The following is a 144179-nucleotide window of genomic DNA, read 5'->3' as shown; positions in this document are numbered from 1 at the left end:
GAGATAAAACAGGATATTCTCAGCACCTACTTATAGAAGAATTTATAAAATGCTATAAACTCTGCCACATGTGACAATAGCCACACGACCCAAATACTAAACTATTCACATGAGCCCATGCAAACAGCAAGAAACAAAGCTAACAGCTTAAAACCCAACATAATTGAAGATGAAAGCACCATCAGGAAACATGACAGTGAGTCCTGTGTCATTTCATGTTTCATGCAACACAAATGTGTCACCTCATCTCTTAGGTTGCTAGATATTAATAAAACATACTGCCACACTTGAAAGGATAATGCTATTGAAGGAGAGAAGCCTTTTGTATATTTACTTTTTATTCTTTAAGATCTGCAGACCAAAGTCATGAATGGCATCTTAAACCATTTTTCACACGAGGAGCCCATGTGTCACACAAGATTTCTTGTTCCATACCATACTGTCCTTTCATGTTAGGTTGCTTGTTTTTCAGTACCAGTATATCCTTTATTATGAGGCTTTTTTTTTTTAAGGTTACTTTTGGGTAAAAGAATGGCTTTCCTAAGCTCCATTGCCATAGCATTTTGTATTACAGAAGCAGCTCTAATAGCTATGTATGCATTGTAAGTTCCTTGTCCTTTCCTTCTGACTTTGCTCTGTGGTTTCCCTAGAAGTGTGACAATTCCTGACGAGTCATAGTGAAGCTGGGAAAAAATCCTGGGGTTGTTCCTTGAGAACACTTGAAAGGGATTCAACAATGTGTTAAAGTCAGATAGAACAGAACAGTGTCTGTTCTTTTGACCTGTTCTGGTGGCTGGGATTTGTAAAGAGCAAAGATAGGGCAAATCCAAAATATTTCATTATGATTCTAGTTCTCGAATGCTTAAGCTGTGGTGAAGCATGTTTTTGCAAATTCCTTTTCCTTCCTTGTCACCCTGCACTCCAGTGTCTGTGTTCTCCTTCATCAGTCCCCACCATCTTTTTTTAAGACAACCAGTTTGAAGGCTGGAAACTTACCGATGCCTACGTGATGATTGCTATCAACATTTTGGATAAGGCACGACATGGTCCATGATCTGGGTTTCACGTGTCCCTGTTGAGATCAGTCATACGGAGTCATTGCAAAACATCATAGAATAGTTGCTGGAGGATGTGGTCCATAGCCTTGCCTGACCCTGGGTTTGCAGACATAGATTATTGCTGAAGTCTGTCTTACTTTGGCCTGGTGAGTCTAAGCACAGGCTCCTCCAATCAGTTTGTTTGCTATACAAGTTAGGATGACAGCATGGGTTCAGACTTCAAATACAACCAAGACTGGAGGGCTGCTGGGTCCTCCCTATTTATGTGTTTTTCCCATGGTTTGGCTTCTTCAGTGGGGAACTCCCCCAAAAGAGATATATGGCCCGACATTTAGCAGAGTGGCAGGCAAGCCTGTAGAGTCTGCTAAAACATTTGTGGGAGTCTGGAAGCACTTTAGAGGCTGATAGATAAGAAGTTAGAAACATCTGAAGTTTTGAGGAGGAAAACATGATTTATGGTGACTATGAAGAGCAGGAAATCAAAACTGTTAAGAAATCAGCTTCAGGTCATCATAAAGTTTTGATCCCTAGTTTCACATTAAGAAACAGAATACTACTAGAAAATCATGCCTGTGGTAATAAATAAAATTAAAAATTAGCTACTATATACTGCTTTTCATCTATAGATTGTGGTGATAAGAAGAACACAGTGAAAGTCTAATTTATTGCAGCTGAATAGTTGACTGTTAAACATTTCTTTTTGTGGGACTGTAAATTCTACCTGTTGACATGAGCTCAGTCTTAGCTGCTTTCTGGACTGGATTGCTTTATCGTTTAGAATTAACTCCATGCAGGCATTTTGAAGAATTATCGTTTTTTGCAAGTGTATTATGAAAAGGAGAAATCCCACAGGAGAGAAAGAAATAAATTGGCAAAAGACTTTGGCACTAATTGTAGCCATAGTTACATTTACTGTTACACAAATCAATTAGGACCATATTTTGTGAATCTTAATTGAGGAAAACTGACATTTTTTCCCTACAAAACTTGATCTTAGAATATGTAATTTTTTAGTCACATCATTGGTCTACCACTATGGGAAACACTTTCTTTAATACACTCTGAAAATGTAAGATGTTGCAAGTGTACCTACTGTACATCTTTTTAATGTAAGTAATAAAATTCTGAAGAGCTTGTTGAAACAAATTGCTAGTGAGAATCTTTGTATTACTTAAAGGCTTTGGAATTTGCCCTATATTTACCCGCAGATCTTCTCCTTAACTCTGAAGAATTACTGATCCTTTGTTTTTGTTGTCCCAGCTAACACCATTCAACTGAGTTTGGGGTTCATGCAATGAAGGGCAAATTTGAAAATTATGTTCTTTACAGTTCTCCAAAATTGGTTGCCCAAATCATTGGTCTGAGTTACAATATATGCTTATAAATATATTGTCTATTTTAATACCTAATGCAGGAGTCTAAGTTACTACGAATAATTACTGCAAGTATGAAGACTCGTAGGACTATGGCAATGTCTTTATTATGAAATCCAAAGGATATCCTTTGCTGTGGGTTGGTTTGTTTGAACAATTACTAGGGATATATGTCCCTAAATGTGGCTGGAAGCTACACTTGGAAGCAGGCCCGAACCCACATGTGCAGACATGTCCATGGTTCACTGGATCATAGAAAATAGACTGGTGACCCTTAGCTGTTGAATCTTTTTAGAGAACTGTGAGAAAAAAAGGAGACAGATGGAAGCATGGTACAAATCTTTGATTTATTTAAGTCATTGGTATTTTTTTGCCAGATTTCTTTTTCATATCTGATGAGAGTCATATGTAGAAGTGTATGTCCTTTTTGATTTACGTGTGACATGGATATTGACTGGTGACAAGGCTTATTTATTGTGGCTAGGAACCAAAGCCAACCAGATGGTTTTGGAAAGTTTAGATACAAATGTAAACTTCAAAGCCCTGAGTTATCATTAGTGGGATAAAGGTGTGCTAATGTACTTTGTACAAGAAGGACTTCTTGAAAAATTAGATCAAGGAATTTCCCCTGGCATTCAGTGAGGTCATCCTGGCAACCAAAGTGATTGGGCTGATAAAAAGGAAAAGCGCATGTTTGTTGCTGTCCTTAGGAAGAAGCTGAAAGGGATAAGGGTGGCAGGGATCTCATGGGGAAAAGGAATGTTTATTGCTAGCACAAAAGGAGATGGACTGCAGGAGGAGGTGATGCTTTGGTAGTCTTTGAGGGAAGGGGATGAAGGGAAACTTCTAAAAATAGCAAAATATCGTCCAGTGCTGGCTTTTGTTCCCATCACCCCCTTGAGTTCTGCTTTCAAGATTTATTATATCACTCTTAAATCTCTTGGAGTCATTACAATCTTGCCTTTCATCTAGTCTGTATATAAATAATTGATCATCATAAGGATTGAAAACTGTGGAAATGAAGACAGCTTAACACAGATATTCTTTATGACATCAATTACAGGGGGAATCATTTGATGAGAACAGAGAATATTTCAAACGGTACAATAATGCTAGCTCCTAAAATTACTTTGTATTTGAAATGAAATGTGTACACTGATTGGTTCTGTTGCCAGTTTATGGAGAAAGTATATTATGGTTCAATGAAAAAGATGGTTAATTATCTGCACACAGGGCTTGCTTCACCCCTCCCCTACTCTTTTACACTAGTGTAATTCTGTTGAAGTCAGCTGTGTACAAATGGTGTAATGCAGTGGTGAATCAGGCCTATATTTTGTAAGTAATTTATTGCAAGCATTTGCAGTACTGATAGGGGAAACATTCAGGCATGTTTGCTGCTGAGATTGAAGTTCCCTGAGCGTGTGTTCTGTTGGCAGCAGTCACATGTGCTGGGCCAGGGGTGTCATAGGGTTAAACACAGAGTACTGCGACAGTAGCTTAGCCCAGTTATTGTATTCAAAACTCCTAAGATGCTAAAATATAGTAAACAGCATAATTAAGTGTGTTGAAAGGAAGTCAAAGTTCAAGTGAGGTTTTTTTCTCTTTTTTTTAGTGTAGTGTTGACTGGTGAATTTATATATTTGGCTTGACTGGAGAGGACACTTCCTCTTGCTAGCTGTCACGTTGACATTTTATGTTGTTCCACTGTTCATCTGCGTGCAGGCAATAGGTGGTTCAGACCAATATTCAAACTGAAGGGAAGCGTAGCAGTATTCATGCTGTTCTAGAAAGTGTGTAATGGTGTCTGGAGGACTTGTCTCCTCCTGTGCCTCTGGCTGCTAGGAGCATGCCAAGCGTGTGCAGAGCAATAAAGCCATCTCATTTTATCTGTCTGTGGAAAGAATGCCATGCCAAAAATGAAATGCAGTAGTGTACTTTAATCTGTGTGAGCAAGTGATAGCAACTTCGTTGTTAAAAGTTCTGGGGGAAAAAAATCTTAAATGTTTCATTTTATATGGGCACTTCTAAAACTAGACAACATCAAACAGAAATACTTCAGTTTATGGTGGACAGTCCCAGGAAATTATAGGAATTGAGCTGTGAAAGCTTGTGGGAAATCTCATCTCTTATTGAATATCATTAGGCTGTTTTTGCAGAAGCTTTTGTGACCTTGTTAGAGATAGCATATCATTGGGGAGGGGGAACCCCACAACCTAGTGTTAACAGTGAAATGTGCATTTAGCCAGGCATAGCAAAGGAGCAGACGTGTATTGTCAAGATAGTAAGTTAGAAGGAGGGCTGGACATCTAGAGGATCAAGAAGACAGAAGATAAGGGAACTTCTTAGGACAGGGAGAAGTTCAGAGACAGATTGGGCAGCAGAAGAGGTTGCTTGAACTGTCTGGAAAGAAAATGGTGCTACCATTGAACGGTAGCAGCCATTCTGAATATCACTTTCATGCACATTTTTCAGACCAGGCTTGCACAAATCACAATCTCAATAAATTTTCAGATTTTTGCATTTAGGTGGTTCTTAATTGTAATTTTACATAAAGAAAGGTAATTGGATATGATTAATGATAGGGTTTCATTTTCAAGAGTCTGCGTTAAGTTAATGGGAACCACAAAGTGTAAATCTTGTTGATTTAGACAGTAGATTACTTTCTGTATTTCTTCATTTGAGAGACACAGGTATGAAGAACAGATGTGCAGATGTTAGCCTGGTGTGTAGTGTGCCCAGAGGGAGAAGTGTAGGTCTGGGATGATTTTTAAAACAGATTTCTTTCTGAGGTGTGGGATACAGTACCTTTAATTGTTGTATTTCTGAAACTTCTAGATGACATTTCTAAATTGCTGATGAGAAAACAAGCCCTTCCATGGCCATAATATTAAAAGGAAGGTGTGCCTAAAGAGTAAATGTAAAATCTATTCCCACTGCTGAAAGATGTAATTTTTGTTTGTTATTTTGGAAAGTGTTCAAGTTTGGTTTTCCCTTACAAATCATAGCATAACCTCTGAGAAAACAAATATAACACTTTTAAAGTTGTGTTGTTATAGTTACAGAAATGTAATGCAACTAAAGTTAAAGGCGAGGAAGCTACATTATGTCCAGTTGATTATGAATAGTGATGGACGTTCATATGTAAGGACGTATACAAGAAGAAATTTGAAGGTATGAAGTAGAGTTTGTCTATATAAATTCAAGGACAAGTTACATCTGGTGATACTAAGAAGTAAACTTTTTCAGCCATTCACTTAAGTAGCTTAATCTAACTGTAATAAGCAGCTTTTCAATTTCCTTTAGTAATTTCAAACCCTGTATTTGTATTCACTTTATAAAACATAGCATTATTTTATCAATTGCTGTGGTGTATGTGAGCCCAAATCATACTAGGACACTGGTGAGGTGTCCATTACATGAGGTTCTGTGCAGATGGGACCAAACCAGAAATTACACATGAAGACAGCACTGCATGCCAGTGCAATGCAGTGGCAGATTTTACAGCTTTCTGCTGTCTGGGACAACATACAGACCTGGGTAGAGCTAGCTGGAGGTCTTTCATTCATGGAAAAATTTGTCCCATCTTAAAATAATTGTTAAGTCACACTCCCAAAGTGGGTTTCATGTCATCAGCTTCAGCTACCTGCAGTTTGTTGTCCTGGAACATGTTCTGAAATTGAGGGATGAACTAGGGGCACATTGGCAGTGCCTTGATCTCTCCATTTATGCTAAAGGAAGGATGCTCAGGTGAGACTCTTATGTTAGACAGCTGGAATTAGGTGAACCTCACACTGCCTGGGTGAAATGGGACCAGACTCCAGTTATTTCATGCTCACCTCTTTTTTTTTTTTTTTTTCTTTTGACTGTCCATCTTGTTTCAGACCCTTCCTGCCTCCAAGGACTGATTGCTTTCCTTTCCTCACTCAATAGTGATTACTTGGCTGGCTTACTGTGCAGCTTCCAATCTCCTGGAACCCCAGGGTTTTCAGACAGGAAGGTATCTTTTAGCAGTGAACTGTGCTGGTCAATATTTTCCCCACAAGCAATTCCCTTACTTGTCCTTTTCTCTCCAGGAGAATGGCTTGAAGCCACAAATTTTCATGTGGTGTGACTATATTGGTTATATAGTTTTTTTGCTACAGCCTCTATATTTTTGTCTCCCTCATCTATATTAAAAAGTGGGAGGCAATCATGGGTATAGCTCACTTTAGAGATGCTTTAGGCTAAAAGTATTAATGTTTTTAAGGCTCTTAGAATGCCTGCACAAGTATAAACCTTGACACTGTTGTAGCATTTGTTGAGAGCTTATGAAATTGAGCAATGTAATTCTGTCAACAGTTTTTGTATTTAGAAAGTTGTGACCCATCACTAAATTCTTATATGAAGTTAATTCTTAAATGAAGAAAATATTTAGAAGTTCAAAGTTTAGAAATTTGATTGAACTCCCAGACCCATTGGGCTAATAAGAACTTTCTCCTCAGCCAGCTCTCAAAGCTGAGATTGTTTAGATATCCACATAAAAATGTAACTAATACTTCTATAAAGAGGAAAGCTGGAGTACCTCCATGGCAGAACTTTTGGAATAGCTCTGCCTCCTTCAGTTCCTTTCCTATTAAAATCATTGGAAAAATCTGTTCTTGACTTTAAGGGGAGCAAGGTTAAACTAGCACAGAATGTTTTGAAAATTCCAAACTGGTAATTTAATCTTCAGATTTAACCATAGTGGCCCTTGCAAACTTTTTTTTTCCAAAGCTGCACTCAAAATAAACGATGTGTTAGTCTCTAATAAATGGTCCTTAGTAAAAGCATGTATTATGCTTCCTTTGAAAAGTCATTTATTTCTTATGGTGGGTTTCTGATTCAACTATCTCCCTGCATGCTGTTCCAACTTTTTTTCCCTTCTAGGAGTTTGTATAAATGCTGCAACTTGCTGTGTTTCTGTACAGCAACACATGTGCATCTGTGCATAACAACATGAAGAGGATAAACCTCAGACTTATTAGCATGGTTGTCTTCAGATTGAAAAATACTTTCTGTAGGTTCATTTCCTAGAATCAGCTTCCTAATTTCTTGCTTATTAAATCATGTAGTGTTTATGAAATAAGACTCCCAGTCTGTCAGTCAGAACTCTAAAGCCTTTCGCAGACCATAAATTCACATTCCAGTAGTTATAAATAGAAAACACTATTTCAATGGTTGTAAAACTCTCACTCTGATGATTGTGTGTTGTACTGCACCAACAAATCAGAAAAAGAGATGGTTGGGATACTGTCGTCAACATCTTTTTGCTCAGAATTTCCACTGAGCCAATAAGTGAGCTTGTGCTGATGATTTGTAGTATCTGTTATCACCTTTCATCAGACTCTGAGGAGAAAGGAAATACAGGATATTCCAGATGGGAGTGTGGTGCATGTGCACTGAGCAATCTGTTTGTTTCCTCTGATTGTTAGTGAAGGACAGTGGGGGTGCTGCTGCTCATTGCATTATTTCTTTTACTAATGACCATATTCAAGTGACTTCTGTTAATGTGCTGTAATGTACAATTCTTCTGGGATACAGTTATTTATCCTTTTGGTATTTTGACTGCTGTTGCACACTTTGCAACACTGTAGATTAGAAGCTGCAGAAATTACTCCACAGAAGAGTACATTTCCTTTTTAGCAGTGATCCAATGTTTCCCACCTTTTCCTTTACGTTTTTTCTTATTACTCTTAGAATCAGTCTCACTAGGTTACTAACTTCTGCAATGCCCTGGTTAATCAATGCTAATACAATTTTCTGAACATGTTTCCCAATTAAGTTTCTGGCCTCATTATTTAAAATAGAAGTATTTGATGTTGAGAATTAAATCTGCAGCACACCAAGGGTTTCTTACCTCTATAACTGCTGTTGTGGAATGGTATATATCACTTTTGGGTTTGGATATTCACTCATGAATCATTCATACTTCTCTCATATATCAGCCACAGAAGAACACCTGTACTGATGGTAGGAGCAATGGCAATGTATTAGAAAGGGTAAGAATGACACAGCCTGTTATGAGATGGACTGTTAGTTGAAAAATTAAAAAGGCAACACAACACAAGCTGAGATGCAGAAGCTGGACAAAAGTTCATAAAAAAGAAATGCCTGACTGCATTAAACCAATGATCAGTCTATCCTGCTTCTGTCTCCAGCAGAGGCAGTAGGAGAGACTATTTAGGGATAACATGCAGTCTTGGCCACTTCCGTGGTCTGTTCTCAGCTTCTGTCAGCGTCACAGCTGGTGTATTACAGATATTAGGGGCCGCATACCTGTATAGTCTTTTTAGTGTTCATGGACATGTTTCCCATTAACTTACCTCAGTATCAACAGTTTTGCAAGTGAGAATGTCTATTGATATGAACAACCTCCTGTGGCAGCAAGTTCCAGAGGTTCACTGCTCACTGTGGAAAGTACTTTCACTTTATTTAAATCAGTCTACTATTAGTTTCATAGTGTCCTCTACTACTTTTTCTAGAATTCCAGTATTTTATTCTGTTTGATCCTGCATGTATTCAGCTATCCCCTTTTTTCTGATACTGTGATCATACCTCCTTTATAGCTTTCCCCTTTCAACAGAAGGGTCCTAGACTATATACTGTATGAGATATTACACAGATGAGATACCTTCTCTGTCCCCTGGATGATTTGAATTGGTCTTCTCTAAATCTCCTGTAAGTTCATTACAAAATTAAAAGAAAACTCTTATGTATGTGCTACAACAAGTATGTCAAGCATGAGAATCTCCTGAACAACCTTAGCAATAAAGGTACAAATAGTTCACTGAGAGTCTGCAGTGGCATTATCCTTTGTATGCCTTTGTCATCAACTGGTCCCACTAATCACAAGGTAGTTTCCTGCTTTTGATGTGTTCAAAGAATGTTTTACCATCAGTTTGAGCATCCTTTGCAAGTCACTCTTCAGATGCTTTTTTTAACCCTCCTTATTTCCTGTTTACATTTGAGCTACTTTATTTTATGGGATTTTTCTGTCCTCACTTCAGAAAGCTTTCTGGTGGTTTTGTTGGGTTTTTGTTTGTTTGGTTTGGGTTGTTTTTTTTTAATGCCAGTCTTCTGCCTTTGAAAGATTCCTTTGCTTTCCTATTGAGCCATCCATGCAGATGGGGGTTGGACTGCTTTGTTTTCTTAGTCTGCATCACACATATTACCTGAACTTCTAATATAGTGTATTTCATTCTGCAGGCTTTATGTAGGCTTCTTGACTTTTGAACTAACCTTTTAGAGTTCTCTGGAGGGGAGAGGGGGCACTGGGTTTTGCATTTTTATAATTGTAAATTTTTAACAGACTTTTTTCTTGAGATTGAATAGTCATAAACTAGATGTATTTAGCCTTCTTTCTTTTTCTAATTTTGAGCTGTAGTGTATGATGATCACTAATTTAGAACACCTGCCCCATTAATAAGCTGTTGTCCTGTGCACCAGCTGAGACCAACTCCAATATGGTTTTTAAGTAGCAGGTGTTTGTGTGTCAACAAAATTAGATTTCTGTGTCTCAGTGCAGCTTTAACTCAGTCAGGTGAGGTTAATTGTAGTCTCTTTGAATTTGTATCTGACCTAAATTTTCAGCTTATATTATTTCATGAAATTTTTCCTGAGTCAGTGATTCTGGCATTGCCCTACTCAGAGGTTGGTGGCACAGCTATGCTGTTATTAATGTCCATGCTTTTTACTCACAAGGATTGTGCTTCTTTTTCCCCCCATAATATTTTTATGCTGTGCCACTGTATAATATCCTTCACATACAGTGCCTCTCCCTGACATGTGTGTCCTATTCCATCATTCCTATCAAGTAGGTAATACCACATCCTCCTTTCCTCACATGCCAAGAAGCCTGTTACATCAGGGTTGTCCATTTGATGCCAAACATTTTTAGGTCTCTCTCCAACTTTTCAGACCTGAAGTATTAATATAGAAGAACTCCCAAGTATTGCTCTTACACTGTTGCTTATTATTGTCTCTTCAATTCAGCTGCTATGGTAGGCAGCCTAATTTATCCTTCCTTACTCACAGATGATGTGCTGCTTACTTTCCTCCTGACTCTTTCAGAAGTGTGTTGCACTTTACTTATGATGAGCTCGTAAGTTGCCTCAGTCCGAATTGAGTGTTTCTGCCCATGTTTGCTTGTCCTCATCAAAGCTTCTAGGTTTGATGCTTCTCAGAAGCTGTTTTAGTTTTTCATAGCAATGTGCTGGATTTTATGATGAACAAGTAGCCCATCCCTCTTGCACAGGTTTCTCCCATTCTGGACAGCTCCCCGGTTCCCAGAGTAGCTAACTTCCCGTTGTCTACACCATCATGTCTTTCATGCCCTGGCACTCTGGATTTCCTGTCTTTTGGGCCTTGTGCATGACTTTTTAGAGGATGCTACTATGCAAGTCTTGCCCAGCTCCTTTTCAACAGTCTGATTTTGAACCTTCACAACCCTTTTAAATCATGGTACCAAAATGGTTACTGACTATAGGCTTTTCCCCTGCAACCTGGGTATTTGGTGAAAATTCCTGTCTTTTCACCTGACAGACATTAGCATGGAGTCTTGGACATCAGAAACAGATATCTGTGCATGAAAAAATAGTTGTCTACTTCTAGCTGATTCTTCATATCTTTGACAATTCTCTTGTGGTGCAGAAGCATCCTGAGAGGACACAGTGACAATGACTTAGGCTGTGGATTAAGATGATAACATGGAATTCTTGGATCTGTTTCATTACTAAAACTAATTTCATTAGCTTCTCAGTTCAGCTGATACTGCAGCACCACCAGGGAATAATAGTAATTTGTTTGCCCATACAAGAGAGACTCATGCCCAGATTGCCAGGCATTAGCCTTGGGGAGTGCCTTCCAAATAACCCAGACTCTGGGCTGACGGTGTTGCAATGTCAGGGGATATTAAGTTAGTTTTCTGCTAGCCTGTCCTGGCTGGTGCAAGCAGCAGCAACAGCAGGCTTGAAAGAAAGACGTATTCAAGGGATCTCCGGACAAAATTAAAGATTCACCACTGTCAAAGGATACTGAGAAGGAAAGTGTCCTTTTTAAAAAAATGTTTCAAAGAACAAGAAAAAAAGGGGAATTGTCTTGGATTTCAATATGAAAAGGAACATTTTTGGTAAAATTTTGACAAGTCTTTTTCAAGGCAGCTGAAGAAAACAAATCAAGGGATAAAACTGGACCTTCTTTGAGAGGAACAAGATACAATGTCACTTGGAATGAAAATGTATTTTCATTGCTAACATTGGAAATTTTTTTTATTTACTTTGAAAACTTATGTCATTATCCGTACTGGAAGCATAAAACACAAAATTGTTGAAGATATTTAAAAGCAATGCAAATGTTTTCAGATTTTCATTAGAAGAGTCTCCGCAGACAAAAGGGCTTTCAGAACATAAAAACCTTTGGCGCTTCAGTAAACCAAACTGAGTTTTGCTTGACAGCTGAAAGATATTCCCTGTGGGTCATTTATGCTCCTGTCTGCAGAGTTGATTGAGTAAATATGCAGCAAGAAGGAACATTTTTATACCCTGTCTCTGGCATTTTCTGGTTGATATTTTTAACTTAAGGCAGATACAGTTCGATAATGTAGCTTGCACAGCTTGGCAGTATTCATCAAATACGGAAATGACTTTGATAAATACACCTTGCTGCATCTTCAGTTTTTAGCAGCAGTCATGTTACATTTTAAGTTGGAAGAATTCAAGTGCAGACTTCTGGGAGGGTGTTAAATCACCACTGAGGCTCTGGATAAGCAGTCAGTTCCTGAGATGGAGCTAAAACACTTTAGGCGTAAAGTCTACCTGAAGAGTCTGTGAAGACTCTTTAGGTAAGGTGGCAGGAGATTAAAATCAGAAGCTTTTCTGCTTTGGAAAGGGAAATGCTCTTTCAGCCTAAGCGTCGTTGCCATGGGTACTTGATCTATGACAAGCTGTGTGAGGGGTTTTCCTGACTGAGGGCCAGCAGGCTGGTGGACAGCTGGGTGGGTGGCAGGGGAAGAGAAGTGGTCTCCAAGTTCTAGGGACATGTCGAATGAGAGCTTTAATTTCTCCCTGCTGCAGACTTTTTGATCATATTTTGAGTGTGACATCATGGAGACTACCTTTTGTGATAGAGAAACCTAATTGTCTCCTGCTTTCTGTAACCAAAAGAAACTCAGTGCAGACATTTGTATCACTGTCCAAACACTGCCATTTCCAAGATGACACATCCTCATTTTGGCCCCAGCTATTATTAGCTGATACATTAATGATGTTATTAGATCCATGAACATAGTGATTAATTTTTTAAATGTAAAAATTCAGAGTTGCCAATGATGTGTTCATGTTTTTTTTAATAATAATTTTCACAAAGTTGGAGTTGTATTTGCCACAGGGATGTTTTGTGATCATGTTTGGGTGAAGAAGTGGATGATGATGGCAGAAACTGAAGGGGAAATGTTGTATCTCAAGCTGTAAAGAATTTAGGTTTTGAACAGCTCTCTAACAAAGCATTACATATTTCCTTTGTGGGTTGATGTTCGTGGTAAAACCTTTCACTTTTTGTGAATATTTTCTTGGATTTACAGCAATTACTCAGCTATTTACAAGGGACAAAATGTGACCCCCATTAATCATAACTAATCAAATTCAGCATGTTCAGTCATAAAGTTTTCCGTCACTGTTTTCACTACTTTAATCTTTATTCATATTTTCCAAGCTAGTCATGATTCAGAAATCAATATTTACAACTACTATGTGCTAGTATCTGAGAGCTTGCTTTTTCCTTTTTTTTTAACTAGTATGTAGCCTGGAGAGATGAGCCACTCTAAGCTAGAATTGCTATCTTTCCGTGAAATGAATGTTTACACAAATTTCAGGACTGACAGCTTCTGGAGATTATAGTCTGTAGGAAAAGTGGGACGGAGGGAGCTTGCACTGTCTTGTCAGTGTACCTTAGCTCTGCTTTGCGGGGTTGAGGGAAAGGCATAGACCTCAGGTTACTCCCACATAGTCGCCTCAAACTGCGTCCAGGTAGCAGGTCATGTGCTGCAGTTTTTAACTTCTTGAAGTCACTTGTTGAAAAACAACTGTGTACTCACTCCTGGTGCTTTTCTCTGTAGCAACTGTTAAGATACAGTAGGAACTTTGATTGCAGCTTGCGAAGTTGTCGCTACAGGCTGATGGCTGGCTCCACTGGTGGTTTGAGGTCTACATGGTGCTAAACAACAGAGACGTGCTGTGCTCTGGTGTGTACTTGAAGAAAGGCCATTACGAACTGAAATATCAACAGTGACCCCATGCACCTGTAATAAATGTAAGCTTTGTAATTAGTAGCAAGCTGTCTCAGAGGGCTAGAAATAGTTACTCAGATTAATTTTCACTATGGTGTGCCCAAAGTTCTTGTATGACATAAGGCAACCAGTTAACGTTGTCAGGAGAGACTATCAAATTGCAGCATGTGTGGCTTGATGGTAGAGCTAAGCTCTAAGAGTCTTGTGGCAGCAACTATCTTTCCATATGTTTTTCTGGAGCTTACCACGCCCTACAAGAGCAAATGGAATACGTGTAGAGTCACACCTTCATTGTGAGTATTGTTCTTCTGCTTCATTATGCATCGAACTTATGTAGTAAACAATATTTACAGGGTAAAATAATACCAAATTATGTGTGTGTGTATATATATATACACATATAACTTGTAAGTGCTGTAGGCGTCAGAAAGGGAGTCAATGAACACACCCAGCAAAAAAATCATGCGTTGGGGAACTCTTCTGCCTCTCTGTTTCAGGCTTTCCTACTGCCTGTGACAGGCAGGTGGCTCTGGGATCATGTAAAGAAGCCTCAGATGAGAGTAACTGACCCTGGAGCACACTTTAAGCAAAAAGACATTTCAAAAGGCATCCTAAAGCATGTCTAGACTGGAATTTGTAGTTGAAAGGAAAAACTATTATCCTCTAGGTTGAAAAGTGACCCATGGCTTTAGGCATTAGTGATTTTTGATAAATGACCTGGTTGGCCCTCTCCCTGGTGTGGGAGGCAATTGGTTTCCACTGTAAACCTGGACTGTAGACAATTTCCTTTATCATATTTGTAGCAAAGGTAACATAGCCTAATACAACAGAAAAGAGGGAGCTTTTGAGAATTTATTCCTTGTGTCTATTTGTAGAAAGAATCTGAAATAACAATATAGCCCTTCAAACTTAAACTTTGAATATATTTACTAACATGGGGGATCTTTTTTCTCCTGTTTGATGAAGTAGTTGTGTTTTCATGGAATACATATTAGCATGATTTTTGCCATGTTATAAATGTGACATTGCTATCGCATATGAACCGTTTTGGTCAAGAGCCATGTTAACTGCCCCATCAATTACACTTCTAAGTGCCTGTCACATTAAAAAAATGTGGCTCTGGGCCCCTTAGGGTTTTTCCTTCTTCTAGGCAAAGAGTTTTTTGTTTTCACTCACTACTTTTGATCTCCTTATCATTCTGGAAATGTTCTTGCTTGCATTTCATTTTGGGGGGGGTTGGGTTTTTGATTTTTTGGTGAGTGAAATATCTGTGTGTGGGAAGCAAAAGGAGCATTGTGAGATCCAAAACTCCTTGGGATACTGAAAGAACATTTAGAATTTCTTATGGATGGGTTACTATTGTGAAAGCAGCAGTTAATGTGTTAGACATAGTTGCAAAATTGCAAAGGTAATGGGTATTATATCTTATTCTGTATATTTAAAAATGCTTCCCATACTGTGCAGTGTATCTATTAGCAAATACTGCCATTTCAGCTATGGTCAGATATATATTTGCATATAATTCCCCCTTAGTGTATTTTTGTGCAGAACAACTTCTGAGAGCCTAAGACAAAATATCTATGCCACTTCAGAACACACAGGTACTTAATTCTGTATGTTCAGTAGACCAAAAATTATTGAAATGAATGTGGTGGAACACAGCTGGAGTTAAATGAACTTTTGTTCTCGCAGGGTTGGCTAGATTAAAAACCACGAAAAAGAAAAAGTTAAAAATCCTGTGTTTTTAATAGCTCCAACTACAAGCCTATATCAAGACAAGCAGCTGGCAAACATATGACATTTTTCCCCCCTACAGATCTTATAAAAAGAACTTCATGTTCATCCAGCCATATTTTTCTAAGGGTGCCTGCTGGCATATCATTCCTGAGGGAAGCCGTTCATCTGGGAAGGTTGTTGGGGGGCTGGCAAGGCACCAGTCCTAGTGCATAGACAATGCCCAGTGACTGGGAGCAAAACACCCCCAGGGAAAGCTCAAAGCCTGTACCCAGGCTCTAATGGACAGGTGTTCGAACAGGAACCTGAAGAGGGGTTCTCTCCAGATTGCTAAATGTTCTTTCCCTCACATATAAGCTACCAGCAGAGCTCAGTGTTTCCTTTTCTACTTGGACTGTACAACTGCCTGAGAACCTCATGTAGTCATGAGAGCCTCTGTGTAATATTATTTGGCTTATACATCTTTTATTATGGTTGGCTGTTGGTGAGAGTCAGATGAAAATTATTTCCAGATTACAATAAAGCAACTTCAAACATAATAACTGTTGTTAGATCATTGACCATATTAAAATAAAATTTTAAAAGGCTGTACATCAAGGCTGAGAGAAAACTGTTTAAAGAAGAAAAAAATGTGTAGCATTATTGCTCCAAACATACTACTGAACCTTGGGAAAAGATTTGTGCCACGTTTCTTATGACAGTAACATCACGGAGGATATAAACCAGTCATTGGCACTCTCTCAAGAAACACATCACTGTAATTCATTATAACAATACCACTGTGATATTTGTTCATAATATTTTTGAAAGCTAGGCTATGAAAACAGTATGCACTGACTGTCAGTGGTGATGTATCATTCTGTAAAAGAGAACATACATGACAAAATGTTTTAAATGAACTCTAAAAATATACTCATGAGTTAAAACAATTTGGCTGGTCTTGTGCTTCATGCCAGGAGGGGCTTCCCAGGATATGCTTCTGGATGACCTTTTTGAGGACATATATCAAATAGTCATGTATTTATTATGGTCCCAGTCAGTCTTCAATAGCAATGATGAATGTTGTGCAGTGTACACAGTCATTACAGCTCTGTGTAATTCTCTGCTTAGTTTCCAGTTGCTTGTCTTTTCTATGGAAAACAGAGTGGCCTGTGTCATGTCAACCCAATAAACCCAACTTTTACCCACAAAGTGTTCTCAGTGGCATAAAGCTTTATCTGACCTGGCAGCGGGGTATGTCAGGAGCCCTGCAAGGAGGCTTCTGTTCTGCTTCCCCAGTTGTGTCTGGGCCCAGCAGAGTCCAGGGGAGCAGTCTGGCTCTTGTGGGCTGGGAGGCTTTATGAACTCTCACAGCTCCCAGTAGCATGCTGGGATTCATTGCAGTTCTGACGTCAGTGTAAATCTGGATTTCTGGGCACTGAATAAAGAAACACACTTATCCTATGGCTGAATGGTCTTGATGACGTGCCATTTTTCCATTTTCCCCATCAGCATGGTTGGGAACATAAGCAGCATTTTGACATTCATTCTGACATTTGTTGCTACCAGACATGAGCTCGATCCAGTTCCTACTGAGAGGAAGTCAACAGTCCTGGAAAAACTCAAGAACAAAAGTAGGCTCCATCTTAAGGATTGGGCTGAGGCTGAGACCAGTGGCAGGCAGAGCATAGGTAAGTTTCCTACTTCAAAAATAGGTGAGATTTCACAGTAGTTTTGGAATGTAATTTCCTAGGAAGGGAAATAGAAACCACAACCTGTCTTCCCTGTCTCTCCAGGAAATCCTCCTCCTCTGTCTACTCTAGTTCATTTCTGCCTAGTCACTTCATTGCTCGCTCTGCTGGGGTGAGAAGGGAGAGATGAAAAGCAAAAGGGAAGGCAATTGCATCTTGCCACCATTCACAAAGCTTCCAAACAGAATTCAAACTTGTCTGGTAAAAAAGTGGACAAATCCAAAGTTACTTTTTAAGCTCAGTTTCCTGGCTTCACTACCCATTGCATGAATGTTTAGATTTGAAAATAATAAATACCATCAGTGCAGGAAGCCCCAGATCTGAATCGTGTGCATGCACAGCTATTTATGAATCATCCATTTCTACTTAGCCACTTCCATCTAAGGTAGTTGGCTTAGTTTAATAATGAAATAACCTCTCCAGAAGTCCTCTGCTACATCAACTTATTGTTCTGAACAAAAAAAAAGGGAATCTCAATGCTATTTTTCTGAAAGACTTTTTTTAAGCAGAAATGACTTAGATAAGATAGATGCCACACTAAACTTATTGTGCTGTAGTCAAGGGCTAAAGGTTAAAAACATAAGAATGGAAAGAGGGGGGGAAATGGCAAACTGAGATGTAATAAAAAAACTGTAGGAAAAACAACTAAGACCATGGATAACAGGAAGGGAAAGATGAAAACTGAAACAGAGCTGTTTATATAGTACTTTGGGTGAAAGATTAAATTGTATCTTTAGCTTCTTTGTCACTCTCCCTCCATCTCTCTTTTTTTATAACTATAATTATATATTATTTATATATTATCTATTTCATCTCGCAAGCTTTGAGGCCCTGAAAATGTAACAATATTTTGCCACTTTTTTCCCCAGTTTAGTCAAATCTCATGTCTATGCATTTTCTTAAAGTGGCATACCTCGTTGACATGAAAATTTCCTATTCTCTTTCCTTACTGAGTGCATTGTTTACTTGGAAATATTACCAGGTATTAAGAATTTATATTCAGGTACATGCATTTTAGTCATATAGAAGATGACTGACTCATGCTGGGGTTGCACCTATGCCAAAGATTACATCAGTGATTCTACTAGATAATTTAGACATGTAATTTCAAGCACAAATAACTGTCCAGGTATATAATGAAGTTTCACCTGCAACACTAGAATCAAGGCCAAGATGAATCTGGCCAGAAGCCAAGACTGTACCCTTTCCTTTTATAGGTCTGGAGGAAACACAAGGTATTGCTCCAGATCAGGGAAGTAAGAAACTCAAGACTCCTATTAGCACTAAGGAATTGCTAGGGAATCTTTCTGGTTGCAATTGTCAGCGTCCTTGAAAGAAAAAATTAAAATAGAAACCAGTACATGTTTGGTAGCAATTTGGTTCCCTTTTGAATGTTGATCAAGAAGTCTTAGTAATCATTTTATCAACATTAGTGATGACCTCAGTGTAAATAATTAATAGGAAATATGATGTTTAGATTGAAGTGTAAAAAGTCAAAGACTGATTTAAAAATAGGATGTAGATTAAAAAGAAAAGACTGAATATCTTCATGTGGCCTAAATAACGGTTACTTAATATTTGCATATAACTCAGAAATTCACATATTGGATGATTTCTAGAGAGAGAATATATACAGTAACAATTAAGATGTAGAAAGCTCTGAATATAATTGTCAAGCACAGTATAAACACTGTCCAGGTGATCTTATGGGATCATCCACACTCCTGAACAAAAATTCTAAAGAACAGCCAACAGGATTTCAGTATTATCCAGTCTGAATTGTAATTCCAGTCTCAGTTTTTTACTTCTAGACCAACCCTAATCCATTTCTAAGCATTGTTTTCTCAATCTGTTTCTGATAACTGATCTCAGTGATATAAGCAATTTATTTTTTGCAAAGCAGAGAGGCAGGGATATTTTTTATACAATATTGTATAAGTAGCTGAGGCTGTGAAAAGTGTCTGTGTTAGTGGAGAAAAACTATGGATGTTGCTGTTTATTCTGAGTATCAATAAACATTTGGAATAACAAATACTTAAAAGAAAAGGGGAGGAGGGCTTATGCAGAATTTTACTGTCAAACAGCATATCTAGCTCTGATCCACTAGAACATCTAGTCATGCAGAAATAACAAGTTTTCTTAGGGAGCGTGTTGTAAGCCATATTATTATAGAAATCTTTTAACGTCCAAGAATTGATGACTTCATTTTCCATTTCCAACTCAGAGGAAAATTTGTTTTCTGAATGGAGTCATGTTACTTCTGAGCTTCATGTTCTCAAATAATTTCTCTTCCAATGTCTTTGACCAGTCAACAACTGTGTAGATGGCCAGAAAGCAAGTACTGTGTGATTATTCACCTCCATCTATGCTCTTTGTGAAGGTTCTTTTCTTCCTTTTCTAATCTCTACAGTAATTTATAACATTTCTTCTTTAAACATTCTACTTTCTTAAATGGCAAATTACATTTCTTGACCTCTTCTGTATTAAGTGCAAAGGACAGAAAGAAAAGTTTTCCAGCCAAATGAGTGTTATATCTCAAGCTGAATTTTAATAAATGCCTAGGGTTTATAATTGATACTTTCAAGATGGTCTCAAGGAATTTAAAACAATCCAGAATTTAATAGCAATCAACAGAATTGAGACAAAATGAAACTATTATGCTGAACTTATCAAAAAACTGGGTTTAAATTGATGTTACATATTATTCATTTTGACAGTTGCAAATTCACATTAAAGATAGCAGAGACCAAAAGACAGCAACTAGAAGAGGAAATGCTAATTTATTACTTGCAGAGAAACAACTCTGAAGCTAAGCTGTTCAGTTAAAATTATGAAATACTTTCCATTTCCAGTGTACCTTTGATCCACAGAAGCCCCAAAGCACTTTGCAAATTATAAATACAGTTTTAATTTCCTGTCGCAGTAGGTGATAGGCAAGTGTCTCAGGGGTGGAAATGTAGTAGACATCACTCAACAGCAACTCTATGCAAAGACAAAATGAACAATTATTGTTAAGTAAAATGGCATGGAAAGGTTACATTGCTAAAGCATATATCCTTATCATACTATGCCACTTGCATCAGAATAGTGAAGGAAGAATTCCAAAATCAATTCCTGGGTGTACATATCCTACTTGGTGTATGATTTGAGACAAGTCACTTAATTTCCTATGCTTCACTGTAGAAAGGGAATAATGCTGTCTAAATTCAGTGTTGTAGTGCTGATAGCAAAAGAATGATGTAGTGTATTTCTTCTTAATAGAATTGTATCACAGCATTTGGGAACGCTGAAGTAATACAGCTCTAAGAATGCCCTGTAGTATTATTTTAAAACATTCAAGTGGAAAAAAAACTATGTAAACTGTGTAAATACAGACTACTACATAATTTAGAAATTTATAGCAGAGGGATGTAAGGCTGATGTTTTGCTATGCAATAATTTCAGTTTCGTATATAAAAATAAAGTTACTTCCAGGCAGTTGACACTCTGGAGAGGTTTGTATATATGGGAAAGCTGAACAGTGGTGTTATACTTGTTAATTGAGCAAAGTAACCAGTAATTTTAAACTATTGAATGCCTAGTGATCACTCTTCAATGAAAAACTATTAGATGCAAACACAGTGCCTTGTAATGATTGAAAAGAGGTTTATCAACTTTCTAAAACCCTTGAACAAGTCATAACTTAAATGATGAGGCAGGGGGGACATTCTGGTGATACCATGCTTCTAATGTTTTGTTTCATGATGATGTCATTTAATTCCTAAGGCGGTGTAAATGAAAAGTCCTAAAACTCCATTTTCTCTCTAGCGCATTGAGCAGTCTCTTAACTGACATCTAAATTGATTAACGTTGTTGCTCAAGGTTCAATCTGGTACCTGTTCCACTTAGCAGATGACAAAATGCTACCTGGAGAGCAGTAAGGAGGGGGATGAATCCCTCAGAAGCCTATGGGGTACATCCTTTCCTTAGGAACATTTACAGGTACCGTGCTAAAGACTGGGGATTTTGAGTTGGTAAGTTTGGTTAATGACTAGTTACAGAAATTGTGAACATAAATCTTCAAATATTACATTTCTGAGCAAGTGCACGGGCACCCCTAAGACATGCACAGTCAGACATCGAGGCAGTTTACAGGGATGGTCTTGCATGGTTATAAAGCTGAGACTAAATTCCTCAGACTAGCACCTTCTTATGGGATCAGGAAATGGGATCAGAAAATATGACTGCCAGAGTTGGCTCAAGTATATCACTAAAAATAAACCAAACCACTTCAAGAATTAATCAACTGTATGAGTTTAGGACTATCAAGATTTATAGGGTAATGGATAACCGTCAGAAGGAGAAAATACTGTATGAAAACAAACAGTAAGGAAATTTAGAGGTCTTATGTCTCTCCTGGCTTACACTGATGCAAATCAGGATTAGTTGCACTGAAGTGACTTGACTTACAATAATATAAGTGGGAAGAGATTGGGGAATTTATGCTCCCTTTGCAGTACCACACAGATAGGATTAAGTCATCTTTTTGGAAATGAGAAATGGGTCATTTCTGAATCATTTTGCAGGGAGTCAAAAATGGCAACCAGATGCTTCATTCAATGCAGATTTTAGATGGGGGAAAAAAAGCCTTGGGAGACTTTTACAGTATTTCTCAAGAGCATGTGCTATGCATTTGCCAGCTTTAAGTTTGTGAAATTTATATACACTGTGGACTATATTAATTTCCTAATAAATGAAAATTATATACAAACAGAAATTCTGATGGCTTCCTATAAACACTCTGAAGTAGGCTGTTATCTATAGTCAGCCAAAAATGCAATAAATCTACAGCACAGCACAAGAATTTTGCTGCTTATCCCAGGCCATTCACTATTTTTCTGTTTATGAAACTACTGCTGAGTGAATCTCAAAAGGAGACCAACTACTCACACTGGGTGAAGCACGTAAGTCTAGAGTCTTATTCTCTGAATTGACCCCTCCAGTCAAGGCAAGAAGGAGGTGCCCAGCCATGTGATGCTTTCTACCCTCCAACACTAATTTAAAGAAACACCAAAAAAACCTCAAAATCCACCTGACAACCAAAACCACTTCAATAGAGGGTGATGAACTAGCTGGAATCATACCTAGTGCAGTTGGAGAAAGGGATACATCAATGCAGGGGGAGACCTCTTATTGAGAAGTATTTTGCTAAATTACTTTTGTATGCATCAAAACTTGGATTTTACTTTTATCTCCCACTGATGGACAGTTGCTCCTGCAAGTAAGTGCAGTGGTTTGAGGGAATCTGCTCTCACAAACACAGTCCCACAAGTAATCTATCAGCTGGCTGATGGATTATGCAACACATAGTTAATAAGACACTGGAGCAGCCTAAGTTCATATTTAATTTGGACACAACATTGGCCTCCAAACTATAGTTTTGTTTTTTTATCTGCTTCCTAGACCATGAAACCAAAAATACTCTTGTCTCTTGGAATGCACAAGCAAAACTGAATTCTCAGTAGATCCCAGGATGTGTTTGAAACTAGGAAATTTAGGAAGTATTATTTTACAGCTTGAAAAAGTGTGTCCTGTTGTGTGATTAATGTCTGTTGTTCAGGTAACTGGGACTCTCTAATGCTGAACCTGCTTTATTTTTCTTCCTTAGTACACCAGTGTGTTTTGGAAACCCATCATCCTTTTGAGTTCAGGAACATACTGAAGGTGATTATCAGGACCCCTTCATTCATACCTCTCAGTTATCACAGAATTGGGGCAGAGATGCATGATGAACTTCAGCTTTTACTGACACATACATGCCTTGGGCATCAGTTGTGGTCTTACTGCCCCGAGTCGTACATTATCTCCTGCTCTAACACAACTCATTTGGGAAGCACCATCCCTGTAACTACTCGCACTTTAACCTTTCAGGTGAGAGCCTCCAAGCATCACTGAACATGGCTGGGTATTTTGTAATTGTTGCAGTTTATTTTGAAAAGTTCCTCATGATCCAGTGTTATGGCCACCACTGAGTTTGAAACTCTACAAACGCAGAGCTAGAAGGCAACTCAGGCTTCGGGGACCTTGCAGTGTGTGTGTGCAGAGAGAAATGAAGGAGAGGGCAAGGACCAGGCAAGGAGACAGTGTGATGCCCACTTTATATCAGACCTTGCAATGTCTGTGTCCACTCAGTGAAAGCGGAGAAGGTGGGAAGAGATTTCATTATGCAAAAGTGTGGTTCTGCACTGGTACCTCTCATCATGTCTTGGCAGTCGGGGACTAAAACTATTTTTTCCCTTTCATTCAGGGCCCCTTCTCTATGCTTGCCTCCCTGTCCTGGAAAGCCTGTCCACACCACTGTGGCTGCTGTGGTGAAAAACTTCTCTGAGCTTATCTGCCATGGAGAAGTGAAAGGCAGAGCTGCAGGCAAAGCATAGCATCAGCAGTCAGGGTTTTATGGCTTAAAATCTCAGAGCTGAAGAGAGAGATAGGACTTTCCTAGGTGGGGAGTCAGAAAATCACCTCTGAGAGAGATGCTGATAGAACAGAGGTGGTGGGGTGGTTTAAAGAGCAGCTCTGTGCACCTGCCCAGCCTGAGACTGCACACTGCTTGCTCTGGGTAGCTGCCGCTGCCCCAAACACCTAGACGTTTGCTTCATCATATGGTGGAGAGACCAGGTGCCAGGAAATGATAAATAGGAACAAGCTAACTGTACCCCTTTGCCTCTGCTTAGAGCAAAGTGCTCTTTGGAGTAGAATGGTGGAGGTCTAACCTGAAATTCAGCAATTCTCAAAAGGAATTCTGTATTGGTATTCAAGCCTCTAGTTAAACTTCTCAGTTAAGTGTGAAAATAAGAAATAGTATGCAATTTTTTTAAAGCGCTTCAGAGGATAAACTTCAAACAATGTTAAGAAGCTGATTTAGGAAATCCTAAGTACCAAGGTGAACTTAATTTATGTCATTCTGCTTTTATATATTTGGGATTTTTTTAGATTTGGGACCGAAAAACAGCCTTAATCCAGACTTCCCTTGTTAGTTTTTTTTAACATGGCTTAAATATTGATATTTTTTTAAGTTATTGTTAAGTATGTGATGAACTATTAATCCATTAGTGAAGATATTGATATTCTCAAAGATGTTCCCTAATCTCCTTCAAATATTGATTTAATATTATTATGGCATGGCCAAATATTCTATTACTCTATCTAAATTAACATTTTTTCAAGATATATTTAGGAAGGAAATGTGTGTTTATTGATTGTATGAATAAAATTACTTTAATTAAGGAAACAGGCCTACTGCCAAAAATGGCATACATGACTATTACTGTAGGCTGCTTCCTACAACAGCCCAAAAAGGCATCATCAAAAGCAGATGCCTAAATTAGTTACAAGTACATCCTGGCCAGACAGAGGCTTGGCCATTTGTAGGATAGATTCTTCTTCCTTTGAAAACAAACCAGGGCACAGTAACACTTTAAGTTTTTCTGCTAACCATAATTTAAGACTTTTCACCTCTAAATTAAATATTACTTTGGTGAAGCCTGATTCTCTTGCAAAGTGACATGGGAAACTCCTGACAACAGGCTGATTTTAGATTAGTGCTTGGGGTAGAGGATAGGAGATTCTAAAGAAATGTTAGAAGTTTCATCTTTTTGCCTGAACATACAGTTTAAAAAGAAGTGATTACAGAAATAACTGCTGAAAATGAAACGTCAGGCTGTTGTGCTTTGTTTTATTTCATAGCGGTGTTCCAGTATTATGACTTTTTTTCACAGCACTTTGCCTGAGAATTAGTTAGAAATCCAGTGTGGATTTTAGTGTCATTACTATCTCATACAAAGAAGACAAAATCCTCAAAAAATGGTCAGGAATTTACAGTTTAGTAACTCCCCATAAGAATGTGATTTTGGGATGTTGTGTAACTGAGAAATCCATGTATTTTCTGAACCCCAGCTGGTAGTTAATGGGCTATTATACTCACTAAATCTTCATCTGGTGCCTGACAATAAAAAATACTTTGAACATAGGCATTGTGGAATGTCTTTTTTCCATTTAAATCAGAAATGGTTAAAAAAGGCAGTCTCTGAACACAACCCCCACAGCTGAGAGTCTTAAAAACCTAGAGGTGGGACTTGAAAGGGAGAATCCCACCACAGCATGGTAGGTTACCAAATGAGCCCTGGAAACAGTGATTATTGATCAAGGCATGTCCTGGCAACAGGGATTACCTGGATCTGTCTACCTTTGCCTGATGTGACAGTCGAGTCTCAGAAAGCCCTGTGGCCTGTTAGGGCTGTGACATGGGCTGTAATAAGGATAGAAACAGCCATTCACTGCTTAGCAAGAACCAGGCTTAGCTGTGATGCTGGTAATTTGGGCTGTACCATGAACATCCCTGCTGGACTTACTTTTTTCATCTTTGGTATACTGGGAGCTAGTTGTCTTGGGAACACGTTGGCAGCTGACCTGTGCCCGCATTGAGGTGTGTACCTGTGTGTGAACTATGTGGAGGAGACAGTAAAGGGCTGTGTTCTGGGATTTTTTGATCTTTTTCAATCCAGCAATCATTCAGGAGACCACGTGTCAAGATGAGCTGTTTGTACCCCAACCAGAAGAGAGCAGTTGTTGGGGAAGAAGCCTTCTCTACCAAGCCAGCTTTCTGACAACCCATGGCAGTACATCTACCTGTGTAACACGGAATAAGTGTGGGGGCACATGCAAACACTATGTGAAAAGAAGCATGTGGAGAGGCTGTAGCTCTGCCCTTCAGTGCTGATGAGCAATATGCATACTTCATATTAGCCTGCAACACAGAATGCTGAGTCTAACCCTGTGATGATAGAACTACCCAGCTGAGGAGCTGGGCCCTTGAGATGTTTTCTAAGCCCTGACCCGATTGCAGCAGACATATTTATTCAGCCTTCCAGATTAAGGTTACTAATTTACCTTCAGTGTGAAGAGGAGCATCTACAGACCTTCCCACCTTGTGTTCTCTCTGCATTATAGATGTGCCTGTACTGGCAGAAAAAATTTCAGTGTAAAATTACGTGCTGTGGGAAATGGAAGGAGACTTCTTCCAGTGTTCCAGATGGAAAGCAGATGAGTGTTTCCTCTGGCCTTTTTAAAAAACAGAAATAGGATATTCCTTATTCTGGCAAGGTAGACTGGGACTAGCCATGGAAAATACTGAGCTGTCAGGACTTAAAAACTTATTCCTCTCATTTTTGGTAGAGCTGTTTTAAGCAATGGATACGCTCCTGAAGGATTAGCTGTACAGCTCCGTTTCCCGAGCTCTGCCCTGTGGGGTTCTTTGTGTGACAATGTGAAAATGCATTGCTGAAGTTGACCTTCTCTGCTCTGGCAAGCACCCTCTCTCTGAAACCATGAGGTTTCAGTATCCTCTGTGCATATCGTCAGGGGATAATGGGTTCAGCAGCATTTATGGGATGACTTAGATAATTGCCACTCAGTCATTTTTGTAGCCACTCTATGTAAATGCCAATAAGATATTTTGAACACCCTACGTAACTATAATGCATACATATTATAGCTGTAAATACCGTGATTGGTATCTTAGTACATAATGTTTGCTGACACATGTACACAAATATGTCCCTCCTATTGAAAAGTATAAAATACTATGAAGTCACTTGCAAATCCAGCAACCAGTAGTAGCCAGTATTTATTTATGATTTGGCATATGTTTGCTAAACATATGCATAAGCCTTGAACAAAGACTGCGTGAGGGGTCCCCAAATCAAGACACAACCAGCAGCTGCTTCGGGTTAAATGATTTCAGTGGTTTAAAACCACAAAGGGGATCTGAGTACTGTAGTACACTGAGACACCAGTAAGGGGAACCCTTCTTGCAGTAAACCTTCAAGCTTTTACTGCTTTGATGGAAAGCATAGTCATAAAGATAATATGACATTTTGGTTCCAAAAAAATTATGTTTAATCAGAAGGCGAACAGAGATAAGCAGTTTAAAATGAAACCTGAATTACAATTTCAAATCTACTTTTTTTTTTCACTTCTCAATGAAATTGAATAGGAAGTATGAATGAACCTGCATAAGGCAGGCATTAACCCTCACAGTGATGCTAAAGAAAAGGAGGAAAGTTGATTTTGATGACCAGTTTTAAAACAATATGAATCACTCCAGAAAATGGCTGTCATCAGGCATTGTTTTAACAAGCAAAACAAATGGTTGATTTATTGCTTGAAATTTTGTCATCATAAGTAAAATTTCACCTGTGGACAAGTCTTCCCACTCCAAAAATGTAGTTTTGAAACTTAGGCATTACCATTCTAAATGTTCTCAAAATTTATAAGCACGCAAATGAATCTTAATACTTTAAATGCTGTAGAAATACTCCTGAAACTGTAGTAATTAATCTATGTTGCTGTACAGTGGATGTTACATCAGGAGAAAATAAGTATGTATGTGGATTGCTGTTCATGTAATATCCAAAATCACTGTGGTCTTTAACTATCATAGGAGGTGTATTTTTATATTGCCCAGATTGTTTTAGAGGGATGAATGGAAATTCAGTATTTACTTGGCTAAATAACCTAACTGTAGTTTTTCTTACATCAAATCAGCAATTCTGGAACTGATATGATGGATCAGTCTGAAGGAACTCCTCTTCCTGTCCAGTGCATGCATTTCCATTACAGTTAACCTATTATGTCTGTCAGATTTACTTTTTCTCTATGAAGGAGCTAGTAACTAACTTTATAAAACCACTGAACGTACAGATTCAATGCACCCGTAAAATCTCTAAATCTAAGCCAAAGTCTCTGCCACACTTTCTCAAATGGCCTTCCCCCTAGACTGCTAATTAGCCTCTCTCTAACTTTGAATACTCCATAAATGCACTATGCTGATTGATAGTGCATCAATATTAATTAATAATTAACCACACTGTTGGAATTTTCCTTTACATGTGATCACAGCTGCAGCTCCTTCTAAACCTTTCTTTGCAAAAAAGGAGGAAAATCATTTTACTACTTTCACCCTATGTTATTTAGTCTCCCCTTTGGTTTATCTGCAAATATTTGGAAAAGTCTCTCTTGGATACTTCTGAAAATTCCAGGGTTTATATGCTAATGTAGTTCCACTTCACAGAAGCGTGCCACTGCTCCTAATTGGAGCTAGTGTAGCATGCTTCATGTTTTATTTATATGCACAGTACAGATGTGAAGTGCTCCTAAGTATCTGTACTCTGTTAGGAACTGGAAGTCTAGCTTTCAGATAGAGCCTCCATGGGCTATCCCACCCTTAACCCACAGAGCAGCTGAATGTGCAGCAGGAGACCAGCTCTGCACGGGTGGCCAGGAGCTTGTCAAAGCCATGGTTCTGCCAAAAAACAAATTGCTCAGAGTGTAGTTAATGCCCACATTCACACAGGCATTTTTGAAGCTGTCTATGATTTTTATCACAATCAAAAATAATGTAGTTCACAACAGAAATAGCAACTTATTTTATGTGTATTCTATTCTAATAAAGCAACAGGTGCTCCCTAAGAGGATAGATTAGTCCAAATGCATTAACTGCATTTTCCCACTGATCATGAATCACTTCCTAAAAACATCGTTGTTTCATGGGAGTCTCTTTGTAACACCATATAAACACCTTTGTTTAAAAATTATTTCCTGAAAACTTACATTTAGGCCAATATCTGCTTTGTAATTATTAAGTCTCAACACAAGCGAAAAGCGAGACCTGAGAGAAGGGATTAAAACCAAAAAATGTACATTCCAGCTGCATTTGGATGTAGTGTACCATGCCTGTCATTCAACCAGTCTTATCTCTGTGGTCTTGCTTTTGTGGGGAAGACCTGATGATTTGCAATTCATTCTTGTTGCAATCCATTCCTGTTGCAATTCATACTGCTCAAAACTTATACAATAATTCTCTTTTCCAGGTGGCTGTCAGCACCTGCAATGTTGCTGAAATGTCCCCAAAAGAAACTGCCTTTGCCCAAGATAGTAGGAATCTGCAGGTTTTTGGTGACAAGCTTGAATTTATTTTGTCTGTGCCACTTCTCTGTTTTCTGAATGAGAAACCAGTATATAGCACCAGGCACACCAAACAAAAACCTTTCTTAGGGTATGTTTTCCAATTCTTAATTATTTAAATATGATAGAGTGTATGCTCTTAAGCAGTGTTCAAAATAAATATGTATATCTTTAATTTCCATTAATGTTTTGTCTTCAAGGACAACCTATTTAAAGCACAAGAACAACCATTCTGATTTGCAGGAATTCTGACCAACCTCATATGGTGAGGACTGTGTGAATGTGGGGAAAGTAGTGGATGTGGTCTACTTCAACTTTGGCCTGTGCCAGAGTCTCCTGTAGTATCCTTGTAGGTGACATGGTAGATTTGCCCTGAATAAATGGATATTAAAGCAAGAAGAAAATTGGCTGGCCCACCAGGCTCAAAGGGTTGTGTTCAAAGGTGCAAAATCCAGCTAGCAGGTGTTGACATTGGGGCCAGAACATTCAACGTGTTTATTAACAGCCCAGACAATGGGAGGGAGGCCATGATCTGCGAGACTGCGCATGACACAAAGTTGTGCGGAGCAGTCAGTAGGCTGGAGGGAAGGGATGCTCTTCTGAGGGACCTTGACAGGCTGCAGTAATGGGTTGACAGAGACCTCAGGGTTTCAGTGAAGACGAGTGCAACGTCTGGCAACTAGGACAAACTAATCCCATGCAGTCATACAGACTAGACAGCAGAAGCAGTGTTGCAAAAAAAAAAAGATCTGAAGATCCCAACTGACAAGACGCTGAAAAGCAGACAGCAGTTTTCATGATAAATAAGGCCAACAACATACTGTAACTTCCCAGCAAGATTGTAGCCATGTGCACAAGAACAGCAATTATTCCCACCACATCAGGATGAGTGTCTCCTGTTTGGGGCTTTCTGGCACAAAAAGGATATTGGCATGCTGGAATGAGTCCAGCAGAGCCCACCCAGATGGCCTCTTGAGCATCTGACAGACAGGTAGTGGCTGAGGGAAGTGGGCTTATTCAGCCTTAAGAAAATAACAGGGAGAGAGGATCTTACTGCTGTCTACAACGATCAGAAGCTGTAGAGCTTCTCTTCTCGGAGGCACACAGTGATATGACCAAAAGGCAACAAATGCAAGTTGTGACATGGAAGAACTTTATTAGATGTTAACAAAAAGAAGAATTAGACGTTAACCACCTATGAGGGTGGTTAAATACTGGAGTAGGGTCCCAGAGAGGTAAAGTTTCCATCTTTGGAGGCAGTCAAAACTTGACAGGACAAGGCCCTGAGCAGCCCCATCTTGTTGGACTTGTTTTGAGTACGAGGCTGGATCAGATGATGTCCCAGAGGTCCCCTCAAACCTAAACTGTTCTATGATTCTGTGATATTGCAACAAATTCCTTACTAAGTATTGACAGAATCAGTCAATATTACTCTGTTAGAGCCATTTACAAGGCATTTTGTCAAAGATCTATCTGTCTCCATACTATAGATTAATGATGTTTTCATTATCAGACTATGTCTTATAGAGGAAGCAACTATCTCTAAAAGGCACTCTATTTTTTAAAACAAGGATGGAAAAAAATCTGCCAAGAACGGGCTCTAGCTGGTATGTTAATTTTGCTAGAGACAGTGAGGATGAATTGGGCCTAAAACATTTTTCAAGTCAAAGCAGAACAGGACTGCACAGTGAGAGCAATCCCATCAATATTGCAAACATAATCAGAATTCCAGACTTCATCTTAAAATGCCTATTTGATAAAGTGTGGGTATTGTAGGTTGACATGATATTTTGAATGAGCTTTAAATGGTGTCAAAGATCTCTCCTTTGTGCATTTTTACTGTATCCCTGTAGAGAAGTTGCAATGTTGATACAACACTTGAACATTTGCTGTTTACTATGTATTTCCAGTTAGTGCAGTGCTGCATTTTATCTGCAGTAGGTGACTTACCTCCCCAGCACTGTAGGTTTCAACAAGAAAGAGAAAGTAATGTATTATGAATGTAGTTGTTAGGTCTCCTCTGCATCTTGAGGTAACAACACACTGCTTTTGGGGCAAAACAGGAGTATAATTCCTACAACAATAACGATACTCTGTTGTCTCTTGCACTGTGTTCAAGACAGATGACCATATGTATCAGGTTGCTGAGTATGAAATTCTCCCTAGTGTTTAGGATGTCCTAATAGTTGGACATAATAGGATTTGATAAAGAGAAAAGCCTGTGACACATTGACAGTTCCAGACTCCTCTGTTTGCTCAAAGAAAGCTGGGGGGTTTTCCTCTTAACATTAACTTTGTAATCTGCATAGACAATAAAATCAAAAGATCACTTGAGTGCAAAAGTAAAAGTAACAGTTTTGCAATAAGGCTGTACCAAGATAGTTGCCCTTAAGTTACTGGATTTTATACTAAAAACAGTCTATTGGATTTTTAGAAAGTGAAAGTTTAAACCCTCTCATGTAATCTAGACTGTGCTAGAAACAGCCATTCAGAGCATAATATTTCTGCAAGGTTTACTATGAAATTACAGGGGGTTTTTCATCCAAACATAGAAAGGTCATATAAAAGACCTGAGCTAGGCAAAAAAACTTGCTTATATTGACAGTACCTAGAATGATGAGAATGCAAGACCTTGGTCAAGTTCCCCTGATTCTCACAGAGTTTCCAGTTAGGAAAGTTTCATCTTCAGAAATGCATGGAATTATCTAAAGGGATCTGTAGTTTTTCCTGTTTGTACTGGTCCAGAAACACCATAACAGGTTGCTTTGCTCATTTCAGGGTTCAATTCTGAAGGATTACTCACATAAAACAGGACTGATCTTGGCCATAATGGTTGTGTGCTGGTCTCCAGAAAGTCTGACCAAGCAACCTTGAAGTTCAAAACTACTCTAGGATGGTTTAAGCTTGTTTGCTGGGATTGGCCTATATGAAGTATCGATTCTGAGGTTTTCCTGGTTGGATTCCCTGCAGACTACATGAGAACAGAGAATTACACAGAAAATAATATGTAAAATTAATATAAATCATAACTCATTTAATACAAATTTCCTAGAACTCTCTATTCAAGATTATGATTGAATATCCTGTGTGACTTCTGTGAGAGCAAAAGCTACAGATTAATTTGGTATTTTCCAGAAGGCATTTCTGCTCTTCTTTATTAAGGCTGCTGAAACATTCGGTTTTGTATACATCTAGTGGAACAAAGATATAAATGTAAGTATTTGATTACTTTCTCTGACTTATTTTCCTCTTTCCAGATCCTTTTCCTGATGTATCTTTGCTGTAGTGGGTCAGTAGGCAGGTGACTTGATTGGAGTGATGGGAAGACTGTGTGTGGTTGGCAATAACAGCTTAGGATCATACTGAATGGGCTTGAAACAACATAGAGATTGGTGTAGATGAGTCAGTGTACAAACTGACAGCAGACTGTGGGATGTATGGGGTGGATGGCCTTTGATATGATAAGCTATAGTATCAGATTTTCATGCCAGTGAAATATCCAGTCAGTATTCTCCACAGTGGGATACAAGACATTCCTTCTCAGGAATGTGTATTTTTGCTGCTGCATACTGAGTCTGTTCAGCATAATGTGATCTCTTTTGAAAAAATAAGGGAAAGTTTTGGAAATGTACCCATGGCAGAGATCCCCAGGGCCAGAGTGAACACTCTACTAGGAGTCCCAGAACACAGGAGTGTAAACTGTGAGTTCCTGCATCACAGCTCACAGGAATTTAAAAGCACTTCTTTCTTTGTTTTCTTTGGATTATTGGGTCAATAATATTCAAAGGTTAACATTGAGCTTTTAGTAAGTAGTTACCCACAGGAAAGTCATGGCCTTTTTGATGGTTTCTCTGGTACCGAATGCTAATTACAAGACTGTAGATATAATGTACATTGTTCCTTTCATCTTCAGGATATCCCAACATTTGTAAAGTACTGAGTTAGCTACTGCATTCATGGACAAAGGAATCGGCCATTGTGCACTCCCCCGACCTGGGAGCAGTTTGAGTTTTGTGGAGCTGGAATGTTTTGCGGAGCTGGAACGCTGAGCATCCTTCGTGTGGCAGCTGCGTTCCCACTCGCTCTGCCGGCCTCCTCGCTATGCCCTTTGTGCTGCCTCCCTGCTCCCCACCCCCCCTTCGACGGCTGTGTCCCACCTTTCCCCTGCCTCTGCTAGCAGCACCACAAAATTGATCTGACTCCAGAACTCTGAAATACCATCAAGGGACAGGGGATGTTAGTCACTTTGACTTCTGCTGCTGGAGTGACAGGGAAACAAAACGGAGGGATGTCATGGGAGAGGGAGAGCACAGACGGTGTGGGAGGAGGGTTAACATTGACAGTGAGGGGATGGGGAAAAATCAGACAACAGAAGAAAGGGAAGGAGTTGTGAGAGATGGAGAGAGAGCAGAACAGCAGTAATGGGAAGAAACCAGAGCATGAGTAAAAGCTCCTTTGCTAATTGCACAGGGAGGTGGAGGGTGAAATCGAACAGGAAATGGTACAAGTGGCTTTGTGGCAAGAGGAAGGGGGATAATTAATGGGGATTTCTTTTGAAATAGGAAGAGAAAAACTGACCTGCTTCAAACAAAGCAAGAAATATTGGGAGGCATGGCAATTTCACAGAGTTCAAGTTTTCCTTATAGGTCTGTCAGCAAGGGCTATTTCATACTTGGCAACATTAGCAGTATCAAACCTGAGAGTTCAAAAATCACAACTCTAGCCCTCCCCAGGCAATGACATTTTCTTTAAAGTAATATATTTTGGGTTCTCTTTATATGTTTTTGATGCCTTATATACTTGAATCCTGTTTTCATGGAACTAAAAAATAATGCAAAAAATTGTCTGTGTTCTTCAAGAAATCCTCAAAATTTGAGAACTTAGGGTTTATAAATGCACCACAACTGGTAACAAAATCATATGAGTTGGTATTTCACTGGACTGTGACTAACACTGACCATATTAGATTAGATGAGAACTCCCATGGTCCTGGAGCATTTAATCATCTGCATATTTGATGGCACACTGAAGTGGGCCTGTTTCCTGTTTAATCTGATGCTGTATCTTGCCACAAGGGGAACTGAGGGTACCAGAGGACTTGGCAGCTCCTGTCCCTGAGGAGAAATGGCAGGGAGCCAAGACTGAGGAGGAGTACAACAGAAGTAAGATGGTGAGTGAGGTAAGGGGATACAATCACAGAATAATCATGTCGTGGGTGGATAGTGATACGGCTTTCCTAATCCATGTTTTAAGTGTGATAAGCAAGTGGTTAATGTGATTACACTGTCAAGACATTTATCTGCAATTATATTTTGTTTTCGCAACATATCTTAATAACAGAGTCACTGTCCAGCCCTCCAAGGTTAAGTACCCTCCTGCTGGACTACTCCATTATCATTAGTATTATCATCCCCTTAGCTTGAAGATGGTCCTAGAATATCAAGCTGAATGAGTAAAACCGCAAGCAAACCATGAAGTTAAGGATGGTCTTTAATAGAAATCATCAACCTTTACTCATTGGTGAAACTTCAGTTGAATGTATTTTTACTCATTGCTATGTATGGAAGGAGTAATGGTTCTAGCTACAAGTGTTATCTATACTTGGGACACCATATAAAAAAATTCTGAAGTTTGGAAAGTGCTTTCTACTATAGATACAAGACTTCAAAAGTATAAAATGCCTTAATAAAGGGGTCCCTTTTTTTAACACTTAGACTAGACCATTTGTCATGATAAATTTAATTTCTGGACTATATAGAAACTGATTGGAGATGTGGACATAAATAATGTCAGGAGTGAAAGACCTTTAGAAACTTCTCTGCAGCCTATGCTATATATGAGAGGAGAATTTTTCTGAGATACGTACCTAGCAGCAGGGAAATTTAAAAATAAAACACAGGGCAAACCCCATCCAAACCATACATTCCCCTACATACACAATTCTTCAAGAGAGGAGAGTAAGGCAGAGATGACGAATGTTAGTCTTGCCAGTGAATGTGGTACTCAATGGAGTTAGATGCTATGGGGATGAAGGCAGCTTAAGAGCTTCTATAGACTGTGAAAGAATAATTCTATCACTGCTAAAGCATGTAACACCTGCTTACGCAGGGGTTCTAACATCAGGGAGAAATTTTCAACAAGGTCATAAAAAAGTTTCACATTAGGGGAGGTCAGATATGATGATTTAAAAAATCATTATAAAAGCAGATTAAATAGGAAATCACAATGAAAATTGGCTATCATGATGAAAGCTAGGTAGAAAATAAGCCAAATTAATCTTCCTCAAATGAAGAAAGAAACAACCTAGCTGACATCAAACATTTTATTAGAATAAGCCATCTTTAATTAGTTAATGGAAGACAACTTAAATGTGTTTGTTGGTCCATCCCTTATTTACTAATATTTATGTACTTGACCATGCAAGCTGATTTTTTGTGAGATAGTGATGCCTGGTACCAGTACATGCAGTGGAAGAAAAGAGACCAGCCACTCCCATTCACTGTAGTCGCCAGTGAGGATACCACAGTGTTGTTCAGAGTTGGAATCCTTCTCTGATACTTCTTGGAGAGACTGTTGGAAATGGAGCAGAGAGATTTTGAATCAGTCAGGTGAGGAAGAGTTAGAGGGAACTGAATCTAAACTTTTCACATGACAGAAAAATCTGACACAGAAACTGTGATACATTTGGGGAGTGTAAAAGCAAAAAGACACAAAATGGAAACACTTACGTATTTGTTTTAAAAGACCACATAAGCCTGCTCTCCTCAGTGTTTTCAAATTATTGGTTGATGCTGGGGCTTCTTTCTAGAGGTCTCTGAATCTTGTTTGCTCTTCCAGACATTGAATTCCAGCATATGGGTTTGAGGTACCAGGTCAGAGCCCATGAAAGCCTCTCACTCCTCCCTGTCATACGCTCTTTTGGTTCTAGCCCTAGCCCTCTGGGAGTTCAAACATCCTTGTCAGTGCAAAACTCTTACATCTGTTTCAAATTACACAGGAAGATGATAATTTCATTAAATGCTTCAGTCAGATTTATAGAGAGTCCTAAATGCACTTTGTGATTGATATGGACACTAATGCCTCTAGATTTTGTTCGCAGAAAAACTCACACTGTTATTACTTCTCTGGTCAAAGGTTACACTTCCGGCTCTCTATCAATGCAATCAGCATGTAAGTGTCTTCAGATATGAGTCAGATCACTTTTTAACAAGAAGCGCACTAGTGAGGATCTGCCTGTAAGAGTTAGCAAAGTTACAGTTGCATCAAGAAGATGCTTTCAAGTCTTCCTAGTAGTTGGGACTATATACTTTCATAGTTTGAGAAACTGTGGGAGCCTTTCAGTGTACTTCTGTCTACTCATACAATCATTATCATCAACCATCATACAGGCAGCCCATGTAAAAAATTTTAGAAAATTGTGTAGCAATAATCACTTAATCAATTAATAATCAATTAATCAAGTAATAAAACATACAAAATAAGCAAAAATACATGTTTGTCCTGGAAGAGTCTGTATTGCATGGCACTGAATACCTTCTGGTAAGGGGATAAGACAGTAAGTCTGCAGGAGTAAATGATCTCTAGCCATGAGAGTTATCACTCCATGTTAACTCCACAGGAATTATTTTTAGAGTAGCCACACAATCATTTGTCTTTTTTACTTGATCTAGTTCTTTTCTTGTTGTTCAGCTGTCAGAGTTCTTTGGAAACCCAGTGTGTGAAATACCAGAGAGAAGATGCTCTGGAGCTGAGCTACTTATCTTAGACATCCACATCATCTCAGTTCATGGGTCTGAGTGGTTTGAAATAATGTTCATTCTAAAGACCGCTTGTGTCAGCTGGACAATGCTCTCACTCTGCCTTAACGTGGACCATGTTGAAAAAAACAGCTTCTTTTTGTACTGCCTTCTCTTTTGGTTCCCTGTCCAAGGTGGTGCAGCGTTCTTTGTAATGGGTTGTGAAGAATACTTCTTCCTTTTATCTACACACATTCTTATTGAGACATATAAGTCCTTTTGAATAAATAATCAGTCATGACAAAATGTAACTATGTGTAGGTGGTGGTAGATTCCCCTTTTTATGGACTTTTTTTAAGGTAACTAAACAAACCTTTCTGGGCCCATCCGCTCCACCTGACATTCTTCATCTCCATTTTCATCTTTGTTTCTTCAGATAAACCCTCCAGTCTTACATGATTCCCCTGGGCCAAACTTTGAATGTCAGCTAATTTAGCAAAATGAAGTTTAATTTGCTGAAGGAAGGGATTATTAATTTGTTCTGGTTCCTTTTGTTGATTTTTCAAGTTTCTTATATTCAAGTCACAGGTGCATATGCAAAGGACCAGGGAATATTAGTTTCGAATATCTGAAATGTATGTGTTGAAATGTAAATTTTGAAATATAACACTCACTTGGTCTTCGGCATTTTTTTGCTTTTTTAAGTTCTGTGTGTTTTTGTGAGACTTTTGCTGATCTCAGACATCATTGCTGGCATGGCCAGATCACAAACACCACCTCCGACATTCATTCCTGATAAATCATACAGCTGCTTAAAAAAAAGAGAAAACTTTATACAAAATTAACCTCAAAAATCATTATATTTTATGGAAAATATATTTGGAGATTTGGTGTTGTGAACTGAAGTCCTGATAAGACTTCAGTTGACAAGCAGCCAGTAAAGTCTTCCAGTACCTTATGAGGTTGTATCTGATATACTCATTATACTTCCACATGTGTGATTACTATCAAAGTTATAGATGAGAGATTATCCCAAAGAGTTGCCTCAGCTTTGCCTCACGTATGCCTACAGACTCATTGTGGCAGAGCTCACTGATTGAACAAGGCCTTTAGTGGTGACTATGAATTTGAATTAGAGGCAGAGTTGACATGTGGAGATAAACACACTAAGTTGTGATATAATTTTTGTGTTTTGCTTGATCTCTGGGGCTGTGAGACTGTTTTATCCCAGACAATTACTTCTTTAAAGCACAGACACAGTCTTTGCAGTTACTCACTTGAGGCTTCATATGGCATAGCCCCCATGCTACTAATCTTTATTTGAAAACAGACAGCATAGGAGACATTAGCTGGTTGATTATCCTTTGCTGTCCCCAAAGGGAGCACTGTGGATCCACAAGGAGGAGTGGTTAGCAGGGCAACCACACTGGCTGTGACCATGAGTTCACTGTGTGGCTGCTGTGGAGGAAGTCAGGTCTCTTTTTAAGTTTTCCTGGTAACGATGCTGCCAGATTAACACACTTGCTGATACCTACCCTGTAGCATGTACCTAGGATCCTAGGGTATGAACCACAGGAGAGCCAGATGTACGGTATCACTGATGCTACCTCTGTCATTACTACAGAGTTTCGCCAATACCTTTAGAAAAATGTGTGATGATGGTGATGTCAACTTCTAAAAGCACAGTGACCATATTAAGGATTCTGTTTTAATTATCTATAGGTACACCTTACAGACAAATAAAAATTTAATTTAAAAAATCTCATTACAATTTTTTGCCACTAAATTAATGAAGATACTGTATTGGTTGAAGGGAAGACATGAAAACATTGTTTGTTTCATCAATGTGGGCATGGATGAGAAACCTGCAAATACTAACAGCTGAAAGAAAAGTCAAGAAGTCTGTTTGGAGGGAGAGGTAGGACTTCCAAACATTCAAGTTCATACGTAAACTTGAGTATATTTGATACTGAAGAATTCAAAAAAGAAAACCTTGTTTAGGAGAAGAAATAGAATATGATATAGCTGGACCTGATTCCTGCTCAGAAATTCCATAGGAAGTAGGCAACAAATGTTCTGCTACAAGAGGAATATTTGGGGCTTACCACAAATACTAAATGACATCAGTGCTTTCAGTGTTGGCAGAAGTGCCAGTTGCTCTGAGTTGTATTTGCACAACTCATGCTCATCATGGTGTATCACTGCACAGATGTTTTGCACAAAAAAAAAAATTTAATTTCTTTAAAGTCATCTTTTTGGCCATGTTTTCAGAATCATGAACTTGCCATAAAACAGAAATGGTTTTGAAGTGAAAAGTGAATATGGCTAAGAATTTTTTGCCTCAATACTCTGCCTGACTACTTGAGTCATATTTAATTCTACCTTAATTTGACACAGAAAAAGAGGTCAAGAAATTTTGTGGGCTGAGTCTTACAGTTTGCAAATTTAGAAGTAGCACTTAAACACAGCTAACTGTACCAATTCTTTATTCATTGTTTTAAGTCCCTTTTCTGTCAATCATTTTTCCTGTGAAATAGTTTGACATCACCATATTTTATGACAATTTAGGTGACTTTTGTCTCTGACGGTTTCATAAAGTTTCCCACATGAGCTTGTAAACAAGCATTAAGATGAAGTTCATTTGTTTGTTGGCATTTTTTTCCTTGATTTCTCCCCTAGTCCATATAAGGTCTTGTACTGTTCTTGTACTGCACTATCTGAGAACCACCCAAAAGTGCATCAAACAACATGACTAACATTTCACATGTGGTTCGTCCTTTCTTCAGTCCTCTCCTTGGAAAGAAAATCAAATGCGTAATGGAATATTTTGCTTTGGCAGAATTTTATTGTTTAATTGTAGGGGTTTTTTTTGGAGGGGGTTATATCTATTGCATGTGTTTATTTGAAAACTGAAGAATTATGTCTTGTACTTAGAGCAGTTGGTGATATTTGTGTTGATGCTGCTATTACAACAGCTCATTCTTGGCTGACTCTTGAAGTGTTGAGTTCTTCAAATGCAAATATTGTGCACCTAAGGGCATGGCCTAGTGTCTGAAACTTCACTAGCTATCCTCTGGTAGTCCAGGTAGGAGATAGAGGATTGGGTTATAATAGCACAGCCTTGGGTTATTGCAAATCTCTCCATGCCATCCTTTCTGATAAACATGAAAGTTTGTGGGATCTTCCTTTGGTTCATAACATTGTGTGTGCTTGGTATGTCAGGCTTCCGTTCCCTATTCTGCAACCACCTTGTAAGCTTCTTTTGAAGAAATGTATTGATTTTAAAATTGCTCTCTTGACTTCTTTAGCATTGTCCATTTTTATTTAATTGATTTTCTTTCTACATAAGCTTCTGGAGACTCTGTGAAGGAAAAGGGGGGGAAAATCAAACAACAACCAACAGCTGATTTCTTACTTCTGCTTAAAGATCCCATAGCATTTCTCAAGATTCACCTGATAGTGCTAATTTTCCAATCAAATTGTGTTTGATTAGTAATGTTTTTATCCCCCATAGCTAAATTATGACTGGACCTGTGTCATCTGTATTCTCTTGTGTTGTACCTGTATGGCATATTGTATGCTGCTGCTAGGTGTTGTTAAAACATTATATTCCTGTCCTCTTAGGGGATTTTAAGCTGGGCAGAGTGGCTCATATGCAAGTGTTTGAGTGTACAACACCCCACACACATTTTTACTCATACATAGTCAGTAGTCAGTAATAAAAGCACTTTGCTGCTAAATAAATGAAAATAGTATTAATACAATGAATGTTCAAACAGGATTGATTATGTGTATTTTATAGCATCTGCTATTGCTCTCTGTTTTCAAGCTACTAATGTGTCTGCATAATATTGTTATTTACAGATACAATACTGGAGTTTGTCTGAGAGTACCAATGCTGGCTTGCTTTGTTTAGTATTAAGTTTCGGCAGAGACTAACAAAATGTGAGCAATATCTTGTAGTCTACATTTCTAATGTATATGTTAGTTATTTTCAGTCCCTTGAGTCCATTTTCTAACAACTGCAAAAAAGGTCTATCTTCTTTTCCTTGAATTTAGTAAAAATTACTGAAGCTCAATATCAAAGGTCAAATGTAGGTATTATGAGGACGATGGTGACTTTAAAATTATGAAAACCTACTAAACTAACTCTGTAGTAGGCGAAACACCTTCTTGCCCCTTTCTGATTTCTGTTACATTAGGAGAGCATAACATGCCATTATTCTGTATTTACTCTTTCTGTGTAGTTTATTTACAAGCATAAGGCACAAGAAATTGGTGATTAGTGTACATAGGTATGGAAAGACATGTTACCTGTTAATGTAATGAAGCAGCATAATTCATTCTTTGCTGTCTACATTATGTAGAGGGAAGCAAATGTGCATTAATCATGCAGAAAGCAGGAAATTGAGATGTATGGAAGGGAAGAGTGATATGATACATGAACTCATCCCCCAGACTCACAGAGCTGGCAACAGGTCCATTTTTGAATAATGTATATTTTGACAGACATGTCATTTGACAGACAGGGCTGACCAGAAGGGATGTAAGGAAGCAGCTAGTTATTAGCAAGAAAGAGGAGGGAACAAAGCATTATTACATCTAACGCAAAATAATCCTGACCCAGTTAGCATCTGCTAACGTGGAGGCACTGGCTGACAGGTTTCAGAGAGCAGCCACCCACAGGGAGTCGTCATCGACTGCTGATGTTTCTGGTGAGTGGCACGTCCTGCACAGGTTGCTACCAATGCTAACACTGCTCAGCATAACTCGGTCCCAGCTTCCTGACAACCCTGCTCTGCACAATTCCTGCACAGAGAGACGCAGACAGGGAAAGGTGGAGGGCATCATTTGCCCCTTGAGAGAAGTGTAGGTCCCAGGCTTGTAGCCTGCTTGCTGTCTCAGGTAAAGCTGTTGGCAGTTTGTCCTGTGGCAGAAGCAAAGTTCAGCCTGCAAGATGCCACCTGGGCAACGGGCAAAGGTGCAGGCTTGACAGCCTGCTGGGGTAAGGGCAGCCCAGGGGAGGAGCCCTGGCTCCTCCACGCGTCGTGTGTGATCTGTGCCCATGCTTCACTTGTCCACGTGGCTCACAGAGGGAGAGAAACTCATTCAAAATCTGCTGTGCCAAGCAGAGCAGCACTTGCACATTTCTCACTAAAACTCTGGCTCCTGGTGTGCAGGACCAGCTTGGCACTAGCTGTGCCAAGGCAAGCAAGACAAAACTCTGGAGTCTGCTCAGCTGGTCGCTGTCAGAGCCATATCTTGGCATCCTTCTTCTGTCACCCTTTCCCCAAGGCACAGCATCAAGGCAAGAGAGGGATTATCTGGGTGCCACTTCCCTGATGCACTCCACACTCCTTCAAGAAGGGGTGTCACATCCCAGAGAGCATTAGTGTTGCTTTGACAGGCCTAAACTCTTAATTCCTGAGGTCTTTTGCAGGGCTGCAGTCCCTTCACCACGCACTGTTTTGCAGAGGGAAAACAGGAGCTGAATGGGAGCTGATCCACACCGTGGTACAGATCCATTTTAACCCCTCTTCTATTCTTAGTGGTGCAGGTTGGTGGAGGTGAGATGTGAGAGTGAAAATCATGACTTCTGCAATACGATATTGATTTGTGGGCTGTATTCTTCTGCACTGGACAAGGCAGATGTTGCTGAAGGGGCCCGCCATATGCTTCTGCTTGATTAAATTTTAATTCACAAAAAAGCTGCATATGACATTCATATATACTTTTATATACATATATATATTTATACATACTTTGAATTGAATAAGGTCATAAAAATTATAGAGATTAAACATAAAAGGAAAATCACAGAAAAGGCAACTCCAGATGATGTTCACCAGTCTAGCGTGCTCAGTGTTACTTTTTTAGCTGCTACCTATTTTTCTACTAGTTGTCACTTAAGGAAAGTTAAAATATTTTTTTTATTATTATGAATCTCATAAAAAATGATCACCATTTATTTCATTGCTGGGTTATTTCCTTTTCTCCTTTCAGCTCTGTTTTTGTCTTATACCTGTCTTGATTTAGATTTAGTTTGTGGGAATTTATTTTACTTTTTTATTTCCCCAAATTCCAAAGTGCTTTATACTTAAAAGAAATCAAATAGATCTTTCCAAGGGGAAAGATATTTATCTTGCTTAGGTAGTCTCATACTCAGGCAAGTAACATACAATAAAAATAAATCCGTATGGAGGAAAGTGATGTTTATGAAATCATGGGCATAAGCACTGGATAACTCTAAGTCCTTGTGCTGGCTATGGGTAACAGGTTTTTACATTTAGTTTGTTATTAATTATTTTGGGGCTGTTAACTGAGAACTATGGTTCAGTCAATAGCACACAGGACTAGATTTTGTTACTTTTCCTTGGTCTTGATCGTTCTGCTCTTCTCTCTCATTTTGCATTTTCCCCACAGGTTCCCTCACATCAGGACAAAATCTGCAGGTCTGTACTGTTTTGCTAGAGAAAAATTATTTTTCAAGAGCCTCTGGATGATATTTCCAGTCACTTTTTTGCCACATCATTTTGTCTCCAGCTGCCAGAAGAAATTTGAAATGCATCATAGTCACTACTCAAACTGATAACACGTGAGAAGTCCAGAAGAAATTGTTTATACAATTTCTGACACAGTATGTCTTGTAATGCTGCTCTGTGTCATGTTCCATAGTTTTATGTCCTAATCTGACATTATGAGATTATATAATGCATTCAGTCTTTAAACAAGTATTCCTTTGAAATGTTTGACAGACTTATGGCACTTCGGATATTATTTCTTATTATGGACAGATAGGTCAAATCTGCAAACAATTTAATGGCCATACCTTGGTACCCTTGTCAAATCAATCCTCCTGGCAAGTGTGCTATCAGCAGTAGGAACATTTAGAAGCATAATCCTTCAAGGTGCTAAATATACCAGTACTCTAAACTCCAAGTGGAGCTGAAGGCTCTCAGCACCTCACTGAAGAAGGGCTCCAATTAACCTACTTTTATGGTAATCCTGAATGCATGGACTTCCTGCGCATATGTTAGGATTCAAACTGCCCTTCAGATTTACTTCACTGAAACCTGAGAAGGAGCTATGCAACCATGGACTAAAATGGCTCCATATGCTTCTTGGCTGTAATATGTACTGAGAATTTCTTTTTTTCTTTCTCTCAGCTGAGAATGCTGCTCTCAGTTCTGCTGAGCTTCAGTGAAATGTGGTATTCTCGTTAACACTTTAACCCTGATCCCAAATAAATTACCTCATGTCACCATTTAGCTTAGCAGCAGCAGGCAAATTGAAAGGATTTGATGTGTCAGAAGGGGACCAGACTTGACCCCTGAATCCTAGCAAAGAAGTGTTTCCTTGTTTAAAGAGTTGGTGAAGAGAACAGTGCCTGAAATGCAGGCAGCCTTGTGGAGCAAACAGTGATATGGTTAATCTTCAAACAGGTTGTCCAAGGAAGGCCTGGCAGATCCGATGGCTTCCTTTGTTGGAGCACTGACCTTGTCCATGTGTACATTAGCTGAAGTGCTCTCTGTACTGGGAGATCATTGGTCTCTCATTTTATCTGGCTTGCTGTCTGATTCAAGGGGAATTCCTCTCTGACTCGTCTGGATGAAAGTCCTAATGTAGGAAAGAAAGATCGCACTAAGAGCGAGATGCTGGACCTGTGAGATTTTCAGGACACTTCTGGGTTTTTTTAAGGTATCATGGAAAGACCAGCTTTCATTTCAGAAAACCATGCCTGCCATATTCCTGCTTCTCCCCAAAACTGCCAGTTTCATACCTTCTCCCTGAATACCTATCACAATTTCCATCTTCTGATGTGCTGTGAAAGTCACGAGGCACTTCCCTCGGCTGGGACAGCACACCAAGGGGTCACCCAGTGTAAATGGCAGCAGATGTCACCAGACCCAGCACAAGTGTCCTGCCCCCATCTCCCCACTGCTTAACCAACACCCCTGGGACATGTTTCTCTGTGAAACATTTCAGATATGCAATGCAGGGCTGAGGGAGAAGGATCAGGGTCATGACCAAGGGAATGTGTGCGCCTGGGAGGCACAGGGCGGTGCAGCATGTTCTCTCAAGCCTCATGCAGGTGCACTGAATAAATCAGCCCTAGATTGCTTTAAAGTATGCAGGAATTTTTTGGTAGCCAGAGGAGCATGTAGTAAGGGTGTCTGGGAATGAAAAGAGGGTCAGCACCAGCTCCGTATCTTTACAAAAATTAAGTCTAAATCAGGGAATATACGGTGATTGTAGGGACTCTCAGATAGCCTTGGAGAACCAGCTGAAAGAGGGAGATCATCAAAAGGAAGCTCTTGAATTGGACTCTGCTCTTACGCCAGAGTTAATAGGAATAAGACCTCTGAATATGCTGCAAATGGTGATTTGTTTCTGACTCTGCAGAGCCCTGCTGTGAAGAGCCCTGGAGCCATGACATATAAAAAAGGGGAAAAAAGACTTAAATTGGCAAAGAGAAAATAAATTCCATGTCCTAATGCTGACAGTTTAGATCTGTGGGGTTTTTTTCATAGAAGCCAATAAAATAAATGCTGTAAATGAAGAGTTTTAAATATTTCTTCACTGTAACATGATGTCCCCGCTTGCTAGGAAGGCATTTGTGTTCATGGAAAAACCAAATCAATATGCACTTTTTCCAATAGTTGATTTGAATATTCCAATAAAAAAGTTAATTTAATAATAACAGATTAGTGGTGAAGTAGCATTTAGCTATAACACTGCACTCGCGTTGCGTAGTGATGTCAAAGCTAATTTTACCCTTTAATAAGAGTGAATCAGCACAGTGAGAAACACCTTTTGTAGCACATTACATATTTGCAATTCCTCCCAATAGATTTACCTCTTTTTTCTGAAGAGACCTCATTCTGTTTTCTTCTTGTTATTCCAGTTTATTACAGCAGTATGAACTCCTCTGAGTCTGTGTACAAATATTCGTGTACACACATACAATCTTTAAGCTGATTTGAATAACTCTGGCTTATGAATAAGTGCCTCAGGAGTTCTTGGTAAATCTCAGTAAAGGCACGCTATAAAACCAGAGGAGGTTTCTTATTGAGTATTTCCTAATTTGTTGAATAAGTCTGGGTTCTTTTCGGAAGTTCGTAAGAAGGGACATTTCAGAAATTAGTGCAGTGAAATTTGAGCATTTTGATACTGTTCCTAATACATAAAGATGTATCATCTCATTTCTGCTTTTCTCATATAGGTGTTGGAATGGTTGAAATCACCTCAGATTTGTAATTATGAGAGTGTGGTTTGAACTGCTCATATTTCTCTAAGATCTTAATCAGAATAGCTGAGATTTGCTGTGGCTTAAAATTATTTTCTTAAATAAAAATGTTTAACCATTTCTCATAACAAGTTGAAAGAAAAACACATTGGTTTGTTCCTGTTAAAAAACATTAAAGACATGTTGAAAAACTTTTCCATGCATTGCCACAGGGAAGCTGTGAGGATACTTGTTCTGCTATTCTGCTACTATGTCTGTTCCTATTCTTGTGAAAAAATTCTATCACACTCAGTAAAGCCTCCAACAAAAGCAGGGTAAGAACAAACTCCAAATTAACCAGTAAAACCCATTTTTTTACCAGTAAAGTAAACCAGTTTATTTGAGCTTGGAGATTCAGTACTGTAAAAATGCAATCTCTGCAGATGCCCCTCAACTAGTCACTCAGAGCCTGGAAAAAGCATAATTTCCAGGACACAAGTGAGCATCTCCTGCACAGTGGCCATGGGACCCAGACACTGTGGTGCAGCTGAATTTTATACAAGCTATAAATTATTTTTTAAAGTATATGTTTTAATAAATAGCTTCATTTGTTACAGTAATTTAGGGATTTGTATTCTCATAATTGATGAACATGTTATCATACTGTTTATGGTTTAGTCCTGTATAAATAGCACTCAAAATTGTGTATATGTATCATCTTCAACTAGCAGAGCACTGTAGCATATGCCTAATTTTAAGTGTTTAAGTAACTTCCATGGAACTTAGGGGTAACTTTAAAAACCATACTTTGAACGTTATGTCAAATTTGATTAGATATCCAAAGAGTACCTCAGTTAAGTTCACTTGCATTCCCATACATATAAACAAAACAATTACTTTAACATTATATATACAGGTGCCATTTCTGCAATTATCCATTAGCAGCAAGATGTATCCCATGGGCTAGAGAAACTGTTTGGCAGTTGAGATTCTCTGCAAGTTTCACAGTTGAACAGATTATCTCATGGTTTTGGCCATACAAATCACTGAGTACTAAGCCTGTGGTGCCTATGATGATTATAAGTGAGAAACAATTTAGTAAGTAAATGCTTTTGCACTCATATATAACTAGAAATAACACTTCACAGACATGTTCAGTAGAATTGAGCCATGTGATTAAACTTTATCTTTTCTTTTTCTGTGTATGATCTACTGGTTTAAATATTTAAATGCCTGCTAACAGTTTAATACAGGGTATCTTGATCACCCAGAAATATAATAAGATTTAGTTCCTCAGTGTACTTATCTGTACCAGCTCTCACGTATCCACTTACAAAGGCTATTGTCTGAACTCCTGAAAACCAGATCTCAATGAGGAGTTACTTTTATTGGTTAAGTAGTCGTGTTTCTTCGTGGGGAAATGTGGAAGTGTATGTATAGTCTAGGGAGAATTTCTTAAGAGATGAATGACCAAGGAGTTTGCATTCTAAATTTCCAGACAGCTGAAGCAAAGAAGGACCAACAGAGAGTCACAGCTTCAGAACTGCTGGCAGGAGGCGACCACTGGGGTCAAAAATTTGGAAACCAGGACCAGGCTGGCTTGTAATTTTTCTTCCCCCAGTTTTGTCTTTTCTGAGACTTTTCTGAGGCTTTTCTTCACTTACTAGTGGAGATCTCTCAAAAGCAGAAAAGTTTGTCACAGAAGCAAACCTAGAGACTGTGTGAGGAGCATAGAACAGATTCTAGTCTGGAGTTAATTCCATTTAGCTAGAAGTCTGTTGTGATCCTGAAATGCTTAGAAATGTAAGCATTACATTCAAATGGGATCTTGGAAGCAGGTTGTTGCTTGCACATTTGTTCCAGCCTGGAAGCCTGCTACAGCTTGTAAATTTAATTTTAGCTCTGGAACTTGCTCCGGTTTTGTAAGGTTACTGAAAATCTGAAAGAAGCCAGATTTCTTACATGCACCAAGAATAGTGTGACAGTGTTTACTCAAAAATTAATACCCCCCAAAATAGTGCCCCCCAACACCAAGGGCTTGAAACAGGTTTTCACACCTGTCAGACACATGCTGGAACATTGCTATTTGATAGTAATCACTCCCCACCACTCTCCTCCCAGCATCTACAAGGATTTAATTAGTGAGTGTTTCCCAGCCTCAGAAACCAGGAGACACAAAGACCAAGAGCCAAAGTTGCTTGGTGCAACGATTCATACTGTGCCCTGCTTTGTTTTGTCTCTGCTGCCTGCATTACAAATAAAAAAAAAAAAGTTTTAAAAGTTAGAGTAGTGCTGGTTTGCCTAACAGCCTGCTACTTGCAAGTATTTGTATTTGAGCTTATTGAACATTCTTTATATCAGATACTCAGCCTTGTAAAACTCATCCAGGAAAGGCTCGCCACATTCGCTGGCCTCCTGCCTTGCTGGTTGTGTGTTGAGGAGCGCGTTGCTTTTGCCTCCAAACTCAAGCAAATAGCACAGAAAAAGCTCCCTGAAGCAGCCTATTAGCAAGGGCACAAGAATAGCTCTTTTCCAGGCTGTTAATTCAGACGTCATGCAATTGGTCAAATGAACCTCTCCTCCTTTGCGGCTCTTGTGGAGATTGTTGTCCTCTCAGCTCCCTTGAAAGTGACCTTGACACGTGTCTTCCTTTACTTAGAGTAGGTGATAACCCACGGGCAGGCTCATTTTGCCAGCAGACATATATGACAGAATGGTTTAGGTTGGAAAGGACCTTAAAGATTGTCTCATTCCAACTCCCTTGCCACTGGCAGGGACACCTCTCACTAGACCAGGTTGCTCAGAGCCCCATCCAACACGGTCTTGAGCACTTCTAGGGACGGAGCATCTCTGGGCAATTTGTTCCAATGCCTTACCACCCTCATATCACATGGCCATCACTGCCTGGCACCAACAGATTGCTGTCTATAAACAGAGAACCTTTGATATGAAGGCAGCAGGCATGGGAACGCCCCATGAGACCACAAACATAACTCCTGTAGCCCTCCTCTCTGAGGCTGTCCCATTCAGCCTGGCTGGGTTTTCGTGTGATTTCCCAACCTTAATTTTGATCACATGTCAGAGCTGAGACTGGCACATTGGCCTTGAAAGAGCCCTTTGAAAATGCCTGTGTAGGCAGTCCCATCTCAGTGCCAAGCCCAGCTGCTCCAGAGCAATGTGCATTTTAAGGAGAAACAGCTTTGGCAGTCCATCAGCTTTCTTGTTTGTTACTGCTGCATATTTTATGTCACCACTATATTGCAAAATGAATACTCTATATTACAAAATTAATACTGGAAATATCTCCTCTGCATTTTATGGGCTTTATTTGTGCTTTGTTTTCCTACGATTGTCTTACTTTTGCCTCTGGAGAATTAATAATGTTTTTATCAAGGGCAAACAAGCCTGGAATTAATCTGATTTAATCTTTAATTATTACTTATGATGGTTTTTAGATTACATATCAGCATTGCTGAATGCTGTTTTACAAGCTAGAACAGAGAGATGAACAGTAAGCTGGGACACTGGGATTACTCTGAGACATCCTCAGTGAGGTTTTCCAGCAGTAGCAACAGCCATTGCATGTTGTGAGGTTTAGTTTAAATTGCTGTTGCTCTAATCAAGGCAGCAGGCACAACACTTGGACAGGAAACTGAAAAGATAATAAAAATTTTAAAGCTGAGCTGAGAGCACCCACCTGGATAATTTCGTGGTGAGCACAGCTCAGGCCTCCCAGCCTTCTTCTTTGGCAGCAGCTGTTGTCTGGAAGGTTACACAGAGCAACTGCTATGAAAAGGAATAAAAGAGGAGCTGAAAGAAGATTACTGCACATATGTTTAGTATCATCTATGTGAAGGCAATAGATTATTTTTGTGGCTTCTTTTGAAAGCTGGTAGGGTTGGGTTTCCCCTGGAGCATACCTGGCTGTCTTCCTTGCAGAAATCCTGAGCAATACAGATGAAATTTTGGACTCTCTGAAGTTCACAGATAAACTGCATTGGCATCAGTGAGAGAGAGGGAGTGAGACTCAGATTTTCTCCTGGTTTCTACTTTCTGCCTGCCCTGGGAGGAAGGGCATGGATATGTCTGTGTCAAACATCCTGCTTTGAAAGTCTGCTTGGAACACTGGGGATGACTTAAAGAAGTTTAATGCAGGACTAGGAGGGCAGTGATAGTGCATAAGTGAAATAGGGATGTCTTCATGTAGGGAAGCAGCCACAACTTTTGAGCTCATTTGCAGGCATCCTGGTTCAGGTATGCAGTGAAACCCTGATATTCAGCACTATGTAGGCATCAAAATCAATAGCAGGGCAGCACCATTCCATTCAAGATGGGCTGGCGGGCCCTGGGATACTGCTGTCCTCAGCTGTCTGTGTTACTCCAGGTTGGGGAGGGAGCTGGAGCTGCATCAGGTCTTGCAGGGTTGAAAATGCTTAATTTCTACTCACTTTACTCAGAAGAAAAAATTACTTTTAAATTCCTCTTTTTCTCTCTCTTTTTTTTTTTTAACTTGAAGAGGGATGATAATAATGAAGCTGAAGGGTAACTAAACATTGAATGCAAATTGTTTAAATTAAGATGGGGCTTATAACTCCTGGCAGGTTCCAGACAAATTGTTCCTAAAAACTCCTTATTGCTTATTGTTGCCCATATTTGAAATTTAGTTTACGTAAAGATGTAGAGGTAGTGCTAAATAATTACACAGCAAGATAATCTGTTCTTCTTATATAAGATTATAATAATTTAAAAAATCTATCTATGGAGTAGTTCAGGAAAAACTATTCTTCAGCAGCTATTTTGGGTCAACTCAATGCATAGTCTATTAGAGGTATTACTTCTGCTGCAGAGTAATGAATCATATTTGCAGTCAGGAAGTCACTTGTGTAATTGTCATTAAATATAACGAATACAGGGCTATTTAAAGAATTTCAGGATTGTCTGATGTTCTGGAAGACACTGTCTGGAGAGAAAGGGTAGAAGCCTCTTATTTCAGCTGCTCTCAGTGGTTTAAGATGGAAGAAAGGGCGCTATCAGGATTTGTGCAGCAGGGTATTGTCGTGCTTTCACAATTCCTACATAAAATTAAAACAGGGCTTCTTAATTTAGAAAATTGACTTGTAAGCAGGATATAAAAGTACAGCAGAATTCCTCTGCATGTTAAAGCCTAGATTATTGATTTTAAAACCATTCTCTTTGATTATTTATTCTGAACCCTGTGTTAAAACAGGACTAAACCCCATATTGCAAATCAAAGCAGAGGCTCTGAAAATACTGATTGTTGCAGACAAATTCCCCGGTGCTTCATTTGACAAAAAGATGGATTAGAACAAACTCCAGAGTGTTATTATTGCCACCCATATGAAAGATTGTTTCTTTTATTTGTATTAATTACTGATTAGTGCTTTCTGTATCTTCAGCTCTTTCAGATGTTTTGAATGAGATGTATTGTTTTCCATAGTTTCTTATCCAAAGGGAACCCTGACAGAAAACTGGTATCTAGCCACTGTGCACAAGGAAGTCATTGATGAGCTCAGACACTGTTCTTCAGGGAAAACCCTGGGTGAGAGTCTTGAAGAGGTAAAAATAAGTTCACAGATAATACTGCAGGCAGATAATTTTCCATCCAACAATAATGTCATGAGTAAATATACTCTTTAAAATTCAAGTGCAGAAGGAAAAGGGAGCTGAGTGTGTGGGACAACTTGGGTGTGTGGTGCTTGGGGAGCAGCCCAGAGCTTATAGCAGTTCCAGCTCTAGGAGAGTGGGGCAGTTCCTTCTGGATGGCAGTCTGGAGGGTTTGGGCTGCCCAAACCTCTCCTGTGGGCAAGCTGGCACTGCTGACACCGTCTGCCTGCGGTAGTGCTTGGGGGCCTTTAGCTACTTGGAAAGAAACACAACGGAGTGGCTCCTATCCCAGTGAACTTGCATGCTAACTGGGACAGAGAGGTGTGGGAGATGTCCTAGCCAAAGGCTTCATAGACTCAACTGTGTGGTTTCTGAATGCCCAGTCAAACATTACGGGTCAGACAACAGCCCTTGGGCTTGCAGCTGCTCTCAGTCATTACAGTCTGGTCGTTTTAATGGTCTCAGCCAGCAAGGAGAGCCTTCTCATACAAATCCCCTGGATCTCTGCTCAAAATGAGCAAAGACCTTTTCCTCTGTTTGGGAAAAAGTACTGGAAGAAGAAGCAGTTACATAGATAGGTGGAAAAGGTTGAGCTTAAGAACATTAAAATGTTACTGAGCCCTTATTTCCCCATGAAGATCTGAAAACAGAAAAATCCAAGGCAGGTTACCGAGAGTTAGGGCTGCAGGTTCAGCATCCTATCCAAGAGTTTAAAAAAAAAAAAAAAAAAAAAAAAGAGAGGCTTCCTGAGGTTCAGGGGTCTGGTTTTCATACATTTCGGGCACAAAAATGATCACATCATCTTGGATGCGAGGAAGTGAGGTGCTTATTTAAGATATCAACTAATATGAGACCAATATTTTGTCAGGTGACTGCATGAAATTCAGTGGTGAGTCTTTCATGGCCCAGGTTATGTTAAAAAGGGTAGTTTTAAAATAGCTTGTTGTACGTCATCAGCTGATCTGTCATTTTCCATAATTCATGAGCACTGGGGCCAGATTAGACAATGGAGTCTTGAGTGAGAATTCATTAATTTCCTCCATGGTTTTAGAAATGTCAGAGGTGTAAAGCTGAGAATAATAAAAGTCAAACTCCTTAGATATATCTACTGTGCTAGGAAGAATATTACTCTGAGCATCTCTGATAGTATACAGTGTCTTAGTGTGCATGTGTCTTTAATTGGTATGCAAGGAGTTTATCTGCTTTACTGCCTGCACTTATCAGAAAAGATATAAAATGGGATGGTGATAATGGCTGCCTTCAAAGAAAAAGATATGTTCTTTCAAGGATGTAAGTGCAATAAATCTTTCTGGTTTAAGGGCTCACTGGAAGCAGAAAGATTCTGTTCTGCTGACAACTGAATGTGGGGAATTTTCCCAGGAGAAAACAAATCACATTTCTCTATTCAAAATATAGTAAAAAGTCAGTGAAATGTGACACCCGAGAATGTATATTACAATATTTCCTACTGACTCCTTTACCAATTAAGCACACTTAGAGATTAATACGTTTCTCAAATGGTTAATAGAAGGTGTCTGGCACTGAATACATTTAGAATACACTTGCAAACTCCCACAGTAATCTGCAGTTCAAATTTAAAAAACAAAAGATGAAGAATAAGTGGTCAACTTTAGGTGTTTGTTTAAACTACACCACAGAAATTAATTTGTCTGGAATAAAATGCAGAGTTCATTGCTATTCCAGAACCATTCTATGCATCTGTGGAAAGCACAGTTAATACTACAGGTACCTACTGGGTCTTGAGGGGATCTTTTGTGAGTTTAAATCATTTTATTTACTTTAGAAAAGCCCACATTATTCATAAGAATCAAATGTTGTGCCTGACTGTTATAGAGAAACAAAATAGACAAGGGTGTTTTAAATTAATCTGTCAGTATGGTGCTTTCCAGTGCTCACTTTGTTCATGCAGCCAGGAACTGATGTTAGCATGAATTTAAATAATTCCTCTTGCCTTGAATAATGACCATGAAAGTTGAGTAATGGTATCTAGGAAATATCCTAACTTTTGAGGAGCTGCCTCTTATCTAGGACTGTTTGTTTCTCCTCATCTCCCCCCGCTCCTAATTGCAGGGAGGCGCTGCGCACAGCATATAACTAAACATAATACAATTTGATTTGTGTTGCAGTGTTCTCTCCAAAGAACAAATCTGTAAAATTACAACATGTGAAAGCTTAACACAATGATATAAAATGGCAGTGGCACGGTTCATATCTTAAACTGACAGACTGATGGTGATTATTGCAAGGACAATGCCCTGCATATGTCAAACGATTTGCAAATAATTTATGTCACCTTATCCTCCATTATTGTTTTTGCAGAGGACATAAACTGTGTCACTAATATTAAACTGTCGACAAAAAAAAGCCTACCTCAGCTCTTTCCTAGCTGAGAATGCAAAGACATCTGCACAGAGACAAACATGCATATGGCCATCATTTGTCCAACATCTTACACATTGTGAAGGTTTTTTACTTGAAATGCCAACCTATGTGGCAGATGATGTATGTGTTTCTTCAGTCCTGTGATTACCAGCACAGAGCTGCTCTGCAGTGCTCTTCACCTCATCAGTTCCACAAGCTGCACTCCAAGGTGTGTGAAACATTTGCAGGGAGATGGCATCTGACATGCAGCAAGGCAAAAGCATTCTGGTGTGAATATTTGACTCCAGATTTTGTTCAAATCAGGGTCAGATTCTGACCTGGAGAAATTAGTGTGGGTAGAGATTTAGGACTACAAAATAGCAATTTGAAAACTAGAATGAATATATTTTAAAGATGGGGAAGCAGAGGAAAGTTGTGCTGTCTCCTGGGTGTCTCCCAAGGGGCTGTAAAGGAGAGGGGAAGGGGGAGGGCTTTATAAATGACCTGAGCTTTATTCTTTGGGAAATAAGCAGAGGACAAGGCAATCCTAGTCACTTCTATTTGTTAAGTTGCATCATCTCAACTGCCGAGTTCTTTGTTTAGGTTTTGATGGTTCATTTATTACTACCAAGAAATGCCTTTGAAGGGTGATTTTCAGAGGCCGTTGTGGTTAAAAAAGCAGCAAAGAACGCAATGTGGTGGTTGGAGCGTGGAGCTGGGAAACCAGCCTCCAGCCTCCCGCTCTAGATTTTGCCCTGCTCACATTTGGGACAAATTACTTGCAACTGCTGTGGCTTGACTTACTCTTCTGTCGGGCAGGTTTTTCTGTCTGACTCATCCAGTTGGTTAAGTTTGCCAAGTATTTCATAATCTTTGGCTAGAAATCACTCGTTTGATTGCAGATCAGTGACATTTCAAATGAGATGCATCAAACAACTTCTGTTGGCTTCAGCGCAAGAGATGGCTCCAAATCACTGCGGTTAGGAGGACAATACACTGACAAACTCACTCAGCTGAGTTAAGGACTGAAAGGGAACTCTATTTTCTTACTGCTACTAGTTTTTCCTTTTTTGGAAGCCTCATTTAAGCATTTTGCCCTCTTAAGCCCCTCAGGAGTGAAGAATCTGCTCCTTGCCCTTCCAAGCTTTTCTCATCCTGCTTCTCAGTAAATCACATTGATTTCTTTTTAGTATTATAATACAAAAATGCAAAAAAATTGGACAGAACTGTATTACCTATATGGATTTTAATCTTACTTTCCATTTTTCTACTGTTGACTTCTGTCAAGCTTCAAAAAAACTCCAGTTAACACCAATTACCTTGTTATTGGAATTGTTTGTGATTACTGAGTTAGAAAAGCAAATTTCAGGCATCTTAGCCTAAAGCTTGCAGGATGACTCTCTTTACCTAAACCAATCCTAGAAAGCACGCTTGTTTCTCTAGTCACACTCAAGTGAGTTTACTGGCACAAGGAATCTCTTTCGAAGCAGAGAGAGGAATAAAGTCCACAGGTGTGAAAACCTTTCCCAGAGTAGGCCCCTTCCTTTTCTCAGTGCAGAATGAAGCATCAGAAGCATCAGAAAAGGCAGGGAAATCACAAAAGGATATCAGGGAGAAGGGGCAGCAGGACAGACCCCAGGAAGATGCACTGAACCAAATGAAAGCGCCTCCATAGAAACAGGTCTGCAGGAGCTGTCCTGTGTGTGTCAAAAGCATTTCCATCAGATGACAGGTAGCCTTTTCCACAGCAGTGTTTTTAGGCTTTGCCTCAAGTGTGCTTTGGCATAACAGCAAGACTTTGCACTCACATTTGCATGTAATATACAAGTCACGGTCAGGTCTGTGGTCTTTACACACATATGGAGAAATCTACCTGTCTTTTACAACATGTTATAACCTATGACAAAATGTGCTGGAAAGAAGTTTATTTTAAGTAGATAAAAACAAACCCTTCCCATAATGCCCCCAAACTAACTGATCTTCATCGACTGGTTCCTTAAACGTGCCACAACACAGACTTAAAGCTGCAAACAAAAGAGATCGTGGTGATAGTCAGTAATCTCAGCTATACATTTCTTAGCTAGGAGGCATCGTATATCAAGGTGCTATGCACTTCTGAGGGAAGGAGCTGGTAAAAACTGCAGAGGAATTTTAGGGAGGAATTTACAGGAATTAAGTTAGAAACAGCAGTGGACTTAAAGAGAAGTTTTCATTATCTTGACAAGAAAAGAAAGTGGCCAGCCCTTAATCTAAGAGTCCAAGTGGTAACGTCTGAGAGACGAAGGATAATTTTCACAAGATAATCTCAGGCAATAATCCTGTGCATTGATGACAAAACTGTTCATCTCAGCAGTGAGAGAATGGTGTGACCAGAAATAGATATCTTCAGAGTCAAGTAAATGGTGTAGCTAAAATTGCACTTTGTAGCTAAAAGTAAAGAGAGATGTCACCCCCATGAGATTATGAGATGGACAACCTGAAATGTATGACTAGGGCTGTGGACTTGCTGTTGACAAATTTTTGGCAGGACGAAGTGATAGAAAATGTAAATTCATGCTGAGAGAAGACAAACTTGGAAGAGGTAGATACTCTGGGGGCTGGGTCATGCCACAGTTTGACGAGAACAGCTAGGTGATAACTGGTCTATGCAGCTCTACAGAATTTGTCATGGCTAAGCTGCACTGGTTCCTCCCCATGGCACCTGCAACAAGGTTCATTCAGATACCTTCTGGTGGCTTCCTGCTTAGCCTTGGAAGATGGTCTTTTATTTGTAACAAGCCCTTATAAGCTGCTGCTTATAATTTCTATGAACTATCATCCTTTTCATTCTTGTTTCAAATCTGTCTCTGAACTGAGAACACAAACCCTGGAAGATCAATGATTTGAGCAGTGTTTGTAGGAAAGGTGACCATCATGCCATACATTCTCAAGATCTCTTATTTTCTTCTTAAATGCCGAATAAAATTTTAGGTATAAAAAAAATCTAGATTAGAAAGCATTTATGTAACATAAAGCTTTCTTACAAAAACATCTTTATTGCCAAACTGGGTTCCTGTCAAAATAAATCCAAACAGGAGAGGGGTGAGTTCATCTTGACCTCTCATGTCAGCTCATTGTTTCAAGTCAGCTTCTGGGCACATTGGCTTGTAGACAGGAGTTACTTGGGCTGCCACAGGTGTCATGTGTGGTATGGATAGCAGTCCATCTGTGTCAACAGCGGGAAGTTCTTTTTCTCAAGTAGTAGCAAATTTGAGGTCTGTAGCAATAGATGGGAATGGTTGATGCTCCCTATGGAAAAAGCCCGTACTTTCTTTCCAGATAACGAATCAGTTGGAGCCAAAAGGGGTCTCTCAAGCTTTTTGTATTTACATGTGAAATGCTTCTGATCAGGCAGCTGTCATTTGTGGGCCCTTTTAATCCCATATGTGACTAATGGCCCCAGTATGGATACAGTTACCTGGGTGTAAACTTCATTCTATTTGATGTCACCGATTTTCTTTCCTGAACCTCTGTTATTGCGTTCACACAATGGTATTTTGCCAGGCTGGTAACTGTTCCTATGGCAAAACCTTCCAGTCTAGACAAGCCCTAGAAGCTTAAAGTCATTTCATTTCTTTTGAGGTAGTTACATAATGGGCCTTGAGCTCACTGCCAAATGCTACTTTTTACGAAGTTGGTACTGGGAATGTGAGCCAAGTATCACAAACCTGTGGAGTGGATGAGCGTGTGTTAGCAGTCAGCAAATGACAGAAGAGAGATCAGCCAGGAAAGTTTCAAACTGCATCCTGACTTTGCTAATGCTTTTTACTTCCTACTCCTACTTTTCTCCTAAGATCAGAAAACAAGTAGCATTTTTTCTTTGTAACAATTCATTAATCAGAGAAATGATCCTTGCTGGTGTTTAGATATTTTACTTAATTTGGTACTTCTGGCCTGTTGCCCCAGTAGTGCCAAAATTATTATTTCTCACCCAGCAGGTGATAAATAACAACTTCAGTCATGATTAATACCATGAATTTCTCAACCTGACTAATGCAAAAACTTCAAACCTGCAGAACAAGTGGGTGCTAATTGTTGTGAGAGCCATTGGAGCTGCACTCTGCTTATAAAGAAAGAAAGCCACAGGAAATGAAGTGTTTTCTAGCAGCATAGCTGATCCTAAGAGGCATCATTAAGTGCAGCACAGCAGCATTCTCCACGTGTATGGCTATGATAGCCTCTTTCTTTCCACAACACTGAGCTTTAAGTACATTTGAGAGGCAGGAGATTGCCAGGTTATTTTTCTTTCCTTGGGGAAGAGGAGGGGAAATAAAAGTCAGCAAAAACAGCAGATTAATATCTCATTAACACCACTCAATACTAGAATTTTTACAACTCATATGTGAAAAGTGATAGATCCTAGCAAAAGCTGCTCCCACCAAAGCCCCTTCACATGTCTGTCTTGAAATCTCATCACATCATAAAATGTAGCATCAGAGACTCCCAAGTCAAGGAGAACTTTCTTCAGAAAGGAAGAGGAAAACCAGGAGATCTGAAAGGACTGTCAGCTGGAAACAATGATCCAATATTATAAATTAGCCTGTGGTTGGGATTCTGGCCACTTTCAAATCACAAGCTGGTTTGCCACAGTGTCCTTTGTAGGACTGCAGCTTCCCAAAGTTAAAGCATGGCTTCCGAGCTTTGGTCCTTTGAGCTCAGCCCAGTCTGCTCTGTAGCACTAATCATGCCACCAAGTGTCATTTAAAAAAGCGTAATGGTTTCTGGTACTTATGAAGTACAAGGTATGTCATTTGGCTAGGATTTTAATAGCTATTTTCAACACTGGTAGCAAAGCCAAGATTTTCCTTGTAAGTTTAGATATTGCCTAGAATGAGGTGCAGCCTGAACTACAAACCAGCCCTGTAGCAAACATGCCATATAAAAAGAATTCTCTTCAGTCAGGGAAGTAAGGAATGCTTCTTTTCATTTAAATTTTAATAATTAAGTTATCCAAGTCACACACAAGGAAGGTGGTTAAGCTTTCAGAAACTTCAGTGTAACTTGAGAGCTCAGTCTCTGCTTGTCCTCTCACTTCAATATTGAAAACTCCATGTGATTTGCCTGCCTCTGTATCCTTAAGTGTAGTCTGAGTAGCTCAGTGGATTTAAACGCTTTGTTTGCAAGAGATCAGTATCTTTTGCCCAACCACTGCCACAGAATTTATTTTCTAGATGAGACATTCAAAGCAGGTTAATGCATATGGCTATCTCTGTGAGGGTTTTTTTTAGTACTCTGAAGGTATAAACCTTGCTATATGCTACTGCACAAACTTTGCAGTAACTCGCTGTTCAGCATTCAAGGTGTTGTATTTCCAGTGCTTGCTCTGCCTCACCACAACCTTGCCAGCATATAAAAACACAGTTTCATTCAATGCTGTTTCAAAGCAATTGCAGAAATTTGGTTAAAAGGTGGCTAATGGCCACTGCAACCTTGAAAGAGGAGGAATACATGTCCACTTGCACTTTTTCAGACTGCCTAGAAGTTAATAGGTGGGTTTAGAAATCCATTAAGTAAATTACTGCTGTAGTTCAGTCTACCAGTACCAGAACTGCTAAAACCACAGAAGCTAGGTTAAAATCTTCCCTCATGAATGGTGCTTTGCAATTAGCAAGAGTTTAATTCTCTGGATTAAGATACTTCAGTTTTCACGCAAGATTTCCGCATCACCATGGCACTGCTAGCTTTAGATACTACTAGAGTGTTTTTCTCTCAAAGTAGCATGTATCATAATATTCTTTCCAAACAAACAAAAAACAAACAACAACAAAAAAATTCTTTTCCAGTTTTCCCAGAAGTTGAATTAATGCAGAAAAGCAGGTTTGAAAGAAATATCTCAGTTCTCAGCTACCAACCACTTTGACAGTGGAAATGGTCACTAAGCAGCCAAGAGTTGATGGGTTTTAGTTTGAAAAGATGAATAAGCAGTAGTGGTTCAGGAACCTCAGAGTCAAGGGAGACTCAGCCAGTTCAAGGTACGCAGCTGCTTTCTGCTCAGTTCTTAAGAGAGAAGGAAATAGCAGCCAAAATCTCATGACCATTGCATAACCAGTTCAAGCCACTAAGTATTTTGACACTAAGGCGTATAGCCGAAAGAATATATTTCTTTATAAGAAAACACAATGATTCCAACTAGCCAAACAGTCTGAGCTGGTTCCCAGTTGTGCCCATGACTTCCTGAGTGCACAGGGACTCTTTCTGCCACCAGGACATTCCTGGGGTAGTTGGAGCTTTTGGAAAAGCATCAAGTACAACTGACAAAGCAGAACAGAGCAGTACCATTTAATGTGCTTGAAGGAACACTGGTGAGATTGAGTCCTTGCCTACACACAAGAACTCTCCCTTGAAAAGTTCCATGTTGCCAGGGTTTTTGGAGTACAATGATATTTGTTTACTTCTGTATCATTGTGCCTACATGTACCATAGGATAACATGGAGGCAGAAGGACCAAGGCATGCAAGCTCATAGCAAGTCTCTTTCCTACAAGAACCACGTCTAGTACGTCAAAGCTCAGAAGCAATATTAACATACTGGAAGTGGAAAGAGTGAGACAGACACTTACCTAGCAAATTAATTTCTTAAATAAACAGCAAGAGGACTAAAAATGGGAGATCATAGGAAGAAAAAAAAATATATTCAAAAAACCAAAGGTGAACAAGAAATAAAAACAGAGGCGAGACACACAACCAAGAGGAAGGAATGACAGCCAGAAGCTACTTTGACACAAAGTAAGAACTGACTGAATAAGATCACATACTCGTGTGCTGCAGAACTCCAAGACATTTTTCTTCACCCAATCTTTGAATAAATTTTGGCTGAGGCAGACAAACTTTAAGATCTCTAATGAGTCCTTTCATTCAAACTACTAATTCTAACTAGTTCACCATACAGCTGTCTTCCAGGTGTCCTCCCACCAGGATCCCACTCATTAACTACACAGACATTAAATTTCATAAGAAAGGCATTTATAAAGATAAGAGAGAAACTTTAAGTGTTTTATTTTTTTTAAAACAGATACAATATTTTTCCAAGGTCACTTTACAGTCAGTGGCATACAGGCTAGTAAAACACAAGTGCTCATACAGACGTTTCAGGCGAAGTATGCACAGTATATTCTACAACACAAAAACTGCATTTTACATTTTTTCTTACTCCAGAATGATTTGGCAGCTTCAAAAAGCTTAACGCACATTTCCATTCTCAAAATCAATTTATTGAACAAAACTCAAAACTGCAACATGATCCACCCCAACCACCACGCTTATCTCAGCAAGGACCTCTTAGCGGAGCGGGCTGCAATTGCGGAGCTGTCTTTATCATGAACCTCAAAGTACTGCTGCTCTATTCGCCGACAAAAGGCTGTGAGATTACTGTAGTTCTTCACTTTTTCAGAGAGTTCATCTGTGATTAGTTGAGTAGTAAGGATTGTGAACAGGTGTCCAAACACCAGAGCATCTAATTCAGTTGGTCTGTAAAATCAAACAGAAAAAAAGAACTGGTATTTTGGAAGGCAAGTCCTGATCAAGAAAAACCCTGCTGTTCTGAATAACCTTTAGATAGGTATACAATTTAAGGATTCAGATGAAATTAGGCAATACTAAACTTACCAATTGCATGGAAACTGTGTATACAGTATATCAGAACACTAACTGTTCTCAGTATGGCATGGCATTTTCTTTGCTTTTGGGAGCTTGGAAGTGTGAAAATAACACTTAGATTGGGCAGAGTTACCAATTCAGTATCAAACAATGCTCCACCTTTTAGTTCAGTAACAAGGACAAATGCTTATCAGGTCTTTTGGGGTTTTTGCTTTTTTTTTTTGCAGATGTATATTAAAAAAACCCAACTATTATCTCACAGGATAAAAAAAAAGAGGGGGGGTGTGGAAGCATAAGACCCCTAATTCTTTTTTTTTTGTGCTTTTCAACAGTTGGGAACTATTCAACAAACAAGAAAAGGAGTTCCACGGTGGCAGCAACTGGAAACATCTCTTGTGAAAGGGAACTACACAGAAGAAAACAAATATTTTGGGAATGTTTCCAGTCCTACTTTATTTTAGGTGCAAGACTTCTCAATTTTTACCTTGGATCTTTGTATAAAAGTAGCCCATGTGCAAATAGGTTTTTTTTTCCAACATATTAATAACCTCAAAGTCCCTCTTTACAAGTGTTAAAGGCAAGCAGCATGAGGCTTTCCTAACTGATAATTTTTTTGCCTTTTTATCTGTGCATCACTAAGCACTCTCCAGTGGAGATGTGTATTCTTGTATGACAAAGTTAAATCTGTCAGCAACAGGTTGCTTTTCTTATTTACCTCCCACAGACTCCCAGAAGCCACAGACTGAAAAATATTGGACTAAAACCACATACTTTTTTGGTAATATTTCAGACAGTTAAAAAGCTTAAAGGTTGAAACTGTACCAAGAAAGCCTGGTTAACAACAAACACAAAATCCCCAAGTTACACTTCTTTAGAAATACAGAAGGAAAGTTTAGGAGATACTATGTTTAATAATCATATGAGAAGATGCAATTTAAGCTTGTCTTCTATAATGCATATTTCTGTATCCTTTGAATTAACACTACCTACCTAGTCTCAACTCGGAAAAGATCAAGGGGCAAAGACAAATGCAGAAAAGTATCCAAGACCATATCTTGCCATTTGAAGGCATCTCCCTGTCCAAATGTAGTCAAGTGAAATCCAGATCTGTGCATTTCTAGACTGATCCATGGACATGAGAAAAGAGGGAGCTAATGTGATGTTATTTAAGTCCATAACATTTCAAAAATACTGAATTATTGCAGAGAAAAAAATGTAAAAAATTGAAAGAAACTGATGAGAGCAGAGGACATCCCATGGAGGTCAGGTCACTTCCTTTTTCTCTCCTGGCAATGTGAATCTTGGTTTTGACTTTGCATCTGGTCCTTTGTGGACCAGCTAGCTTCTCCCCCAGTTCTTAGAACTCACAGGCATGCTCATGCTAATTCAGTTAGTTAACTCATGCTCATTCAGAACTGCCTCTGGTGTTAAGAGCAAGACAAGCTGTCCAGATCAGGACAGCACAACACACATTCACTCCTCTAGTAGAGAATGTTACCCAAGAAATAAAAGTAAAGCTTTAAATGTATCATTTTTAATAAGAAATTGACTGTATAAAGGTGTACATTTGTAGCCTACATAAGTTGTGGTAGAATCATGTAGAGAAGACAAGCAGGAGTAAAAACTAAATCATAAATGGGGAAAAAAAAAAACAACAAACTTACAGAAACTTTCCTTTTAAAACCTTTAAATACTTATTTATGAAATTTCATGTTTAGATTCCAGTCACATATTTTTATTTTTGCAATTAATCACACAGCATTAAAATAAAACAGGAGTTTTATATATATATATATATATATATACACATATGTATGTATGTATGTATGTACATGGGTATATACCTATATCTCACATTCCTGGATGCAGTATTTCAGTAAAGAATAACTTACTGCTTATTGAAGAAATATGGTTGTGTTCCTAATCTCTGGGAGAGAGCCTGACAGCACTGATCTACATCTTCAAGCACCTATCAAAACACACAAGAAAGAAAGATCCATATTGTCAGGAAATCTCACCACTGCAAAAAATAACCTCCTTCCTCTATTTGCACTGACAGTGGGAACAATGAATGTACCATGTTGAAATATCAAAAGCTGTTAAAGTCAGTCAAAAGGACACAGTAGGCAAGTGTTACTTAATCTAACATTTGATGCAAGGCAATTCTGATTAAGTGCTTCCCATAACATTTATAACTAAACTTAATGAAAGGTACTAACTCATACCTCAAAACTTGCTGCAATCCTGCAAAGCGTGCCTCTTAACGTCATACAGGAAGTGGCAGACAGGACTTACAATCTATTTTCAGGACTACAGCCTAAACTAACACCAACAAAGATGTACACTCATGGTAAAATATCCCTCCTCCCACCCCACTGGATTGCACATAATTTAAGATTTATTGCTACTGAAGGCAAATACCTGACTCCAGATAATATTTTAAGTACAGAATATACATTTTAATATATCTGTTCAGCTACTTTCCAAAGCCTTTAAAAAAAAAAAGCAAAAAGAAGGCAGGGTAAAGAAATAAGCTTCCCCTTTCATACTGACCTGTTCAAGTGTCTTTCCAGCCCATCCGATGGCTTTCATCTTTCGCTTCACCTCCCACTGCTTCTGATAGGACAGAATGCGGTTAAGAGGCCACGGGTAAGGGGAGCCGTACCTTGGGTGAGTAATCTTTGTTTAAAGACAGAAAGGTACGGTGTTACAATATAAGAAAATACAGATACCTCTTGACAAAACAGCTAATATTTACACAGTTCTAGCAGAAAGGGAGCTGTAAAAGAGAAAGGGAGTTGTGTCTATGCCATAATTATTTGCACAGAATCTGTACTATGCAGCATAACTATTTAAAGCTATTATTTCAGAAACATATACAAAACCCATATCTATTCTGCAGTCAGCTACTTTCAGTAATGACACAGCTTCCCTAAAATGTATATGCAAGCAAAATTAAAGTGAAAAGACTGTACCATTAATGGTATAAACCTCCATGTTTCATTTATGAGCAGGGACTTGCAGTTGTGAGCAAAAGTGTTTTCTCATTAAATTTTAATTAAGATAAATGCTGCGGAACCACTCACCTCCTCTACTGTAACATCATCACACCACTGGAGATAGAGCTAGGAAGAGAAAGAACACTTACTAAAACTTCCTAATAAAGGAGAATACAGAGACAATCATTCTTCAGTAGTAGAATTTTCTTTTCTATATTAGATTAAATTTCCATTTCATTTCTTCTGTTTGACCTCTGAATGTATAAAAGAAATTAAAACTGGAAGGCAAAGGCCCAGTTGCTAGTCCTTACTTCACCAGCACCAGCACTAGGCTGAGATCAAAGGTCCGCTCCCACTGCCCACAACTCAGCACAGAGGTCACCGGCCCTCAGCTCCTCTGCCACCTGTATCCTGCCAGTGTTTCCAACACTGCTCCCACGCTGGGACTGCGTCACCTTAACTCGCCAGGGACGCGAACTGCAGAGAACCCACGCCTCCCACTACATATGTGAGCATGCACAGCATGGGAGGTGATAGCGGGGTGCCTGCCCAGCTGTGGGTTGGAGTAGGATACCACGAACCACTGGCATTTTCCAGTCAGTTACTTCTACAGCTGTGGTGACACACCCCAGTTAGGTGAGGGGAATTGTACGTGACTTGTGTCTCCAGGAACACTTCAGCAGGCAGTGTTCAGAGTGTACAGAGAATTTATTCCTGTGAGTGTACTTCACAGTGTACAGAGAATTTATTCCCGTCTCCTTTCACCTCAAAAGTTGACGACCTAATCTAAGAACAGCAGTATTTCCACTACAGAGAAAAATCCTAAAGCTTTCTTGCCTATAGTTGCTTATGTAAGTGTGTGGAGTTACTAGGGTTTGTTTTACCTCTGCTGTCAAGAGCATATTATTGACCAATTCCATGTAGGCTTTCATCTCAGCTTTTTGGACTTCATCCAACCCATCACTGAGAGAATGGCCCTAATGGGGAAAAGAGAAAAGACACACATGTAAGAAAGGATACTGGAATATTCAACAACATATGACCCAAGGATCTTTAAAGTCAATGAGCTTTGGCTCAGACCCTGATCTCTTACATAGACACAGACATAGATACATAGATTATATGGACATAGATAACTGACACAGTTCGTTAACAAATTACATATGAAATTTTTACATACAGTATCCTGCAGAATTAAAAACAAATCATCATAATGTAACTAATCTAATCTATAAAAGATCTAAGCTAATCTACAAGAAATTCAGACTATTATCAGTACAGATGAACACACTGAGCACACAGCTTCCTGGTTAGTGTATCTCTGTGACAAGAAGTAAACACAAATTTACATCTGTAATACAACTTCATCAACCTCTCAGTGAAAACACAGTAATTTTTAAAATAGAGGGGACAGTTGGGGGAGTGGGGAAACAAAGGCAAATTTGAATACTATTTCACACTTCAGGATCTAGACCAGTCAGTTCTGGGTTTAAGAGCTCTGAAACCATGCCAGAGATGAGGCATGTAGAAAAACAGTCTCAGAAACTGGTACTGGTATGCAGCTATTCTGCATAGAATTTACTTCCAGGATTTGCATAAATGACAAAGAAAAACATTTTCACCTCACAAACTCCTATTCGATGATATCTTTCTTTTAAAACCTATACTGTCTTAACAAATTCAGTAACATTCCAGAAGAGCACACTAAATCAGCACAATGCTAAGCAAGATTAACATGGTATTCACCAATTTGTGAAAAAAACGTACTATTACCTTTGCTTTTACAAACTGGACTATGGGCCCAAGTTCAGACACTACTTGATTTCCCACGTGAATAAAGGGTACTTTGCCTGTAAGAGGAGAAATGTACTGTAGTAAGAGTTATTTTAACCTGTAAAACACCATTAACAATTTTCAAAGCAATTAAATACTGCAGGTATACCTGAACATCAGTGGCTGGATTGTTTGGGGTTTTTTTCCAAATGAGCACAGGTAAAGCTAACATACATAACATACATAGAATGTTTGTAATAACAAACACCTTCCTCTGGATCTTCCTCCTCCTGAAACTCTTCTACATGTGATACTTGCAATTGTGTATTTCAAAGTTATTGAGTGAGATCTATTGACTCGTATTTTAATAATGGAAAGACTTAATTCAATGTTACTCTGAAGTACAGCTGGGAAATACCAGGAAAGCAGACAGAGCCCTTGAGCAAAAGTTTTACCACACAATGTATTCCCACTGTCCCTTCTAAGCCACTGGTGGGGAAAGGTCTGCTGAAAGGATGATGGAGACGTGGAACTGTGCCCAGGAAAGTAAGCAGAGGGAAGTGTAAATTCACACTCAGTAAGGCAAGGTCTTGACTCTTCCCCCTCCTCCAGTCCTTCAGATTTCCAACAACTGGGCCATCCGGTTCCTGTTGGCTGCCCCTGCTTTCACTCTCTATTGTGAGCTGGTATTTGCAAGCCCCCATGGTCCTGGGATCAGGAAGAGGTTCTTGCTATGAGACTCTCAGCTTCACGGTCTTGCAGGGAAGAGAGACAGAAGGAGCTTCTCCAAAAGCAAAATGGAAGCAAAATGGGGTTAAAGCTTAATTCTAGCTTAAGGCTAGTATTCAGTCTATGAAGCTGAGCCCTGAGGGTCCAGCTCATCATCTTCTCTGCTTGGTAACTTTTCTTACACAGAGAACTAAGCCAAAGCTCTAAGGCAGGCAAGATACAAGAGGAAGCCCTGCACTCACAGCAAGCCATGAAGCATTACAGATGTTGTCCTATGCCCCTTTTTCCCAGCTCTCAAGGCGTGAAGCTGAGAGCTCCTGCTCCAATCCACCCTAACCAGGCTGCTTTTCCTGCAAATCTTCAAATGCAATTGACAGATACTAATCTTATATTTAAGACTAAATCTTTTAGGATTATTTACATGATTGAAATAATCCATAAAATGGAGATAAATGCTGGCTGTTTTGTAAATGTCCTCCCAGCCAAAGGCAGTAAATGAGCCTGCCCAGTGCAGAGGGCACAGCATCCTTTTTACCTTCTTGCCTCTCATCATGGGCAGACTCCACTCTCAACAGACAGCTCAAAGAGCAGGATCAGTATCTGCTTGGCTGCAAATATGTTACTGGCAATACATTCACTCTTTTCACTGAAACACAACCTACTGTCCAGCCCAGCTCAACTAACATCAGATTCAGTCATGGTTTTTATCACAAGCTTCACTCCTGACTGGCTCAATAAGCCTAAGGATAATAAATGAAGTGCATCATACCAACAAAGGCTTCATCTGCATCCACACACTCCATGTGCAGAAGGAAACAGAGACCTCTGTGCTGCAGACTTCAGTGGTTTCAGTCAGACTGTACTTCACGTATCAAGACAATCGTTCGGGATCATACTTTTGAGTCCCTCAGAACGGGTTTTGTCATTACAATGACTATGAGATAAATAACCTTCCCCCCAAAATGATGAGATGCAGATTTTTGCTGCTGCGAGACAGAGGGTAGGGGGGAGGGAGAAGGGAACAAATAAAAACCTTCTCTGAATTATCATTAAACCAATATAAAGAAAGGAAACAAGGCAAGGAAATAAAAATAGTAAGGATTCCAGGAATAAGGGCAAAAAGTACATCTAATTCTACCTACATTTAAAATAGCCACATTTTACTGCTTTAACCAAAAATATCAGTAGCAGCATCAGAACCCATAGAGGTGGCAGACATATACTGACAGGCGCTTCCACATGGCAGTCATCAGCCAGAGACAGAGAATCAGTAAATATGTACCTCCTCACATAACAAAAATCTGGGACAGTGTGAGGATTGACAAACTTCTGCACCCTGCATTCTGTAATTCCCTCTGATTTTTAGGTAATCTTCTGAAGCTAGCCTCTGGACATTTTTAGGCAACTAGCCACCTCCAGCAAAAGGCAGGCTCTGTACCCTTCTAATACTTAATTTTTTGGTGGTCAGTTTGGATTTTTTCCAGACAGTCTCATGGATCTGAGGACGATTTAAAATCACCTGTCACCCGTAACAGTGACAATGCACCCTTTGGTCTCCTGTATCAACATCCTGGCAGTCATCTCCCAGACAGGGTAACAAAAGAGAACCTTTCTCCAGTGTTGTCTCACTCCAGCAATAGGCAAATATAACAGCATTCCCTGAAATATTCCCTGCATGCAGAACAAAGCCCCTTTTAGACACGTATGTCTTTCTACTTCGGGACATTTGAGAGAAGATTTCCACCAGGCACTGAACACTCTGAAAGCTTTATACAGGTACTGCAGTCAAAGGCACAGTTACACACTGTGCCTACATCACTTTCCATTTCACTGCTTCGATTGTTTGCAGAGGAGAAACGGCACTGGAGGAGAGGGAAAGGCAACCCACACACAGTAGCACTGACCGACTGTTATCAGCAAGACAAGGCATAGTTGCCATGGTATCAAAATGGAAGTATAACATGGTAATCTAAATGAAGGCCACACTTACCAGATGGGGACATGTATTCGGCATTTGCCCTGCAAACCACTCGGATTGGCAGATTGCACATTTGCAAAAAGGCCTGGAAACAAAGAGTCACATTTTAAAAGCATTAATATACCAGTGACAAACAAATGTGGTGTTTTCAATACCTTTGACTGTTTTAGCTAGTTCCTAGCACACTCTTATAAGTATAGCTCCTTACATACTGCTTTTAGGAAGAAAGAAGGGCAAGTAAAGAAAAACAAGATTTTTTTAACTTCCCTAGACAACAGTTTATGATTCAGTCATTGACTGGAATTCTTCTAATGCAGTTTCATCTATTTTTACTGTTTTTTCAAGATGAGCAAAGAAGCAGTCAGTATCTGACAGACACAATTAGTGTTGTGGCTGTACAAAATGAAGCGACATTTTGCCCCTCCTGAAAATCCTAGTACTCACTTCTGGCTAAAGCTGGCTAATCAAGTTCATGTTGTGTAACATGGCAAACACATTTGGCACCTTCCTATATTATAATCACAATAGCTGCCAGAAATTTATGGGATTCATGGAGAGCATAAGTGATCAATTTACCATTTCTTTCTATCTGTACTCTTAGATTCAAAGCATTCTCAGTAGGATAACAATTTCTGTCAGCACCTGCCATCACCACAGAATCCATAGTGTATTTCTGTTGAAATACCAAAACATCAAGAAAAGTATTTGCCATTTGGACAGAACATGGCAAATAAGGAATCCTAATCTCTGGAGACTCTCACAACTCAGTAACTCCTATCATTCATTTTGTCTCCTCAATTAGGCAGGTCACAATTCCGGATTCCAAAATTATACCTATTTATCCACCATGGCTTGAGGTAAAAAAGGCCTACAGCAAGAAGGCTCCCACTATGAAGAAAAATGCTGCTGTAACACAGCACTTCATACACGAGCCTCCTCCCTCCTCTTCAGATTGCAGGATCTGGCAGTAAACTGCATTCTCACAGCTTTAGCTGCTCAGACTCTAAACACAAGACATGAAAGTAACCTAAATCTGAATCTTGAGATTGCTCATTTCTGCACTAAATGAGACCAAAAGGGATGAACGAACGCTGGCATCAGCCCTGTGTTTGTGGCTTCTGTCATATCCATTAAGCAAAGAAAAATAACCCAAACAGCGCCTCTTCTCTCTCCTATGTTCTTCAAGGCCATTATTCCCAAAACCCTAACCCAGTCCAGGGAAAAATAGCCAAAAGCTTTGGTCCTTTTCCAATCAAATCAAAGAGCTGCATAGTCCATTATGATATTTGGCTTTCGCAGGTTTACATGACCTAACTCAAATCCAAATGTCAATTCAAAGACAAAAACTATGGTCACAAACTGCTACACAAGACATTGATCACAGCTGGTAAGAGCCTGCCTCAGAACTGCAAGGATTTCTATATCTTTTCATTTCCTCAGCCTAACTTAAAGCCCTGCTTGGGAGCCAAATACTGTATGTACACATACAGACAGAGAGATAGACAGATATATAAAGAGAGGGTAGTAGTCACAGTCAGCGTACGCCAAATACTGCAGGTCCTCCACTATTTAGCAATGAATTGGCCACATTTGACAACACTTCACTGACCAAGTCTGTGTACCCATTGGAGGCCACCAAAAATTGAGGATCTTGCTACCTTGGCACCCCAAACTCCGTGCAAACAGTAAGGATACCCAAAGGACTAATTCTTCAGTAATTTAAGTAATTTAAGGCACTGGTCCGTCAGAGTCCTAGATCTCTGCCTTTGCCTGTGGCTCTGCAGGACCTAGCAATGTCCAGGCTGCTCCAGCTGCTGTTATTTGCATCACGTCTTCTGCCCAAACTGGGGCTTCATATACAACTTCTTCAGAGATAAAAATGATTACGTACATGCTCCTATGCCACTGATGGACATGAAAAACATACACTAACTCCACTAGTACACAGACTTCATTCTTCTGAAAGCTCCACCAGTAGCTAACAACAGTACTGTACTGCAGTGGAACAGATGGCACCAAACAACAGCTCCAAAGAATTTCATCTTTGGGTGGGAGGAGTAAACTTCTGCCGTACTACTTAATCCTTAGCTGTTGAATTTAATCTCAAAAAATGTGAGGTTTCATTTGGTCTAGGCTTACCAAATTAATTTCTTTCACAGTAAGGCACTAAATTAACTGCAATTCTGCAGAGAGGAATTTTGTAACTGCCATGTACTATTCAGACTGCAAGTTCAGAAGAAAAAGAAGTCTGGGCTGCACTGGAACTAGGGCAACATGTGAAGCTGAAAAGCTCGTAAGTGCAGAGACATATTTAAGCAAAAGGAGATGAATCAGAAAACTATTTTTACTTTTTTGTATCAGCATATCAAAAATTAGACATGCTGGCACAGAACACTTCGGTTACGTGAGCTGCTTTAGCAAAATACTGCCAACTGTACCTTGCATTGTACATAGGCTCCTACATAGTACAAGGTTCCTACCAAAAATAGTTTGCAACCGAAAAATAGTCCTCAGCACAGAAGCTAAACTATAAAATCTCTTCAGTGTAAAGAGGTCTAACAAGTTTCCATCAAATCTGACCTTTCTTTCTCTCCTTCTCCTCAATAAACATCCACAGAGCAAGGAATATCAACCCTTATTTACACCTGGCAGGGAAATTCCACCTCAGTCTCTGGCCTAGTGCAAAGGGGATTCAGAATGCACTGACATTTTGGCATCTCAAAAATGCAAACACACTGGATCCATGTGCCTTTTTGTATTTTGTAAAGAAAAGAGGAAAGAGGAGATTGAACTAAATTTGAGCTCTAATGTGGAAATAAGTATTAACTATATAAAAATGTTTGCTACTCTGCATAATAAAGCATGGATTCTAGTAACATTAGAAATTAGTCAGTCTACCTTCAGTAAGGGTAAAAAAAAAATTTAAAAAATTAAAGACTCTAAAGTAAACACCAAACCAAAAACCTGAGAAAATTTCCTCAGAATAGTCATCTTCAGTTCTGATGAATGTTTCATAAATGGGAGACCAGGACTGAGACAGAGAAACTGAAGAATAATTTAATATTAAAATGGTGCAAGCCCATCTGGTTCTGCATTCACCCCAGCAGTCCCCCTGAAAGGTTCTGAACACTGACCACTGGCTACTGGAGCTGCCCCTTCAGCAGCCTTACAAGGCCGTTCCAGCAACCCCCCTTCAGCATCCCTGTGCCAAGACCTATTCCACTTCACTCTTTGTCTACATGTAGGATCAACTTTTAAGATGAGTGATGAAATAAATCTAAGTATATAATATATAATATTAATATAACCTAAATGTAAAATACAATAAACCTCAAAAAAAAAAATTAAAAAAACCCCAACCTACCATAACAGCCTTAAAAATATAAAAGCCCAGGGAATTAAAAGACCAGTATGTTGCCCTGTAACTTGTATCCAAAGCATAACCTGTTCAATTTTAAGTGCTCCTTACATACTGTTCTGCAGGAAAATGAAAGATCCGCAATATAAGACAAGTTTAATCCTTATTGGATCTATACTGCTTAACTGTTACCTAGAGAAGTAGGCCAGTATCTACTTCTTGATTCATCTTAAACTAAGGGTTCACTGATACCCTTCAATTTGACTAAAATGCTCATAAAACACTCATGAACCGACAAAAGGAGACAGTACAAACCCAAACTGTGAGGATTCAGCCTAAGAAATAAGCCTTGCAATTTGCATTGCTGTGAGAGTACTCACATTCTTTCACTGATGTAACTGACAGGCTTTGGAAATTATTAGCATTAAAAACACAGGTGTTTTTGGCTTTTCAAGCACAGTGAATGCATTCCATATTTATGGAAATGAGTTTCTTTTAGAAAAAAACATGGACAAGGATCATGACCAATGTATTCTTATAAATATCCACTGGCAGAAAACCTCTAACTTTTCTTCTGATGCATTCAACTAGATAAACTAGATTTTAGACAATAACTGATGTTAGTAAGTGGCATGAACTCTTACCAAAATATTTGAAATTAGCACAGATCAAAGAAATACTACAGAGACAACATAGGACAAAGCAGCAATTTTTTTGAATCTTTATCTCATTTAATGCTTCAACCCAGTGATCAAGAGAGGATTTGTTCCCTTTTTGTCCACTCATGTAGCATGTCAAGAACCAGCACATTTGGTGTGCAGATGGTATCAGACTGTCATGGCTTCCTACTCTGATAAAAGATGCTGTGGAACACTGATTATTTCAGCTCAGGGATGAAATAATCTCATTTCCCTTTGAGTACTTCACATACATAATTTGAGAAGCCAAGTAAACCCCTGCTTTTCTTGTGAGAGAAACCATTAGGAAATGGGAGTGTGCTCAGCTCCTCTGAGTCCTTTTGGAGTCAAGGACAAGAGATTGAAGGCTAAAACCACCCCAGAGCAGTTCTGCTGAGATTTACGGAGATATCAACACCCCTTCAAAGACACGGCATCAAAAGCTGAGCAATCTGAAAGATCAAGGGCCCAGGCTTATTCTAGTATATCAGAGATTATTGTTAACATCATAAATTTGGGTGAAGAATTAAAAAAAAGGACTGAAAGGGGCCAACTGAGTTTCAAGTGATACACAAGCTAGTTAATCACATCCTTACAAAAATTCACCTAAAAATGGTAAGCAAGACAGTAATAGCAAAACTAGAAACAAGATACATAACTGAGCACAGCCTGTCATACCTTGTAAAGATGTTTGAAATTCCAAAAAATAGCATTAAATTTCCTGCTCTTTTCTCTTCTGGAAAAAAAAAAATGTACTACCAAAGAATGAAGAGGGTGATTATTACAGGCCACAACCTGGATCTCCTCCAGCACCTAGGATTCTCATATGATAATACTACAGCAGCTGCAATTCTTCTGAAAAAGTACACGTTACTTCATCTAAAGTTTTCTAGTCCAAAGTAATTCTGAAAATTCAGTTCACTGAAAAAGTTCATAAATATTTTAAGCTATTCCAAACAAACTCTAAGCAGGAAAAGAGAACTGAATTTCTCCTGGAATGGATAAACTTGGTGTTTTTTATGCTTAACACCTATCCGAAGAGTTAACTAATTCGATCAATTCACAAACAGAAGGTATTAACACTCTTATTTACCCTGGCCTGTGTTAGAGAAGATCAAGAGATGCTTGCCCAACGGACTTTACACAAATAAAGGAAACTTCCTTCAAGTATAAATATACAAAATTCACTACAACTGAAGGACATCAAACTAAAATGCTCAGGCTTTTAAAAGGAATGAATAATTTCATGGTCCATACTATTTAATGCAGCATAAAACAAGAACGATGAAATCTCAGATTGGGAAGAACTGAGTTTATTTCCCTGGCATCAGCAAGAGTGCCTTCTTTATCCATATATTCCACTGATTATCTGCGTTTTGATAATTTTAAAAACTGAGGCTAGATTTCTTGTGCAGTATTGACACTGGCCAATGGCTGAAGCAGATGCCTGGAAAACTGTCCAGTTTAGTAACTCACAGTTAATATCTCTGCCAAAAACACTTTAAGTTATTTCCGGAACAAAATGTGTCCTTTCTTTGGATGAGGTTAATGTAAAAAACAGATAAAGGCATTAAAAAATAAAGATTTGGCTTAATACAGTCTGTCGGCTTCTCTCCCACACATGCCTCTGCCTCTCTTTCCTGCAGGCTAGCAGTCTCCTCTCTCACACTCTTCCAGCCTCTCTACCTGTAGCATCATCTACTCTCCTGGTACCTGGAATGGGAAGGGAGAAACGTATTTTTGGCAATGACACCTCTCTTCTTCCAGACTGAAGCCATCGAGTCTACAGAGTTGCTACTGCTCCTGTGCACCTTGTTTTTAATGGGAGACCTTGCTGTAGACAGAAAGGTGGAGGGTTGGTTGCTGCACATCCATGAGAGAGGGAGAAGAGAGAGGAAAAAAGATGCCACCAGATGAATTATGCCTGCCCTTCCCTGCCCTCCCAATATATACTGTTATAGATTAGGGAAGAAAGAGTTGTGGGACAACAAACTGAAGAAAAGTATGTATAAGCCTCTCAAGTGCCTTTCCTGCCCTAGTGCACACTGATCTACAGAGTCTGGTGGTTTGTATTGCACTGTCTTCTACTCACAGAGAGCAGAATGGGCCGCTCTGTTTTCAAAGGCAGGTGAAACAAGCAAGTTCCTATTTCAGCTGCGAGAGCAAAGGATCAGTAACCATGTGTAAAAGGGCTGATAGGAAGCTTTGAGGTGACACTTGTTACAAAATTAATCAACAATCTTATGCCTATCATTCATTTCAATCATGGCAGTTGCAGGTGACACCTCCTGCCAGAATTAAGGAGTACATTTACAATAGCATTGCTTAAAGGACACAATCAATGTAAGGCTTGTTTTTTTCTTATAGCCCACCCAATTTAAAGTTCAAAACGTAGGTAGTATGTTGGATTTCAGTTATCTAAAAAAAAATAATCAGAGCAATCACCTTTGTGCTGATTTGGCACAGTTCAAAAGCCCAGAAACCACAGCCAGACACGGGGCAACTCACCCCACCCTTCCCTTCCTCCTCTTCTCACACAATTGACATTCTCATCTCCGCTGCTGCTGCTGCCGCCCTTGAAACAATGCAAGAAGGTACAATGGCATTGTGCCTTCCTATGATGACAAGGATGGAAAGTGACTGTGCACGAAAAACAGGGACAAGGAGTAAGAGAAGGGAGGGAGGAGTTTTGTATTTATTCCTACAGTTAATTGTTTTAGCTGGGATTTTCACTCTTGCTCTCCCTTCCTCTTTGCCCTGCCCAGCAAAGGAAGGGCTGTTTGGACACCATCAGCTGGACACAAAACACACATCAGGCAGTGAATCGCCCTGGCAGAGCTCCATCACAACGCTCTCCTCTTCCCCTCCAGTTCCCTCTCAGAAAACACATACAAGCAAACACATATACTCATTAAAAATGAGTTACAACTTGACGTAAATCATATCCAGATTGCAGTTTCTGAGATCAGAGGCAAGAATGAAATTACTTATGCCAAGACTCAAATAGTTCACAACTTATGCCCCCACATGAGGAACACTCTTTTCAGATGGCACAGTCCAGGCTTCATTTGAAGAAGATATATTCATGATTACTTTTTAATAAAGAACAAGCCATTCGAATGGCTAAACATTTAATAAAGAACAAGATGAATAAGAGAGCATCTTATTCAGCAGCACTTCTAAAGGCACTCACACAATAACGTTATGATGAAAGAGTGAAAGGCATTTTATGTTTTCATTTTTACATTGTTTCATGAGCATACAAAGGACAGTATGTGATGACAACTAAAGAGTTATTCTCTACTTTATTGCAGGAACACATTTTAAAATTAAAAACCATGAACAAATCTACAGAATAATTCAGTTTTCATATCAAACAGCTGCAGACCCTGTAACTGAAATAGTGTGTCTAAGGTTATAAATGAAAACTGTTCAGTATCATTCCTTGAGTGACAGATTAAATTCCTAATACAGTTATGGTAATGGCCACATGTGTAGTTTAACATAAATTAAGAGCTTAATTATATTTGTGACTATTTTAAACAAAATAACAAATTCCTCTGTACCTGTGAACGTAATTTATAGCAAAGCCACGTTCATTCTCCAAAACAATCTATTTTACACTGCAGCATGGCACTGCTCTAATGGCATAATGTAATTCTTGTTGTGGAATGTGGAAAGAGTGGATTCACTGGTAGCACAGAGGTTTTGAAGATAAATGAAGATTCTATTCATTCAAAGGTAATTTCATCTTAGAACTATATGAAAGATGTTTCACTCACAAACACTACCTGCATATCTTGGGTTTTCAGCATGTTTTCAGCAACAACACAATGCTGCTAGATTGATTATGTTGATACTGCATTTCTCACCATGAAGAATTCCAGGTTTTATGCTCTTTATAAAAAAGGGATTGGCAGATTTTCATTTCAGTACCAAGCCTTTGTTTAAGCCTCAGCAACAAGTTCAAATTTCTGCTAATGTTTTGTCTAGAGAAAAACCAAACCACAATTCATACACACACACAGAAAAAAAAATCACAAATCTGTCAAGGGCAATTAATCATGTGTGATTTACACATTTATTTGATTACTTGTTGAAGTAAATAAGCAATTGGTCTGTGTAACACAATTTTAAATTGCCCAAACATCCTTCTGTCATTCAGGACTAAGAACAGACAATTCTAGAAGCACATCCCTGGAATATATTAAGACCACTTACAAGGACATCAATTGCACAAGCCATTAATACATATCTTAACATAATGAGCTGCAGGCTCTATAACCTCAGGACATCTATGAGAATTTCCAGAATCCTGAACATTTTAGACAGCCTTTTGAACAAGGCTATGAGACTACCTGCATAAAGATTTCAGAAGAACCTGTAATAAAAGAGGCAGTCTCAACATCCACATTCCTCCTCCAGACAAGTTGGAACAGTTCAAAGAGATGCTCTGAGCTGCCATTTGAGGCAAGGCCTGGCACAGTGTAGCTGTATTAACCCCCTCCCTCCTACTCAGCCACACTACTTCCACCCAGGCACTAAACAACATGGCTTTACCTGCACCAGGCATCAATAAGGAGATGGAGCCCGGACAGGCCCTCTGCTTCAGACTGAAATATGGCAAATCAGTTTTAATACATCTAAAACTCCATTTTTCCCTCCTTGAAGTTGTGGAGTTGTTTTGTTATCGAAATATAATTGTGTACTCATGCACTAGTTTTGGTGGCTTTTTTCATTATGAGAAGCCTGGTAAGTAGGGATGCTGTATAACAGAAGCTGTACAATAAATACACAGAGAATGGTTTTAACCATGAGTCATGTTACCCAGGAGGTGTGTGTGTTTTCATTAACTTTGATGGGAAGAGTGCTGAATGTCTCACAAGAACAGAGCCTTCATTCTGTGTACAAATATTCTCTTTCCAATAGCTGAATAATCATTACTGATTAGTATTTTCCCTTGATTTTAATTCATTTGCAGTGAAAATAAAATTTCGTTCAATATCAAGACTTTGTAGCCTAAGAACTAGTGGACTTCACTTTCAGCAGGACTGTATAATACACTACTTCAAGTTAACAAACAAGGAGTGCAAACACCGAGATGTACCAGAGATTATGCACTAGTTCACTTGAAATTATGTTGCACTTTCAGCAAATATAAAGAATCTGAACCCAGTAAAAGACAAAGAAATTGCTAAATTAGTCTGTTTCCAAAATCAACAATGTGAAGAACAGGAATTAAAAAGCAAACAAACAAAAAATAAAACAAACAACCCTACCAGAATCAACATAGAAGTTCCATAAGATGACAGGGATTTTTGTCTTTAGGGTTTTTTTAACTATTGAAGGCACCACCACCGTCACTTAGCAATTCCCAGAAGACTGTTCTCCCCCCTCCTATCTGACATTAGGAGCCCAGATTTTACTGCACAATGAGAAGTCATAAGTCCAATCATTATTAAAACAGCAAGACAAAATCAACTTCCTGTGTTCAACCCGCAACCCTCACTCCTCACTAATTACACGTACACTGAGAGCAGCTTGCTCTGCTGTCTACTTGATCTGCTCTGTTGACAAGAGATACATGAAGTGCCATCCGTATTGCAGGGTTGGCAACTTCCAAATAGTCAAGTTTTACTCTGACTAGTTACTTACTATGGCATTGGGTTGTATTCGTTATTTTATATAGAGATATCTGCATGTATGTCCCTCTGAGACCTATCCCAGAGCAGCGCTGTGAAGACGTGCTACAAGGAGATTTTAAGAAATATCTGAAAGACTGGCTGCAGCACATTTGGAGTCTGGTTGTGAACCATGTTTCTCAAAGATTTGATGGTGGCTGACTCCACACACTCTTTCGACCAGAAAGACTCAAACTTCTGATATGTTTTCACCACGTGGAAGTTCAAAGCCACAAACAAGCTTTTTATCTTTCATATCTGCTCTGGTGATATTCATGTGCCCCAAATCAGTAATGGGGGGAAAAGGAATGGCAATAGTGGGAAAAAAGTCTCAGGTACCAGCTCCTATTTCTCCTCCTATCCCTCATTCCAAATTTTTCTTCAGAAAAAGACACACATCCCAAGTCCCACCCCCCTACCCCCCAAAAAAAAACCAAAACTCCAGCAAAAAGATATCCAGTAAAAAGATAACAGGCTCTCATCAAAATAAAATCCTGAAAGACAGGAAGTCATCAATTTCCTTATGCAAAAGACACAGATATATTTAAACCTTTCTGATCATTAAGCTACAATACATAACTGCATATCCCAGTATCATTTAAAAAAAGATGAGAGACACCAGGGACAGTTATTCTTTCACAGTCACAACCATATTACACAAATTCTTAAAAATTTATATGATTCCCCAATACAAAATTATTCTATAAAGTTTAAGATCAGATATCTACCAGAGTCATATTTATAGTCATGGCTACTATCAGCTGTCCAGCTAGAGAATATTGAAGAAAAACAAGCTTTTTTAATATATTATAGTTAATTTATCATCTAAGTGACATGTGTAGGATAACAATGGACTGGAAACAGTATAGCAAAATGATGCATTAGAAAAGGAAATTTTTTTCTGGTGGGTTGGGGCTTTGTGTTTTAAATACAAGCCACACATACACGCATTGTTAGACAGTAAGAAAATTCATAAGAATGACAGAAAATACAGTTGCTGGAGTAAAAAGGAACACTGAGATCAAGTGAGCAACAAAAAAAACTTACTGGCATTACTGTGAGGCACAATATAAAACATACTGCCCAAACAAATAAACACTGTCCCATTTATTAGGTGTATCAAGGATAACTCCTCTTTCCAGCAAAGGATAAAGCTATCTTCTTGCTGTGATAGAATTTACTCTTAGAGGTATTTCCTTGATTGCCAGACTGGAAGGAAAAAAGTTAAGAGATCCTGGAAGTAGTTACCATGACCAAATGATCCTAACCTTTTATGTTAGTTACAGCCTCCAAGTGTCCCACTTTGGTTAAATAAAATGTGATTTTTTCAGGTAGCAGTCTAGTCTACAAGACTGCTTGCTGGAGCTTCTCTGTGCTAGATCACACACAAAAAGCAAGAAGCATTAGAACAGTGCAACTCCCTGCTAAGCAAAGCCGCAGCAAAGTTGCTTTGAAGAACAAGAACCTTACGGACATCCTGCTCTCCACCACTTCTGACAGCCAGGCCTTCTCTACTAATGGCCAAAACGTCCCCTTGACATTTGGGGTTACTGAACCTAACAGGTTAATGGAGATTACACAGATTTCACAGCCACAGAGGTGCTATTCAGTCAATTAGAGGTGCAAGTTTGTCAATTATATGGACTATTTCTAAAAACCACATTGGATCTCAAGTCTGTATACATGATGAATTCAAAAAACCTATCAGAGACATACAGAGATGTGATGGCCACAGCATGAAGCAAATACGCCTTGAGTTTGGGGCAGTATTAGCTTTGAGAATTAAATAAGCAGCAAACATCATGCAAAATGTTACAAGACAAACATGCATAACAAGTGACAAAAGGTATGAATCATACACAGTTCCCACAGTAAGCAGACAAACAGATACTGTACAAACATAGACCAATATAAATAGGAGTACAAGTAGCAGCACTCTACGCAGGACTTTCAAAGTCCTCAAGTCCTTTAGACTCTGGCACTCCAATGACAACGTAAAGCAAATCAGATGCAGGAAATAAGTCACTGATTTTAGCAGAAATAATTCTTAAATTAACCATTTAGCTAAATACAGCTACTTTAGCTACATAATATTTCAAAAAATAAAATGGAATTAACATCTTTAGTTTAGAAAATATGACATTTTACCTGAACAGCAAGGGAAGATGCATTATCAGAAAGCAAAATTTGTTCATCTGTTGAAAGAAAAAAACAACACACAATTACAAAAAAACAGTGCACATTTAGCTACTGACCTGTAACTGTAAACCACTCTGGGTTGCATTTCTGACACATAAAACAGGGAGCACATATATAATTATTATGCAGCTGGACTAAAAAATCTGTGATATGAATATTAAAAAGATTAAAAAAAAACAGGATTTTTTTCTCCTGCAAATGCAATTGCACTTATCATATATTACCACCAATATACAATAAAAAACGCTCACAACTAAAAATCCAAATGCTTGACTTTTATGCCAATTACTCTTCTTCTAATCAAAGTTAAATAAAACTGCATCTTCATACCTCCTCTGGCTAAAAAGTAAAAGTATTCAGAAACCTATAAAAGCAGCTTGCAGTTAATATTGCACACTGTGTCTAGGTCTGTCACACAAAAGAAAGATGACAAGTTCACTGCAATAAAAATTCCATGCTTAGAAGACTAGGGCTGCTACCTATTAGTCTTCATTACTTTGCAGTCTTCTGACAACTGTAGCAGGCTGCTGAGCCCCAAATGGGGGCCATAATGTGATCTGATGATATATGAAGAGCTGCTAAAGGGAGCCTGAACCATCCTAGCCTATACATTTTAACAGTTCCTTTTTACTGAGAGTCCACTTTACCACAAGACTTCAAAAATCTGCTGCCTCAGCTATTGGTGCAGTAAATCTGCCAACTGTGCCTGCAACCACATCATTTTACACTGCCTACAGCAGCCAATATAATGAGTCAATAATAAACCAAGGACCTTATAGGCCATGAATAGCTGGTTTATATTGGCAGATGCAAACATAGCTAAAACCTCTGACCAGACAAACAACACAAAGGACTCTTTTAACAGTTTCTGTGCTTCCTTGCAGTTAATTATCTTAGTGCATATTTAATGTGTTCTCTAAAAATAAAGTAATTATTAATTGCCAAAACCAGTGTACCCACCCTTCAGTTGCTGATACAACGCAGCATTTTCAGGCCAAGGCTCTGCGGCTGTGGAAAGAGGAGACATTAATTACTCAAGACAAACAACAATGTGCTTGCAAATGCTAACTGAACACGAATGTTACCTAGAGCAGGAACTTAAACTGCAAAGATGCTGATGCAAGATTTAAACATGCCCTAAAAATGTCCCACTGTCACTCTCTTCTCCCATACTTCTCTCTCCTGCTCACAGAGGGACATCACAGAGCAGAAAGTCCCAAAATGTAATGTTACAAGAAGAGCTGAAGTTCAAGCTACATTACAGAACGGCCTTGTAATTCTCAAGCAGCTAAAGCAGCTATTTTCCCTCCACTGTAAGGACATCCTTGTGCACATTCCCATCCTAATTCTGGCCACTCCCAAGAGCAACTATTTATTAAGATACTAAACAAAGAATTCTGGAGAGAACAGAACAAGACACAGAGGAGAGAGGCACAAACCTCCAAACCAAGTGTCAAGAACGCTTTGGGGAAATGGAAAAGCTTTCTGCCTTTTGAAGTTATGTCCTCACACGACATAATACCCACTAATCCAACTGCTTGGGCATCTCAGAAGTGTACCCACCAGGGCGACTGGGGCTACCTATCGCTTTGAGTTATCTACAGATCAACCCTAACATGGGAATGTCAATATGCGTTCAAAAAACTGCATCATCAGTTGTTCAAAACAGTTGAGCAGTTGTTAAAAAAAAATGAGGCAAGGAAATAAAAGACAATCACATCTTCCAGTTGAGAACTGTTGTGTGTAATCAATCATACACCACTTGAGTATATGAGAAGGCAAAAAGAATAATCAGTACCAATTTACTGTTAATAGTAGCATTAAGGTAAGAGTTCATCATTGTTTTGTCTCCATTACATTCCTTGTTAATGTCTGATTAAAAATCTATTTTTAAATATCAGTTCAAACCTTGCATTCTACCCAAAATAGTTATCTGGAAGCAAAATTAATGCTCTAATCATGTAAATTATTTTTTTAACGCCATAATGTCTATAAATAGCTATGTGTGGTTTAAGCAAGTCACTGGCTTCAGTAAGGTCATTCTTTGCACTTCTGCCTTTAGAACTCAAAGAAAAAAATTTTTAACTATCATTCCTTTTGGATATTCATGAAGTATTAACTTTTATGGAAGTCACATAGAATATAAAGCTTAAAACACTGTACACAGTTTTGTGAAGGTCACTGCCTCTAACATTAAGGCACAGAGCCTATCAGAGCTATACTTGTATGGGCATGAGAAAGCAACTAATCACATTTAAGTGTCATGAAAAAATGTTTTATGTTTTATTGTAGCAGCTATTGGTTTTACGCCCCTCCATTACAGTTTTGCCCTGGAGTAAAAATTCTTGAGGTGGAAGTACATTTACATCTTTAAATAAAAAGAGACTAAGATAGCGTCTGCCGTACTACGACCTTAACCGTTTAAAATAATTTATCTAACATACATTTCTTCAAGTCCACTGAAGTCTTGCAGGAGCAAATGGAATGAGGAAATTAAGAATGTTATTACTATATTTTAGCAAACTTATCGGTGCTGGACTCTGAGATACTTACAGAAGTAACTAAGTCATGAAGGTACGTTAATCTTGTAAATGCTCCAGCCAAACAGTGAAAACTTCCTTTTCACATGCCCAAAATGGCACAGAGAGCTTCAACTGCACGGGCCCATTCCTACTGAAATTTATTGCCTGATTCTCTTCTGACTGAAATATCAGATTTTTAACTAACTCTTGGATTCCAGCCCAAACTGGAACTGGCCTATTTTTTACACAAGCACATGGCTGAAATATTTCAGGACCATAAAAATTAAGCAGACTCTTCATTTTCCAACAAAAGAGCTAGGTATATTTCAGGAAATTCTGATACTAATTCCAGTCTGATTTTGGCACTAAGCTATATGCAGCCATGGAAATATAGAGAGAGATATATACACACAGACACAACAGCTTTTTGGCACACAGAATCCAAAACTAAACTGCTGATAAGGCATGCCATATCCATGCTATAAATTGAAACACAAGAAGAATGTTATTTGTAACTTGTTTGCCCTTATCAGCTTGAATCTTACTTCCCCAAGCTACTATCACTGACACATTTCCATGAACTGTATCTGCTGACCCTAATTTCATTAGTCATTATATGAAATCTTTATCTAACGACCTTAGTACACAGAAGCACACACCCAACTTGGGGGAAGGAAAGGACAAGACTAGTTTAAACTAATTCATAGTTTAGTTGTGTACTAACATGGCTTTTGACAAGTTAATGAAATAATGACAAACAGCCCCACAAAAATCTCAGCCTTCATTATCAGTACAAACTCCAAACTTCAGTAGTTCTAAGAAAACGAATGAGTAATACCCCCTGCACTTGGCACTTGACAGTCTTCACAGGGAGGTCATCACAATTCTGACCAGGTTTGGATGAGGTAGACACATGCTCACAAGCCTTGAACCAAAGCCTTCAGTTCTTTGTATGCAGAACAGATCAAAGATAGCTGATTATACTATCACTACACAGACTGGATTTTAAAACAATCAGTTTCACATTAAGATGCACTCATATCCTAGAAAAAAAAATTCTGCAGTATGCATTCAGAATTGCATCATCTTCAGTGATACTAGGGATACAAACACAAAGTCTGTGCAATCCTCTGGAAATCAAATAATTAAATACCCATTCACTTCAATACCTTCCAATTTCTACTCGTTCTCCTTCTTCCAAGATGTTTAAGAGTACGAAATAATTTTTTTTCTGATGGAGCAAGAATTTTAAATCCACACTGCATCATGAGAGGTCCAGGTTCATAAGGTACAAGCTAAATTTCAACTATCAGCTCCCATGACACCTTCAATTAGTTGTAAGGTGAAAACATGCAGCTAAGGGAGACCAGAGCCCTGCTGGGGAAGAGAGAAGGAATTGTTGAAGGGCTGTCACATGCCTCCAAAAGAGGAGAAAGTGTGTAACATCTTTAATGTACGGCAATGACTCTTGCCTTATGAATGTAGGTGAAGACATAATTTGTAGAATAATAGGCACTAATATTACACGCTGCTTCAGTTCTGTCATATTTCCAATCCATCAAGTTGATTAATGCTATAATAACTCCTCACAAACTTATCATTTGTGCACTAATGAAGTCAAATCCAGTTTATCCTTCGGCAACTATAATCTTCTGGTCTGTAGATGTTCATTTTCCTGCTAACCGCAGCTACAGTGGCACTTGGTATATAAAGAGAAAATTAACAAATGTGATGTCAATTCAGCTTCAGAAGCTTTCAACACAGAACCACATTTATGTGTTAGATCCTACGCAACAGACATTTTTATCATTAGTTGCTCACAGGATGAAATAACTGCCTGGAAGCATGCCTTACAGGAATAGCTTCTCTACATTTCTTAAGAATAAGGAACTATTTGGTTCTTCCTTCTGCCTCCATAATCAGAGGAATTACTATTGTGTGGTTTTCAATGGGTCTGTCTCCCAAGCTTGTAGTCTTCAGTAAAAATTGTTTTCCCATTTTCCCACCCTACTGAAACTTTTCCCATGGTTAACAAATTCAAATATTTAGTCTTTCATGTGGATTGTCTGCTGTTCAGGACAAGCAAACCTCATATTACTGTCTTTCCCTACTTTTCCTCTATCATACTGCTTGTTGATAAAAACAATAACACCAGTTATAGGAAACAACCACCTCTGGGATCAGTGCCCCTGTTAACTTTGGCTGAAAAGAGCTTGAGTTCAAAAGTTACAGGGAAGTGAAAATTAAAAGGAGATAGACACTGCATAAGCCTTGTTATCCTAGGTGCTGAGAATTAAGCAGATACAGCACCCCAACAACTGGAAAAGTCAAACAGCAAGCAGACCACCTACACCAAATCTTCTTTGGTTTTGTGGATGACTAAAAAGGCATGAAAATTTCACTAAGCTCAATGTGTTTGTTAGTCAAAGTGTTTTAATTATTAACACTTTAGCATAGGAAATCAGATTTCAAGGTGATAACAGGGTTCTTAGGTGTCAAATTAGACTTTTAGAAAAAAATTCTGTGAACTGGTGTGTTGCATGTTCCCAGTGGAGTTTTAATTACTCAGGTTTGTAACTATTAAAACAGATTCCTAACTCCTCACCTGTCACGTCCAAGAATGACAGAAAATACATAATTTCTGCTCTTACAAAAAACTTACAAAACACAGAATGAGTCATGACAGTCACATCAAATTCTTTGACACTAAAAGTGTATTGCACTAGGTGCATTTTTCAGATTCTGTGGTGAAATGTTTTACTTGAGCAACATTAAGGCCAGAGACAGATATTCAAATAGCAATTTGATTTCAATGTTTCCAGATGTTTCAGACTGACATTTCAACAGTAAGACTTTATCCACCCAAATACTTTTGGGACAGTAAGAGAAAAGAATGTACGTATGCTGTACGAAGAGATACTTTAGAGCACTGGACCCCACTATGAATAGGGGACCAGCAGCTCACCTGAGGTCTACACACGTCTCAGCTCCAACTAAAGCTCTCAGAATAGGACATACTATACTTTCACAGTGGTGAATTTTAATTCAAAGAATGAGAGGCTGCAACAACATTCCCCCAAGCAAGAGGAAGCACCACATTCCCAAGACACTCTACAGTGTCTCAGTCCCACCAATTCCTTGCCTGAGCTGTTCAGGGTCTATTTATGAGTGTATAAAACTTGGTTTCAACTCCTACACTCTGAATTACTGGGAAACCATTCATCCTGTGTCAGCGCTGCCTGGATGGATGGGGGAAACAGATATTTTCATCCACCTTCCCCAAGCAGCTTCACAGTGATGAAAGAGACATAATGAAATAAATGGTTTACAGTTATGCCTTTAATCCTGTTACTTAAAAAAAATAAGACTCTGACTGTGAAAATGGGAAGCCACAAAACACTTTGCATTTTAAATTGTGGAATATGCTAAACACCAATTTAGCCATTTCAGTGGTCTAGTATGAATAGCCATTTTCAGCAGTAGGGTATGAGCTGTCATCTGCCCTGCCAGTCTGCCATTCATTTAGCTTGTTGTCAGACTGGAGCATTCTTTAATATCAGCCACAGACAAAATTCAGAGACCTCTGGATCCAGGCATCACGCATGCTGCCTCTGCATGGGAAATGAAGTTATCAACAAGTTAAGAAGTTTTTGTAGCAAAACACTCAACTTGAAATTAGGCTGTTTTCAGCTCTTAGCAATACCGTAGAATTCTGGTGGGACAAGAACATTTCTGGAAGGCAATGCAGATAGAAATAATTTTCTGTTATGAAAGTAGCCTATGCCTAATAAGAATCAAGGCTAAAGAATTAATACCAAATGTTACTATTATGTTGATTATTTAACAAGTACTGAAATTATACAGTGAGAAGTAAATCTAGACAATTTTTTTCCCAAATATCGTATAAACTAAAATTTACCAAATTCTCAGTATGCCACCAATTTATCCTTTGATATCTTCTTTCTGCTCTGTAACTCAGTAGACTAACAACCTCTTCCATGCAGTTCACTGTGTGCTGTTGTGTAGGTGAGGCTAGGACCTGGCCTGGGAACATTTGACCTTCTCAGACAGAGCAATTGCATGAAATGTTATGAAGTTTTATGGATCCTATAAAATAACGACTACTTCTCTAAAATCACCACATTTGCATGGATCAATTTCCTTTTTGTTACACTCTTCTTAAACACTTTGATATTAAACTTATAAAAAAAGGAGGAAAGCTAAAGTATCTATATTTACCAGTTTGGTTCACATAGCATTAAAAGCCTGCTAAAATAGCCAAGAGGCAAAATAACCTCCATTTTAAAAAGCAAGCAAAAATAGTTGGCATTAATTTGAATCTCTGTATTGCAGTATTACAGCTGGAGAGATTAACTTATGCATTATTTTCACATAAATTCCTTCAGCCTCTCCCTAGGTACAAATTTGATTAAAATATAATGAGGATTCTCAACACTGTTTTCTCACAAGAGTAAACACTAAAAAGAAATTTCATCTTACATCTGGGCAACATCCACATCCAACAACATTACTTACAAGTCTTCAAACATTATGAAGCAAACATCTTAACTATCAGCAGGAAAATAGTTACCCTTTTTGCTTTACTAGGACCGCTGATATGGGGGGGACCTGCTGCTCAATATGTTCTAGGTATAGTAACCCAAAGAACAGCACATGGAAAGCTGTCCCCAGACTGCAGAAGGAAGGAGCCACTTGATGTTAAAATGCATCAAAAAAGAAGCAGTTGATCGCTTCATTCTCTTCTAATACAAATCACTCATAATTTAAAGTAGCTAAACATTGTTTAAAAAGAAAATGCCAGGAACTGGTTTGTTTCTAAATCTATATTTCAGGAAGTAAATGGAGGGGTACATTTTGACTAATACAGTGAAGCTGCAGCCACTTTGGAACCAAAGCAGTTAAAAGTATACATCTCATACATTAAAAGTGATCAATAAAGGAAGCAGGAGAAAGTTGTGAATTAGCTTCCTTAAGACCCACCAGTTCAACCCACCCACACTGACAATGTCATATATTGGCCTGATCCTGCAAACTAACAAGGGCCAAGAAAAAAATTAAGCATCAGCAATCCCCTGGCTCTGCTGACAGAGGACCAAAATGTGTTTCACAGTGCCTTGCCAAATGAAAAGCAACTTTCACACTAGTTAAACACTACACATTAAATTACGTATCAAATAATTACATCATTTGCTTAAATCTGTCCTTGGTCTCCTTCGCAGAGATGTTACAATTCAGATAAACCATGACTGTTCAGTAACTATTGACTGAACAGACAGTCAATGTAAAGACTCAATCTCAGTTGCAATTCTCAAATTTGAGTTTCCTGTAGCTGCACCACTGTGAGAGTCAGCATGTGACATTACCACAGCAGCCATTTAGCATGGCACAATCTGCTTCTTCACCCTCCAAGAAGGCTATTAATTGCGCGTATTTAAGCAGTAGTCCAATTCTGTTACTGTCTTTGAGTTGACTTTCAAAAGTGTTCAATCCATGGTTCAATCCTCTAGGGTGCTCAGCACTCTCGCCGCTAGGGCAGGCCACAGGAGGGAGATCCTGTCAGGAGAGGAGGCCAAAAAATCTTTACAAAATCAAATCCAAAGGTTGTTCCTAAATCAACATCTGGAACATCTTCAGGAAAATCAGAGAGCATGCCAGCTAAATGATCTCAAAAGATTTATTTATAAAGTCCTGACAAGCTGGAGCTATTTTACTTATTTCTGATATTTGGCATAAATGCTCCACCTCAAAGAAGCTCTGTAATTCTTAATATTAGCTTTTTATAGATCTCTAAATCAATCCCTTTGCTTTGTGCTACTCCAGTCCTTTGCCCCTGACCCAAGAAGTCAAACTTCACACACAGGAGCTGTGAAGAACAGGACAGTGGAGGTAATTCATTAATGTCTTAAGTTCCTTTCTGGATTGGTACATTTCTTAGCCATGATATCTATATTTGTATATTTTAAATCAGTCCTTTGAAAGCTCTCATAGATAGAGATTCCCTCTTCTCTGTGGTAGTCTGAACTCCTCCTTCCCCAAGGACGTTTGCTGGCAGTCTGACCACCACTTCTGCAAAGTGCCGTAAGGAGCTCCTCGCTTTCTCATCCACAATAAAGATCCAACACATCTGTCCCACCAGACAGGACCCCAATATCCCATACCTGCTCCAAAAGCTGCTTCACACACACACAGTTCCTGCTCACCCAGCCCCGGCCCCTCTGGCCTTTGATTAAGGCTTCCCTTCACTCTCTCTTTTCTATCTTGCCCACAGCCCTAAACAAACCAGCACCAGTCTTGCAAAGGTGTAAGAAGAGCTGAGATCTCTAGGCAGGAGAGCTCTGCAGGGTAGAAATGCAAACAATTAGCACTGGTGCAGTCAGCCAGCCAAGCATCGCCACGAGGAAGGGGGAAGAGGCTGCTTTAGGGCTCACAGTCTTTAAGTTGGCCCAAACCAGCGCCCCTCACCTCTGGGAAACACTGCAGACTCCCTACTTCAAAACCTGAAAACATTTATTCTGTTCTCTTAATCATATCCTCACAGTCTTCCTCATTCCTTTTCCAAGGCTTTCAGTGAGAACACTCCAGTGCATCCAAAGTTTATCCAACATGGCATTCAAATGCAAAAAGAAATACACATGCAGTTGGACTTCGAAAGTTCTTGCTAGGGATGCAAGCACTGCATAGGTTTCAATGTCATTACACCACAGCTAGAAGGCAGAACTGTTAAAAATTCCCGTCTCTCAGCATTTTTACATTCCAATTCAGTATGTACATTTCAATTTTTTTGGCTGGACTTCCCCCCTCCCCAATGAGACTTTTCCTGCATTCTTTGCAGCATCATTTCACAGGCTTTATTACTACATATAACTTCTTCCAGTTTGTATGAAAACATCCATGTTCACATGACATCTGTGTGATCTTCCTAATAACTAAAGACCAGAATTTAAAGCTAATAATAATAATAATATAAATTAATTAATAATAATAAAATTAAGAACCTGGTGTGTACTTTCTCTCCGTCCTCCCCATGGTTTGCATGCAGCTGCAGTTTCTCACTTTTAAAAAAGACAGCTGCAAATGCCCAGCAATGCAGCAACATGTGACTCCTGTTCGACTAGAGCAAAGGACAGCAACCAAGCTCTTTCATTCATTCTTGTTTTGAAAAAAAAAAAGTGACTCACATGGTCCAAACCTACAGGAACAGACCATGTTAGTGCTTGAGGACCATCAGAGAACAGAACATCCAAGGACCAAAGACAAAAAAGGAGTGAGAAAGAGCAGAAAAATCTAATTCCTCTACAAAGTCATTCCTCTATGACCTCTTTGAGCTGAGCTCCTGAACAGCACTCTCATCCAAACCTCCTGTCCTGGTTTCATCAGCCAATGAAAGCTCACGTGCAATTCAAACTGGACAATATCATACAGGTGTTACTTTTATTTTACTAATTTTGTTACTGTTATTTTGAGACCAATCTCATTTCTGGCATGAGAAAAGAAAACATGTAACAATAAAATGCTGATTAGAAAAAGACTGCTTAGTCTTAATGAAGCCAGAAACATATACAGAAGCATACTCTATTATAAACTGTAATTATACTGCTGCTTAAAAACAGGAAATAGCAATATCTCAAAATGAAATATGTACTGTACTATAATAATTGTGAAAGTAATGTTTTCCCTGACCTAAAAAAAAGACTGGATAGGCAATCCACTCAAAGGATTAGTTCAAATCAAGTCATGAAACACGTCTGAGCACAAGTTGGCAGGAGCAGCATAAGAGACTTCCTTATTGAAACTGAACAAGAGTTGAAGGATTCCCTGTAGCTTGACTACCAAAAGAGAAGCGCATACATAAAAAATGCTGTAAGATAAAATCACATAGCCTGACAAATTTGGTATTTTCAAACTTAAATTTTTCACTACAAGCACCTCTGCAGCAGGCTTAAACAATCTGTGCTGCCAACAACCTATTATTGAGCAAGATTAACTATTTTTTTCACCTTAGACATGCAGGAAATGCTATCATTTATCTACGCACATTTTGATGCACAAAATGTATATTCAGTTTAAATTTTATGTCTTTATGTGTGGCAACAATTTAGGTGGTCAGGATTCATTCCCTATATATTTGTTCTCAGCCAAACTGCAGCTTGTCTCAATACATAAAACATGCACATCAAAGATTTATTTGTGCTCTGGCATGTCACATTGGAGGTAGACTCACTATGAATGTAAAATATCTAAAGGCAGAAGGGCATCTGTTTTTCAAACTGGATTCATTTCCCTTAGTATTAAAACTAGCCTGGGACCCTTGGACATAACGGCAATAAACAGAAGTAATTTTCCAGAGATCAAAGGACAAACAAGGATATTATTTTCTCTCTTTTGATCACTGATCTGAAACCAGTGGTTTTGGGGGGGAAAAGAAAAAAGGTAAAGCATATGGAGTAATTTAGTGATCAATTAAACATATTTTCACCAATCTTTTAGAGATGATTTGAGCAGTCAGCTTCTCAAAACTACTAGAGTTAGAAAGATTAATGTTGTGGACCACTTGAAAGCTGGCACTCTAATTCTTCAACGCTCATTTCCTATCCTGTTAATATGTGGCTGACGCTGAGCTGCTCTAAATAAATTCTCCATCATATCATTCAGTTAATATTTTCTACAGTTGAGACACAGTATCAACCTCTATATTTCTGAACAAGCAAATGGCTGAATGCCACACTAATGCAAGCATTACACTCCAAGTGATTCAGTCATCATTTTGTATTTAATCGCTGATGCCTTAGAGCAGCAGGCTATGCTCAGCATGTTCAGGTGAAAGCGTGTTGCAGAGAGGGTGCTGCTTTATCACAGCAGTGCAAGTCGGCTGAGCAACTGGTCACAGAACTGCTGAGGCTGGAAGGCACTTCTGGGAGGTCCAGGGTAAGCTGCAGCAGGTTGCCCATCTCCACTTCGGTATTGAGCAATCTCCAAGGATGGAGACTCCACAACTGCTCTGAGCGACCTGTTACAATGTTAAATCACCCTCACACCGAAAACAGTTTTTCAGATGGTGTTTTCTATGTTTCAGTTTGTGCCGAGGCTGTGAATAGGCACATCAAAAGTGAATGCACAAGGCACAGGTGAAGATGGGTAGTACTTTCAAAAAAATATTCAAATACAGACACAAAAAGTCAGTGTGTAAAAGAAAGTTATGATCCCCTTCCCTACTAAAACCCGCCCCTCAGCTTTTAAAACACTTCTGGAAAACAAACTGTGCTGGGCTGATTGTCTCAAACACTTGCATGCAAGTACCCATGCACTACAGCTGCTACATGTTAAGAGCAGCAGCAGCTCATTGCAACTGCTACGACAGAGACATGCTCATGAACAGGACCCTCGATGACAAGCCAGTGAAATTTCATTTTTATGAACATGGAAAAAATTTTCAGTCATTCTTATTTTTCCATCCATAACAGAAAGGCAGTATTCACAACCACTGATAGGGGGTAGGACACTATTAAAATAAGTGTCATTGTTAAGTGGTATTTTTTCCTTGCAGATACAACATTTTTCTTCCCCACAAATACTCCTAGATTTGGGGGATATTTATAACTTCTTAGTAACAGAATGAAATATTCCCTGTATCTCTGTAATGTTTCAAGAAATCTAGAAGTGTGGTGGGTACTGGCCAAGATCCTGGATAACTTTTTTTTAACTGAAAAATCTTCCATATGAATAAGAGTGATTTTACCATTATTTAGTTTCAGACCTGGTACATAATATAGACAAGCTGGAAGGGTCACAACTCACTGGCAAAGGTATTTTTTATTTTTAAGGCAGGTAACTGCTTTTGAAACTGATTCACTTCTGGGAAAGCAAAGACAATGCCATAATTTTGTTTTAAAGAATGTTTCAGTGGACAGGTATGCAACAACAATTTGTAGTGTACTTTGAGTTACAGTAAGGAGCTGTATATCCTGCAGAAGTACAAGATTAATAAAATAAGCACCAACCATTTCTATTCTGCAAAAAATAGAGAAGTACTGCCGGTATTTTTATGTTAGAAGCTTAAATATTACTTTACCTATAAAAGGAAATTAGTATTATTCAACCTGTAACTGACAGGTAACAGATGCAGTGCTATGGCTTTAAGCTTACTAAATTGTAGGAGGGTCCAGAAGTACTTGAGCAGCTCTGATGCCCTCAAAGCACCACCTTAATAGTAAAATTGCTAACGCATGAGTCTGAGACTTGTATAAGCAGCATGTCACTACCCCAAAGGGGAGGTAAGAATCTCTCCAGGAATGGAAGAACCCTTCAGCACAGAAGTAAAGAGCCAATTATTGCAAAACTTTGCCTTCTTGTTTCCCATTCTTGTAATGCCAGAAAAAAAATAAGTATTAGCAAGCTGTCACTCTAGAATATTCATAAAGGTCACAGAGCAGAGGAAGGCAGGAGAATCAAGATCTATTCACATGTATCATTAGCCTTAATGACAAAATAAATAAAATATACTAAAGAGATCATTATTGGCAAGTAAATGGCATGAAGCAATGCTGATCATGACCATATCCTCCATATCCTGATGATCCAGGGCTCTGCCTCTCAGAACATAAGTATGGCTTGTGCTAACATTTATGAATTAACAGCTGACAACTCAAGAGGCCAGCACAACCTTCAAGCTTGTCTGTGGGTACCTCTGCAGACTTAGATTAAAGATCCACCACCTTCACATGACCTACATGTCAGGGTACATTCATAGTAGAGAATGCAATTCAGACTCTTACGTTTGAGCTTCTACCGAGCGGCAGAAGACCCAGCTCCTGGGATAAAATCCCACCTTACTCCTCAACTGGTCAGTATCAATCAAAATGCTGTTCTCTTGCAGTATTTATTGTTTGTGAGCTGTGTTGCAGCTAAAAATCAAAACCAGAGAATAACAAGTGAGGTGAAACATGACCAAAGACCTACTTCCAGCATGCAACATACTAACTGTATTTTGAATTTCCTAGCCAGGAATTATCCAAGGTTCATGTTTTGTTTTTTTTCTTTCAGAGCATATTAATACCGTTTTTTGCTAAATAACTCCCCAGTGAGGCACACTTGTGTTTTATCTCACAGGTTACGTCTAGATTGCACAGCCCAGCTTTAGCGGGTCACAGCAGCACCAACAGGTACCAAAGGTCCCGTCACACTTCTCAGCCTTACAGGGGGGGCACAGGACACACGCGGGGCTCGGGGAGGGGGTGACGCCGCACTGAGCTCTCCTGCACAGCGGGACTCCACTCCAGCTGAGAGAATTATAACCACGACGTGCTTTTCTTGCACCACTTAAGCAAATTAAGTAGTTTTACAGACAGGGAAGTTATTAAATCACAGTGACGATGCTCCCCGGCACAGCCTGGGTTGGGGAGCCCTGTCCAGTGAGGAGCTGTGCGGGGTGACCTGTGCCCGTCCCCAGGCGCCGGTCTCTGCACGGCACCGCCGGCCCGCCCTCCGCCACCCCCAGCCGCTCCCCGCGGTGCCCCGGCCCCGTCCCGCGGGGTCACCCTGGGCGCGGAGGCCGCGGGAATTGGGCGCCGCCGCCCCCCCCACGAGCGCGGCCCGGAGCGCGGCGCCCGGCCCGGAGCGGGTCCCGGCGCGGCCCCGGCGTCCCGCTCGCCCCCGCCCCTCACCGGCCAGCTGAGTCACGAAGGCCTCGGCCACCAGCGACATGTCGCGGAGGGAGGGCGGGCAGCCGAGGACACGCACAGGAACTGGGCGCCGCGCTGCCGGGGGGGCCGCGACTGCATCCGGGGCCGGGGCGGGGCCCGCGGCGCCACCGCCCGCCGGGCTGTGCTGGGGCAGAGCCCGGCCCGCGGCAGGGCCCGGCACCCGGGAGCGACGGTCGCGCTCCTCGGTGATCCCAGCCTGAGAGCAGACCCTCTGGAACTCACAGCCGGGGGCCGTCCCGGCGGGGCACTGCCCGCTCAGCCGGCGCCCTCAACTTGGGCGCGGAGTCACGAGGGTAGCGGGAACGGAACTCCGAAATGCGTCCTGAGGTGTCCTGGGGACGATAGGTTATCACTGAAGGGTACAGCTGCCTTTTCGTCATCCCAAGTTGGGAATCTTAATTCCAGAAGACAAACTCTGCATTTTGAAATGTACACCTTGCCTTTAAACAACCATTAATTTCTTAGTCTTAATTCTATAATATTAAGACTACCTGAAGTTTTGGAAAATGCTATAAAATTACATACCCAATAAGTTGACTGCAGAGACGATAAAGGATATGTGAAATACTTGTTCCGTTCTACAGTGCCTCTTGATCCTCATTTCTTTAGCCACATTTTAGTAAGAATTATCTCATTTTATCAAATAAGACTTTCTCACTGTGAAGGACAGATGGCACATGTCGCTCTTGTAAGGTAAAATCTTAAATATTTGAAATATGAGAAAATATGGACTATATAAATGTATTCATGTTTACAAAGTATGTGACAATCTTCTGGTGACACTTACTATTATTACTAAGTATATTTTTCACGTAATAGTGGAAGCAGGCTATTAGAGCACTAGCAATAGCAGAAGAGCCAGTAAATACACTGTAACAATGGACTGAGGACTGGAAACAGATGTGGAAGAGAACTGATGCTTTTAAAACGCTGATGAAAGCTCCATTTCTAATTACAGTTGCAAGTTGAATAGCACTGAAATTACAGAAACTCTGAGCAGTCCTGAGAAGTTGAGTGGCTTTGTATTAAGAGATTACAAGAGTCTGAACTTAACTGGTGTGTGCTGTTTGAGTCCTTTCATCACCAGCAGTATTTAGAAGGCTAAAAACACAAGACATGGTGCAAAAGGCTGAGCTTGAACTAGGTATGAGCTAGACCAAATTAATTTATTAGCACCCAACTAAAAAATAAGGTTTCTTTGTAGAGCTCAGTTTGATACAAAGAACTCATCTCCAGAAATGGAGATGGGTTATGCTAAGTCAGGGTGCAAAAATCAGGAAGTAATCTAGCAAGTATCAACAAATATATATCAAAAGAAATCTGTTGACAAATCCAAACAATTAGCCAAAACAGGACAAAAACTGAGTGGTGCTCAGGCCATGCCTCCAACAAGTGGCAAGACACAGATGCTCAGGCATCTGTCTCTAGGACAGGAGATTGGAGCAGTGGTTTTTGTTTTTGCGTTCCCAGTCCTCCTTGCTCCCATTGAAAGGACAGTTCTAGCAGAGTGCCCTGTAGGAAATCCTCCGGGGAGATCTCCAGTGATGATAGCTGGCAGCAATGAAACCAACTCCATCACCACCTTCACCTTTATTTCATATGCCTCTCTCCTCCCCCAGCTTTTTGGGGAAATGCATCACTGCTGTGAGCCTGGCTTCATGCAGGACCTGCATGGGAATCGTTTCTTCAGCTGGCTTCATCATTAGCAAACTTCCTTCTGGTAATTCTTGTTCCATGCCATGGAAAGATCCCCAGCTTTCATATATCTTAGGGGCTTACCAGGAGACCCCAAGGTGCTATTCCCTCTGATTTCAGTGTGGAGAGAAGGATGCACTTTCAGATGGGATTTCAAGGGAAACTAAAAGGCAGAATTATACTGTCCCTTGGGCTTTGCATTTCAGAAAGTCAGCCCTTAATAAGGGGTACTTTCACAGACATGCTCAAAAGATGGAGTAAAGTTTTCTCATAGCCCATCTCTCCACGTGGGCTGCCTTTACCAGGTATTAAATGCTAGGATTAAACTGTCCATTGGTTAAACAGAACTGGGAAACATGCCATTTTAAATAGAATGGAATCTGAATAGGATTAATATTCTGCCTAGGAAAAAAAAAAAGACTATTCTTATTAGTTCCCTTAATATTATTTAGACAGCTTTTAATATCTTTTATTCCATGTTAATATTTTTTAAAATATATGGCTATCCATAGCACATATCTATACCTGCAGTATGATTCTTTTGCTGGTATAATTTTTAGGAATATTTTACAAGAAGAATTATGGAATGGCAATACATCTTATGGTCTTATGCATTTTTTTCAAGCTGTTTCCTTTTTAACACTATTGTTAGCCATTCAAATTACAGTCTAGCTAGCCATATGTATGACAATGCATAAGATTAAACATAATCATCAGAAAATGGGAGCATTTAAATAAGTTTCTCCAAATTTGAGAGCACTGCTAGGTGTCACACACAGTTCTCAAGTTCATGAAGCAAATTATGGGCTAAATCCAGTTTAAGGTGGATACAATGGTATTATGTGCCAAACACTGACAGCAAACACTCCTCTTCAGAGCACTGGTGAGGTGGCAGAGGACACTGCAGAGTTGATCTGTGTTGCAGTGTAACCTTTCTTCAGCCCAAGACAACCAACTGGGGCCACATGCTGCTCGACAGACCTCATCAGAGCATTTTCTTAGCACACCAGTGGGGACCTTTGCCCAAACCACTGCTCTCCATTTCCATGGAGCAGGTGTCTAACAAGCCAGGCCTTTCCAAGACACAGGAGGAGTACTGACAGTCCTAGATTTGATTAGCAATGGTTGTCTCAAAGAGAACTGTGCAGAAATTTTGCTGATGGGTGAAACCTCAGAAGACCGCTTGTGTGGTACGACTGGAATTTGAGAATAGGCCAAGCAGTAGTGAGAGATGGGGAAAAAAACCCTCACTGAAACGCCTTCTCCTCGCCTGGCCCACAGCCAGGCTGTGCCTCTGGTGTAACTTAGGGCATCCTGTGGGCTGCTCTGCATTATGCTGCCTGTCAGTGTCTTTAAAGAGCAGTTATGGCTGCTGGGAATGTCTACAATGAAGGAAGACTTGAGTAAGTCCTTCCCTGCCAACACATCCAGTGCCAGGCAGCAGCAGGAGGGTGTTTTTAGCATGACTTTGTGCCAGAGGTTCTCTGTACACTAAACAGTCTGGCAAAGTACACAGACAACAGAAGCAGATGAATCTGGACTAGTATGATCAAATGGATCTCACAGGGCACTTGGTATACCTTTAAGGCAAGTGTTTGCCCATCAGCCCATGCAATCCACTGTTCTTCAGTATGAGAAATGGTGCCAAAATTACTCAAACATGAGACAAGTTGCAAGTTCTTCGGTTACACACACAGTTCTGTGAGTTTACTAAGGAAAAAACATTTTATATGAGAATCTGAACTCAAAATTGAGGCCAAACTCATCTCTGCAGCTCCAGTGCACTTCCCTGGGAAGCTGGCATGTATGTTTTGTTGTAGTGTCCATGATGGAGTAAGAAACTAAGTTATTTTTGTGACAGTTCAGGTGTCTTACAATAGATTTTCACACCGATAAAGTTAATTACATTCTGCTGACAGTATTCTCTTATTTTCAAGGTAGGTTCAAAGATGTCTAATTGTTGTGTAAACAAGATAAGGTATGATTTCTAGGAACAGCTATGAAGATGCAATAATCGGAGTATTAACATTCACCACTTTGCACTTACAGAAGATGCTGCGTACTTAATTGACAAATAAAACAATGCTGATGCATTTCCAGCAATCCACATGAGGATAGAAAGAGTTTTCATAGAGTTTTAAGAGGTACAAGAATAGCATTGCTGAAAGCAAACAGGCAATCACAAACTGTATGAAAGCCATTAGATGAATCATTTTCTCCTCCCTTTCTCACCTCCTTTACTGCCTTCTTTCATTCAGCAGGGTCAGATTTTCCGGGGTGCCAGGCCTATTTTAGCACATCTGTCATCCTTGCAGCTGCACTGAGCAGACATCAAAGCAGGTGTGCAGAAAGCCAAACTTTACTATTTTACTCACTGAAGGTGTTAAAGCCCCCAGGCTCTTGCATATCCCTGTCATTCACAGCAGCTGCTGAGGAAGCTTTCCCATGCTCTAAAATAGCTGAGATCTTGAAGTCAGACCTTAATATTCCCAGCTTTACCTGAGCTTTCACAGGGGAACTCTGCAGTTTGGCAGGGCAGGGCAGAGCCTTTACAGCCCATCCCACTGCTTTCAGCCCAGGGCATCGGGTACCTCCATGGGGATAGGGACATCAGCTCACAAGTCAAAGCTCAAATAAGGAGGAACTATGGGTAGGCAAAAAGGACAATTACCCTGGGCTGACCTTTAAATAGATCTGCTGGGTTGGTGGACAGGGTGGGGGGTCCTAGGTGGGGCTGGTCAGGCTCACCAATGCCCCAGGACCCTGACAGTGTCAGCTGCACATGAAGCATGTTTCTCCATGCAAGTGATGGGTTTAGAGCAATATGTTTCACACAGTTTATGCTTTATGGGATCACAATTTGGCTTTTAAACATAATCTGAGATCAGAGGGCCCTGTAAACAGGAGCTTCCAGAAGGAAGACAACAGTCAATGTGACTTTGCCCTGGCTTCCCTGCCTGTGGTACTGCACAGTCCACAGTGCCGTCCTCTACCCTTCCTGCCAAACTCTGCCTTTGGTTCCCTTGGATCCAACCTGTGTTAATAGGCTGTTTCCATACTTGTCTATATCTTTTTAATCCCTAGTTTACCAGACACCAACAAATCTTGTTTTTAAGCATGGATTAGGACTTCATTGTCAAAACAGCATGAATGTCAAAGCAGCAATCATGAATCCAACTTGCAGTAGTGGTGGCTGTAAAGGTTCATCCTGATATTTGTGTAGCTCATACTGCAGCAAAATCCAGATCCATCTTGTTAATGAAAATAAGAATAATTGTTCACAGTTTGACTGTAGGCACTGGTTAGGCAAGTCTTCTCAAACTCTAAAGATGTTATCTGGAAAATTAAGGAGCTCCAATTGAACTCAGTTTCTGGACAAGTGTGGTAAATACTGAGGAGGTTTATTAATTCATCAAAGCTCCTTGTGAGAGGGTCTAAATCCTTTTCTGGAGGCCGGCATAGAAAGAATTAACTTTCCTCTTCTTCCTGTAGAAATGATAATCACAACTGCCTACCCTGCATGGAGGGAAGAAGCAGCTGTAATGAATTATTTATCTGTAACACACTGTAAGAAGGATGTGCTGTGATTAATTGTAAAGCTGCGCAGGAAATGGTTGCCTTGTCCCAAAAGATTTTTGAGATTAAAAATGTGTTGCTATTCCACACTAGGATAAAACCAAAACCCCTTTACAAGATCTTAGAAAGGGAGAGAAAGCAAGACCCACCTACAAAACTCCCTCATCAGTCATATGTGTAGAACTCTTAGAACACCTGAGAAGAAAGTTTGATAGTGAATTCATCAGATACAAACCATCCCATTCAACCTACATACCCCTGGGAAGTGCTTTAAGGAGGAGACCAACATGCGAGAGCAGAGACATGAACCTGGTTGACCTTGTGTGAATGCTGTCTGCTGAGCCAGGATGGAGCTTAGATCTTGGCTTTTCCTGCTGTCCATCTCACTTCAGCAAAAGTCATGACTGCTACCTTGGAGAAGTTTACTGACTGTTTCATTTTTACAGCTAAATGCTGCAGAGCTGAATGACCTTTTACAAAATTTTTACATCTAGGTATAAAATTCTTGCCTCTAGATGGGAAACCTTTTCTTAAAAAGCTTACATGGAAGTGACTTTTTATTTTCTGAATCATTTCCCCCATGTGTCTCACAAATAAGAAGCATTTCTCTAGTTTGTTTTTTTTTTGTTGTCAGCTCTTTCAGTTTAGACATAAACTGTAGCCTGGCCATACAGGAGCGCCATTCTGTATTTTTAGGGGAGGCTGAGAACCGATGCATGAGATACAACATAGCAGAAACTTCAGAAGTTGAATATATTCCATCTAAAATAATTTTCTGGTTCCATAAAAGGAACACAAAAAAAAATTTGCCATATCTTCAGTACAGCTGTAGAAGTTCATACTTGACATAGTTTCTCCCCAGGGTATAACTGTGGTAAGGAGAAAAAATATGCTGACTGAGATAACTTGAATATATATACATTAAAAACATATGGTGTTTTGGTTGTAGGTATGAGCTGGTACCTCCTGAGACTTGTGAGGAGATGTGGCCCATCAGATTGATCCTTTTCCTGGCATCAGTAGAAGGATGTGAGAAAAGCACTGACTGTTCCCTTTGGTCTGTTTAAAGACCAAAGAGACAGAAATAAAAAGCAGTGCAGCAATGATTCTAGAATATTTTGCAAATAAGATGCACTTTGAAGTTTTTTGAACACTGGGACATGTAAAAGGAATGCCTGGTTGAGAAATACTTTGAGCCATATGAACCATATTGTTTCTATGAGTATGCAGAGAGCACAGGCTAGCTAAATTTCAGCCTAGTCCAGCCTCTGAGGGGGGGTGAGCTCTGTTGTAGGCCTTAGATCACAGGTGAGAGACACAACAGCATCACAGATGACAATGACAACCTGCAGACAGGTTGTAATGCTTTTTTTATTTGTTTGTTTTTTTTTTTCCTTTCACATTTATTATTACACCACAGTTGTGATAGTCATTTTCTTATATGGCTCTAGCTGCAACAATGTGAAGTCCCAAATCAGATTATGAAATCTCTTTGTTTTGGAACTACATTTGAAAAGCAACCAGAACCAGCAGGTGGTCCATTTCTTAAGTGAGATGTGACATTAAGAGTGTTCAGCAGCCATGTCTCATTTTTTTTAACTTTTTGCCTGGTCACATTAAAATGAAAGTCACAGTGCTGGTTACAATTACAAAATTTTACAAAATCTTGGACCTATTATAAGAGATCACCCCTTTGCATGAACTGTGTTTTGAGGTCCAGTCTCTTCCAGCATGAGAAAATGGGTTTGATAACACAATGGGGTCACATACCTACTGCCCCTTTACTCAACAGAATTTCCAAAGAGAAAGATAAACTATTTTATTGATAGGCTATTAACACTGATAATTATAATTGGATTTGATACACTTGGAAGTTGAAGGAAATGTCGCCCCACATAAATTATATAATTTATAAATCCATAAATGTGTGCATATTGAAATAATTATACCAATATCTATGCTTAAGATATGGACCTAATACTAGAGATTGCCAGGATTAGAAACTGTTTCCATTATCTGAACAGTAACTGGGCAAAATCTGATCTGAGTAGTCATTAAAAAATTTAGTGATATTTTTATCTGTTTTCAAATACCACTCTAAATTTTATTGTGTTTAATCTAGCTTACTTGTTAAAGGAACATAAAAAGAGGCGTTGGGAATGTAGATTTAGTGTAGCACAGCTGTTAAGATGAAGAGTAATAGCTGGGAAGCCTTAGCTCTCAGATTCTTCTGCTGTACTAATGTCACCAAAATCATATTACTGGGATATGGCTGTTTTTCATAGGGTATGTATGGGTAGAAGGAACAGTCACTTTTGCCCCACAGAAGCAGATCTCCTGATCCACTGACTTCACACATGGGTGTAATCCTGTGTACACCCACAGCAGCATGGATTCATGCATTGCAAAAGTCTTTGTTCTCTCCGAAAAGGCACAAGCACCCATGCTGGTCAGTGAAAGGGTTTCTCTCTAAGGTCTGGGCCATGGGCCAGACTGCTTGAGTTAAACATTTTCATAAGGCATGATATGCCATCCTGGTTAAAAATGCCATATTTTTCAGAATAAACTAAACTTTCTTGTGAGTTATTACTTGCAACACTATGCTTATTGATGACATGTAGTAAATAAGATCTGTTTTCCAGGTGGTGGGAAGTCTGGTAGGCTAGTAGAAAAGAAACTGACTGTATTTGTTCCTGTATTTATTTGTTTACTTAAAATGCTGGCTTTCAATCTGCTAATCACCAGAGGCTGTTGCCTTTTGAGGAAACAAAAACACAAGAATACCAAAATTGTTAATGAAAAGCTCTTTTGTGGGCTGATCTAATTTTTTTCAATATGAAGGAAGCCTTTCTCAGTTTACAAATAGGTCTCAGGACTGTATCTCTGAGATTTTAACACTCTATGCAGGCGTAAGTTTAAGCCAAGGAAGAGTCACATGTTGCACAGCTGAAGTTTATTTTGTTCACTTGGCTGGTGCTCAAGAGCAACAAAAAAATTTCCGGATAAAGCTAAAATATAGCAAGACACTGGCTCTGGGGAGCATCTTTTTCCTATATATTGCCCAGAATTATTTGGAGGGCATTTTAGAGATGTGGTTGAGTAGAGGTGTGAATAACAGATGTTGTTTTGATAGGGAGCAGAATGATTTGTTGTTTGGTTCACCTTTCTTTTAACAGTGTGCCTTTCTCTGGCCAAAGACCCCTTACTTCACTGGCATTAAGAAAAGTAATAAAAACCGATGGTTCAGATTGAGTGAATCACACAAATATATAGCTGTATATAGCCACTATCACAAATAGAATGGAATGTGCTTCCTATAAAGTTCAGACAACTCTTAATGATACACTGGTAACAGCCATGTCTCATTTGGGGTTTCTCTCCGTACCTGTTTTCTCTCGGTCATCAGGGATTTGCAAGCGTTCTCGGGATTTCCTTGGAATTTAGGCTAATAGAGAAGTGCAGGACAAATCATAAGTATGATTTATTAGCTATTAGAGACAAGTTCTTGGAACTACAAGGAGGTATTTGCATGTTGTGATTTTGACTGCAAAGACTTTCCTTAAGAGAAGTAGTTGTCTGTTCTCCTCTACTAGTAATTTGTACCATTTTTTGTGTAAACCACAGTTCCAGGTTTTACCAATAAATAAAGGAAATGGCACACTTTTAAAAGGAGATTAAAATGTGGGGATTGGGTTGCATATTTTTGTTTTCTGGCTTACTGCTGTGTTCTTTCATGGTCAAAATAAACCTGTATATGCAGCTCATACCATAAACCAGTCATTGCTTTGACCCTCAGCAAAGCATTCCCTGTGCTGTGTTTGGAGCGGTAACATACTAATTCAGTTCTGCTTGGGAAGCCAGATCCCCAGGTGAGCCTGGGTTCTTGCCTAAGCTTGGTTTTCAAAAAGGTGTGGGTTTCTGTTATCGTGTACTTATCCAAAAGATATGAAATTTATATATTCACATATACCACTTAGGAACAGCAATTTTACAACTTCCTCTTGGAAGCCTTCTAAATCTATTTTTGTTCTGTTCCAGGCAAAAATGGGAACACATAAGAAATTATTTCGTTCATATCACTTTGTAGCCTGTGGCCCTTTGAGCAATAGTCAGTAGGCAAAAATTAATATATGACTGAAAGAGAACAGTCTTTCTGTGGCTTCTGATCATGTTTGAGGGAAAACAAGGCCAGGAAATAGTATTTACATAATTTTTGATAAATTATATGGTGGTGGGTATCTATTGAGGCAAGTCTGGAATATTTTGTTCTGATTGCAGTAAAAACTGCAGCTTGTGCTCTTACCTCTATCTGCTTAATCTAAAACCTGTTCCCAGCTGCTAGGCATCAAATTGAGCATATGTGAGACACAACTCTTGGGATTAATGTTAAACTAGTGAATCTTAGACCTTATCTATCATTTATTTGTCTCATTTGTGCATCCATATATATCCCAGGCATTTTTATTTAATTATTCAAGAATTGGCACGTGACTTGCATTAGCTCCTTCCTCTGGCTTTCTTGCTGACAGAATGGTGCAAAGCAGCAATATCTAATCCTCATACAGCTAAAACTGTTTGTGAAGAAGAAAGATCCTATTACACTGGCCCTTCACGTGAGCGGAAATTACACTTAATACTAAGTACCAGTTCTTAGGATAGAATATTGTTGTGTTCATACCAGCAAATTGATTCAGACTGCCGTAAAAGAGTTGCAAGGTTTCATCTTAATTTGCAAGTAAATCTCTATATATTCAGTCTATGTCACTTTGATGGATACAGAACTGTGCACTGCTACAAGGCTGGCACATGTATTTATTTATTCAGGAAAATATATGTCATGAAAACATTCATTATGAAAGACTTAATGTGCTCTAATGGCCTGATCTAACACCACTGAAATCAATGAGAACCTTTCTTTCAATGCTGGTAGTGCAGGAGCATGTCAGCAGTGTAGGAACCATTCCTCTGGCCTAAAGTGCCTAGCACAAATGTCAAAATCATTAGGAAAATCAAAGGAAGACAAACCAAAAACCCCACAGACGTGACAAATTTGGAGGCAACTGAAAATACAGCTGTTTTCTGAAGTTTGCATATGAAACATATGCTCTGAGAAAGATGAGTCATTTTGGGTACGTGTCTATGCTTATTTGTAGTATAAAAACCCAGAGCAGTAACAGAAGAGTTGGTAAAAACGTACCTTAAAAACAGCTGAAAAGGGTTGGTTAGTAGTTTATTTGCTTTTAATATTCAGCTTGCAAAACAAATTTGATTTACTTGAATTTTCATGAATTTTACCAGACTTTATTCTGCTTTAAACACCATCATCTCAAAAAAAAAAAAAAAAAAGGCGGCAGAAATTTTATTTCCTGGTTTTTAATGAATGATCAGCCTGCAGTATAAATGCTTGTTTGGTGTCATTACTTCAATGAAGAACTGCAAACCACATATTTTGGTTGCAACTAGTTTAACACAAGTACTTCAGTCCTGAGATTTTTTCAGGGCTATCCCATGAAGTGAATCAGCCCAAGGGACATGAACTGAAACACTATGGACAGAAAGAAAATGTCCCTGTGTGCATGCAAACCCGTAAGCGTTACTGCCCTTTCCCGGTACAGTCGGGATATGATGTGTACCCAAACACTTTTGTCTTGGGAAGTCCCTTCTCTCGGATGTTCACTGGGGGGGCACCCATCTCCTTGCCTAGGAGGCCTCCTGACCCCACTCAGCTGTGGACCTGCCGGCACAACATCATCACAACTTGTCTGCCCAGCTTTTGGGAGCAGTTTCCCAGGGCTCCCACCAACCTCTGCTGAAGCTGCCATCGGCAGTGGCTCTCCAGTCCCTTGGCAAAAGAGAAGTCTTCGTAAGGAAGCCTGTAAGCGAAAGGGTGCATGAGGGAAAAGAAAGCATTACACAGAGTAAGTATCCCCCACATTGCAGACTTTCTGACTTGAGACATCCATCTTCATCTTCTCTCTGTGTTCCTTTTACCCATCAAGCATCCAACAAAGATAAACAGCTGTTGGTGTCTGGTGCTGGCTTCCAGACAGGGACCCAGTGCATCTCACAGGTGCTCTTGAGGTCCATCTCCCCTGCTGCTATAATTTGTTCTTCACCCCAAATTCCAACACCCAGCAGAAGTCCTGAGGAAAGAGAGACTTGTCCAAAATAAAAGACTTGTCCACAAATAAATAAAATCACCCTCACATAAATCCAGATGTCATTACTCTCCACATTGTTGTTACGCATTCTCAGTCAGAGATGGGAAAAAAGTCTAAATGTGGCTCCTTTGTCTACTTTGATACTACTATTTTCGCTCTGTGAAATATGAACTCAGGAGAAGTGAGGATCACTGGTGAATTTTGCACTTGTATGAGGTAATCAGTCATTGCCAATCTTTTTTGAACAAGTATCCAAGTAAAAGACCTAGGAATCCTCTTGGTCTTTTGCTGGCAGAAGTCTGTGGTCAAACTCAAGCATCTTCCTGCACTTTAACAGGCCTTGAGGTTTTGTATGTGGTAAGATTTGTTTCAAACTGATTTAACAGAGTGCATTTTGTTAACCATAAAATACAATGAAGCCTGAGAAAGCTGGATGAACTGAGAGTCTGGCTCTAGACATTGTAAGAGGCTTAATATTGTCTTGTTCTTGCCTGAGCACATGTGAGAGGCGCTGGGAGTCAGCAGAGCAGCTGCTGGCCAGTCCCAGGCCTCCCAGAGCCTCTGCAAGGAAAATCCCAGCACTTCTGTAGTTCGAATGGCATGAGGTGCTCCTCCTAAGACTTTTTTTCTTTTAAAATTTTCCCCAACAGTTATTAAACAGATTTTTTTACTAAATCAGGCACATCAGGGAAAAGGACGAGAATGAATGAGGAATAAATACAAGCATAAACTCTTTTTTGCAGCAATTTTGTGAAGGGCAGGGCAGAAGACAAGGACACTTTTTTCGAAAGGTGATCTTGGACTCATACTGGTGGTAGCTGTGGCCATCCCTGCCCCCTCCCGTGAGAGGAAGTTTCCTGCTCCCCTCTGCTTCTAGGGGTTTTTTCCCTTCTTCTGCACCAACTCTGAGCCTACGGATCTCTCTTTTTAAATGCAAAACGAAGAAGGGGTCAGGAGCGTGGGACAGTTCCCTGTGCACCTAGTGGAGTTGGTGGAGCTGCTCGCTGCCTTGCCCAGGGGAGCGAACCTTCCCCTCTATCTCCCCGAGGCGCCCGCCCGCTGCTCCGGCCCGGACCGAGACACCTTTCCCTGAATCCTCGTAAATAAAACTATACATAAAGTTGCAACAGAAAAAAAGCAGCAGAGCTGCACCGCCGCGGTCCCGCACGAAAGGACCGTGTGCCGCGCCGGCCGCAGGTTCCAGCCCAGCCCCGACGCCCCCGGGGGCCCCTCCGTGGGGAGCGGCGGCGCCTCAGGCGGGGCCACCCGGGGCAGCGGCGGGGGCGGCCCGCGCCTCCCGCTCCCGCTTCTTCTGCTTCATGCGGCGGTTCTGGAACCAGACCTTCACCTGGGCGTCGCGGAGGCGCAGCGAGCGGGCCACCTCGAGGCGGCGGGCCCGCGACAGGTACCGGCTGAAGTGGAACTCCTTCTCCAGCTCCGTGAGCTGCCGGGTGCTGAAGCTGGTGCGTGCGGGGCAGGCGGGAGGTTCCCCCCCGCACGGCGCCGCGCCGCCTGCAACGCCGAAAAACACCGCGCTTCAGCGGGGGCACAGGCAGGGGGAGGGAGCGGGGCGGGTGTCGGGGCCGAGGAGGGAGAGGGGGTAGAGGAGAGCCGGGATGGGAGCAGTCCCCGCCCGCTCGCCGCAGCTCCACTCACTTCTCCTGGGCGGGCTCCGCTTCGTTCGCATCCACTCGAAGGTGCGGGGCCCCGCCGGGGCCGCCGCGGGGGCCGTGGAGCCGGGCGCGGGGGCGGTCCAGGGGCAGGGCGAGATGCCCCGCAGTCCCCCGCCGAGGCAGGGGCAGGGGCGGGCGGAGTCCTGCGGCGGCGAGCGGCCGCTCTCGGGAAGGATGGACGTGGCGTATCCCGGCGGTCCGGCTCCGCGGGACGGCCGGCAGCAGGGGCCCGGCGCCGCCGCGGGGGTGGCCGCGTACCCCGCCGCCCGCAGGGGGGGCGCGGCGCTGGCCGTGGTGCCCAGCCCCAGGGAGGCGTCGTCCCCTCGCTGCGGGCACGGGGCCCCGCGGCACAGCCCCGGCGGAAAGGCGAGGGCAAAGTACCCCAGATCCATGACCCGCGGGGCAACGCCGCTCCCCACACCTGTCCGCCGGGGCAATATTGCCCTAATATAGGGCCGGGAGCGGGGCGGCACGTCCCGCCCCGCGGCCAATGGGAGCCCGGCGGGGGGAGCCCGCACCGGGGGTCCCGGGCTCCGCCGGCTCCCCTGCCCACGCCTGGCTGCCCAGGGCCGGCGCGGGGCTCAGGTGGGCAGTCCCCCGAGCACTCCCGGGATCCCCCTGGGACAAGCCGCTTCCTCTGGAGTCGATGGAGTCGCCGCGCACTTGGAACGTTTGCCGGGAGTTTAGAGGTGGCGCCTTTCTGCAACCTGGGCTTCCCTCCACGGCTAGGTTTGCCTCTTGCCCTGCTGCCGGCCAGGCTCCTGGAGGCTCCCACGGGAACCCACGCGGCCCCGGGGAGCGGCAGCGTGCGGAGGCACACCCAGGCTGTCCAGACCCTGAGGCTGAGGCGCTTGGGGGGTTGTTGTTGCACCTCGTGGCACTTAATGGTCTCACTCCGTCAGATAAGTGCTCTGCAGCCTCCCAAAAGTGAATCCCCGGGCTCACCCCATTAATGGACTTTCATTTTTCCCTTGACAATTCGGCATTGTTTACTGAGTGTTTGCAGCTAGCAGAGAGCGAATCAAGTTACACTGCCCAGCCAAACGCTCTCTCTCTTGGTTTTCATCCCTACAGAGTGGCAAGAAACAGGAACAAGGTGGAGGAGGTGAAACCTGGACTCTAAAAGTGATTGTCTTTCCCTAGATGTCTCCAAGTGACACTTGATCATCCAGTCTGAGCCACATTTATGTTTGATTTGGATAACGATGGGTTTCATCCAACACCTCAACTGATAACCACGTGTCAGTGCAGTTCAGAACAGAAAAGGATGTGCTGGCCAGAGCTCGCTTGGCCTTCGGTGACTTGGAACTGGACAGACAACATGAAGAAGGGCTATCATTTTGCTTGAAATTAGACAGGCAACCTTCTAATTCTTAAGAAGTGGATGTGGTCTCAGCTGGGAAATGCAAGGGTTGTATTTTATTTTAAAAAATATTTTATTTCTAAATAAACGCAAGAAATTTAAATGCCTTCATCCATCATCCAGTGCCTTCCACTCAACAGCTACAAGTTCTCAGCCAAAATGCTATTTGCTGTGGTCAGGAAGAGGCCACAAATTTTGTGAGGACTAAACATGGTGCCATGGTGCCAACCACTCAAAGGCAGCCAGAATCCCCAGAGAAGGAAAAATTCTATTGGATTTTCTGCAGATTTCAGAGGGCTGAGCTGATGACAGGGAAGGGACACCATGGGGAGACATAATCAGACCATTTCACTGACTCAGCCTCAACTCTTTCCTATAGAGACTTGTGCTCTGCAGCTCAGCCCCAGATGCCCCACCATTACACCTAGTTGATGATTCAGAGCAGGTCTGATTGGGTTTTTTTCCTGCAAGGGGCCCTGAGAGGACACATCTCTGGAACAGGCATACACAGGCCTGCAAGGATACAGTAGCATTTCCCTGCATATGGGCTCTGACCAGCAACATGGTCTTCTATCTCCCCAGCTTATTGCCCATCTACTATAAAACAACTCTTACAGTGCAAAGGCTGGCTATACAGATTACTGCTTTAAGGCTAGACTTCAAGTTTACAGACACAGCAGTCACTGAAAGCCCAAAACCCTGAAGCTAGGTGTTCTCCTGGCACAGACTTGTTCACTCTTACGGGCTGTGCTGCCCTGCTGCACTAGTAATGGAGTATCACCTAAATTTCCATTTTCGGAGCTATGAAATAGAAAAACCGTTTAAATCAAATACACCTTGTTGGAAAACATACATTCTGAGAGGTTGAATTCTGGATGATGCAAACTTGCTCAGCACACCCATGGCAATCAGAGCAGTTTGGAAAATGTCATCTTCTGAAAAATCAGAAGCCAGGGAACACCAGGCTTTGTCTTCAGCAGAGAAAGAATGTCCATGCAGGAGAGTATCTCTGCTCTTCAGTCTCCCCTGCTGTAAAAACTCCTGCCCACAGGGAAGGAAAGAGTAGGGCTGCTGCTTTACTCGAGTCTTCTGTTTGCAGAATGCAACTGGTTTTGTTACACCTAAGACTGTTTTAAATGCTAGAAGAACTGTCTCTGTTCACACCAACATATGATCTTTCCATTTACCCAGCTGGATTCTGTTACCAAGTTTCTTGTTCATTACCTGTTTGTTTTTGCAGGATTCTTCAAGGGTGACAAAAGCAGAAATCAGCGGCTAAATACAGGCAAAACATCTCTTGTTGATGTCCTGGCTTTTGAGGGAGGGCTTTTTCTACATCCCCGAATTTCACAGTGTTCAGACTTAAATAGCTAAGTTCCAGTGATACAGAGTAGAACAACTGCAGTTGTTTTTTTACAAAGAGTCTAATGGGAGAGAGGAAGGACTCTGTGGAAGTCAGAAAGAGGAAGAAGAAAAGTGGGTTAAAAAGAGTGTGAAGAACATGATGCTGTCAAAGGCAATTTAAGAATGGTTGAGAGGTTTAGGGATGTCTGCATGAGCAGTGGAGTGATGGCACTAGACAGGGAAGCTGCTGGGGCAAAAACCTCTGTGAGGAAAATGGTCCAAATGATTCCTTGTGTCACCATGTTTCTGGAAGTGTGGGCCACTGCAAAGCCTGAGATAGCCACTGTGAAACCAAGACATGATATAGGAAAAAGCCTGGCCAAAAAGCCCTAGGTGGTTTCAGACACTTACCAGCAATGCCTTAGGGAAGCTGCTTGAGCAGTATGTGTGTTGAAGGCAATGGCAGCCCTGAGCCACAGACACTGCTTTGAGATTGGAACATGTTGCCTTTCCTCTCTGGAGCAAGACTCCACCCTCTGCACTTGTCACAATAAGTAACAAACGGGAGATCAACATATCCCTCCCCAGCCTCCAGACCTGGAAGGTCGGGCTCAAGCATAGCCTTGCCTCTCTGCTGCCACAACACTACCAGCGGGGGAAAAGCCGGTTCTCAGTGGTACGTGGGGATGTACATCCATGGTGTGGAGACAGCTAGGGCGTGGGTGGGCATCCTGAAGAGAGGTAAGTAAACACTGGAGGTTTAAGCAGTGGCCCTGTTAACACAGACAAACCAACAAAGGCCCCTGATGAAGGGGCTCGGTCCTGCCCTGCCATGTTACTCCATGGCTCTCAGGCCTTGGGGCTGGGTTGTGCTTCTGCTGGATGGGGTTTCGGCTCAGGTCCCAGCTGGCTCAGGCCCAAGCAGAAGTAGGAGGAACCACTGTCAAGTAGAAAGTGCTCTTTGTGTGATTGATGACCTTTAATAGAGCCAGCCCCCTCACTCCTCTTCCAGCCCCACTCCCAGCAAGGACCACAGCTACCCGCTGCTGCTTCTCACAGGGGAACAGAGGGATGTTGCCCATTCAGGGATTAACTTGCCACTCAATCCCTGGAACGTGACTGCAGCCAATGGAGCTCTGATCCAGCCCATCATGCACTTTTTAAAAGCAGAGGTCATCATGTGGTGCCCAGCCAACCACCACAGCCCTAATTGCCCCAGCAGCACCAGCCCCTTTGTGCTGCCCATCTGGCTCCAGCTTTTGTTCCCAGGCAGGTCTGCGGTGGCAGTGCTGGGTGTCTGGGCCTGTCCAGCGTGCAGCACACTGTGCCTTCACCAGGCTGCTGTTTGTGTGTGGCCACTGGGCACACATGGTAGGCTGGCACATAGAAGGAGGGCATTACAACCTGCAGCTCCTTCCCTCCCTCCTCAGCCAACAGTTGTGAGCAAGGCACCTTCCCAGTGGTAGACCAGCAGCCCCATACCCTTTGCCCTGTTTTTTTCCCTAGTCAAGTAGACCCTTTCATGCCTGGACCAACCAGCAGGCTGTTTCACTGGTCTTCTAATGGGGCTGAAGGGATGCAGAGAACCCAGTGGTGGATCCTGCCTTCAGAATTCTTACCATGCAGCTCCAGTGCTCCAGCTGGTCCCCAAGTAATTCGGAGAACTTCTAGTGGGTACCAGTAGGCTCCCTCTTTCTTAGCCAGCCTCCCCCCGCCTGTCCTTGCCTCCTCAGTGTGCAGCCAGCTGCCTTCTCTTCACCTTTGAACGAGGTTGCTTGCAGCCCCAGGTGACCCAGGTGTGGTCTCATAGTGGTAGCCATGTAGGATGCCCTGGAGTCCCTCCCTGGCCTTCCCAGAGACCAGGGCTGGGAGCCTGCATTGGTTGACCATGAAGCACTTGCTAATGGAGCAGGAGACATTTGGCTTTGTTTTCCCAGCCCCACACAAATGACACAAGACTGTGACATCCCTGGGAGCCCCTGGCTGTGCCTAAGTTCCCCTGCCCTGGTGCTGCTCACCAGACCAGAGGCAGTGGGACATGGATGAGGCCCCCTCAAAAGAAACAGGGTGCAAAAGGGCAGCTCAGCCCCACACTGGCTTCAGGGAGCTAACACAAAGCCTCTCTCCTTTTTGCAGCGGGGAAACTGCTGCAAACCCATTAAACCCATTACAGTGGGTTACCGTAAAGGCCAAAACAACCCACTAATCTGAACAGGAGAACCTGCATGGCCTCACTGAAGCTTGGTGTACTCCTGACATCTCTCAACCAGTGCTGTCAGCAGCTCCTTATCCCAAACACTGCAGCAGCACTGCCAGCATTTAGAGGCCCTGACTCAGTGACCCTTTTATGGGTCTGGAGCAGATGGAGGGAGCAGGGAAGGAGAGGAAGGGGTGCTATGGCTCCTATTTGTAAAGAAAGGAGAGGGTAAAATCAGACCCAGGCCCGGCCTTGCCTGAGTAGTTGTGTTTTAAATAGGTGACTGGAGTTCATCACATCAGATGCTGCTGCAAAGGAGCTAAGTTCCTATTGAGTGTGAAAGGGGGTTGTTTATAATTTATGGGTTTTAAATGATGGGCCAAGAAAAAGTCTGGCTTGTGCCAAAGTGTATTTCTCTTCTGGATTGCTGATGCTTGTACAAACATTGTAAAAATGCCAGTGATCTCGCTAAAGTAACATTACTTCTAATAATTAGGTTATCATCACAGACTTCTATCGCATTACAAACAAGACGCCTCTGCCAGAGTCATGGAGAAGAAAGTGAATTTATTTACAAGAAGATTCCCCCTCACGCATGCTCCTCCTCCTCCCCCACTGGAAACCAGGTCTGCAGACCCCGTCTTTCTGTTCAATATTAAAATAATTCAGGGCAATGTGCCTCAGTAACACTGTGTTTGTGGTTAGGGTTCCTCTGAAACCCCCTTCTTCCTCAGATCTGGGGAAGGGCTATCTATAAACAGCCTTTTCTTTCTTAGCAGATTTAATGAAGGACTAACAGTGTAAGTCAGAGCAGACACTGAAGAACAGCCTACAGAGCATGAAGCAAAAGGGAGGAGAACACTGGGTTACCCTGCAGAAATAGTGGTGCCTTGACGTTTTGCAGACAGAAGCAGGTGATGCAAAATATATTGTGTTTTCAAGAACACACAAAAAACCTACGTGGACAATTTCAGTTGTGGGTACATTGATTACAGAAAATTTTGGAGAGACAAACATATATATATATTTATGGAATATTATAGAAGTATAAATTACGAGTGGTTTTTAGCATTACTTTTTGTGTTGTTTCTATGTTTTGTTTACTCCTGGATGGAGCTCCTAAGAAACAATTTGTGTGAAAACTTCCATAGAAAGCAATTTCAGGGCTTAAAATTGTCAAAATATGTCTCCAAAAAAAAAGTAGTTTATTCTGTTCTGTTTCGTTTACAGATCTATAACACATATATCCGAATTTGCTTGGTTAAAAGTGAAATTTAACAAAAGATACACTTTTTAATTTAGCGCAGCATTGTTAAAATCGCCCAGAGGGGAAAATAAAACCCTAAGTAATATTTTGAATTGTTACTGCTCAGCCGAACATAAATACCAGATGGTGAGAAAGGAAGAAGGGATGGGAAAGAAAAGAAGAATAAATAATGAAAACTTGTCTGTGTTGACCAGGATTGGAGGTGGTAAAATATTTCGAACAATAGGAATGCCAGGTCCTGTCATTAGAGGATGGAATAGGAGCTGCAGTGTTTGTCAAACTGGAAAGTGACGCATCAGACACTTTGGTGGGGAATACAGAAGTTTGGATTAATCTTTAACTCGACACTTTCAGAAAGAGAGAAGAATGGTTTTCTCGGAGCGACATGTACTGTCAGGAAGAGACTTTAATAACAGCGTTTACAAAAGAAATAATCTCTGTAAATCCAGCGAGGGGTTCGATACAGCCGTGTAACTAGAGAGGAGGAAACACGAGGGTTCAGAACATCGTTCCCTTTTTTTTTCTCTTATTTTTTGTCTTCTTTTTTTTTTCCTTCCCCTTGTTAACTGTCCTGTTCGTGTCAGAGGGAGGCGGCGGTGCCCCTCTGCCGCAGTCAGGCGGGGCAGGACCGTCCTCGCCGGGTGCCGGGGGAGCGCGGTGGCACCGCCCGGCCTCTGCCCGGACCCTGTCCCGGCGTCTCCCTTCGGCTGTGTGTATCTGATTGTCAATTTTCTTTCAAAGTTTATTTTTATGAAAAAAACAAACCCAAAACCAAAACAAAACCAAGAGGAAAAGCTTGGGCTTCCAAAGATGTCTAAAAATTGATTTATGGTTAGTATAAGGACAACAGTATAAAAATAACAAAGGAGGCGGCAGCTGCTGCACGGATTGCTATGGAGACCCTAATGAAATTAGCACTATCAGAGGGTTTCTAATTTTTTTGCTCTCTAAGCTTCTAATTTCTATTTCAGATAGCCAGAGTGTAATTAAAAAAAAAAAAAAAAAAAAAAGCCCACCGAAATAATAATACGTGCGATAGATACCCAGCCAATAAATAAATGTTAACCTCACCGAGGTTTTTGTATGCAGGATTTGATCTGAAACAAGATGGCCAATAGCCCCGCTTTGTAGATGGCCTCATCAAAGCGGCTGCGCTTCCAACTAAAGGTGGCTTCACCCGGCCGAGCCAGCTGCCAGCCAAGCCACCGAGGCGCTCGAGTGGGGCCAGCCGATTAGAAATAAATACTTTAAAAATACTCTCAATATTTTTTTAAGTGTAATGGCTCTTTGTGTGATGCCACAGTTTGTTTTACTCTATTAATGATTTACGACTTGCTGTCTTAATTAATCCTTACATAAACTACAAACACCAGCCACTGTTACAACTGTTCAAGACTACTCTCTCAACTAGCTCAGACCGATTATACTAAATAGGTGAAATGTAAGTCACCACGGACCTGAATCGCTCTCCCGAAGTACTGGTGAAGAAACTCTACAAATACCCACATAAATACATTAAGACGAGGATAAATAATCAGTGATACAAAAAATGTCTCGCTTAAAATAATAAATACATATCATTTAGTCCAATGTGATCCTTACGTTACGGAGGAATTCATAAATTAACTTCTCTGAAATAAGCTTACACGCGGGCGAGTTCCCACGGCTTACGACTGGTCTAAAACACCTCAGCATGACGCGCTGCTAACACTACGGCATTTCTAAGACTTACCTTCAAGTACATCATTACCAGCTTATCAGTCCCTCGGTTGGCAGTATATTGCACTGTCATGCTTAAAACAGCTCTAAGAGAAAGGCTCCTGCTCACGGACCTACTCGGGGGTGCGGAAGAAAGAAGGGAGCTGCTAGGGGAGACAAATCCACTAATACTGTTGGCACTCGAGAGCACAGTAACACTGTCCCGTCAGAAAAGTGAGGTAATGGAGAGGGGAGCGGGCCCCGCCGGCCGCCGCCCCGCTACAGATGCGTTAGCTTGGGCGCCTCCTGCATCCGTCCCTGAGAGGTGTGGTGAGAGGAGAGGTCCGTGTAGGTAGGGTGGGGGTCGCAAGGTCCGTGGTGGTGGCCGCCGGGGATCTGTGCGGCGCAGCTGTAGTCCACGCTAGCGGAGGAGGGGTGCTGCAGGTGCCCCAAGTTGAACATGGGGCCTGAGGCTGGCATCGAGTCCACGAAGTTGCCCCCCACGTAGACGGGGCTGCCCTGCAGGCTGGGGTTGGCGAAGCCGCCGCCGCCGCTCTGCATGGGGTGGGGGTCGTACTCCGCGCCCGCGTAGCGCTTCTGCTGCGGCAGGCAGCTGCTCAGCGGCGCCGTGTAGGCGGCCAGCCCGTACATGCTCTGCTGGGACTTGGCGAAGGAGGTGGGCGAGGGCGCGTCGTAGCTGAGGCTGTTGACGCCGGGGAGCTGGCTGGAGTAGCCGACGTGGTTTGGGCCGCTCAGGGGGGGGCTGCGGTCCGGGGACTGTCCGACGGGGGAGTGCATGATGCCTTTGGCTTTTTGGTCCTTTTTGTACTTCATCCGGCGGTTCTGAAACCAGATCTTGATCTGCCGCTCGGTCAGGTTGAGCAGGTTGGCCATCTCCACACGGCGCGGTCGGCACAGGTAGCGGTTGAAGTGAAACTCCTTCTCCAGCTCCACCAGCTGCGCGCTGGTGTAGGCTGTGCGCACCCTCTTGGAGGCCGGCCCGGGGGGGCTCTTGTCCTCGCAGCTCTCTCCTGCGGGGAAGAGGCACAAAGACACGTTGGTCTCCCTAGAAAACCCCCCCTCCCCTTCCTCCCGGGGTCCCTCGGAGACCCGCCGTCCCCTCTCGCTCTGCCGGCACCCAGGGAGTGGGCACAGGGAACCCGGGGGTGGCCTCCCACCCCTCGCTGCTCGACATACACACCCTCCCGCAGCTAGCTCCCCCCACAGACCTCCAGCGGCCCCCCGTCCAGGCGCTACCGAGAGCCGTCGGGGCTGCGCCTGCCGCCGCTGGGCTGGTGGGGGAGCGAGGCGGGAGCCCCTAGCCTGCCCCAGCTACAGCGCCCGGCAGGGCCGGGACCCCCGAGCGGGGTGTGTAGGCGATAGTAGCTGGAGGAGTAGGGGACAAGATGCGGGACCAGGGGGTTCAGCCAGAGGGGTTCAGCCCCAGGGGCTCAGCCCCACCCCCTGGGCAAACAGTGGGCTGGGGCGAGGGTGTTGGGCTACCTGGGGGGGCGCAGGTGCTTTTCTGCTTGGAGTTCTGCCGGGACTCCTTCATCCAGGGGAATATCTGCTTGCTGAGAGTGGTGGTGGCCGAGCCCGAGGAGTTTGGGCCCCCCTTGGCTTTTTTCGGAGGGGGCACGCTGGGAGGGGGGTTGGGCGGGGAGGAGGGCGGCAGGGCCGGGGGTTGCTGCTCGCCCATCCCCGGGGGCTGACTGCCCCCGGGGCCGCCCCCGCCCGGCCGCATGCAGCTCCCGCTCAGCTCGCTGCCCTTGTGGGCCGGGGCGCGTCCGGGCGCCGAGCCCTGGACGGAGCAGGCGGAGCCGGGGTACTCGCTGTCCAAGCCGGCCTGGCCGTAGGGCTGGTGGGCCGCGCCGTAGGGGTAGGCGTCGGCCTTGCTGTAGGTGTAGCCCCCGAAGAGCCCCGCGTTGTCGTAGTAGGCGGCTTTCTGCATCCTCTGCTCTGCGATCGCCGAGGCCCGCGGCCCCCGCTCAAATAACATTGACCGCCGCCCTGCGCCTCACGTCGTCGGCCCAGGCCACTCGCAGCCACCTGGGGAGGGAAACAGCGGGGACACAAAAGAGGCTTTCAGTGGGGGGAGCCCCTCAGCCCAGCACCCTCAGCCTCAGCCTCCCCACCATGGGAGGACTGGGAGACATCAAGGAAGGAGCAGGGGACATCAAGAAAAGAGCAATAGACACCAGATTAAGAGCAGGGGGCACAAGGCAAGGAGCAGGGTCACCAGGCAGGAGCCCGTGCAAACTGGGGCACCCCAGGCAGAGAGCGGAGTACACCAGGGAAGCATCGAGGCACAGCAGTGAAAGAGTCACCCAAGAGCGATGGTCCGGGGGGGAACGGGGACACATTGGTGGGACTTCTACAGGCCACCTTTTGAGGCATTCTGGGGCATGTTTCATTGCTTTGTTTTGTCTTTGGTCTGTTCCCGCTCGAGTTTGGCTGGATCGCCCTCCGCGGTTCTAGGCAAGGGCCCTCAGTGAGCAACTGTGCTGGGTGGTGTCCCCAGAGACCCACCGGCCCATTTCGGCCGGGAGCACCCGCGCCCCCCGCGCCTCACGCGTGCGCACGGCCGTGCACGGCTGACATGATGGATGGAGCCCGGGCTGCGGCCGGGCAGAGGCAGAAAAATCCCGTCCCCTTTGTAAACCCGCCCTTCTTCTTCCCCTGGATTCCTCCAGAGTTAAAGTATAACCGGCGCCATTCACTCCCTTCACTTTGCACTATAAAGGAAGTCTCAGGTCAGCTCCCCTATTTTAATTCTGTGATTAATTAAATTCCCTCACCCAGCGTTTCTCGTCCTTTTTATTTGTACCCAGTAGAAAGAACCTGAGACATTTGAGATCATTTTTAGAGGATTCTTTTCTTTTTCCAGCCTGTAAATTTATGGCGCTCCCCTTCGCGCCCTCCCACATCAGGCTGCTCACACCGAAAACGCAAGGTCCCCCTAGGGCAGATATATTGGGGCAGAGCTGTTGCCTTCCTCCTTGCTGCTCCCAAAACTTCTCTGCGTTTCGTACAACATGGAAACTATTCCGCATTTTGTTGCGGCTTTCTAATATTCCCTCTTCCTATTTTTCTTGTTGTATAGGGCTTTTCTCCGACATTTTTGGTAATTTTGTAAATTAGCACAGGCTTCACCTGGCAATGTAAGTGTGTAACTCAACGCATCTTAAGATTTGTTGTATTTCTGCAGGATTTAAGCCTATTAACGTACCAGAGAAGAGTAGATAGAAATTTTTGAACACCGTCCGATAATTATAATTCTCCAGCCTATACTTAAACAATACTACCACAGTATTCCTTTTTCTCCCCCAGCAATTGGTCCCGCCAAGTACCGCTTATATGTTCTCTAAAATTCACCGGGAAACACATCTCTGTAAGTAAAAATAACCTCAGCGAGCTGCGATCCGCGGCCCCTCTTGCAGGTTTATCCCATGTCACAAAACGCCGGGGTCCTTTTCTTCCCTGAACAAAAGCTTGGGATGATCTTTGAAGCTGATGGAAACGGGAAAAGAACTGTATTTCTCTCCTGGAAAATTTCAGTTTAAAAAGTCTATGGGAATGAACGGTGGCGATACAGATGAGTTTTAATACACTGTGATAATCTTGGCGAGTCTTGAAAGTATTTTTGTCCAAATAACTCTATCACTTGTTTCCCACTTCTATCATCTACATTTTCAAGAGCGGTCTGGACTGAGGACTTTTGTTAGCACAACACTGGCCTAAACGTAGGCTTTTATGTGCCTTGTGAAATATAGTTCCCAAAAGAATACGCAGAATCTTAAGAAAGAATATTGCTGTTAAGCTGTTAAAAGCCTTATTTCTTTTCTGAAATACCAACTGCTTGTGAACTCTGCTTGAACCTAAAAAGGAGGCTATGGGCCATAAATCACATGGACAATGCTCAACTGTTTGGTGGCTCATCTTTAGATCTTAAAAAGAGAGAGAGGGAGAGAAAGAGTGAGACCTTTCCAGGGTTTGATTTTTCTACGAGTGCAAGGCCTGGGGTGATGTTTTTATAGGTAACACCAAAGCAGGGGCTCAACACTTGGTGGTTTGGCCAGAAACAGCCTCAAGGGGGAAAAAAAAAAAAAAAAAGTGACATCCAAATGGTGAGGCCGAGCTGTGGGAGGTGGGCTCGGAGGCACTGAGGGTAGGAAACCGCAAAGTATCCATGTCTGTGTTTCAGATTTCCCTTCCTCCTCTCCAGAAAGATTTAACCTCATCTGAACTGTTAGGCGTTGCACATGACGATGAGACTTTTTGTCCTGCCACTGGTTCCAGCGCTTTTGGGGGATACCGGCCCTCTAACGACTCTGCCCGGGGAGCAGCCGGGAGCTCACGCGTCCACCCGCGCGTGTGCGCGGAATGCGGCTGGCCCACAGTGACACCGGCCCGGCGCTGCCAGGCGCTTTCCTCCCGACACTTTCATATTAAGCAGTTCTCCACTAAAACTTCCACTACACTTAATTCTGCTTCGGATCAATATCTAATATGATACCGAATAAATAAGAGGCGGTGAGAGTGGCCAGCGAAGCGGTTATTAAAGCAGCCGGAGCTCTCAGGGTGCATATCAATGCACCTGTCATTGCGGTTTGTAACAAAATTTATGACTGCTAGCGCCGTGGCAGTAAACGCTCCGGCCAGGAATGAAAAGGAAAACACTTCCCAAGCCCCGGCACTTTCAGAAGTGCAAAGCAGCCGGCGCGTAGGAGGGAGCCCGGCAAAAGAATCCCCCGCTCGGCACGTTTCCCGGCCGCCGGCCCGGGGCAACCCTGTATATAAGGAAAGCGCTGGAGCCGCCGCCGGACCCGGCCGCGGGCTGGGCACCCACCGGTGGGGCTGCGCTTGAGCCTCAGACGAGGGATGTCTCGTCTTTGAGGGCGCTGAGAGCTCTGGGGAGCGCGAAGGAGCCCCACGAGATACGGAGCGGTGGTCGCCGTGGGGCCTCTTAGACCAGCTACGGAGCCCCCCCAGGGAGCCATCCGCTCCCCGCGGCTGGGTCCAGGGCTTGGCTGCTCCCCAGCCGGGCTCGGCTCCCGCGGAGCAGGGGCCGCTTTCTACGGGCTGTTCATTATCTGACGTGGGGGGCGGCGGCGCGCCCCGGGTGCCGCCGGCGAGGGCTAGACCGGGAGCCGCCGGGCGAGGGCCCGGCTCGGCGGGCCGGGGCCGGGCTGTGCTCCCTGTGACGGGCTTGTCGCGATAGGGGAAGCGAGAGATGGATGGAAAAGGAAATTTAGAGAACTCACCACACTTATGTTTTTTCTTGATTTTTGACTTTAACTGTGTGAGTAGGATCTTCAGGTTCCTTTGGATAATCCGTGGGCACGGACCTGCAACAGAAGTGATAACTCTCAGCGGAAACTGCTTTGTTTTGGACTTTCTTCCTTAGGACTTTGTTAATAAATGCACATCTCGTCCTCAGCCCCTCACCGTGTCTCTCCGTCCGCGTCAGACCTTTTACAAGACAAAGGGCAGATGTTTCTCTTCATTTATTAATAGCGCTTTGAGAGAGGCGGGGAGCAAACAAACGAGCAAAATACTCCGGTTGCGGGTCGGACCCGGACAGTGCGGCCTGCAGCAGCCGCTCCGACGGGCCCCGCACACCGGCCGCGAAGCCGCGCCCGCCTCCCCGAGCGCGCAGCGGGGGCCGAGACGCGGAGAGGCAGCGCACGAGGGTCCGGGAACGCCTTTGCAGGGGAGCTGCGGGCACCTTCGATGGTCACAACCACCGCGCCCGCACCCACGGCCCGCGGAGCCCTCGGCGGAACGAAGCTAGCGCGGGTGTCTCTCCATTTCTCCCCCCTAGACCCCAAATAAGACAGAGAGAAAGATAAGCGAAGAAGCCCCAGCACTGGAAATGCACCGCAAATATTTGTGTCTCGAAATTAGCATTTTGCGTTTGGCTGTGCAATGTGTCGATTCAGGACTTTAAGAACTTAAGAGTGCCAGAAAATCCCCCACAAAGAAGCCCAGGTCATTATAAAGACGATATCTAGCCACCATAAGCCTTTGAAATGACCTTTGGCTCGTACAGCAATAACTCACCACTTAATGAACAACCAACGGAAGCGCCTCCGATAGCTCACAACACAACAGACCTTACAACTTTCCACCAAGTCTTCTCTCTCCCTAACCAAACTCAGTAGGATGCTACATTCCCCTTCCAAATCACCTTAATTTATGCTGGCAAACAGGAGTTAGGGAAGTGGAGCTTCATGATTACACATGATGCTCTCTCAGGTTCCTGGCCCGGGCCTGTCCCGGTAACGTCTTATATAATATATTCACGTGGGCGTACGTCAACTTTAAGTGCCTTATTTTTTTTCAAGATAGTTCATTAGAAATAGCACTTTACAGAGTGTATGAAGGCAGCCTAAGTTGGGTTGCACTTTAGCCCCTGAGCGGAGAGATCATAATATTGCAAACCGAGTCATTGTTAGCCGCTGTTGATTAACACGGTAAGTTTTCATTTCGTGACTAATTAATTATCGACTTCTCATCCCTTTCCGAAGCAGCTTCTCAGCCTCACAAGCGATAGCTTTCTTGCTCTAGACATGCTTTATTTAGCCAGAGCTTGGCCAAATACCAAGATTTCCACGGCCACAGGAAGAGCCCCCAAAGTTTGTACTGCGAAGAGAGGAGTCCGGGCAGGCTGGAGTTGTGCTCGACTCCCAGCTCTCGGAGAAGACGTTGCCAGAGCTAAACCCAGGGAAGTCTTTAGAATTATTTAGGTGCGGGACCAGTATAGATATTATTGAAATTTTAGGTGAAGTTATAACTGAGTGCTTCCATCGAGCCAAATGAAATGCTGCTTGCAGTAATTGGATTCAGCTGACTAACTTGGCAGGCCAGCAGCTTGGAGGCATACAGCTAAGAAAAATGTTCACTGCTTTTAACTTCTGATCGAGCAGAGCAACACGCAATAGAAAATAAAAATAAAAAAATAAACACCTTAACTTTCTCCCTTTCCCTTCGCCTCCCGCCCTGTTTCCCGCGGGGCACTCCGACCCCCGCGGAGGACTCGCCCGGGTGACTCGGGGCGGTCAGGGTCTGCTACAGCCTTTACACACGCTCCTGCTCGACAGCACAACTCCGGGCTTTACGCAGGAGCTCTACAACAGACGACCGAGAGTTCACCCGAGCTCCACGCAGGCCACCAGTTCCTGGGAGAGCCGGGCCAGTTGCAACAGCCCAAGAGGGAGCTGAAATATAAGTGTATTGGGAGAGGCTGTGTGGTCGCTACCAGATCCCTAGTTCGCCCAGAGAGACACCGGTCCCCCCCAGGCGTCTTCCCACAACCTTATTGATCAAACCACACAAACGCAGGACAAGAAACTTCTCAGTAGATAAATATCAAGCCGTGCTTCAAACAGCATGTGTAACTCGAAGGCATGAGCATACCGGTAATAGCAGCACTAAAACAACTAGGGGAGGAAAACAGCAGCCACTAAGGAAAACGAATCCACGGAGAGGGAAAAAGGTTCGGGAAGACACTTGGCACGAATATTTAAGAGACTCTATATAAGAGCTACATTACCGATGAGCCTATTTTAAATCGCCCTTTACAAATCAACACGGCTACCCCCTGCCCGGCTATCCACGGCAACGCATTAACGTGATGCTCAATCTTACTTTGGCAATGGGAGCATCTAGCAAAGTTGTCTCTCCCTCCTTTCTTTGCTTATTTGTAATTCCCTTCCTGAAACCACCCAAAACTAGGAAAAGGATAGGGTTAAACGTAATCCTCTAGCCTTTGGAAAGGACTCCACTTTTTATTTAAAGAACATAATACAAAGAAGATGCAGCTTAAAACGTTCAAGGAAGTGGAGACCACTCCATATAGTCGCAGCCGCTATGGGCAGAGATCGCAAACAAATTCCAGACCATCTCTGAGTAAAGGCGATAATACAGCCCCTGCGGTTAAACGTCCCATTTTGTCATGCAGTTGCTTACCTGTGTATCAATTTATCATAAACCTGGGCTCCTCACTTTTCAGGATCTGCGCTTGCAGTTCTTAGAATATATCCTTCACCCTTTGTCTGCAGACAATACTCTCCTAAACCTGATCTTGCGGTTTTACAGACATTTCCATACACCAGAATTCCCGATAGAACGAAAACAGGCTCAGGCTCAACTACCAATAAAAGAAAGCGAGTGGAAATCGGAATTTGTTGGGCTTTAAAAAAAAAAAAATCAACACACAACCCTTTAGCCATCAGCGTCCTGGAACCAACGACAGCAATTGGCCGGCTCCTGGTTTGTTTTGGTTTTAAATCGTGCGGCCATTGATGAATTTTGGGGGCGAGCAGGAGAAATCCCTTTATAATCAGAAATATAGGCACTGCCTTAAAATACAGGCATATTGGCCCACGTGATCGCAGAGCAGCGCGCCGGGGCCGAGGCTGGCGCGCTCCCCGCGCCCCCGCGCAGCGGGAATGCCGCGCCGGGCCCCGCGGGGCGGGCGGCCCCCCGCGCCCCGGCCCGCCCGGCCGCGCTGCCCAGCCCGCGCTCCTTCCGCACCGCGGCCGCGCCGCCCGCACTTACGCGCCCCGCGGGGCCGGCGGAGCCCGGGAAAAGGTGAATTCCGCGGGATGATCCCAGGGCGCAGAAATTCCCAGCGGAGACGGAGGAGGTATTTGGGACTCGCTGCGGCCCAGGGCCTGTGCCGGGGGCAGCTCCGCAGCGGCGCTGCTCTGGCGGATAGGCGCTGGGGCCCACTGGTGTGCGCGAATTTTTGCTTTCTCCGTACCGGGAAGATGCGGGGCAGCGGGGACTACCCGTCTGGAGGCTGAACAAGCGCCGGGAAAAAAATCCTTATGACATTTGTGCGTGTGTGTGTCTGCCCTGATCCTGCCTCCCTTCTCTGTGTGTATGAAGAGACATAGAGCAAGCACGGTGTATATCCGTCATGTGTGCCAACAAAGCTCCCTAACAATTCCAGTTCGGCAAAAAATTTATATATATATGCATATATATATATACACACATATATTAGCTCCTCTGATTTTTCTAACATATCTGTAGCTATAAATACACCACACCTAATCTAACATCTGCTATGATTTCATTACCATCCAAAGCATGGGGATGTGACAGTAACGTATTACCTTACAATACTAACCATAAGTGCATTGTAACATTTATCTAAATTACATTGCTTTTCCTGACTTTGCAAACCAGTTATAAAAAGATTGGAGTCCAGTGATGGAAACATAAGTTTAATGTAAATTATTGTGTATGGCTTCGGATTTATAATCCTATATTTCTTCGAAATGATGCACTTAAATCTCGCCTCAAGTAAGAGGTAATGGTTCTTTATATCCTCTTCCGTCAGCCATATATTTCGGTGTCTGGGTAGTTTTGCCGAGCCCCCCGCGCTCGCGTGTCTGTGTGTACATACAGCAACCCCTACACGCACAGCGTGTTCTGCATACTTGTGTACATACACACAAAGCCGAACATAATTCTGGCCGCTGTTTAGACATTTTGGATGACGGAGAGGTCTTTCACGTCCTACACAAAAATGCGAGGGAGAAGCTGGACACGAGCAAAGAGCACGAAGAGGATTCAGAAGAAAACGTCTTTTCGGAGAACGGTTCGGAACCCCCTGGAAAAAAGCCTCACAGCCCTAGGGTGTCTTTTCAGAGTATAGGGGGGGGGAAAAAAAAAAAAAAAAAAAAAAAAAAAAAAAAAAAAAAAAAAAAAAAAAAAAAAAAAAAAAAAAAAAAAAAAAAAAAAAAAAAAAAAAAGACGAAATTTAACGTGAGCATGGAGGGGACGGCTCAAAGAAAGAAGCACCTTCGCCACCACCAGAATTAAGACATCGTAAAGGGGACTGAAAAAGTATTAAGGAAATGTTAATCCTTTGGCTGGTGGGACTCCAGCTTTGCGCGAATTTGTCTCCAGTAAGGATCTAAGACTTCTTCAATCGGAGCATATGTTCATAGAGCAATAAAACAGAAAGATTTACAGTCTCCGCCCGCCCCCCAGCAGCCTCATACCCTTTCAGGAATTACTTATGATGATTTATAACAACAACTCCGGCAATTGTCAAACTGATAAAATAGCCTGGGCTATATGCGAGAATAAACGCTCTTATGAAAGGGCTACGATTTATGTTCAGGTCCATTTTACTGCTTGTCTTGGTGGAGTTTGGTTTCTTTCCCGGCCCAATAGGATAATATAAAACTTCATTGATAAAAACGTAGGAGTCCTCGTGAAGTAGCAAATCTGTTCCTTAGTCACTAGCAAAGCACATAAACATTTGTCATCTTTGAATAATTGAATTAATGTGTTATTGTTTGAATGTATAATTCATAACATAGGAAACTTTGTCTCTGTCCTGCCTCCGAAACGGAAGCAATAAAAAGCTACAATCTAGGTTTTTTTAGAAATTACTCCAGCAAGGGATAATAGAGAATATCCTGTTTGCAGAAGGTATTTCCAGATGATTGGGATTTCACAGAGAAATCTCAGACTCGTCGTCCATATTCTATGGAGTTTACAAGCAGTGGCTTTGTATAAAAACACAAATCCTACTTTCCCCTACTCCGAGCTATTGATCCGGGACTCGAAAGCCGGCATGCCCGCTTGGGGGGCTGGATTCGCCCGAGGTCCCCCGCAGCCCCGCGCCGGGCTGCGAGTCTCGGGCGAGCAAGGACGGCGGGCAGGGCAGGAGCGGGCAGGGCGGCAGGGGCAGCGGGGCCGGAGCCGGCCTTTGTGCGGGCGGCAGGGGGAAGGCGCGCTCGGCGCTGGCTCCGGCCCCGCTGTCAAAGACGCACGGCAAAATTTACGACCCTGCTTGCGAAGGAGCTGAGGGCCTTTCCCCGCCGCTGGGACCGGGCAACGGCTGCCCTGACAGTCGCATTGTTTCCTCCGCGATGCTCCGCGCCTCCCCGCGCAGGCAGCCGCGGCCAGCGCCGCCACCCCAGGAGGCGGGCGGGCGGTCAGCCTCCCTGCTCCGCGGTGCTCCGCGGCGCTCCGCGCTCGTCCTCTTTCCCCCGCTCCCTGGGAAGCAAAGGTCACCGCTTGCGCCCGGTCCGGTTCCCGGCCGCTGCCGAGCTGGAAATCAGGAAGCAGCGTGCCCTATTTGTCAAGTGTTTGACAGCTGAGTTCATTAAGGCTTAAATAAGGAGAAATAAAAATAAAAAATATTTACGTACCATGCGTCTCTTTTTCAGCAGCTACCAAAGAGCTAGGTGTGCAGGGAGAGGGACTGCACTCTTTGTATATTATATTCTTGGGATCTCTTCAGTTTTCAAGTCTGATAGAGTCCTTTGCTTGGCAGATTAATGACGACTCCGTGTTTCTTAAGGGACGTGCTGAATTAATTATTTCGCAAATCACGTGGTCAGGACTTGTAGAAATCTATTCTTATCATCTTCCTTGCACTTTGAAATTCTGCCTGTTATGACTGTTCCTAGCAAGATTATTTTGGTCTCTAGGCTTGGGGGGAAGGAGGAAAAAAAAAAAAAAAAAAAAAAAAGGAAAAAGAATCAGGGGAAAGGGCTAACAAACATGGCCGTTGGAAGCGGTGTGGCTCTGCACCGAGAGGTCCCTATTTACTGTACTGTACAGTGAGTGGGGTTTGCTATTGACTCTGCCTTTCCTCTTCATTCTTACCTTAACGACTAGTGGTGATATAATATACAGAACTGTATTGATGTATCGGGAGTAACAGGAGGAGCTATTAAAGAGGAGAGAGAGAAGGTGTAATCACAAAATACGCCTCAATATTTAAACTTAGCGACTGTATGCTTAGAAAGGCACCCTCACGCTCCCCTCCATGCACTCGGGCAGTAGAGACACATGTCTTCTGCTGTGCACCCTGCTCCTTGGCTGGGCTGAGCCAGAGACTGTACTTTTGGACTCGTGCCTTGACCACGCTCCAGGAGAGGACAAGCCCTCAGTGACAAGTACTTATTACAAAAATAGTGCGATCGACTTCTCCTGGCTAGATGTATGTGTTATTGTCTGAGGTGCTTACACAGGGGAGAAAAAAATGTTTGCCTTAGTTGCAGGGGAAAGTTTAAAATCTCCAAGTTTGTGTTTTCTTGTGATCTTCCTTTTGCATCCACTGTCAAAATGAGAGTTACTGCTCAGGAAAAGCTAGTCTCTACATTGCAATTTGAAATTTCCATTTCTTTCTTGCATTGGTTCCTTCCAGGACTCACCTAAAAGGCACACATCTGCGTGGGGATCGAGGTGACTTCAGGTGTGGCTCCTTGACTCCTACCACACATGCAGAAATCCGGGAGTCATTCTAGGAGGGCTTGTTAAATGCAAAGCAGCAGCAAATGGATGACAGGCACTTTTAACTGCAGCCTAAAAGTAAATATAGACTCCAGCTTGGCCTAGAGTCACACCATTATGGCTGGGGCAAACAGCAAACCTGTTCAAAGGGACATTTGGAAGGATGCTATGCAGAGTCACTCATCTTTTAACACTGTAATGATGGGAGGGACCAGCATTTTCACAGAAGAGAGATCTACCTTGTAAGCACTGTTTGTTCAAGGTACAAACCAGAATCTATTTCGCTACACCTTTTATTATTTCGAAATTATGTGGAGATCTTACATCAAAACTACAGGCGACAGTTAGTATAAATAACGCTTTAATCAATGGCAGCAAAACATCAGCAAAGTCTATAAAAAGCATCACACTTTAACAGAGATGAGAATATTTGCTGAACAATGCGACCGTTTAACAAAGGCTCCAATCCACAACGTTCACCCATGATCAACAAAAATAACCGGCTTCGCTTCATACACAAAATATCTCTGGAGAAGGGTTTAAACCACTAAAAAATAAACCTCAGGTTCGTTTTGCACCGGAGATAAGAACCAGTGGGTGCTCCTGGTCGCTATTACAGACATTCCTGACCCTTCAGAGCATTGGCAGCTGAAAACTACTTCTTTTTGGTACTTTCTGCCTCCACTTCAAGTATTCTCCGATCTTACAGCGCAATTACACCTATGTAAACCTATAGTGCCCCGGCCTCGCTCAAAGGGTGCTTGCAAACAGGGTTGTAAGAGCTGTGCCTGCTGAACCCAACACTCGTCCCGGAGTTATTAACATTTCAAAAGACAATGAGACAAATTCTGCTCGCAGCTACATCCCTGTTTGACTTCAGTGGGCGGGGGAAGGTAATCTGGGAGCAGAAGTTGGTCCTTTAACTTCGGGAGCCATCTCGGTCGATTAGAAGCACAAAGCAAGGATTTGCTTATCCGAGGCCATTATTTTCCAGAACTGTACCACAGATGCCAAAGTAGGTGTCTCTCTCTCAGAACACATTTTCCCTGCTCGCAGTCAACTTATCACAGACTTTAAGTAAACAGCGGGGGTCCGGGAGGGGGATTTTCAAGAAGAGCAGCTAGAGAGGTTTTACTTCTCCACACCCTTTTTTTCCCCCCCTTTATTTTCGTAGATTCGTCTGAAGAGTGAAAGGATGGCTTTGAACAGCTCTGGAGAGGAAAGGCCACTACCGAAGGAACCTGGTGTAACAAAACTTGAAAACTTGTCTCAGGAATTCCCTCCTCAAGCCCTGCTGCTAGCTGCTCTCCATACCAGAGAAAGGGAAGGGTATTTTGGGTCCAAAAGGTTAAGGGTTTAGAGGTCACTCTTCCCGGCTGAAATACAACTAATCGAATAGAAAATTTGTCCTCTGGGTGAACCTGTTCCTGCAATTTAGCCGAACTTCAGTAAAATACCTTTTCAGCTTCTCAACGTGAAGGCGCCAGAAAAAAAGACGTCTTTACTATGTATGAACTCGGTGCTTTTTGTCATAGAAACAATGATGCGAATAATGCGGGAATATCCATCTTTAATATCACGACGTGGAGATATTCAAGTATTGCCATGTGCAAGTCTGAGAACTGGGCTAACCCTAAGGAAGAACAAAGAGTTTTCTCCAGGCTCTAAAACAAAAGAGCAAGTCTTAAAGACACTTTGCGGACTTCTAGGAATGAGAAAAAGGCAGAAATTAACTGCTGACCACAGTTAACACTGCTGAATACACCCTTGTTGAAAAGTTCGCTTTTTATTTTCGAATTAATTTAATCCCATTTTGGCCGCTGTTTTCCCGAGCGAGCCCAAAAGCCTTGAGTCCTCGATGGGAAGCACCCAGCCTGGAGAAGGGCACGTTAACTCAGCCCCTGCTCTTTCCACCTCCCTTCAGTTTTGGTATGAGTTTCATTCTTTACCCCTTTTCTCTTTAATAAAGGGACCACCTCGTTACAATTTCGACTATATAGTTCCTCTCCCAGGCTGCCCTGAGGGTACAGGAGATAAGGGCTGAGCTTTAAAATCGCCTGAGCGGAGGTGTAAGTGGCTGAGGGAGCTGGTTTGGTTGGCTTTCGTAGTTACAGCGCACTAAAACTTTGGCAACCAGCAGTCAGGGCCAAATCAGTATTAGACGAGCTCTATTCCCATGCAAGCCTTTCCTCTTTCCATGAAAGCAACTTGCTGAGCTTTCCAACCGTTGCAGTCATGTGTCGTGGTTTGCTTAAAAACAATCACTGTTCTTAAAACAAACAAAAAACAACACCAAAAACCTAAACAAACCCAAACCACAAAAATCCAACAGACCAAAATGAACCTAAAACAAAACAAGACAGCAGCCAACATAGCCTATCTCTCTTTAGCAGAAAAGAAATTTGAAATCTGCTTGAAATAATGTATTCAGTTTTCAGCTTTGAATGGCTCAGGTTATATCAGAAATCACATTAACTTTTCACTTTTTTTTGGTGACGGTGGTAGTTCTATTGTTTGTTTCGAGTTTGTTGGGGTTTGGGTTTGTTTTTGGGGGGGGAGGAGGTGTTTTTTGTGGTCTCCCCTCTTTTTTTTCTTTTTTTTCCCCTTTCCATTTTTAAAATGAGGTATTGATGGTTTAAAGCACAGCGCTGAGCAGCAGACTTTGGAAACAGATTTCAAGCCTGTAAGCTCTGGATGGCACACGATAAGGAGCAGGGACGCTTTTCCTATTCACAAAGGAGGAAAATAATAAAAAAAGGGGGGACAAGAAAGTTGTGTACGTTCAAGACAAGTAAACATTACATATGTGTTGATGAGATTGGGAAGGAGAAACACTGTATTTCAGCTCCTCTTCCCCGTTTTTGGTTTGACTATTTTTCTTTTTGTCTTCACTCTTCTATGTAACAAATAAATAAATACGCTACCACTATCAGAACATAAAATAACCCGTTTTCACTTAATTCCTATGCACACCTTCTGAGACGTTATGGAAATGAGCAAGTATTTTCATCACACCAAGAAAGGTAAAGCAGCACAAAAAAAGTTCACATTTAATAGTCTTTATGTTCAAATAAAAGACTATACTATGAATTTCCTGTCCTCAACTTGCCCAAAATGCATCCGTGCCCAAATTGCATGGGATAGAAAGACAATTAAAAGTATAAATCCCAGAATAAAGCATCCAATCTTCACTTTCGAATTCAAAACTGAAACACAGGACAGTTTCATTTTCAATGATTTATTACTTTTTAAGGACAGAAGGTCTCATTTAATATTTTCCCAATTCCCACTGCCTGCGTGATGGTTTGTTTTTTTTTCTTCCCCCTTTCTCTTTCTTTCCCCTTTTTTTGTTTTCCTTTTTTAAGTTGTGCTAGAAGAGGCAAATAAAATAAAGTCCAAAGTAGCGTCATTTTGTCTCCTTTGTACAACAGTACCTTAAAGAAAGATGACAGTTTCTCGTGTCCTTAGCTGCTACATGCAGGTTCTGCTTGGGCACTGTCAGTTATGTACAGTACTGGTCAGAAGCGAAGGATGAAATGGAAAATTTCACCTCTTCTACAAAGTTGTCAAGTCAGTCTGATGGTCCTTGGAACCAGTTTGTAAATGGGGGTTTGAACCAGATGAAGAAGACCTGCCCTTCGTGTTGGGCAGTTTGTGATCTTTTTTCCACTTCATTCTTCTGTTCTGAAACCAGATCTTGATCTGGCGCTCAGAGAGACACAAAGTGTGGGCTATCTCGATACGGCGGCGCCTGGTCAGGTACCTGTTAAAATGAAATTCTTTTTCCAGTTCTAGGACTTGCTGTCTGGTGTAAGCTGTGCGGGAGCGTTTAGGTTCCCCTCCGTTGTAATTGGGATTCACTGGGAAAAAAATACGGAGAACTTTACAAAGCTAATCTTGACTTGCCGGTTCGACTTTACAAAAGAAAACCTTATGAGCTGCGAGCATGTGGCCGGGCTGGATTCGTCCCAGTTGCTTACAATGGACGGGCTGCTCTCCCCCACGTTTGAGGCAGGCACTACGGGCACACGCAGCTAGGTAGTCTGGGAGCCTCTAGCAGGCTCCTAAAATGGAGTTTTATCCTGCACGGCAAAGCCCCGCGTGGCCAACAGCCTATTTCCTCAGCAATAAAAATTTATGGCGAGTGTAATTGGCCACCTCGGCTTAAAAAGCTCGTCCACGAGCCTGGCAGGGGCTCGGGCAAGCGCCGCCGAGGACGATCGGAAGCAGGGTAGAAGAGCAAAGTAAGAAGAGGATCCTTACCCGAGTTTACATGGACTTTCTTCATCCAGGGATAAACTACTGCTGGCTGCTTAACTGCGGAGCCGTTTGGGGGTTTGAGGGCCGGCTGCTGGCTGCAGGCTCGCGAGTTGGACATTGGAGGCGGTGGACAATGCTCTGCTGGGCCGGGGAAGTGGCTTGCCGGGCCGGATTGCTCCTGTCCGTGACCCCGCGGCTGCCCGGCAGAGCCTTGGGCATTGCTACAGCTAAAGGGTTGCTCGCTGTAGTTTGACCGTGGATAGAGTCCCTGGTGCTGGAAATCAGAGCCTTGCGAGGCACTGTAGTACTCGGCCCCCTGCTCGCCTAGGTAGCTATTCTGCAAATATTCCTCGCAAGGAGGAAATTTGGGATCCACATACTTAGAGTTCACCATATACGAACTCATGGCCATTAATTTCTGAAGGTAGAAAATACTAATTTTTCTCGTGTTGTCTTTTTTTCCCCTGCCATAGAGCCCTCCTACTTGCTGTCAACTGAATAAAGTTAGGCGGGCATGTGACCGGCCCGGCCAATGGGGAGCCGGGCGCCCACCGCCGCATTTCCCCGCATTTTCCCCGATTCCACTCAATAACATCCCTCTGACTGGGTGACCCCCCTCTCCGGCGGGCCGCACCCCCAAACCAGGTACCGGAGGTGTAGGGGTACCCCGGGGCGGTGGCCGCTGCCCTGCCCACAGCCTTTTGTCTGAGCCGGCTTCCCCCAGCCCCGGGGGATGCAGACCCGCCGCCGGATTTACCAGCCAGCATCACCGCCGGGGCTTGGTACCTTGCTTTAAATAAAATTTAAAAAAAAAAATCGAAAGGAATATACGGAGCGATGAGCTGAAGCGGGGTTAAAAAAGAGGAAACTGCTAAGCAGTAGAGGAAAAGAAAAGCCGTCAAAGAAGAGGGTAATATGATGTACAATAGATCTGTCCTGTCTTTGTCTCGCAGAGGTCATCCAAAAGTTACCAGAATTTAGTTCTGCTGAATAAAATTAGGCAATCAGTAACTTCTCATTCACTTTCAAGTCTCAATATATACGTGTGCGTACGTATGCGCGCACAGACGCAAACGCCAACGTATAAATATAAATCTATACATGTATATATGTAAAATCATACAGATGGCAAGAAACAGTTCACTTTTAACTACTAAAGTTCAATCAACTGAACTGGTGACGTCATTTAATTAGGTTAAAAATATCACGGGTTTAATGAGATAAATTCGGTCTTCATTCATCAATATCATGCCTGGAGCACAAGTAAATACATTCCAGTCAGACGAAGGCTGCTTTTGCTGCTGTCGTAAATATTTTGGTGTGATCTGGACCCTTGACAGAGAAATTTTGCTAACGTCTGGCATATCTAGCTAATTTATGAGTATCTTTTAAAAGAGTCATTCACTGATTGGTAAATAATTTCTTTCTCCTCCCCCCTTCCCCCCGAAAATTTGTAGCTTCTGGTGAGATTAATTGTTTAAATTCACAGATTTTCGGTGAAAGTTAGGACTGAAAGACAATTGAAGTTTAAAAAAAAGTCCTAAAACCTAGCAATTAGGAGCGAGGCAGCAAAACTTTTATAATTTTTGAGTGTTCAGCACGCACATGCCTCTTGATTCCACCCGTATTTAAACTTCTAACCATTTGCAGAAAGGTGAAGTTTTTGCATCGACCATATATTCCCCTAGAATCGAATCTGTGACTATATGAATATCACACAAATTCGGTTCTACAGGGTATATATAGACAACGTAATAACATTCTGTTTTCATCTATAATATAGCAGGTCTTTGCAATTCTCTTAGTTTCTTACTGTCTTCTGAGGAATGTAAACTACTCTGCTGGGACTCAGTTCTGAAATACGGATTTGCAGGAAGGTGGGATTTCGGAAAAGATTCATCCTTGTTATAATTGCTGCAATAGAGCTATACGAGTCTCCACCAAATCATAACGACGAATTTCGCCTACCAAATTCTCAGAAAGACCTGCCGTTCTCTTTAAATTCTCTGCCGTTTACGTCCTCGCTACGGAAAACTGACCTGATCGGTCAAATTGTGCTATTTAGAATAATAATGGTTAAAGTAATTTAGAAAGGAGTCTTTAACTATTTAGACTAACACGAATCCGAAGAGATTCTCCATAATCAGAATTCCCCCCCCCAATAAAAAAGAATAAAAAAAAAAAAAAAAAAAAAAAAAAAAAAAAAAAAAAAACCACAAACGAAACAGAAGTAAAACAGTCGACAACAGAAACAGCGGTTGGTGAAAAAGATGAGATTAAAGGCTGGAGTTAGTTGCTCTCGGGAAGAAGAGAGTTTCCAAATTTACCTTCATCCCATTATGCTGGTCTAGCTATTATCCCCGCGAGCTGCCCGCGAGCCGCAGCCTCGCACCCTCCCAGGTTTTCCCCTCCGTAGCGTTTATGGTGAAGGGCAGGGCGAGAGGTCATCCGAAATCATTTACAAACATATCACAAAGTTTCATTATTTTTACTTTGTCGACAGCGGCACACAGGAGTACAAAAGTTCATGAATTGTGTCTGACCCAGCTCCTCACTGCTGTCCTGCGGTCAACCTCTTCTCCTTCCACTATTTAAAACAGGCACCATAAGGACAAATAATGGTGCGGGTGTGATACATCCAACCACTGCGGAGGGTGGATTTGGGGGTGTTGCGCTTATCCGAGCGGTGTGTACCAGTTTGTTTGCCTGGTTCCAACTCCCAACTGCCTGATCTGGGAGATGCTATTTTTAAACATCTGCTTTCTTACCACTGCTGTGGTGCCTTCTTCACAGCAAGTGCAACTCGAAGCGACTTTGTGTCCTTAATCCTCCCCCCCCCCCCCCCCCGGCTTATTTAAATCTCCACACAACTATTTTAAGCGCCTCGCCCCGCTTTCTCCTCCTTTCTCTGAGGGGAGGGGGTACCCCCCGCCTCCGCGGGGGTTATTAACCACCCGGCTGAACTGGCAGGGTAACACCCCCCGCCCCCCAGTGCGAGCTCGCGTTTGGGGCAGCCCCCAGGAGCGGACAAGCCCGCCGAGGGCTGCCCAGGGAGAAGCGAAGGGTCTGGGGAAGCAGCAGCTCCCCGCTCTGCTTAATACTACACATTTTCATATTTGTTAGACGCTGTGACCTGCGTTTCACCTTATTGCACGACTTGCTCAGACAGGTCAAAGCCAAAGAGTTATTGATGAACAAAAGCGTTATATATTCACCTCCTGTTCTTCTGCCCATACAAAATACTTTTGATCTATCAGGGTTTTTGTATTCTGGTTCCTAGTCAGTATGCTAAATGTACGTTAGCAGAAAACAAGTAATCCATACGTCTAGGGCCAGCCTCGGAATAAAATGCCAAGGACATCTACGTAACGCAGGGCTGAGCTACGAGGGGAGGAAAGTTACCTATGGAATACAGTTAAAACTGCAATGCTGAAGGCGATTCTTTAGTTCGTATTTATAGGGCTTGAAAATCAATAGAGCCACGTAAGGCAAAAAGACAAGGAGAAGCTTAGCACAGGCAATGAAATAGGTTATTTATCAGGAAGCAGGGAGAGGAAACGGGGAAATGCAAACAAACACAGTTCCTCTCCTCTACATGCTCTCGGTCAGAGTGGGATTGGTAGTAGCGGGGAGGGCAGTGTAGAACCTAATGCATCTCCAAATATCGCAAGCTTTCTTTCCCTCTTTGAGAGACGAGCCAGTCTCAGCCTAGAACACCAGGACTGATGCTCTTAGCTCCTCACTACAGCCAGAAAGGTTCAACAGCATTTCCTGATGCACGTTTATCTGCTGCCCTCCTCTCGGTTCCCCCAGAGCAACTCAAGCAGGACCATCTGTGGTGCGAAAAGCCCTACAATAAAAGATTGCCTTCCTAAGCTCTGATACCCATTCCCGTGCCTTCACAACATTTAAATCCACATTAGAGTCTTCCCTGCCCGGAGAGAACTAGCAGCAGCGGATCAGCTCTACCGCCCGCAGGACTCGGATGCAGCTGGGCTGTCCCGGCTGGCCAGCGCGGACCGCTCCCAGCTCCCATCACTTCTTTCACCCAGTCACCAGGCTGTATCAAACGAGGGGAACATCAGAAAGCAGGCACAGCTCTGCTTGGGATCCCATCTGGAGAAAACAGTGGGAGTAGCCAAGGTTATGAGGCGCTGGGACACAACGTGATCCGTTCGGGTTCTGCACAGGGAGGCGCTGTACAGTCCCGCCTAGTTGAAATGGAAACGCTGCTAATTGTCTTGGAGTGCTTAAGAGCAGGAGGACACCTGTACAGTCCTGTCATAATCCCCCAGGAGACTGCACCTCTGCTTTTAGTGCCAGCCAGAGTTATGACATGGTACCACAAACCAACTCCACAAGAGCCTTCACATGCTGACCTGGTCGTTTTCTTTTTTTTTTTTTTTTTTTTTTTAATTAATTAATTTATTTATGTTGAGTAGCAATATTCATCAGGCATCATCATTTTTAATTTTTCCAGTCTGAATGGAAGAAACAGGATTTTCAAGCAACTCAGACTCTACAAGAAATAAGAGGTTACTTACCGTGGATGTCCTTCCATGCTGCTGAACCTGTTGCAATAAAAACGTTTGTTACTGTTGTATTCCACATACGGGTGATATTTCTGGAGAATGGTTACAAACCACGTTTGATAGATGAAGGCAGAGAGGAACTGATGGTAAATCCTGCGAGCAGCGGAGTGGTGGGATGGAAGCCCCTTCCAAATGAGGACCACGTTGCATTCAGGCAGTTTTTTATGAACACACGCTTTCCCTGTGCCCGGGGTGTGATCTTTCACTTTTAATATTCATAGTCTAAATTTTATACCGGATAATTTCTAAAGACGGGAAAAGTCAGAGCTCCCTCTTTCACTGACGGAAAAGATGGAAAAGAAGAATAACAAAGGTTTTTCTTTTTCTTTTTTTTTTTTTTTTTTTTGTTCTGTGGCAATCCAGTCACTTAGAAATGGAATATTCAGATCACCTTTGCTAAACCATCACCCACAAAATGTCACAATACGCCATGCAACATCATATCCATGTAGAGCACAGAAAGAACTACAGTTCTATTAGAATGAATATCCGGTTACTCTAAGATAGATCCCTTTTAAGATCACCTAATTAACCTATCAGTAACCACGAGACATACATCTTTGTTTGCACTATGGAAGGATAGATTTAACTTGAACTTTCCTTCAAATATTTTAATAAATATATGCAAAGAGCACAATAAGGGAAACAAAAACACGTGCTTACTCTAATGCTCCTGAAAAGCGTCGTATATTTAAAAGTAAATACTAATGGGGAATCCTCTTCTCTAAGCTATTTTTCACCTCCTCTATTGCCTTCCTACGATATCTTGGAGAGTTATTGTTTTAAACACAGGGCAATTGCCTAGATATCAATAGTTCACTAAATAGAACTTCCCAAGATCGTTTTTGGTTGGATTTTTTTGTGTGTTTGTTTTTAGTTCTGCCCACTCTGGATAACATACAGAGCCTGAGAGGAGAGTGGACTAATATCAGCATTTTGCCACTAAGCATTCTTTTTTTTTTTTTTTTTTTTTTTTAATTTTTAAATTTTAATTAAAAAAAATGGTTAGCTGCAAATAAGAAATCCCATCAAATTCAGAAATGTCAGACAGAGACCAACCGGCTCATCCCGGCGCACCCCTAGCCACCTGAGCTCTACCTGCCCATTTCCCCCAACAGAGCTGTTCCGCGTTGCCAGGCTGGTACCCCGTTCCCATGAAGTTCCTCGGGGCACAAAGAGCCCGAGCGCGGCGGCGGGGAGGCTGAAAGCGGACTTACTGTGCGCTCCCCCCGCGGCCTGGGGGACCCGGTAGCAGAGGTGCCTGCACGGTCGCATTCCTGCCGACGGTTCCCTGCTAACACTTTCCCGATTACTGCTTCCAGGAACGAAAGCATCTGCACTTGTATGCTCTTAAACTAATTTATGGTGGGAATTATATTTTGGCTTGTCAACTCTCAAGCCATAAAACAAAGTTTATTGGAATCACGTGCTTCTAAATAGCCACTCAGGACCTATCTCTGTGGAACCATAAATAACCTTCAGCTTTAAACTTTTATTCTCTAAATAAAGGTTTGCTGAATCTGTCCTATTAAAATGGGACTGGGTCGGAATAGCGGGGATGGATGGAAGCTCAGCTGCACGGCGCTATGCCGGCCTATTTCAGGAGCGTGTGGTAGGGAAAGCTGCAAAGGGGCGTTAGCATTCCGAAGTGCTCTTCAGAAAGGAGCCGAGGGTGTTTCGCTGTGGATACCCGTTCAAACATTTCTTTATACTTCTTAGGGGACAGGGAAACCCAGCGTCAGGAGAAAACAAAACAAAAAAAACTCTAACCAACTGAAAGATGGAACGTCCTCTCTCTTTCCTGGATGTTTATGGCATTTTAATCAGGGTCCCCTGAAAAATGAGTTTGAGTCGTTTATCTCGTGAGCTGTGGCTCGGCAGAGCTGTGCCAGGGGCTGCGGGTTCGCCGGGCACCCGACGGATCTTTGTAAGTGACCAAACTGCTGCAAACAGTGAGGGTGTAGGGATTCGGAAAGGGAGAGAGTGTGAAGCCTGCCACAATGAGATCTTTGAGGACTGGAAGTTTAAGGACGGTTATAAAACAATAAAACAGCCTCGGTGTGAAGGGAGAAGGGTGTGAGTTAGCAAATGAGAATTTCAAGGAGCCCGAACACAGGAAGTCAAATGTCCCTGGCAGTCTCACAGCATGAAGAAACGCGGACAGCAGCTCGCAATCTATCACGGCTAAGATGAGGACATCGGAGAGGCCAGCAGTTCCTGGTGCGTCCAAAGAAGGATTTATACCTTCACCAGAGGGCGGGGAGCCGCATCAGCCCCGTCGGGGACCGGCCGCGAGCAGAGGGGACCAGCCACTCCTCCGGCCCTCGGGTGCGAGTGCGCCTCCGCCCGGGGACTCAGCTCTGAAAAACGAGCCAACTTCAGCTCCTTGCTGGGTAGTGGCACCAGCTGGGTGGCACCTGCTTAACACCAGTCTGCTCTTACTTGGCCGTTTCTGGCTACACAAGTCTGAAGTAGCCCAAAAGGGGCAACTCAGATCTTGCTGTACACACTAGATAGCCGAAATCACAGCTGATCAATTAGTTTTCCTACAGAGAACAAGAGGCATACCGAGATCCTTCCCTACTCCTTCTTTATGACCCAGAGTGATTTTGCATTCCACTGTTTTCCTTGCTTTTGTCAAGGCCTTAATCATATGGCATCACTTTCATGCTTTTTTTTAATGGCTTGAGATGGGAAATGGCTCTTTCCACCTCCCCTGACCAGGACAGCTGGCAGGGGCAGTGGCATTTCAGCTGCAGTGCTCAGTCTGAGAAATTTTATCAGGCCCAAGGGATCTGGCCAAGCACCCCCAGGAGAGGGGCGGACTGCCTGGCATGGGGCTGACTTCAGGGTTGCTTTGTACTGGGAGCATGAGTCATGCTCCCAGCCCAGGGCAGGCAGGGGAAAAAGCTTTCTGGGGCTCCCCAAGCCTTGCTCAGGTACCTGGGCCTGGGCACGGTGCGCCCTGAATCAGGCTTCTGGCAGCCCCTAGTTACCCTCCTTATCCAACACTTCATCCTCACTGGCCTCCAGAAGAAGGGCTTCAGCAGCAGGCAGCTGCAGGGAGCCAAAGTGCCTGTTCTCTGGAAAGGTGCGAGAAAGCCTGTATACTGGGATGTGAGGGGTAGGGTGCAATAAGAAAGTGCAATAAAGTGTGGGGAAAATAGTCTGGGATGACAAGAACCACGATGGAGAGTCAAGTGTGTTTGCCCTGGGCTTGGCACTGGGTACTTGGTACGGTGAAGGTCCTGTCCTGGGCAGTGGGGGTGACGAGTGGGCTTCAGCCCCTGCACCAGTATAGGGATTGTCCCACCCCTCCCTACATGTCTGCGATGGCTTTGGTTCTCTTGACCCATCTCATGGGCAGGAGAAGCCAACGGTTTGTAGACGAGATGCTGTCCGTGTGTGCAGGAGGAGAGGAGCCGCAGTGAGGCAGGAGGCTTGGCAACACAGCGGCCGGCCAAAGTGTCAGCCCCTGGCAAAGGGGGTGGCCCAAGCCAGGCATGTGCTTCAGGCACACGTGTCCGGGAGACTGGAGCTGGGAAAGGTGAGGCTGCGGGATAGTGAGGAATTGATGACTGAGATACAGCTCCCTGTTATCTAGGGACAAGATGAATGCAACAGTAACTGAGTAATTCTAGCCATGAGATTTTTGAAGAGGGAATTAGAACGATTTTCACATTTCCTATTCTGAAATGCAGATGTGAAAGTTGGCTTTGAAGCTCTGGCCAGTTCATTCTCTAGGCTTTTATGCAAGTTTTCATATTTGGGACTGACTATCTGGAGACGGATAAGCTGTGTAATAAAGTAACACGGTAACAATTGGTTTCCCTCTGATAATTTTGTGATAAAAAGGTTGGGGAAATTGAATCACATGTGTAAGCCACCACTGCTCTTGATGCTACTTGACAGACACGACGACTGGCATCCTACCCCAAGGACCACACTGCCAGAAAATTACAGGCTCCATCTCCGACTTTGAACACCTACCAAGCGCCTCGATAACATCCAATGCATTATGCCCCTCTGCTTTTATCATAACCCCAACCTTTCCACAGTCACCTTGTCGCCCATGCCCTCGTCAAGCAGGATGTAGGCATGCAAAGGCCCTTGCCCACAGCACCCCACGCCCGCAGGCAGATCCGGTGGCAGAAGAAGCCCGGAGCGGGCAGGGCGGTGTCGAGCCGCGCCTCGACATCAAAAGGGGGCAGCGGCGGCGACACCTCGGGTCCGCGGGGGAAGAGGGTGAGGAGTGCGGGGAAGGGAGGGGAGGCCGGGGGCCGTGGGAGCGTCTCGCCGGGGCAGGCACGGCCCGGGGCGATGGGTGCCACCAGGGTCATGTCCGGGCACGGCTCAGGAAGGTGAAGCCCGGAGGAAACAGGTGAAGCTGAGGCAGGGAACTCTGCCGGGCCCCGGCTTGCAGGAGGCAGGGAGGATGTGCGGGGGCCGGGGGCTCCGCCCGCGGGAAGGGAGCCGGCGGGAAGGAGGGCGCGGGCCGCCACGGGGTTCTGGCACCCACTTCAAAGGGACAGGGTGGGAAAAGGTGGGTGCCCGACATCAAAGGGCGGGCTGGTGACCGGGAGGGCGGCGAGGCACACGAGGGGAGCCCCGCGGCACTGTGGTTCAGGCAGGGAGTGCGGGAGGGTGCGCACCGGGGCGCGTAAGGGGCTGTGGACTGGGGTCAGACGGGAGGCCGCGGCACTGGAGGGAGTAGGAGAACTGGAGCGCAGCTGGAGTCGCCCGAGAAGGTCGGTGGAGCTCCGCCCATGACCCCGCCTGCCGGGGGGCCTCTTCCGTGGGCAGGCGGGCGGCAGGGTAGGGGTCTCGAAGCTGGCGGCGGGGCGGTGGGCCCCTGGCCCCGGAGGGGAGAGCGACCAGGCTTGTCCTACAGCGCCTTCTCCTGGAAGAGGCCGTGGAGACATAATGGCTGGTGGCGGCGGCCGGGGCCTGTCGCGCCCCCGGCGGCCGCTCCGCGGGCCGGCCCGGCAGCCCCGAGCGCGGGAGCCGCGGGCAGGTGACCCCGGCCCGGCCCGTCGGGGCGGGCGCCCACACGCGGGCGGAGCCGGCGGGGCCAGGCCGCGACGGCGGGGCCGGGCGGGCGGCTGCGGTGACCCCCGCGCCCTCGCAGGCTCCAGCTCGGGTGGCTCCTGGAGTGGGGCACTGGGCAGGCATTGCGGGCTGCCTCGCCCTCCCGCGGTCCCCTCCCCCGCGGGTGATGGGAGGCGAGTGCTGGACTGGGGCAGAGCCTGCTGCCGCTGAATGCACTTTTATTGCCTCTTTTCTCTGGCAGAGACCCTTCCTCTGCGCCCCGCCCGGCCTTCCCGACCTGCTGCAATGTTTATTGTGCCTCATCTTTTCCTTTCGCTTCCTGTTCTCTCCCGCTCCAGCAGCATTGACTGCCGCACTGCAGTAGAGCAGTAAATACCTTTAACAGCTGCCTGCCAACCGAGGGGTGAAATACCGTCTTTGTTCCGATTTTTTTTTCTGTCTCAAGCTCTCGTAAAACACCCCGTGGGAATTATATTTTTGGGGGGAACGAGAAAATGAAACGGTGGGATTTGCGGTTCTTAAGAGCCCCAAAGCAACGTTTATTTCTTCATCTAGTCTTATCGGGTTTCCTGGGTCCGCAGTTCACATCACCTCCCGTCCTTGCACCAAAGCCCTGCCAAACTCGGGGAACAGAGACTGCGCTTCTCCTCCAGGCAACCTGCAGCAGCTAAACGGGAACCCAACCTGACTTCCCAAATGGCAGCCGGTGCCAGCTGTACCCGGGTTCTGCCAGGGAGCACAGGCTACCGCTTCCTGTCGGCTGCCCGTGCGTCAGTAAAGGGTAGGCTAGGGATCGGCTGTTTCCTTTCAACAAAAAAATGACATGAGTCATAAATTCTGTCTAACACGTCAGGAAATGAAGCAAGTGCGAGAAATGTGACTGTAAACTCTGTATTTCAAAAATTTCAGCACACCGACATATCTATACTCATACCACGTTATCTAGGTGTATAAATATATAAAAAGGTAGTCCTCATATGTGCCATGTATATAAACATGTACATACAGAGTTTGCTATGAATACTTAAAATTACATAGATATGTTTAAGAGCATAAACAGACCTGTGTGTACTTCAATGCTAATATAAATAAATAAATAATTTTTAAAAATACAGCCAATAAGAGAAATAATAAGAGCAAAAGAAAGAGAGGAAGGAAGCCATTTAGAAGGAGGGAAAGCCGAACTCCCACATAAACCAGTGAAATAATAAATGCATATGTGTATCCGTATGTGTCACCAGATGAACCCACAGACACACACATGCACATTAGAATTCGTTAGAACATCCTGCTTTTGTTTTCTTCTTTTTCCCCAGGCAACGAATAATTTCAAAACAGCTCAAGGACGAGATTTTCCGAAGTTTTTGGAGAGATTTATAGCCAAGCAGATACAATTACTGTCACCTAGAAGGGATTCTAAGAGTGAAACCTAACGCAGCGCATACTTTCCAAGTTACTCTTGAAGACTGTTGTTAAGTTGAAAACGATTTGTCCCAAATAATCCCCAAGTCCTGCAGCAGCGCAGGGCGGTCGGCTAGTGCTTACACACGAAAGCATGGGGGACAGCGATTTTATTGCTTACTGTAGTGGGACTCGGG

At 42.2% G+C, this 144179-nt stretch overlaps 3 protein-coding genes and 1 long non-coding RNA gene across 4 annotated transcripts; 1 reads left to right on the top strand and 3 right to left on the bottom strand.

Annotated features, from left to right (window-relative positions):
* Window positions 1-61176: 61176 nt before the first annotated feature.
* Window positions 61177-95502, bottom strand: MTX2 (metaxin 2). Its single transcript, XM_027733754.2, has 10 exons — window positions 95398-95502; window positions 82155-82202; window positions 81144-81190; window positions 69292-69364; window positions 66573-66649; window positions 65684-65776; window positions 64887-64925; window positions 64354-64479; window positions 63693-63769; window positions 61177-61671 (listed from the first exon to the last, which is right to left on the bottom strand). The coding sequence occupies exons 1-10, from the start codon at window positions 95435-95437 to the stop codon at window positions 61464-61466; spliced, it is 828 nt and encodes a 275-aa protein (XP_027589555.1). The 5' UTR covers window positions 95438-95502; the 3' UTR covers window positions 61177-61463.
* Window positions 95503-111871: 16369 nt separating this feature from the next.
* LOC120324585 lies at window positions 111872-114419 on the top strand. Its single transcript, XR_005566004.1, has 3 exons — window positions 111872-111989; window positions 113942-114071; window positions 114225-114419. It is a non-coding gene; the product is annotated as an uncharacterized LOC120324585 (long non-coding RNA).
* A 2270-nt stretch (window positions 114420-116689) lies between these two features.
* On the bottom strand, window positions 116690-121691 carry HOXD3 (homeobox D3). Its single transcript, XM_027733690.2, has 3 exons — window positions 121675-121691; window positions 117914-118459; window positions 116690-117441 (listed from the first exon to the last, which is right to left on the bottom strand). The coding sequence occupies exons 2-3, from the start codon at window positions 118407-118409 to the stop codon at window positions 116690-116692; spliced, it is 1248 nt and encodes a 415-aa protein (XP_027589491.1). The 5' UTR covers window positions 118410-118459; window positions 121675-121691.
* Window positions 121692-131793: 10102 nt separating this feature from the next.
* HOXD4 (homeobox D4) lies at window positions 131794-134400 on the bottom strand. Its single transcript, XM_027733695.2, has 2 exons — window positions 132944-134400; window positions 131794-132540 (listed from the first exon to the last, which is right to left on the bottom strand). The coding sequence occupies exons 1-2, from the start codon at window positions 133350-133352 to the stop codon at window positions 132236-132238; spliced, it is 714 nt and encodes a 237-aa protein (XP_027589496.1). The 5' UTR covers window positions 133353-134400; the 3' UTR covers window positions 131794-132235.
* Window positions 134401-144179: the final 9779 nt, after the last annotated feature.

The sequence above is a fragment of the Pipra filicauda genome, unplaced genomic scaffold (genome assembly GCF_003945595.2).
Source record: "Pipra filicauda isolate LSUMZ 115617 unplaced genomic scaffold, ASM394559v2 scaffold5_size6683894_pilon, whole genome shotgun sequence".
Classification (NCBI taxonomy): Eukaryota; Metazoa; Chordata; class Aves; order Passeriformes; family Pipridae; genus Pipra; species Pipra filicauda.
This window is presented reverse-complemented; position numbering and strand designations above follow the sequence as displayed.

Coding starts and splice junctions, on each gene's coding strand:
- HOXD4 (XM_027733695.2), bottom strand. CDS start 133,352: ATGGCCATGAGTTCGTATATGGTGAACTCTAAGTATGTGGATCCCAAA. Junction 132,541..132,943: donor GAAAGTCCATGTAAACTCGG/GTAAGGATCCTC, acceptor TTTTTTTCCCAG/TGAATCCCAATTACAACGGA.
- MTX2 (XM_027733754.2), bottom strand. CDS start 95,437: ATGTCGCTGGTGGCCGAGGCCTTCGTGACTCAGCTGGCCG. Junction 82,203..95,397: donor CTTCGTGACTCAGCTGGCCG/GTGAGGGGCGGG, acceptor CTCTTTCCACAG/CCGCAGAGCCTTGGCCTGAA. Junction 63,770..64,353: donor CTGGAAAGACACTTGAACAG/GTCAGTATGAAA, acceptor GTGTTTTGATAG/GTGCTTGAAGATGTAGATCA.
- HOXD3 (XM_027733690.2), bottom strand. CDS start 118,409: ATGTTATTTGAGCGGGGGCCGCGGGCCTCGGCGATCGCAGAGCAGAGG. Junction 117,442..117,913: donor AAGCACCTGCGCCCCCCCAG/GTAGCCCAACAC, acceptor TCTTCCCCGCAG/GAGAGAGCTGCGAGGACAAG.